The sequence below is a fragment of the Typopeltis vanoorti genome, chromosome 4, assembly GCF_054136105.1.
Source record: "Typopeltis vanoorti isolate ZY-2024b chromosome 4, IOZ_Tvanoo_1.0, whole genome shotgun sequence".
Taxonomy (NCBI): domain Eukaryota; kingdom Metazoa; phylum Arthropoda; class Arachnida; order Uropygi; family Thelyphonidae; genus Typopeltis; species Typopeltis vanoorti.
Genome location: NC_143552.1, coordinates 32,941,967 through 33,086,145, shown reverse-complemented (window position 1 = coordinate 33,086,145; position 144,179 = coordinate 32,941,967). Strand labels below are relative to the sequence as shown.

The 144,179-nt window shown below is 36.7% G+C and overlaps 1 protein-coding gene across 1 annotated transcript; it reads right to left on the bottom strand.

Moving 5' to 3' along the window:
* Nucleotides 1–55,452: 55,452 nt before the first annotated feature.
* On the bottom strand, nt 55,453–125,542 carry LOC150107209 (uncharacterized). Its single transcript, XM_090391692.1, has 3 exons — nt 124,984–125,542; nt 87,938–88,110; nt 55,453–56,264 (listed from the first exon to the last, which is right to left on the bottom strand). Exons 1-3 carry the CDS (start codon nt 125,540–125,542, stop codon nt 55,983–55,985), a joined length of 1,014 nt encoding a protein of 337 aa, XP_090247818.1. The 3' UTR covers nt 55,453–55,982.
* Between the last annotated feature and the right edge of the window lie 18,637 nt (nt 125,543–144,179).

Sequence of the window (144,179 nt, the reverse complement as noted above, 5' to 3'; positions counted from 1 at the left end):
GTTGGTTTGTCGTTTCCGTAAGCGTGCCCCCAGGCAATAGTGTCATCATTGCCTTAATCGAGAGGTTCCGACGTACCGGGAGTGTTCTGCCGCTCATTTCGAGGTTCGCAGAAATCCCGTATCCTTCACGTTCTCCTGATCTGCTTGATGCCTTCGTTTAGGGTATGTTGAAGGAATGGGTATTCCACCATGACCCGCTTTCAAACCTTGATGAACTGAGGGATAAAAATTACACTGTATGTCTGCTTACGTTCACAGCTTCTGAACCTTTGGTGTGTAATATCCATAATATCCAGAACTAATATCCATAATTTATCTTTTATTATATTTTCGTATCTGTCCTGTTCTAGTTTCACTTAATCTAATACGCATACGACATAGAATTTTGATAATGGGGAGGTAACAATCCTACTGTCCTGACAGTATCAATTTCTGCAAAAGGAGATGTTCTCAACCCTAATTGCGAACACCTATTATGAAATGATGCGTCCTGCCACTGTCGGTGAAAATTTTAACGCCACTCCATCTACATTCGCAAGGGGGGGGGGGGAATATCAAACGATGGATGTGATCAGTGCATAAAGTGTTATCCCAGAATAATTCAATCAGAACAGTAATACAAAACAAGTTAGTGCCATTTCTATCATAACAACGTGATTATGTATGCCATGTTGGCCAATTTCTCAACACTTCGTGCACTGATTGAAAGTCAAGCACCTACGATTAACCCAAGCAGACGGATTCCATTTAAAATCTATTAGTTTTATTTTTACAATGACTTGGAATGAGTTTTACAATGAGTTTTATAACAATGACAAAAATTTTTTTTCATTGAAAGTCTGTTATTCGTAATAGCTATACTTTATTTTACTTTTCTTGCTAATCCAATGATACCAGTTTATCAACACCTTTATTAGATCGCTTACAATCAATAAATCCATATTGGTTATAACTTAATATAAGAAAAATGTGCAAGAGCGAAGCTAGTACAAATTACCGAGTCCGTCTATGTTGCATATATTTTTGTATTATCGTTATTACCTGTTCCTCTGAGTCCAAATCCACTCTCGTTGACTCCGACAATATTCAGCATCGAAGTCGATTTAAAAAAAAAAAAACTATAGAGATATAAAAGTAATGTGAAATCAGTTATTGATGATATATAAAAATAACTGAAGAAAATACGAAATTGTATCGAGTACAAAATTAAGGCAAAATTTGCTACTTGGTTGACCGAGCAAGTGGTGTCTGTTCTCCAACAGGCTGTTTATTCGAATCCCACTTGGTGGTGAATGTTTGGGATCTAGAGCAGCATCTCCAAGCTCATAGATTACTTAAAAGTAGAAAATTCAAATCACAATATTGTTGGATTTGGTGTTATCACATTTTAAACCTGCGTTCGCATAATTTTGAATATGCTGTTTACATAAAAGAGCAAATCGCATCCAGAATTAAAAAATACCAACCGATTTCTATAAATCGGTTGGTATTTTGCTATTGGCTCTTGCACCAATGTAGGTGTGGTTGTCAGTAAAGCCAGACTAGCTAATATTACCAGAATATATGCTTCAGGAATTTCCATGTTTTTTGTACATATTTGTGGAAGTCGTGGTCATACATTTACTACATGGACACTAACCGCTGTTTAACAAAAACCTGAACTTGGAAATAACGATAGGAAAACGGTCCTTCGATTAGAAAGTGTAATTTATTAAAACGGTCGAGACTTGCTCACGCGCTGCCTAGCCACATCCGATCGAAGGGAGACTGCGCACTCTCCTCATTGCTAGGTTGATGGTGCATGATGTCTGGCATGTGCCATCCACTAGCACTTCGTTGAACCACATAGTTTCGCCATTCTAAACGAAGCCATCAGAACAATCACAAACTCCAGTTTATAACGCTAGCTTTGAAGACAAAAAAAGTCTTCAAAGCTAGGCGGGAGCATCACACAACGAAATATCAAACAGTAAAAAAAATACTTTACAATATCCTTCTTTTTTGTTTTTCTTTTGTTATCCTGCCTTTTAGCAAAATAAGTTATCCTCGAAGATATTGTTTTCTTATCTTTGTATTATTCTGTGAACGTGATATCCCTCCCTATAATATATATTGGCCATAATATATTGGCTTCATAGGCTTGCTTAGTTCGGCCGTAATACCAACACTCTGCATCTCCTTCCGTGAGAAGTGCATCTGTCTAGCACAGACAGTAGTGATAATGTATTTTTGGCTGGAAAACACACGAGTTCGAATCCCGAAGGAAGTTTTCATAAGGCTTTTTTTTTTTTTTAACTGAAGGTGAGTTCGCTAGTCCCATGGGAAAGTGGCACGGGCTTTCCTCTTATCTTCAGTTCTTAAACCAATCAAACAACACAAGCATTTAATGGATAATATATTCGCCTTTTAAACGCACTTTTGGCATTAAGAGAATATTCGTTTACTGTGTAGAGTAAACGAAAGAATCTCTGTTTATCTCTCCAATTGTGCAGCCATTTTATTTCGATTGTTAGACATAGCGCCCTCTTTTGCATATTGCAACAACTACTACCATGTCTGCTGAAATTGGATTGCTATACTTATAAATAGTCCTGGCGATGCTCTTTGTTATGGAAATGAATAAAAAATCCTTCCGATGTCCTCTGTTATGTTTAAATAAATAGCAGATATTACAAACTGTGCAGTAAGGTTGGTCTGTGCTTTTGTGTGCAAATATTCTCCGGCTGCAAATATTCTTGCAGCAAGGTTAGGAGTGTATGCAAGTAAACCCTTTGAATTTTAATTTATTGAATATCGAAAAGATGATAAATACATTCGGCTATTTCTATTTAAATAACGGATCGTAATGAAACATTTTAAGGCGAATGTGATCAGCTTTACTTGTTATTATTATTATTTTTTTAAATTTCGTTCCTTGTAAATACGATTTCTTGTAAATGCGAAATACTAACCAAAGCATTGTAAAATAAAACCCGTTATAAATTCAACCATTGGAGACAGTGACGCTAAAAAGATATATCAATTCGCCTGGTTCCGTGTAAGAATTGATCGTACGCTTGCCGTTTATGTGATCATCTCGGAGCGGCGGCAGCCCCAGCTTCAGTGGAAGAACATACAAATTACAGTGTCAGACGTAAACCATCCCTCCGATGCTCAAAATAATAAGCATTGTCGCTTCTGGAGAGGATTTACAATTGCGACGCCCACACCGCGTTTATGCACCACGTGCGTGTTGTTAACAACTTTTCTCCACCCCCTCATTTCGCAGCGGATGTTTGAAGTGCTCTCTGGGTACGCGAAATCCAATTTTCTGCAAGTGACCTTCCGCAGCTTGAGCGTGCCGAGCTACGGCGACAATTTAAAGATCCACCGCCTCTTCGCCTCGCTCTCTCTCTCTCTCTCTCTAGTCTCTCATAAACGCCGATCCAATGACAAGTCCGCTGCTTGCTTGCGGACACGTTTGTTGTTCTTGCGCGAGATGCAGCTGTCACTTTTAATCCGCACCGGTTGTGATCGGCGCTCGCGAACGATCGTTTTCCCCAGGAGTGCAGGATACCCTGATCCTACCCTCTGATCGGTTATAATCCTAGTTAGAACTGGCGGACGATTACCGCGGAGTACTTGGCGTTCAGACGTGCTTCCATCTTAAGTCTCCCCTGAGACACTTTCATTTACACCAAACTAGCTGCGCATGATAGGAATGGAGTCATTCGCAAGACACGTCGAGAGCTGCGATAGTTCACGGAGCTCCTACAAAAAAAAAAAAAAGAAAAGAAAAAGAAAATTGATAAGGGAAACGAATAACGGGGTGGAAAAGTCTTTCGATTCCATAGGCGATATAAATATTTGGCGAAATTGTGATTTTTAAGGTAGTGAAGTTGGCCATAAAATTATGTAAGAAAACAAATATAAAAAAGCGTGACGACCCAGATGGAAGACAAAAGAGTTAACAAAAGATATAAAAGGCGTCTTTTATTATATACTCATAACATCGTCTCTGAAAGATGAAAGATCTTTAATTCCTCCTTCCCCATCACTAAAGATGATTATGCGAGTCTGACAAAATGATGGCCCACAAGATGGTAAATTTAGACGAAGACATCGTCAATAATAAAACAGAAAAGAATTGGATGCCTTCATTTAGGTGTTCGATTAAAGCAATTAATACTAAAATAAGAGCCTCCGTAGCTCAGTCGGTATAGACGAATCCTATTGGTTGGAAAGACCTGGGTTCGATTCCCGCCGGTGAAATGAGGAACCTTTATCTGGTCTCTTTCGACGAAAGGTGAGTTAGCCGGTCTCATACGGTGGTAGAGGGTTTTTTCACCCGGAAACTCGGGTTTTTCGGCCCCCAGAACAGGCAACAGCCCCGTGAACACCCGCATCTACAGACATAGCACACACCTTATGTGCCAGGGGGGGGGGGGCATAGGGCTGACCACCTTATCCTCAGGACGGGTACGGTTTGGAAGGGCTAAGACAGCTCGGTAACAGGCCACTAGGCCTAATACGTAAAAGGAAGAAGAAGAATACTAAATAATTGTATTCAAAGATCCTTCCATTACTCAAAAAAAAAAGACTATATAAGAGCAGTATAAGTATTTCTTTATAAACTGGAAATAACAATCAAGGATGTGGAATAATTTAGGTGAGATTTTTAGTAGAGTTTGGAGTGTAACATCTTCAAGTAAAACAGTTTGTGTGTATTTCTCATTATCTGTGAATTTTTTTTATTTTTTCTTAAAATTTCTCCGGGGGGGGGGATTTCTCAACAATGAGTTGAAAAAGAAAAAAATATATAGCAGAGCCAGAAAGAATTTAATTACGACTTTTAAGTAGATTTGATCCTCAGTCGTTCGTAGAGAAAAAGTATAAAAACATATTTTTAAAATAACACGAGAAATTGTACTGACATTGAACGTATCCGCTATAGCTGGAAAATAGATTGGAAATATTCATCAGCAGTATTTTCAATAACTCTCCTGCACGTTTCTATGAATATTTCGATATTTGGTTTGTATAGGCTTTGTCAAAATAAGAAAGAAGAATGCATGAACTATAGTCATTAAATTATAGGTCGAATACACAGTGAAACGACAGTGTGGAACCCAAAGATCATCCAGCAATAGATAAAAAAAGAAGTGTGACAATGGTAGATCTTTAAACCGGATGGAAATAACTGAAAAGGCAATCGAGGCACCCAACTGGATTAGCAGATGTTTGACTAAAGGGTGAGAACGTTGTGCTAAGCCTAACAAACACCACCTTTTGGTTTGATATTTCGAATAATTTTGAAAATCGTATGCTTTCATTAGTGCCGCTTCATAATATGTTGGTTTTAAAAGAGATCTCGAGAGGAGCATCTTCTAGTTTTGTCGTAATATTTTTAAGCAAGCAGATTTAAATATTAATGTACTGAGACAATTTTAATACATTCAGAGAACTTCATTGCCTGTTACCTTAAGTCAGACTCTCCATTGCTGTTACTGCCTGTTTCTCTTTTTATTTTGTTCTCTCGGATTTTATGGCTTGTTTTCTCGCCAGTCTTATCTCTTATGTCTCATTTGTATTAATGATAAGTGGACAGGTTCTTAATTTCATTGTCTGGATAGTCATTCGATAGTATCTGTCTCTATTATACGCTCGTTATAGAGGTTCGCTGACATTTGATTGCTGACGTACTACATGCAAGACATTTTGTCTTTTATTTTCTCAATATAAGCCCCATCGTTATTCTATATAATTAGTGCAAAAGTTACAATTTATTCGGGTTCTATTTTGCAGATGTTGTTGATAGCACCAAGTGTTGTCTTCATCATGAAGGCTCATCATGTTGCCAAGCAATAGTCATTCTAATACGTTTTTGAAATCACTTGTGTATACCCCAAGTTTTTGGGGTATATGCAAGTTTTTATTAAATTTTGAAGGCTCGTATGTGGTTCAAGCAAAAAAAAAAAAAAAAAAAAAAATCAACTGATCATTGCTGCTTATTACGTTTCTCATTTTGACATATTCTTGTATTCGCGTACCTCAGTTTAGCAATTCTGGTATATTATTGAAGTATGGCTTGTAAAATTTAACTTTCTGCAACTTTTCAGTCGAAGATGAGTTAGCTAGTCTCATGCAGGTGTAGATGAGTTTTTTTTTTTTTTATCCCTTTCATTCCCCAAACCGGCTTGGACAACATAATATGCTTGCCTTATGGCCTTAGTTGCTCCAGACGTAATTCAGCACAAGTCATTTTCTTTCCTGTAATCTTCGATGAATTATTGTATGTATATGCATTTTCTCCAAGATCCCGATCCACTAGCGTATTCGTAGCTCAGTTGGTAACAATGTTGCCCTTTGGTTCATAGACCTGGCTTCGAAACTCGTCTAGGACTTGAAGAATCTTTAGAAAAGCCTTTTTTTTTTTTAAGTGAGTTGCTCAATCTCGCACGGAAGTAGAGTTTAGAGTTTCCGGTATTCTATACCTCAAAATTATCAAGAAGAACGCATGCAGTTATGCAGTTAAGTCGCAATACACTGACCTCATTGCATAACTTCATGCGGTGTTCTTGATAACTTTGAGGTATGGAATACTTCAAAAAGTCGCAGGAGTAAGATAATCCTGCTTATTGGAGGCATGAAGTGGCTTGAAAATTGCCATATTTGGTACTAATGTCGGGTTTTCGGATCAGCTTACTTAATTCCACTGTTGACTGATCCGAAAACCCGACATTAGCTATATACCCGAAAATATGGCAATTTTCAAGCCACTTCATGCCTCCAATAAGCAGGATTATCTTACTCCTGCGACTTTGGCTTGATTGTTTGAAATTATGGCTGAAGCAACCAACTCTACAACCGCATATCATCTTTTAAATGCGTCTGTTCTTTTTGTTGCTTTGCCTGAGTTTCCCAGTAAAAAAACCTTTCTCCTACTGTGTATGAGACCGGATAATTAATCATCATTTGAAATCCCTCATATTAATCTACTTCGCATCTTAGACTGGATTTGAAGTCGGGATTTTCCAAGCACGAGGCATCGTTACGGAGGCACTACATCAGTAAAAGAAAATCGCCTAAACCTCCTACTTATATGAATACAGAAATGTAAATCGCCTGGAGGGAAAGAAAGTAGGTATTCCATCCGTGAGTAGCTACTGAACCATTCATCTGGTCCGCTTAGTAAGCCAACTAGGAGGGCCGATGATATGAAAAATGATTTTCGGAGATGAAAAGTTGGAGGAGTTTCCAATGAAAGAGGAAGTAGCTCTCTCTCTCTCTCTCTCTCTCTCTCTCTCTCTGCGTGTGTGTGTGTGCGCGCGCGCTCACGGACGCATCCAATACTGACTTAAACAATTTTCAATCTCAACCAGGTATTTGTTTATTAAACGATGTTCATCGTTGACCTTTCATGGAAATCACTTTCGCACAGATCTCATCAACTTGTCTGATTCTTCCCCCGTTCTGAAAAGTACAGTCAACGACTGACCTCTTCATTCACTTATTTTACGTTAAAATAATCCAAGATTAACTTGCACTTGTTAAATATTTTAAACTAGAAGTTAGTTGTTGAGGAGCGCACCAGCTGGAATTTTGCTTGTTTATTGAGAATTTTTTTTTTTTCGGAACTAGGTAAAAATCGTACATTTTTACATGCTAAATTACTCTTTCTTTCTCTTACTCACTCACTCCGCATTATTTATTTCTGATTTGGTTTATATCCGTTTTCTTGCCTTAATGACTCTTCCCATCCGACTTCACCTAAGCCACGTTTATCCACATTTATGTTTCTTTTCTTTCAATGCATTTGCAAGTTTCTGCGTTGATGAAGGCTTTGTCTGTTCCATGCTATAATTATCTTTTTATTTTATTTTTTTTAAAAGGGTGTTCTTAGCTATTCGCTTTAATGACGTGAATATTAACTCCTCTACGCACACACCTTTTGCTTTCATTATTTCTATCGGCTCCATTTCGAGGGGATAATTATGCTTCTAAGAATTTCGAATTAATACTTAGGATTTTTAAATAAATGAAATTTTAGAATGCATAAATATTCGATCATTGATTTTGTCATGAAAGAATAATTATAATAAGTGCTCGTCTCCCTCTTTGAATATACGAAGCAATGGTGAACTTGTCGTGATATACTGTATCTGCATATGATCCCAATTATTAAATCTAGAAAGCGGGTTTATTGCAGCTTTTTTGTGGATTTGCTTCTCGTATTCTGTAGATATGAAATTATAGATGAAAGAAATAAGGGAGAAAACTGAAGCTTTAAAAAAAAAAATACTTTCAGAAAAAATTTTGATGTTACAACATTCATATGTTAATATTTATATAATCACACACCATTTACAAAAACTATGCCTCCGTAAGTAAAGAAAGAAGGAATAAATAATACAAAACTTGCTGCTAAGACTCTAGTGATTTCTTAAATGCTAAATTATTAGTTAAACTATACGAACATTCGGTTTTTTCTCACTGTCATTCCACTGATGTGCGTGGAAATATTTATAATAGGTTTGAACTCTTTACAGCCAAAGGTAAAAAAAAAAAAAGTTTACATTTCTGCACCTTTTTATCACCAGAGGTCACTGAAGGTCACGGCAACATTTATCTCTATCCCACATTTCATATCAAAAGATCATAATTATCATCATCATATCGCACTCATAGTCGTTGCAGTAATTTTTGCTGTCAAAAGCCTTTGAAACCTGTTTAGCACAGATAGTCGAAAGCTTTAATCAATAAAAGGTTCACAGACTTCCCGTTAGAGGGCTGCTCTATCAAAGCAGTAATTTCCCAAGACAAATGGTAGAGTTAAACAATGGACACAAAGTTGTAACAAAGAAATTTCGGATAAAAGAACTCGCTACCTACAGTAATTTTAGCTGGGATACAAGAAGTGATTTATTATATTCTGTGTTCTGTTCGCAGGACGAAAACATCATCTATTAACTCTAAACTAAACACAATTATAACTATTGACACAAATGAAACGGGGTATCTCGCATTTGTTTGCCAATGGTTAAAGGTATAGTCAATGTTTCTTTTGTAAAGATTTATGGACCGTCTTCCTTTATTCATGTTTCGTTCAGAAGCCATTAGCAATGCAGAAAGAAATCATAATTCAGTAGGGGGGGGGAGAGATAACCAGCTTGTAGCAGGAAGACTGAATTGTACAACTTCCAATCTCTCTGTTCACCTGTTTAACTACACTTGCACAAACCAATAAATTTCATTAGCAGATCGTGACTTCCTATTCGCTACGTCAAAAGATTTTTAACTCAAGAAAAATTGTCTGTTACTAGAGATGTTAATTAGCCTGAAGAGTTTCGATTTTGACAGTTGAAACAGCAAAGCAAATAGTTTCAGCCACAACACACACACACACACACACACACACACACACACACACACACACACACACACACACACACACACACACACACACACACACAAAAATAGAAGACTTCAATAGTTTTGTGCATTTTATCCAAGAGCAGAACAGATGCTAAACGTATCAAATTTTATCACCATGAAACGAAAATTATAAATAATTTTGCGAGACAGTTCTTTTTTTTAAAAAAAAAAAAAAAAAAAGAAAAGAAAGAAAAAGAAAATTATCCGGCGGGAAAATTACGCACATGCATTTAATACATACTATCTCGTGATCTTGGCTGATTGACCATTTGATCAAGCTATTCTTTCATTTTTATTACCGGAATTCACGTAGATTGGATCTTATTCGACATACTAAATCACCAGTCACAATCTTGGCTATAATTACTTTTAATATTCTTAGGAAAAATGTCGGCTTGGTTGACTGAATGGTCAACATACCTGCTCTTCAACCAACACGCTGCCAGTTCGATTCCGTCTTGGGTATGGATAGTTGCGATTGTCTTTAGGTGTGTGACCATCCCCACTTACTGTAGACATGAGATGCCTTGTAAAAAAAAAATTCCGTGTTTGTTCTCTAGAACACGGTTTCGGACTAGTTAAAAATAATATAAAAATTCTGAACTCGCCCACGGTGCTTGTGTACGATATAGGTTTACAACCTTTTGTGGATGAGAATAAAAAACGAATCGTAAATACTGTTACATGAGAGCATTAATTACAGCTCTGTTTCTTTCTTTTTAACTATATTAAAAAAAAAAAAAAGAATAATAATAATTATAATAATAATTATAAGAAAAAAAATAATAATAGTGAGTAGTTTTAGCGGTTCCTCAGTGCTACTATCGGGCAGTTACAAAACTGCAGTAAAATAAGCGAAAAATACGTACCTGGCAGCGTATCAAATTATTATGAACGACGTACAAAGTTAATTTGTTTATTTACTTGAGTGTATACTTTGACAAAAAGTATACACTCAAGGATACTGTCAGGATACTCATTGACAAAAAGGTAAAAGCAAAGAAAGATAATGAAGATGTACTAGTTGGAATGCAGCGAGTGTTTAACGTGAATGAACCTTAACGGGTTTCAGCCGACGAGGAAATAACCAGCCTATTTCCTCGTCGGAAATAAGCTGGTTATTTTTGCTTATATTTTTGCTATAATTGTTGCTACATATACCAAGTGTACGAATGTATGCAAAATGGAGAAATAAGTGGGAGCACTTCGAAAACCTACGTAAATAACTTGTTATTTACGTAGGTGACCTCAAAATAAGTAGCAGGCTATCTTGAAGGGGGTGTGGCAAATAGTTTTAGTTAGCGATAGAAAACAGCCTGATGTTGACAAGTAATATTAATTGAAGACTCGTAAATAAGAAACATTTTATATAAGGAAGACAGGCGGGACAGGACAGGATATGTCTACCAGGAGGAAGGGTTAAGGAAGTAATAGACAGATTGAATTCCTGGCGTGTAATCAGCTACATTGACACAAACGACATCCAACAAACAAGTCGAGAGTCAATTGAGCGATCCTGGTTGCGCTGATTTAAGAGTAGAACAAGTTGGTTTGAATATCAGATGTTTTTCTTAGCCATAACAGTAGAGAGAAAATGAGGATGACTCTGAGGAAGTCTAGAAAGATTCCTTAAATCATGATATTGAGCTACTGCAAGAATGGAATTTAGTTTTTGAAAGATATCAGGTTTTATATAACAAAAGCTTCGATTTGGAAAAAAGGTCGAGCATTGGCAAGCATGATATTTGTAAAAGAGGAAGAAAAACTGGAGAGAAATACGAATATAAAAATGCTGTTATTCTCAGTTGAGAATGATAATAATAATAATAATAATAATAACACGAAGTCACGTATACTTAAATTAATGTTGAGTGCTATGGGACAAGGTACTTGATGAGGGATGCAAATACTAGTTAAATAGTTAACTTATGTATCTCCTCTGCTGGCTTGTTCAGTCACTGAAACAGGAACTTTTGTGCATCAATAGGAAATGTCGGATTTCTTGGTGGGATTGGAATGCACCAAAGGCTCTTTGGGAAATTAGCTTAGTTATGATAACCATAAACGTGTTTGCAATGTTTATCCTCCATATGACCCGATGCTTGTTTTGTAAAACAAGAGGTGCCAGTACTCGGTCTCTACTAGCAGGAAGAACCGAAAAAATGTATATTATTATGTGACACCTCCAGGGAGTCCAAAGACTCATCGAGGAAGAGTGTGCCAACAGCATCGAACGATTGAACTCTTTCCAACTACTAACCGCGCTCAAACTTGCTTAACTTTTTGCGTGAACCATTAGTAGCAGAGGCTCTACCAACCGACCAATATAAAAAGAAAAACTAAAACATGATTTACTCATATTTTTACTTCATAGTGTGATAATGTTTTTAGAATAAGAAGAGCAAATTTAATGAGATTTCAACTCGAAATTAGTTCAGGCTTTCGGAATGAAATGCGAGACATGCTGATCAACTTATTGCAACTAACGTCAAAGCTATAAATATCTTCTTCAAGAAGAGAACCAGCAGAAGACGGACTTGGCTCAGCCCGAATAGGAAAACAAAAGATGAAATCGATTTAATACTTTCTTCAAGTTCTCATATTTTCAGGGATGTTGGTGTTTTAAAACATATTGGTATCACCTCTGATCACAGAATGGTGAGAGGGAAAATAGAAATACAGTGAAAGCCGAGAGAGTCGTATTGCGAAAAAGGAAAAATATTATAAAAACTGAAACACTTCACACAAATACCTTTTTAAGAAGATATGAGTGGAAAAGAAAGTTAAAGAAGATATATAAATTATATCAACTACATTAATAAGCATTGACCATGAAGAAGAAAAAATAAGAAACATAATTATTGAATCACCACAAAATTTAAAAAAACAAAACAAAATGAGCTGGACTAGGAAACAATCAGAAAAAAAATAAACCTCATTGAAAAGAAAACAATTTATTTCAGAAGGGAAAAGAGGAACTATTGAAATAATACTAATAAATGAGGCAATAAGGAAGGATAAATATAAAAGAAAATATTAAGAAAAGAGAAGATGATTTGATGCAAAAAAATCATTAATGAAAATGGAAACCTCAGAATTCTAATAAATGGCGTTTCATCTGGAAGAAAGAATGTTATAGTTCTTGAAGACCAAAATGGAAGAAAATTATTTAGCAAACAAGAAATCGCAAAAGAAGCAAAAAAATTTTGCACATGAATCTGTATAAAAGTGAAGATAGAAATTTTCAGAATTAACGGGAAAAATAGATGACAGTACCTTTTGATAGACCTCCATTAGAAATCTTGGATATTGAAAAAGGATTGAAACAATAAATTTGCTGGAGAGGATGGTTTAACGACAGAAATGATTAAAGAAGGCTGGGATATTCTAAAACAAGAATTTAAAATCCTCGTCGTTGGGTGCATCAAAATGGAGAAACACCCCAAATATGGAAGAATGCAAACATTATTTTACTGCATAAAAAAGATAGTAAATTAAAATGAGAAAACTGCAGACCTAATAGTCTGTTATCCCAACTAAGTTTTTCACTAGAATTACAACCAATAGATTAGAAACAAGACAATTCTGACCAAGCTGGTTTCAGAAAGAATTTCAGTACAGTACAGTAGATCATATTCAAATCATTAAGACTGCTTATTGGAAAATGCATTGAATACAACTTCCTCTTCACATGGCCCTCATAAATTTTAAAGAAGCTTTTTTTTTTCTCACAAAAACAGATGCTTGTTTGTAAATGAAGATAATAGTTTACTTTGCATCCAAATTCCAAGATATTTCAATAAATGAGAACGAATTGATAAAACAAGGCTCAAGAAGATTGTGTGTGTGTGTGTGTGTGTGTGTGTGTGTGTGTGTGTGTGTGTGTGTGTGTGTGTGTGTGTGTGTGTGTGTGTATTAATAAACCACATAGGCAAGTAAGGCTATGGACCCAGAGATTGTCTAATCGAGTGCATTTCCTGGACGGTTTGTCCGTTTTGATGATGAAAATTCCATTTTTCTCAGTGAGAAAAACCTTCCTCTGCCGTATGAGATCGGTTAACCCATTTTGTGTTTAAAAGACCTTATAATGGATCCCTAAGTCCTAAATACGGGGACTCGAACCGAAGTCCTGACAACTGAAAATGAGCTACAGGGTCAGAATTCCCCTGAAACTGATTTGTCATCTCGTAAACCAAGCAAAACCTGTCATAACGCAAGCAATCACCAACCTTGTTGGACGAGTGATTTTCAAATCGATTTCCAACTAGTAGGCTCCGAGTTCGAATCCTTCCGTTATCACGGATGTTTATGATTATCTTTAGATAATCATAAACATCTGGTGGGAGACTACCGCCCTATTTATTGTAGGCCTGAAATGGCTTGAAAAAGTTTCATGTTTGGCCTCTAGAACAGAATTCCTGAAAACTATGTAAAATGAATTATGAAGTAAAAATGAAAAAAAAAAGGATTAAAAAAAATCCTTAACCCACCTGTTGTACTGACGTACTATAGGTTTACAACCTTTTATAAGTGGGATACACATGAAAAAAAAATTAACACACAATACACAGAGGCCTCATAGCCTTACTTTCTTAACCCGTAATTTCAAAGAGCTGTATAACAATTAGATTCTGGAAATACTTTCGATATTATATTTTCTGAAAATTGACTGGACATTTGATACTTATTTGCATGCTGGCGAAAGATAGCATGCAAATAAGTATCAAAAAAAAAAAAAAGACAGCATTATAACTAAGGCACTGAAGTGGTGTAAATAGACGATGATGGTAAAGGTATTGAATGGCCAAGCCATACTTCCGACTACATTCTTGTAAAGTTGTGGGTTACAGAGAAGTAATTTCTTTATTAATTTTTAATTGAAGATATTGATCACGAAATGGAAATCGACATAATCATGAATAGGGATTAGGATCATCACAGAATCTCACATTTCTCCATTTTATGAGAAACGAAAACAAAATCTTTTGTCTCTTAACTAACTTCCTTTAAGAATGATTAATTTTTCAACCAGTATGAATTGAAGAATCTGAGTAATTTAACCTAGTCTTTTATATTACCATAAAATTTAAACTGCCTCTTCTTCCTCAATAAATATATGCCCTGACGAATTTTTCTTCATCCACATAAAATTGGCCAAAACAATATAACCTATTAACAGGGGCAAATTCTCCATGTTTGTTGAGCAAGCTCATTACTTGAGAAAGAAGTAATATTTATATGTTAATAAATTCATGGATTTATAAGCATTCCATTCAGGCTTTTATTTTTGTAGACAGAAGACGTCTTAAGCTTGCGCGGCAATAATTGAGCTTTGCGCTGAGTATCGAAGGCCGATGCTTGCTGTCTAGTCAAAGCTACCTTGGCTTGCTCGGTTGTGGGAGCTTCCAAGTCCCCGCTGCAGCACTGTGATTTCATGCGCGCCCATAGCCATTTCCGCTCCCTTCACGTCGTCTTAAACACAGGCCATACGCAGTGCAAGTAGCTCTAGCCAGTGAGCTTCAGCCAGCCTTTACAAGTGTTGCTTGTAAAGGCTGGGAAAATTAAGTTACAAACAACTTTTTATGACGATGTTATTGACCAGTTCATAAAGAAGAACCGTAGGGTAGAATTTGTATTCAAGTAGCTAAATTGTAAAAGATAGAATATCATTTGTAAAATAAATGTTGCATTTGTATGATTAAATGTACATAAATTTCTAAATATATAGTTTTAAATGGTCAGTAATTCATTATTCCGCTAATCAGACTTCAATCACACCTCTCACTCCCTGAATGATAACAAGGGCAAGCGTGAATTTCAAGATCAGCATTCGCCCTTGCCTATTAAATAGCACACCGATTCAACGCATTATATGTCCGATCAAAAACTGAAGCATTTCGGACTTATTTCCAACAGACATTCACTTGCCTGATTAGGTGCTAACACGCGATAGAAATTAAAAATTCAAATAGCCGGTGATCCACAAAGGACGTTTCTTGTCATTTGCCATCTGCCCGTTGGAAACAGCTGCCTCTGGTCTGTGTTTTGATTTGAGTACTAATCCACTCGCATTTCCCTAATTATGTCAATTGTGTCGGTAAACAGATGTCATGAATCTCAACCCAGTAACAGAAATGTAACCAATTGTTGTTTTTGTCCAAGGACAATTGCATATTTAGCGCATGCTTTCTTATAGCTAATTCTCTGGAAGCATGGCACGCACACACATTTAGGCCTAAATGCTTTAAACCCAATAAATATTTCTCAGTATTTTGCTATCTCTCTAGCTTCCATTATTCACTCCCAGCGACAATGCTTGAGGAAAGCAAGGTTATTTTCTGCATATGGTTTTAATAGGAATAGCTATTTATATTAGCTGATCTCGCTGGTATATTGCTCTATTTCCGTTTTCACTTTTCTAAGAGTTGGCAATAACTATTCCCAATATCACAGGTGAAAATGTGTATATTAAACTGTGTTATTACCATTGCCATAGCAACGTGGCGTTCTTAAGATTATAAGTCAACAACAAAAGAATGTCAAAAAACTGCAGTTTGGTTTACCACTTGCATTGAAATATAACTCTCGTCTGATGATTGAGGCTCTCGTGGGATATACAACTAGAAAATAATTCATGGTAATCAGTCTGATTAAAAATATTAAAAACAAGGCCATATCTTTGACCTCGTTCTTCCCCCGAACTGAGATGAACTGTCGGTATGCATGACTCGATGGACGACTGTGATGCCACTCCTTTCTCTGCAGGAATTGCTATCATTCCATCAGCTTTAGTGGCCCCCTTAAAAAAATAATTCAGATGCTCCGTTAAAATAAACTTAAAGAATTGGTGGGGGGGGGGGGTTCGAATCATGTCTGGGACGCATGGAACCTTTATTAGAGTTTTTCAAATACAGAGATGGCGACTTTTTTTTTTTGTTTGTTTTGCTTTTCAGAAATTTCGGCTTCTCATCTCTCAAAGCAGCCAGAAAAATACATGCAATTAACAGACATAATTACGCTGGCCTCATAGCTTTAGGTATTTTCAATAAACCAGGCTAAATTGAAAGTTAATTTCGAAAAGCTGACCTCTAGAATGTGACTAATTGTGTCTCAGACAGGAACACCAGTCAACAATTGTATCTTTCAGCTTTTTAGCCCCAGTCTTCAACCCCCCCCCCAAAAAAAGCACTTTGCATAAAAAGAAAAATATTAAAACATAAACATTTTATGAATTAATTGTTTCGCCGATTCTTTGTAGTCATAAGACTTTTTAGTTATCTAAAAATTGCTTGCAAGTCTAGAAATTGCAAATTTTCAAGGTGCATAAGTCCTAAGTTTGGTGTTTTAATTCCCTCCATCCCGCGGTGTTAATGAGTATAGTTTATGCTAGTCTTTCCCATAAACTGGTTGTAAATCTATAGAAAACATTAGTATTGTAAGTGAGTTAAAAGGTAAATAATCCAAGAAAACGCTGGGGGGGGGGGGAATATGGAACTTTTCAAACACTTCATGCCTCCAATAAGCTCGGTGGTGATCTCATACCCAGCAATGAAAATCGCCCATCTAATGATTTTTAGATATAATCTAAATGGAATACGCTTTTAAGTGTTCAATTTCCTTAATAATACTCCTAAATGTATGTGTAGACCTGTTCAAACATCATATTCAAACGATATTTTTAAAACGCTTCAACAAAACATAGACCTAACTTTTCTATTTTACAACTCGTCGTGAATATTTTAGAAGCATATTGTAAGATACTAGTGGTCTTCAGTAGAGAACTCGAATACGCTTAGAACATAACAATTCGAAGAGAACTACAGAACAACTGCACACCAAATACATCCTTGATTGCTGTTTTAAATAGGCGATGTCATACGGTGGTGATGGGATTTCTTGCTCTTTTGAAAAAAAAAAAAAATGTATTATACGGCCGTTATATCGCTTACTAAAGCTATGTTAATGAAGTGTTATGTCGAGATAAATATCGCCTTTCAGTAAAATAAGAAATTTTCCTAGAGGATTAAAATTAATGTATTACTCACTAATTAGAAATACAACAGCAATACATGGAGGATAAAAAAATAATAAAAAAAAAACAGCAATCTTTGAAATTAAGAGATGTAATGGCGTTAAATATTTCAACACACCAGCTATAGAGCAGCCACTGTTGAATAGAATCCATTTTGCCAATTCCATTGAACTAGACAATGTATTAGACTTAATAGGGATTATCGAACGTGATAATCTGTAGTAATGTGCTATTTATCAGAGAACTATCATAAATAATTACTAGTAAACGAATAATACGGCCGTAACTTGATGTTAACAAGAGTTATAAGTAGTGAAAAGGGTGGCTAATGGTCTTTAAAAATCATTACGTTATGACACATATGCGTTAGGCCTAGAACGAATCATCCATTCAAGCGGTCCACTTGTAAATGACTTAAGATTTATTTATTCGAGTGTGCGCTGTTTAGAAAAATTGCGTCGCATTTCATAGAGGGAGAAGAGAAGCTGAACAATTACCAAAGTGCATGGCCGACAAGACCCTGGAGGATGTGAGTGATTAAATAGAATTTATGGTTCGGAGTAAATGGGAGGCTCTGTTATGTACATATCCAGTGCTTACGGGATTACAGTTCGTCACGATAATAGCCAATGGACACGCGAACTCTTTGAAATGCTTGGGACTGTTTTGTTCCACGTTGGAATTGCAGCCTGATAAATAGCTTTGCATCCCCCACCTTCTCCCATTTCATTTTGTTTTTGAATGAGAACACTTGCTTTTCTCTTTCTTCTTAGACTAGTCTTTAACTGAATATATTTCTTTCTTAATGTAACCATTAAATGCTCTTGGACTACCTATATTTTATTCAAGAATTTCATTTGCAAGATATTCTGATTTCTTTGAGAAAAATTTATATTTTATCTAATCCAAATCTCAAGCCCAAACCAAAAGTTCTTGCTCTATTTTTTTTATTTCAATTAGACTGTTTTTAATAAACGGAAGATTCTTAAAAAAATTAATTGGTAATTTTTAAAATACCACTCAACACATCTACACAAAGCTCAAACTATTATATACCAACTAAAGTCTTACGTGTATCTTTTTCAGTACATGGCTGAGTTCTGTATGTCGAGTTGATGTCAGTTGCACCCATTCAATCCTTTTCGGTGTTATGCCGAAGATGCTTTAAAGTACGACCATGGTGATCGCGAACCTCCAAATAGGTTGTAGATTGCGTGGGTGTTATAATCTTCAGATTCGTGTTATAACCTAAAGATTATAACAAGGCATTTCATCTTATTATAATCTTTAGGTTGTCATGTGCTAAATATTAAGTCTCCTAATCGTGGAATGGAAAAAAGGTCGATCAATAACTTGGTTCTAGCAATGTCTTGTGGAAGCCATGCCAAGAACATTCCTGACTTAATATATTTAAGAAAGAATCTTGTGTGTAGAGCAATAATCTCGCTAGACATGATTCACATCTCAAATGCCTCCGTAACGCAACTCCCCCCCCCCCTCTTCCCAAAGATTTCTCAATTTTCCCTTTAGTTGAGAGGTCTGGGTTCGAATTCCAGCTAGGATACAAAAAATAAAAGTTTTTTTTTTTTTTTTTTTTTTTTTTTTTTTTTTTTTTTTTTCAGATGAAAGTCACTTAATCGGCTTCATATGGAGATGAAAAGGTTTTTCAACCTCCAAAATAGGCAACTAGACAAGCGGGTAGTATATCGGCTCTCCAAGCTTTAAGTGGGAGATAAATTTCATCGACTGGTGCCAGACCACCGCCCTGCTTATTGGAACCTTGAAGTGGCTTGAAAAAGTTCCATGTTTGGTCTATAGAGTAGAGTTACCGGACTATGTGAAATAAATACGAAAAATAAAAGTAGAAATAAAAAATCCTTAGCCCTACCCCAGGAAAGAATATACTATATTATTATGATTACAGCTATTTTGTCTGCTTCAGTTTAGGAGTACCCCTGTTTAAATGTCATTGGCTATTTACTCATGGATTCTTAGGGCATTATGAATGTAGATGTACTAAAAAGTATATGTAGCCTAAGGAATAGAAAATTGCACATACCTTTTTCTGGGTGTTGTGGCTTTTCCTCAGTCTGCGATGTCGAAAACTGCAGAGTGTGTGTGGGGGGGGGGGGGTAGGTAGTTTGGTAGAATAAGTTAGAAAAACCCGGGTTTTTTTCGTAACATATAGAAACATATACTTTTATATAGGGTGGGGAAAAAGTGAAAGGGTTAATTTTTTAAAATAGGGAGGGGGAAGGGGAAAGGTGGTTGACGGGGTGTGGACCGTTTCGACTATTCGTGGTCGTCATCTGAACACATTGGGAAAGTGGAAGCTGAGGGTCCTAAACTGAAGCAGGCAAAATAGCTGTAATCATAATAGTTTATAAAGAGGAGTAACATGGGAGTTTTCCCAGAAATAATATACAATATACTATATGTTTGCAGAAAAACCTGTTGTGGCTTGAAGCTACATAATCAATCAAAAAAAAAAAAAAAAAGAAGAAATTCAGTAAACAGACATAATATACCGATCTCCTTAGCTATAGTTACTTTACTGTAAGGCTAATAATTGCCATCCAGTTCGCTGTACTTGGACGGATGGTGGAGTATTGCTTGGAGTACACATTGTCCCCTTATAGAGACCTATTTAAGGGATGACATTTAAATTTAAAGCTTCGGATAAATAGGATCAGATATTGCCCTATATGGTGATAATGTAGCCCGATTGATCCGGACTGTAAGATACCGCACCATGTCACAAGGCTCGCATTGTTAAGAGCATATCCAAGTATTCCGTGTACTCCTCTGGCTGACAAATTCTGATTTTATTTCCATCTAACATTTGTGGGATCATGTGGAACGAGGCTTTCACCTGTCAACGCCAGGTAAAAGCTTCGTTCCACACTCAGTCGCTAACTTTTGGGACGTTATTCTGTCTTGTTGGTCCAGACCTCAAGACATCTTCCGTGGTCTAGTGGGGGTCAATGCGTCGAGGGGGTTCAAGCGGTTGAAGGGAGACCCAACACGCTACTAGATAGGTGGTAATGTTTTGGCTTATGTTTGTATTTGGGTTTTAAACATAATTTTGCTAAACACACGATCTAAAAGAAGAAAAATCTCCAGATATTTTGTCTCCTGGAAAACAATGCTGATGATGCCAATCACCAATGATTAACAGCTTTTAGTATTTTAATTTAGTTTACATAAAAGTTAAAGAAATTTATTCTAAATTTAATATATTTTTCTTTTATCTATAATTAAAATTGCAATTTAAACTGTGAAGGCCTTGAGTCTTTATTATTATTATTATTTTTTTTTTTTATGGCGAAGTTTTTGCCTGAAATCTCAGACTCCCTGGGAAACCTGATTTATGACTGCGGTTGCATTTTAGTCAAGTTTTTCTAATGTAGAAGGCTCTGCTAATATAAAATTACCATGTCATTATGATTCTTCATTAAAAAAAAGAGAAAGAAATTGGAGATACTCTAAGGAGAAAACAAGCAAATGGATGTAACTAACGGGCAACAAGGAGATGTTTGACTCAAGCCTGAAGCCTCTTCACTCAAGAAGTCCCGACGCATTCGTGACTAAACGCTAACTTGTCATTTAGAATTAATGACGATGAGGTACTTTCTGCCATAATAAGGAAGCCGTTTAGCTTGAACCAGCAGCATCGTATGTGAAGGTAATTGATAAGGCACACTACTGCACGGCGTTCCTCTTTTAATTGGGAAAATTTTATATTCATTTTACACGGCTTTCTTTCTAAAGATATTTTTCATCTTGATGCTCATTTCATAGGCTTCTTTTCAACTTTAATTTTGTTGCAAAGAAATTGTAGAATCGCAGGAGAGTCTATATAACCGTGGCTTTAAATTGAATGGGTTGAATCAATGAGGCAAAGATTTGGATTTGGGTTCTTTTTACATTCATTTCGGCTATGATGATCATTAGGCTATTGGCATTTTTGAGATATTGAGTATATTTTAAAACTAGCCACGTATAGTAGTTAAATACTTTAAAAGTTTAAACATTTTATTTTAAACTCTCTTTGCCATAATATTAAAATTATGACAGGCCAAAGACTTTAAGCAGTGGTAGGCAAGGTTCTGTTTTTTTTTTTAAATCATGAGATGTTTGTCACGTCATTGTTTTTTTTTTAAGTTTTAGTTGCGATAATCCAGATTAAACACTGGATCGTGGCGCTAAGGAAAAAAAATTGACCCAGTTGCGTAACACATGAAAGTTCTGATATCCTAGCTTAGATCATTGAACTTAAGACTACACACTATAGCCTTCCCATAATGGATTGCTAACGCAAGTTTGGAAAATCAGGTTCTAAGTAAGCACAAAGTTTTTTCCGATATTTTATAATGATATTAATAAAGTTTTAAGACTCATTGAACCAGAATATACTTCAGTACTCTTCTTTCGAAATAACAATTAGAGAGGCGAGGAATCTTTTCTGTTCAACTGTCAGAGGTATTGAATCAACTCGTGTCAGCATTTCGGTATATTATAACCCTTAAGAAAAGTCAGCCTTGATAAAGCAGACAATTTTAAACAAGATAATTAAAAGACGATTAAATTATCGATATTTCATATTGATTTGTTACTTTTTAGGGATATTCTCCTTTATTCTCACTTAACAAAACATTACAAATCTCGTTTAGTCTCAGAGGGAAGTGTGCGTGCGTTTTCTTCCACAGACAACTCAATATTATGTCGAAAGGAAACACGTAGGAATCTTGCAATAAAAAATAAACACCTGTAATGGATACTACTACATAAGTTAATTATTAATTGCACTCAACTTTCGTAATAATGTTTAGTATTTTGAAGATTAACAAACCAGCGTAAACACCGATGTGCACTAGCTTAGTGCTATGATCCATCAATGGAAAAATATTCTATATAATAATACGCAAGACGTGCGCACACACACAATGTTGTAATTCGTACTCTCTGTGGTAAGTTCCTTCCTTCTCCTTACCTGGAACACAGATTTCGTCGATCAACCTCACTTCAATGTTTTTTTTTTTCCCTCCCAAATACGAATCACGCTTTGCTTGCGTCACGTGTTAAAGATCGCTCTCTTTAAAAATATTCGTCAGAACCTCGTAAATCGATTTTATTCTCCTTTCAAGGGACAACTTACGATTGTTCTATATTCTTTTTATTTGGAAGGGTCTAAAGTAGCTTTAAAAATTCGTTGTTTCAATCATTAACCCACCAACGGTACTACACTACGATGGGTTTATAACCTTTCGTGGGTGGGACACACTATAGGCAACATTTGAAACTGACTAAATTCAAGTTTTGTAATATCAATATACAAACAAATACATTACAAATAATTTTAAATTCTTTTAGTTTTTCATAAAAATTAAGTGGGATTTCCAGATGTTATCATAAAGGCTTAAAAGTTCACTTCTTTTTTATTTTTATTTTTTTTTTTTAGATTTTTTATTTTATATAAGAATCAAGCTTCTATGCTAGAATAAAAGTTCACTTCTTTTTTATTTTTATTTTTTTTTTTAGATTTTTTATTTTATATAAGAATCAAGCTTCTATGCTAGAATATTCTCAGAATGAATGTGATCAATATTCTGTAAAATTGAATCATAGTTTTACATCCTATACACTGCGGTCTACATTATCTTCTCATCTCCGCCATTTATTCATTCTTTCCTATCTTTTTTTGTCAGCTTTATTGTTCAATATGTCTTCGATAACATAAAATGAATAAAAATAAAATCAATGCTTGGTTCACTTTCATTCATATTATTATTCTGTCGTGTGCTTCAATATATTTCAAGTCATTATATAGATTTTTTTCCCCTCATTACATGTTGGCGTAATTTCAAATATGAATCAATAATAACTGATTTACTTTTCAATGAAATATTTACATAAACACTGTAGATGTTAGTCAGTCATCCATTTCAAACACTAACAATGGTTTTCCATAATCAAGATTTTCGTGGTAATGTTGAGTTGGTGGAAACCAATAAGAATGGGCGAGTATCTGTCCATTGCACTCGACCGCTGTGGAAGATGGCCAAAGTGTGAATGCTATTTGGTAGCCTTTTTCAAAGGAACAATTTCAAACTAACCAGCATCCGACTAATTAACATCAAACACATCTTTCAAGCCTCCAAAGATCACGAAATTTCAACGCAATGATTCACAGAGCTATTAAGACGCCGACATCTCCCTTAAACTATGCGGTTGGCAGAGAAAAAAAAAATGGTGCCACTTTCACACAAGATCTGTCCGCAAAAGTGAAGAACGAAGGGCCCAGAAATTCTGAGTACGTGTACCATTACCAAACGATGAGCATTCATGACCCCATCGTCTCACTCGATCACCTCCCCTCGCTTCTAAACGAGGCAGTCAACCGAACCCAACGAGTGTCCCGCCTCTCGAGTACCCAAGGGCAAACGCAGCGTTCCATCGTCACAGCAGAGGGCACTGCATGAAACTTGCTGCTGACGCTACCAATTTTCTCAGCGTGAAGCCGATGTAATTTATTATGTACCGAAGCTTGCTGGTGGCAGGGAAGTTGTGGGAGTTGACGCCATCTCTGAATGACAAAAGTGGGGGGACAGAGGGGAGAGAACGAATAGAAAAGGAGGATGAGGTTCATTTTTCTTCCCGCAAATAGAATCCAATGCACACGACATGGGTATTCTCGGACACTGCCGCAGGGCAGCCGCAAACGTTGGTCGAAAGAGTAGCCTGCCGTGAAGAGTCTGAAGGTACTTAAACAAATTGATGAATGCCGAAAACAAACTACTCCCTCTAATTGGCCGCGGTAATTTATCGTCCGTAGCTATGGGGGTGTGAAACTTCTGTGCATTAGCTTCGTAGCCGGAGGATGAAGAGGAGGGCGACGTGTGAAGGTTCGCCTTGTCCTACTGTCCCTAAATAAAAATTAAGTTTAACGTGTGATTTTTCTTTTTTTCATTTTTCTTTACTGTCTCACCCTCGGAGCGTTTAGCTTTCTTATTCAGATAAGTTTAATGTAGTTTTTCCATGTCTCCTGGACAAAACCGGAAAGAGTTGATGCTCCTCCATTGGTTTGTTGCCGAAGGACTATACACCAATACCCAAATTTTTGTTTTTAATGCAATTTCTCTCTATCAGCGTTCTTATTTATATTAAAATGTTCTTTAAAATCTAAATTTTTTAAAGAAAACCTTTTTTTTAATTATTTTCAATTAATAGTTTAGAAACAATGAATCCCATCTTCAAAATGTTGTAAACCTGTTGTGTATTAGTATTACTTTGTAACCTGCATATTCATGAGTTGATACACCGATATGCAAATATATATACTTTGATGGTGCAATTCTTATTTGGTGTGTTAAGGAGGATATTCTGAACGAACCCACAGCTCGCCAATTAACAACAATAATCGCAGATTTTTTTTTCTTTTCAAATCAAATCTTTATTCTAAGCTTCACATAATAGTACGAAATTTTGAGTCATCATATGTGTAACCTAAGAGCAACGACTCGTCCAGGTTACGTTATGCATAAAGTTACAAAACGTTATGTAATGCATCATCATTATATACACATATGTACATCCATATAATATACATATTATTCATTATTATATTCTTATAACATAATCAAATCACAGGAGAACTTCTTCCCTTCAGGTATTAGGCCTACTGGCCTGTTATGGGCTATCCTTAGTCCTTCAAAACCGTCCCTCTCGAGGATAAGGTGGCTAGCCCGATGTGTCCTATGACTGTAGCCTGTGTGTTCAAGGGGCGGTCTGCCTGCTTGCGGGATGAAAAACCCCAGATAAACCGGGGAAGAAAACCCTGCACTCCACGCCCAAGACCGACTAACTTGGCTATGGCTGAGGAAGATCCTTCAGCTCCTCACGTCGGCGGCGGGAATCGAACCTAGGACACTCCTTTCCCTAGGCATATGGTTGCGAAGCGCATAGCCACTAGGCTAACCGCGCGAGCACAAAATAAAACAAAGTAGTTAAATGGCATTTAAGTTTTTATATTTTACACATGAAACTGGATCATTGAATAAATACAGATATGTTCAAAATTACTCAGATAATCATATGCTTGTATGTAATATATCTTCTGAGCTAGATCCAAACATTACAATCTTAATGACTGTCCAAAAACATCGATCCAATACACGTTTTAAATGAACTTCCTAATTAAACCTTTATTTAAATTAAGATAATTCGGGCGAATGTCCGACAGGGAGTTCTCAGTTGTGGTCATGATAAAGTAAGCTATTTAGGCAATTCAAAAAATGATGTACAAATGCGTGTATTATGGAATACAGTTGGGCCAGATTTGTTTAATACATGTTTGGTGGAAGGACGAATGCTCCTTAAACTATCAAAGAGAAAGAATAATGATTAAAAGATGGTTGACGCCACTTGTGCATTAACATGACAACCAGTAAAAAGGCCGATATGGTGACGTTGAAATGGACAAAGGATACCAGTGAAACGAGATGTCATGAAAGAAATCAAACTGTGAATAATGCCCGGATGGAAACCACTATAATCACACTATTTCGGCCAATGCCGGCCGAAATTCTTGGCCAGTACTTGGTAGTGCATTCCACCTGATAACATTTGACCTATTTGACACCAGCGATATTTATAGCGCGCCAAACAAGAAGTGGGAGTCTATAAAAAATTACATCTCGGAAAGATCCTTAACTCCACTCCCAATCTTCGTGACAAATTGTGTAAAGTAATCGGATGTATTTGCGCTCTGCCGTGTTAACAGACGCAGAAACTTATCTCTTTATCACCGTAGTGTGTGTACGGAGCACAACCAAACAACACCATCCATATCCTCCGAATGACTTGATAATTTGCGTGCACGTAGCATACGGAGAGGATGGAAAGACACCACAAACCAGCTACGGAACACGACGGATATAAAGTGCTCTCCGTGACCCCCCGCAGTTCTATCTGAAATCATTACCGATTTCTTCGTTTCACTTCGCGCCAGTCTGGGCCGGAGGGTTTATCAGTGAGAAATCAGCGGCGTAATAGTCCCTAAATTTATACGTGGTGCCCTATCGGAACGTGGATCGGGTAATGGCGAGGCTAACGCCGTAGAATAAATGCAGTCATCAGTACATCTGGAAAGGGATGAAGCAGTGAGGGGGGGGGGAGGGAGGAGAGGTGTTGCGTTAGCTAAAGTTGGTTATCTAATCGCTCAACGAGATTCGTATCTACGGCCTCCGTAGCGGAGATAAAAACGGACGTGCGAACATTCCTAGCTATCCGGTAATGACGGTTGGAGCCTTTCGCCCCCTTGTACGGTTTTTTCCTTCTTCTTTCCTGGAATGGTCTCTGCTTAACGATATGAGGTATTATTAGTTTCATTAAAAAGACATTTTTTATTTATATTTCCCTGTTTCTCTCTCTGTCTGTCTGTTTCCTTTTCTTTTAACTCTATTCTGTTCTATTACATTGCATTTGCTGCTCCCCCCCCCTAAAGTCTTTAACTAAACAATAATCTTTGAGGAGCGTTGTTATGGTGATGGTATTCTTTGACCATGCCGTAGAGATGACCTCGCGAAAAACTGAGGTTATGAATATTTGTAATTATTTTGAATAGGTTGGGTTATCCCCTTATGTAGTTTGATGAATGCTTTGGCATACCTTAATCTAATCTGACCTCAACATCGTAATCCCTCCATTTTATATATACTGTGTGTGTTAACATGCACTCTTATAGATTCCGCATTTCTATGGCATCAAGTTGTGCGTATATCTTCCCCGTAGCAGATGACACTTTACGTCGTCTAGAACGAAATAGGCAGGTATTAACAATTTACTGGTGAAATGATCTCCATTATGTCCAAATGTATTACGTTGGAGTTCAACTTATATATCCACAAATACAAAGGCCACATTTTTTAACAATGAAACAGATGTGAGCATATGCCAACGATTAGGGTAACCCCAGCAACCAAAGAGAATTCTGCAATCCAGCAATAATGCAAATACTGTCTGAAAAAAGTATATTGTTATAATGAAAAATTTTAAGTAATATGTTTAATAGGGTATATTTATTACATATTGCAATACTAGTTAAGATTTAAGAAAAGAAAATTTAAGGAAAGAAAAACCCATCTACGGTACTAAAGCACAATAAGTTTAGAAATTTCCCTGGAGAGGAATTATATAAAAATATCCCCTTTGTATACATTGAAGTGTAAATATTTTAAAAAATTTAATTTTTTAATATATCTATTTTATAAATATAGTATGCTATAAATGGTGACGTTTTCTTGTTTTTTTTTCTTCTTTTTTCTGACAGACAAAAGAATAAAAATTAATTTTATTCTCTTAACATGTTTTCTTTATTCAAAGTACGTACAGCACCGAGTTTTTTTGGAAATCGGTGGGTAGCCGGTAGCTACAGTGCATTTTCATGGCATGCTAGACGTGAGTTGCTAACCTTAACTAGTATCTATTTCATTTCTATATCTGCTACTTACAATATTAATTAAAATAAAATAGATATGTGGACAACATGTATTCCTAAGACACATTTTTTTTTATCCATTTAATTCACTATCAGGAACAATATCCAAGAAAATAATCCACTTCTTACATACTATAATTTCTTCGAAGGCACGATATGTTATTAGCAAAGCATAATAATAACAAATGAAACCAAAAATCTCGCGTCACAGATAAAGGGTTAACTAACCGCAACAGTTTCCTTCGCTATTTATATTTCGTATGTAATAAATTTAACCAGAACGATAATAATCCCACTGAATATTGACTTATAGTAAAGCACCTAGCTTATAACAAATGATACCAAACCGAAACTTAAACAGATAAAAACAGTCACACTTTCACGCGACTCGCTACAACAGCGAGAGCGTGCTTAACAATGTAATGTTATCAACAATAACCGCACATATCAACCAACTTACTGAAAGATAGGTGGCATTCTAGAAGATTGATGACGTCAAATTACAGAGTAAGTATTAAATGATGATAGCAAAGAATAATGCGTTTGTTCTATTTTTTTTCTCCCCTAACCGAGGAGGAAACGAACAAAGGTAATTTACGAAACATTTCGAAATAATACTTATGTAAACTAACAAGGAAATGCCATTTAGAGGAACTAGCGTCATGTAATAAGCAATCCTGATGATGTTTTAAATAAATGATATGAAACATATCATTATCGGAGTTAAGTTGCAACTTTCTCAAGTATTTCTTGGAAAGAGTCGCATTTTTTTAATTTTTTTTAAAATCTCGTCTTTATTATAGTGGTAAGTAGGAATAATAAGGCTATTTCATTAATTTAATATGAAATTTAGAGAGAATTAATGAAGCAAAGATAAAGATATTTCTTTAATTTTTTTACCTCTGCTAGGCGATTTCGGATTGTTTGATATTTTCTGTACTTCGAGTTTCTACATTTTGGATAACTGTGGATAATATTTGGTTACTTTGAACACTAGGTGGACCATTCTGATGGTAAATATGAAGCGACTACCAAATTTTGAAGCTATTCTGGTGGCTTTTGGTTTCAATATAAGTCATTCATGTTTTAGTTCGAAACGAACTTTACATCCCCAGGGAATTGATTTACCATGACCCCCTTGTCTCTTTTTCATTAGAAGGTTTCAGTATAGTTGCAATCGTTTCGGTGATCATTATGGGCAAGTCAGAGGTTACATTCCTTTTTCCTCGATGAGTGCAAATCAAGTAGCTCATTGGCTAAAATGAAAGAAGAAACAAAAAACATCCCAACGAAGTAATTTGTTTTCCATTCACCCTTGAGCGTTAAGACTAATGGAATATAAAAACTTACTTGGTATGTGTGTGATTTTCACAACGAAATAGCAACACAGCTCGTGGCAATGTTGCCTAAATAATATGAAACATTTAAAACAGGATTGAAATTATCATATCTAGGATACTACTCATTTTTTTCCTCATATGTTATGCAAAAAACGTATAGAAAATCTTAGAAGACTGAATAAAGCATATTCGGTCTTCTAAAAATAAATCTACTAAATGAATCAGTCCTTAATGTTGATCTTCCTGTGAGTTTTTATTCCATCAAGCATCTGCTTTCCTAATCATTCCTTTTCTCTTTTGTTTGTGACCATCTTAGGCTAGCCCTATACAGACTTCTGAATGTTAACGAATCAAGCTCCTTGATTTTTAATATTTCTGCCAGTGATGGCGTCTGTTCACTCCCCTAATTTTTCGGTAACCGGAGAGTTCACCGAAAAACAGTTAACCGAAAGACAATTCATCGAACGACAATTTATCGAAAAAGCAATTCACCGAATAAACAATTCATCGAAAATCAGTTAATCGAACAACAGTTAATTGAAAAGACACTTCCCCGAAAAAGCAATTCACCGATTAGCAGTTAATCGAAAACACAATTCATCGAAACGCAATTGATCGAAAAACAACAATTCATCGAAAATACAGTTCACCGAAAAATGAATTATAAGGCATGTGGGGTGAAGATGTTTTTTTGAATTGTTTTGAGAGGGATATACCTTTCAGGTCACTTATATACGGTAAACTACTATTTATCTGACTTCGTTCGGAAAGCGATTTTTTTGCGGGATATACTGGTTGCAGTGAATGATATCCACTGAGGCGGATATAGTTGAGATATTAAATGAACATTTCGTAAAGATATTTCATCTTTGTGAAAATAACATCCTACAGAACTGGAGGTCAGTGGGGAGGGAGGAGGAACACTGATGGTAAGTGAGTTGGAGGTATACATGAGGAATTCAGTAAACTCGATATCAATCAGCACGTAGGTAGCGACGGCGCCTACGCAATATGGCTGAACAAGCGCCCTTATTAAGTCGCACCGTGAGGCAGGCTGCCTTTGTACTACACCCTGTCGACGGTACTGAGTATAGCATAGAGGCAGCCTGCCTTCCATCATACGAGGATGGAAGGTTTTTTCTTCCCTGAAACTTGGGTTTTTCTTGCTGAAAAACAACCAAACCGAATAGGAAAAACACGCAGTGATTTAAGGCCAGTTACTTCGGCCTTAATTCAAAACAACTCAACTCAGTTCCAATTTCCTTTAGCACTGTGCTTTCTAACTGTGGTCCGCCGACCACTGGCATCCTTCAGAAGTCCTAAATATAACAACAGATGAGTATGCTTCAAAAAGGTTTATAGGTTTGTTTTTTTATGACTCTTTATTCATCATTCCTATTTTATTATTTCCCTAGAGAATATTTTAACCTTTTTTTTTAACAAACTGCACTGATCACCTCCTCAAAACCTACGCATATACTCATCAGTATTCTTAGCCTAATCCTCCCCTTATTAACTGCAGTTAGGATTACTTGCTTTTGAGGTTATTCGGGGATAAGTGCACGTGTCACTCCTGTCGTTGAGGAATAACAGAAGCAGGAGTAAATAAGTGAAACATGATCGAAAAATCTTCAGGAATGATTTTTTTTTCAAGTATTCCAATATTTTTGCTCTGAATTCCTGTATATTTTATTATTATATTGTGAAAAATATTTACATCAAAGAATCAATTTATTATTCTTATTAATAGTAGTAGTAATATTAATGATCAATACTATTTCCCCCTCGTCATATAATGATTGTTGGTATAACAATGCTACTTTACTAAGGAATAATTATAGAACAATATGGATTCTTATTGTCTTTCTTGTGCGATAAGTGTTTCCTGTCTGTATATATGTGTGTTCATGAGACTAATTTGCCTATTTCCAGGAGGAAAATCCTATAGTCATCTCCGTATTAGGCCCACTAACTTAATTTCAGTTGAAGAGGACTGATAAAAATTATGCGCCTCGTACATTTATTAACGGACAAATTTTACTAAGATTCGGTATTTGAAACTTTTACAACAAATTGTCGAACCGTTCCAGTTTTCAGTTCAACTCTATTCGGGGCTACAAAGAAAAGTGTCGAAATTATGTATTACAATAACTCGCTGACTTAGCAGAATTCTCAGAAGTTTTCAGTACAAGAAGCTGTCTGCACGATTCGGTTTTAGTTCTAAATGGATCACTTTTATCATAACATTTCCGTAAAGAAGTTCCGAAATGATCTTAACAATTCTGCTCTGGATGGATGAAATTTAATGAAATTTTTAATTTGGTAGAACGAAATGTCTTCACTACAGATAAATCGCTATCTGCACAATGAAGCAGGATGTACACTTGCATTAAATGTTCTAAAATGCAAGAAAATAATTATTACGTTTCAATGACCACTTCCATATTTTGTCTGTATCATGAGTAACGTTCCGTATTGTTACTGAACATATTTAAACAATACTTTGCAACAAAAATGACTTTCGATGAATTCTTTCATAATTCATCGAAAAATTTTCGGTGAATTGTTTTTTTCGACGAATTGTCGTTTGATGAATTGTTTATTCGGCGAATTGCTTTTTCGATGAATTGCTGTTCGATAAATTGCCTTTCAATTAATTGTTTTTCGGTGAATTTTCCTGTAACCAATTTTTCTCAGTATTCTCGTATATCAGGTCTCTCGCTTTGATCAAAAGTTTTGTTTCTTACCTAACTCTTAATTTTTATCAGTTAAAATTGGTTTCAAAACGCTAAATTAATGCAGCTAATTTAGCGTTTTGATTAATTTCTTTCTTATTCCATATAAATTTTTTCAGTTGACTTCCCACCATACCAGCTTTGCTGATTCTGTTGTCAATTTCCATATTTAATTTATCATCTTCACTAAAAATCATGCCTAAGTAGCTGAAATGTTTTACTTGTTCTATAAGTTCTCCATTCACAATGCAGTTGATATTTTCAACGCTTCTGCATTGAAATTTTCATTGTCTTTGTCTTTTTATTGCTGACCTTCATACCATATCTATTACAACAGTCATTCACTTTAGTCAGGGAATCTTGCAAACTTGTAGCGGATTTATTTAGAAGTATAACATCGTCTGCATAAAGCAAAGAGCTGATATTAACATCTCAAATTTTGATATGTTTAATACCACTTTCCTTCATAATGTGATCCATACAGATAATGAATAACAGAGGGGATAATATACATCCTTCTCTCATACCAGATTTTACATTAAACCACCACCATGTACTTCCTTCAATTCTAACAGCTCACTTGAAACTAAGAATGGCTGTGTATTGATTTATGTGATTGCTACTTCAGGGTTTGAATAAAAATGTGTGGTGGTCTTAGCAGGGGATGATGAAATTTGTCTTTCACCTAAAAATATTCACAGAACATGACTATCACAGTGGGATTCGAACTCGTGTAGGCAAGCCAAATAGTCTGGAATGGACGAGGTTTACCTTCGACTTAGAAAAGTCAAAAAATAAAGTTAAGTCATTCTATCCCTTCTAATCATTCCTTTAGAATGACTTGAAAGCCAATTACTCTTATAAACGTAATTCGTTTATATCGCCTATTATATATTAAGTTCAGTCGCTTATACATGTTTGTAAATTGAATTCGAACTCGGTTTTTTTCCAACTAAAGAGTTTAGTGACTGCCGACTGCTTAGAAATCCATTTTATGTTACATCTAATTTCATACACTGACGTTCCTCTTTCATAAATTCCAGAATGCAACCCGTGTCTAAATCAATGCGCTTCTTTTGGTATTTAGCATTGGTTTCCAGCTGATCCCACTTGAACGGGACGTTTCCCTGACAAATCATCGGGCTGTTTCGGGTTCTTAGTAGATTAACAATGCTATTCTTGATTAGAGGCCGCCATGTTCACAACAATCTGAGCAAAACATAAATTGAAGAAGTGTTGAAACACTTAATACTCAATATATCCCATCTTGAAACAGGATTCAGACTTCTCGCAATGTTAACAAACAATCCGGAGCGAACTAAGGTGGGTGATCTTCCCCATTTTATTAATCTAATTTAGCGTGTCCTTGAAAGAGTCGAACTGTTGAAGGGATCACCGCTATACCTCATTTAATTACTAAATAACTCCAGTCCACCTTTCCCATTCTTCTGCTTTGTTAATCTACGGCCAGTTCCACCCATGTCCGACATCGTATCTCTCACTCAACAATGAACTTCTCTAGATACTCGTTTCACGGGGCGTTCCTACATGCCCGGGGCTCATGTATCCCCATGCGATGCATGAGAAGACTGTCTCGCGAGGGGGAGAAAAAAAAAAAAGAGAAGTGGGATTGGCACAAGAGAAAGAATGCGTTTCTGTAACCCCCGTCCTCTTTCGATTGGCTAACCACGAAGAAATGAATGGATGTCTTGCTGTGAACCTTCAAACCTCGGTGATATAACAAGTAGCTTTCGCTGCGAACCCCCCGCTGGATGTCTGCGGCCAGCAGACGTTGACAATAGGCGTTTCAGTTTAATTAGTGACTCGTCGATGAGGTGTCCACTTCGTCACCAAACAAGGGAGGAGGAAGGAAAAAATCACATGTTTATACGTTGCAAAGATGAAGGCCAGTCGGCGGTCCAAATACCCAACGTAGAAAGGTTGATGGAACTGTGGCATGTTTATTATGGAAGATACGGCCACGCTAATCAGATGATGCTATATCCACAGCATTGGACTAAAATAACAAAGTGTTGTATAAAAACACCTGCTTGTCTTAATCCTCTGCTGCCAATTGGATTCCTGAGCATCCAACAGGTGTTTAGAGAAGCTGTTGTTAAAATGTGACCCTTTAATTATTTTGTTTAACCTCAATTACATGTAGAATAACAGTTTCAAGTCGAAGCATTGTTTGATTTATTGTTGAGTAACGTTCAATTGTTAATTAATACAACAACATCATATTACATGCTGTCAAAAGATAACAATGACAAACTGAGGAAATTATCACATTGTTTTAATGTTTCTGTAAATTTGTATGATTTGGAAAATATTCCAATTGTTTCATCATCACGCTTCTCAAGGATTTAGGCCTAGAGTGGCCTGTTCCTGCCTAAGTTATCATTGAATCTCTTAGGAGGACATCCTGGTTTACTTTTTCCTAATGGTTTGTAATTTAAGGCTTGTTCTGGTAATCTTTCTGTTTTCATTCTTTCAACGTGTTCCATCCTTTTATGTTTATAATTTTTTCTTTTTTCTTTTTTTTTTTTTTTTACTGATTCCTGGTTTAATTCTTTCATGATTTCTTTTGTGATCAAATAGAGTATAATTTTGCAGTTTTTCTCATAAACTTCATTTCAGCTGTTATTAATCTTTGTCTGTCTTTTTGTTTTATTGTCCAGATTTCGCTTCCATACAATAGAACTGGTAGGGCTAATCTGTTGTATAATTTTAGTCTGGTTTGTTTTTGAACTAGGTTTGGGTTAAATATAAAGTTAATTACACCTGTTATTTTAAAATACAATTTTTTCAATATTTACGTTTATATCTTTTTCATTTTCATATATGATCATACATCCTAGGTAGTTAAATGAATTCACCTGTTCTAAGATCTTGTTATCTATTACTATTTTAGTCCTTACTGGATCTTGTCCTTTAAAGGCCATCGTTTTTGATTTTTCTGTTGATATTATCATACCATAATCTTTGGATATCCGATTTAGATCTAAAATAGCTTTCTGTAGTTTATCTTCAGAATTTGTAATTATTATTTGATCATCAGCAAAAAGGAGAGTTTACAAATTTCTATTATTCAACCTATTATCACTCTGATGTGTTTATTTTTATCGTCACAGGCTTTATTTTTGAGTCTCTGGCTGTGCTTTATTTAAGATATATTTGTCGTAATGTAGTCGGCATCCTTCTGGAGGTACAATCAGTTTTCTTTCCCAAGCGCTGATATTAAGCAAATATGATCATAGAAAGGTTGCCGAACCCTAGTGGTACTTTAGATAGTCAGCTTTGAATAGATCTCTGTTCGGAGACATTTTGCCATCCTCTTACAGCAATTTTGAATTGTGAGAGGAGATAATCCGTTTTCAGTATCGAAATTAATTTATTGTGACTAAGGATTTCATGACTTTTTTTTTTCGCTTTACATCCAGCTTCTTAACGGAAGACAAAAGAAATCTCGTGATCTCGAAACTTCTGGGTTCACCGCGCGTGCGGAGAATTCCGCCACCTTGAGACGCTACCTCAACTTTTTAACGCACGTTTTCTTCGCGCCATGATAAATACCTGCACGCGACCTTCGGGTAGGTAAGGTGGGAGAGGTGAGTCGTCCTATTTATCATCGTCTATTACCGCCGTGAAGTTTGTTTTAGCTATCGCCCAGTGGCCCCTCAACTCCGGCGAAGGTCAAAGTTGAGACACGGCAAACAAACAATGGTCTTCCGTGTGTGTATTAAAGAAACGAAGGAGGGTGGGAAAAAAAAAAAAAAACTAAGATTTGAGTCACCCCCAACAAGCACATGGGTTTGGTACATAGAGCACCTTGCTGGGAACTGTAATGGTGCAAATGTCCACGTGATTGGCAGCGGGTGATGGATCACCTTAATTTGATGGTTTTAATACCAAGCGAGATTCTAAGGAGACAGACAAGGGCGGAAAGGAAGAGGATGATGGCTTTTAGGAATGACAGAACTATTTTAATTCATGTTTGCCAAATAAGATGTAGGAAGAAATACCTCCCGTCTTTTCATACGGGGTAATAGGGATACGAAACCGTCCAGATAAAAACTGATGTTACATAAAGAAAGCCAAATCAAAGATGGATGGCATTTTGTTGATGGGAAACGACCGGCAGAAATGGGGATGGTAGTACGGAATACCAATTTGTTGCCATTGGATGGTTGCTGTCGTGTGAATCTGCTGGACATATTCATCCAGCAACAATATAAGATGAGGTCGTGTCCCGTTATAATTTATCATGTTAACCATATATTTATGTGCATGCGTAGAGTGATCATTGGTGTGCGATTGGTTAGTGATAACATCAGCGCACAAATCTTGTTTTGTATCGTGTATTTCATTTCTGTGATGACACAAGTTTCTTGCTTGAATAATTAAATGTTACTTTTAAAAAATCGGGAGATCGATGCCAATAATCCAAAGTGTATTAATCGCGTATTATCCCAGCCATCATATATAAATATCACTTCATAATACGTTACCGAATCTCGACGATCCTTAAAATAAACATTGTTTTATATGTCAAGATTCCGCACTGGCTGAAAAAGTATACGAAGATCCATGTTTGGAGAGGAAAGATAAAGGATACGACTATGTTGTCCGAAAAGAGGTTGATCAAACAAGGCAGTTTGGAACATGATCGAGCAACAAGTCCTGACCTGCGTTTACCTTTTTGTTTGTGTTTTTCACAGAAATCTTCCATAGGCCACCCACTCTGCACTTCTAATTGTTAATGCAACAATCTTTTTGCCTATCTGATTGCTCATTTATTTGCAACTGCTTTCTCTAAAAATTATTTTTAATTAAGAATACATAGTCAGAAAATTATTAAAATTATATTAAAAATTACCGTCCTGTCAATCTCCTTTCAAGGATATACAGAATTTTTACAAAAATAATTAGCAACAGAATACAAAATAAACTCAATTTTTGCCAACCACCAAAACAAGCAGGATTCAAGAAAAGAAAAAAAAAAAAAAACCTGCAGTAAAGACAAGGGAATAACTAGAACCCTTAGGTCTGATATTTATTGATTTTGTAAAGGCGTTTGTTTCAATCTCAACGTTAGCTACTGTATTTTAGAAGCCCTTAGAAAAACCAAAGAATTGAGAAAACTTATTTATATACTTAAATTGCCGCCCCGTGCAAATGCACGTCTTGCACGGGGCGGCAAGACGTGCATTTGCGACGGTGCACGTCTTGCACTGTCCGTAGAGGCGGCCCTGACTATAGCGATCAAGGGAATTTTGGACCATTCTTCCTGTAATGACGTTCTGGACTGTTGTGGGGACATCCATGAAAATTCATGTTTTGAGCCTCGTTTGAATGTTTTTTTGCAGATTCGTGTTCCAGTCGATGCCCGATACTCCGTTCAACGTGTCTGCCAACGAATGACAGTTTTTATATATGATCATTCGTAGCACCCTACGGTTGCGTTCGTTGAGTGTGATGGGTCGTCCACTGTTAGATTTGGAGTTAACTTCCAGCGCTTCCATCTCATTATAGTATCACTAATTGTTCACCTCGGATGGTCCAATTTGCCGAACAAATAGGCCTGCAACATGGCATCCTATCACAATGCCTCTTTCAAACTCCGTCAGTTCCCTTCTCGCAGTCCTTTCATCCGGACACAGTTGCACTGACTTGGGAACATCACATTCCTCCAATTTATACCGGCTACAAATACGTGACTCTTTCGTGGCACGATGCACATTGACTTATTTCCTAGCAGTGTGTGTATTCAACCATCTATGAAATCAAAAAAAAAAAAAAAAAATGAAAGTTCCTATAAATAAGGAAGCTAGGCAGGGAGATGCTATTTCACTTAAATTATTTACAGCAGCTCTAAAAGAAATCTTTAAAAATCTGCATTGGAAAAATAGAGGAATTATAGTAAATGGTAAAGAATTGAACAAATGATCACTGAATTGAAAGTGAAAAGGAAGGATTTAAATATAAATAAACACACACAAAAGATCATGAATGCATCATTAGAAAAGCCAGTGCAAATGGAATAGCAAGAAATTGATTTTTATCTAGGACAGAAGGTGAAGAAGAAACTATACATGGAATTCAACTTGATTGGGAATCCTTTGGAAAACATCACGAAGCACTCAAAGGAAAGATCCCAATCTGCCTTAAAACACATGGAAGTGAAGCCTCGACTTGGACTGAAACATAAAACAAGTTGAGGATTACCGAAGGGAAAATGGAAAGATCATATTCGGTATTACCGTTCTGGATAGAAAGCAATTCTTGGTTCAGAGCTCAGACTAGGGTAAGAGACATTATATCAGCCATTAAAAGAATCAAATGGTAACGGGCATGTCATGTTTCAAGAAGAAACACTCAAAATTGGACAAGTTTGATCTCTGAATGGTATCCCAGAGATGGAAAGAGAGCTACAGGAAGACCAAAGAGATGGTGGGAGGATGAGATTAAAGAGATGGCTGGCATAGAAAAGCCTCAAGATAGAATTGAATGAATGACTTTGAGGTCATCCATTCAATTTTATCTTGAAGCTTTCGTCCAGGAGTAGACAGAAAATGGCTAAGGAAGAAGTCAGGAAAATATCAAGTATCAACATGGGTATTTAATTCTGTGTACTCACGTATATTCATTCGTTCCATTGCTCATCTCTCTCTCTCTCAAACATAGGCTATTCATGCAAAACGGGTGGCAGTTGCTGTAGAGATTATTATTGTAATTCCAACTTTAATTTTTCCTGTTATGTAAATATCTTAATAAATATATTATCTTCATATTGAGTTTTTCTATTTTCATTATACAGTATATCCCCCCCCCCCTTACGACGGGTACAATTTTACGATTTTTTTTCTCCCCGTTTTAGTGCTGTCATACTGTACTGTTGTTGTTTTTCCTCAGTCCAATGGGGTAGCAATACAACCTTACTAGTGAATTATTACAGAACGAGAGGGTTCCTAGCCCAGTACCCCTATCTGTATATGTGTCTGTGTTCACTGGACCGGGAGGGGAGCCTCTCCAATTGTATGAGACTGGCTAACTCACCTTTGATTGAAAAGCCACAATAAATGTTATTCGTGTCTCATATAGACAGGATTCGAACCCAGATCTTAACACAAAAAGGGCACTGCCGAAACCAACTGAGCTACGGAGATTCAGACTCTCGTAACACTACTATTAGTTCACAAACGGCTTAACTTGAATACGTACACACACATACCACCTGCGATAGATACCTCCTACTTGCTTCTTAGATAGAACGAAGCAGTATTTCCGTTTATACGTACAGGGTGTCTGAAGAGCGATTTGCCACATTTCGGAGGTTCATTTGCTGCTGAATGATTGCAAGGAAAAAAGTGTCAGCGTGGGTCTCATTAAAAATCAGTTTTGGAGATAAGGCAAGTGCAAGAAAAAAAAAAAATCCTACCATGTTAAAACGTTTATTGTAGGAATTACAAAATTTCAGTTATCTCAAAGCTAACTTTTAAGTTGGAAAATTAATTATTCTAAGAAATAATGTCTGCCTTCGACTTATTTCTACACATTGGAATAATGCTTGCGTTTTTCTCTCTACTGCTTGGTCATTTCTAATGCAGTCTTCAGTGTAAAAATAAAAAATCCGATGCAGTGAATCCTATATGGAAATGGTAAAGTTTTTCATCACATCGAAGAGGAAAAACGCTGAATTCACAGTCTAAGCTGCTTCGGCCATAGTTTCTAACGAAAGAAAGGCACAACCGCAGTTCATTTCTGTTGCTAATCGACAAAAACTTGTCGAGGGAAGCATTTTTTGGAGGGGAAATCTCCTCAGTATGACCCTCACGAACAGCTTCTGCATTGCCATTACATCGAAGTGGATATCAGCATACCTCAACCTGCATTGTTTCACTAATAGCACACAGTGAAATTCATTCAACCGAAAGACACACACAAGAAAGTCTAATTTCGCAAGCTCCGAAGAATGCCATCCAGAAGTAAGCTGCCTTACTAGAGTGCTGTGGCAGCGCTTCATTTAATAGCTGTTGAATCGTAAAACAACCGTATTTGAATGCTGGAAGAGAGAAATACTGACAATCTTTGCGGGTCGATTCTCCTAATTTTTTTAGGAAAAAAAAAATTGGAGAAGGACTCTTCAATTTTGTCAGACTTCCTCTCTTCCCCATCCTGCAGAAATGTTCATATATGGTATTGGTGCGAGATGTTGATAGGCTATTAAAAGAATCACGAGATCTAACACATGGGCCACAGTCGTCGAAGTGGTAGCGAAGTGAAACAAAATGATACATCGGAACAGACTGCTAAACAAGAAGCTATGGGAGCTCCTGAAGAAGGGAGGGGAGTCGTCTACCCTGAAACGTCTTGATTCGAAAAGTTTCGAGATAGTCGAGAGTATGACAACGACTGCAGCATGGACCTACGTACTGGGAAGCAACACCGCAAGCTGGGATGGTGATGTAGGCGACACCACTCATATCCCGGCATTTTTTTAAACGCATTTCCCAAAATATTAAGCCTAGAAGATTCTTTGCCGATCTGTTTGTCTTTACGCTTGTGATGCTTTGTCTAGACGGATTTTAGTCATTGGTTCGTCTTAATTTAAATTCTTTTTCTTCTCTTCAAGGATTAGGCATTTGCCTGTTCCAGCTTCACTGGTCGTTCCATCGTGCAGCTGGTCTTTCTCTCTCTTTCTCTATATCTATCCACCTCTTTCGGTAGCCGATATCTTAACAGCCATGTTTCTGAACCATATAACAGATTGGAAGTTGCCATTCCTTTGTAAAATTTTAGTTGATTTCTCGTCTTTTTTTAATTCGGTGTCCTTTTAATCGTTCCACAGATTTTTTTAGAAATTTCTTTATTTTTTTCATCTATATCTTTATCTTATGTTTTATCTTGTTATTATGCTGCCTAAATAATTAATTAAAAATAATTAAACTGTGTCATCTGTTCTATTATTTTAGTTATAGAACATCTTTTTGGTCTAACATGATCCCATCCTTTAAATGCTATGATTTTTGTTTTCTTTTGTGAATTTTTTAAATTGCATTGTTGACTTTTTGAAGGTCATCTTCACTGTCTTGTAATATAATCCGATCATCTGCATACAGCATTGTATTGATAACAATTCTTCTGGTTAACTGGATACCTGTTTTATTTTTGTTTTCCAGATTTTAATAATCTAATCAATCTCATCCCTGTCTGCTGCCCTGATTATTTCAGTCTCTTCTATTAATTTATTACCTAACTGTATTTTGTACCTTTATATAAACTTTATACCAAATTTTTTTTAATTTTTTTTGTACTGGTTTTCCATAGTTTTTTTCTGTGTATTTTATCAAATTTTATCTCGTAATCTATTAAGGCCATATGAGTTCTCTACATCAAATTCTCGTCTTTTTTTTTCAATAATTTGTTTTAACAAATAAGTATTGTCTATACATGATCTTCCATGTCTGAAACTATTTTGTTCTTTTGGGAGTAGATTGTGTGCAATATTTCTGTCTTTTATTCAGCTTTTTGCTTTAAATTGTGTAACCTGTATTTAATAAACTTATTCCTCTGCAATTTCCACAATCATCTCTGTCTCCTTTCTTAAATATACATATAACCTTAGCTTTTAACCAATCTGATGGAACCTCACATTCCCTCCAACAGTTATTGATTAATTTTAAGAAGCTGTGATGTCAATACTCGTATTCTTCGCCATATTTCCAAAGCTCTATATTTATACCATCTATGACCCGGTTGATTTTCTATTTTTTGATACTTTTATTGCTTCTTTTAGTTCTTCCGGTTTTATTGGTTCTATACCAGTACCGATTTCTTCATTATTATTTTTCTGTTATTAAATTTGGTTCATACCATAAATTCTTATGTTCTATCCATTGTTGATTTGTGCTCTTTCTTCGTTCTTTAGTTTCCTAATTTTGTAGGCTATATCTTGATGTATATTAATCAATCAATCTGTCCCAAGCGTCTTGGTGAGCTTTCTGTCCTATGGTTTTAGATATATTTCTTTTGTTTTTGTATATTTCTTCTGTTTCCTTGGTATCTTTTTTGAAGGAGTGATTTGTATTTCTTTTATTGTATTTTTATTATATTTATTTATTTATTTTCCAAAGACTTCAGAGGCTGTTTAATTTAAATTGATCCACTTAAATGTAAAATTTAAGACTATTCGAAATAAGTTTATATCCATTCGAGTGTATTTAAATTTAAATATATATATATATATATTAACAGTAGAGAACGAGTTCACATTATAGCTGTTTGAAAATGACGTCACTTTATGAGAAAAATAATTTGGTTGTCTTTCACAGACAGATTGTAGCTCCATACTACATCAATACCATAGCCAGGTAAGAAATTTGTCTTTTTTTTGTGTGTGTGTGTTTGCTATTTATTTTTTATATCAGCTGGAAACTCTGATCTAAGAGACCACACATGGAACTTTTTCAAACCACTTCAGGCCTCCAATAAAAGGAGGTTGGTCTTGCACTAGGCGTTGAAATTCATCAGCCAATTAAAATAATTATGAAATCCCCCTTAAACGATTGCCAGAGATGTGTCGTCGTATCCCCGTTCAGCTTTCAAGACATAATTAGGATCAGAAAATAATTTTATAAGGGATGCAAAGTTATATACAAATCTCTAAGGTAGAGGAGTTAGTTTGGTAATTGATAAGTGACTTCAAGTGGATATTTCTAATTAATATTTGGCTTTTAAAAATAATCTTCTAAAGCTTTTTCGTATTCCAAAAAGAGTAAGAAGCTCACTGCTTTAGTATTAACTTATTTTGGAAATTTGTTGACAGTCCCTCTCCACGTCTCATCATCGGCGAAGGTTTGAGTGCATTCCCACAACGTGCTTGATAACAAGTTAACTAATCTTAACTAGTATTTCTTTGTATTTTCTTTTGTTTGTGTTTCTTCAATCGATTTTGCTGAGTTTTAAAATCAAAACTTCGACAGAAAGAAAGAAAACAAAAGAATAATAAAAATTGGCCTACAATTGAGGTTAGCCCTTGATGGACTAACACGGGATTGGGCTGCAAAAAAAAGTTTGAAACTTCCTAGAGTGAGTGACTAGAATGGAAACCTAGAATGTCTTTCTTCTGTCAACTTAGTCTCATTGAAATTGTCACCAGGATACGCAGACCTCCTTTCATAGAAATAATTCCCCCCACCTCTACATGCAACTCTTGTAATATTGCGCAATTAAATATTTCTGAATCTGGGTTTTGCTTTTATATTTCTAAACCCTGATTCTTACTGGAGAACTTGAATTCTAATGGAGCTTCGTCAATCGCTAGGCTTAAATTATGAAGTTGCTATCTTGGTAAAATAGGGTTATAGTGTTGCATTTATCCAAAACTTAATAGTGACAAATTTCTCCACATGCAGTGTTATCGACTGTTATCTCGTCAGCAGCTACATCAAGAAGAGTTAGACGATTCCATAAAAAGATCATGAAGAAAATTTGTTTCATTTTTAAATGGGAAGTCGTTTTTATTCAGAGAAGAAAAAGAGCTTGGCGAACTCTTGTATCTAAACACAGTCAGAGGATTTCTCTGACTGTTTAGAGACTATTAATTGCAATCAATGCCATCCTGGTGTGCAGTTTGTAAAGTATAAGGAATCATAAGTAATTTATAATTATTACATCATGAACATGCGCTTGCAACGCTGATATAATCCGACTAAATGCGCCTTATGCTATTAAGTCCAAATTTATCTTGAGCCGTTAAATACTCCCCAACAAAGAGCTCATCTGTGTTTCAAATTTGCAACTTATTTAAAATCATATATCGTTAGGGATATTCAATCGTCACAAAGAACCGTATATTTTCTTTATTTCGTCACCCGTTTTGATTTCTATGTTCTAAATACATATTTTGAACGGGGGGGGGGGGAAATGAATACGAGAATAACGAATACGGTTGCAACAAATGTGGAATGAATAAAAGATATTTACAGACATTATAAAAGAAGGGGGAGAGATGAAAACAAAGAACCACAATGTGCACGAGAACTAGAAATACGAAAGGTCAGAGAGGGAGAGAGAGAGAATGAGAGTGCAAACCGTTTGACCGGCCACCTTGCACAAACTTCACCAAGCGAGTTCATGGGCCAGTCCCGCCCCCTTTCATACCTACTCCTCTAATAACAAGGTGTTCAAGAGTCATGAAAGACTAAAGGACTTGTAAGCATTTCGTGAGAGGGAGGTGAACGTCCCTGCCCCCCACACCTCGATACTCACGGAAACCCCAGGCGTGAAGGCAGTCGCGCCTGTTTTTATTGTAAATAGGCCTATTATAGGCTCATGACCGAGGCAGATAAGCATCGTGTGTGTTTAGATGTGGCTCTAATAACCACGTGGGGCTATCACTTACGACAGTATAACATAGACAGGGTAGGTGTTGAAGTACGGCTCACTGCCGCTCCGGCGGTATCAATCGCTGACGGTCGGACGATTTTCCTAACTGATGAGGACAAAATGGGCCTTTACAGCCGTCTTATTATCTTAAGGGGGTGCTTGAGATTCGCACGTTCCTGCTGTTAGACCGCTAACTGTATCCGAACCTCACTCGTGCTGGCTGTTGTGCGGGTTTCTTTGTCTGCGTGTGCACTTCACAGACTCCTAATGCTGTGGTTTTGAAACAGACCTTGACAGACGCAATTTCTTAAAAATGTAAGACGAAGACAGGCTAGGCGTAAATACTAAATAAAAAGTGTGAGAAACTGTACGCAAATATAGCAGATACAAATGGGGATAGAATGAGTAAAACAGTTTAAAGAATGATAAGAAAAGCACAGCGCTTTGAAAATTCAGAATGAAGCCTACCCTGATAAATAGTTCATTCGTCCTCGCTATACAAAGGAATGAACCACTGGTTTCATATTGATTTTTGATTTTCTATTCTTTAAATGGTGACTAAATTAGTAAGTTGTAAGCGACCTGTGCAAAACCCCCCTTTATACTTAACGTATTCTTCAAAGATCGTAAAGAATTCTTTAATAAATTTATGATATCGTAGGATTAGCTCTTTCACAACTTCCAGTCCAACACATCCTTGTCCACCGTACTGATTTATTTATAATGCAATCAAATCTTATATATTTCGGTAAAACAATTCATTCCAACTTCTCATAAAGGATTAGGCATTTGTCTGTTCCGGCTTCACTGTTGCAGCTGATAGCCAAAATCTTTCCATTCTATATAAATACTCTTTCCATTTCTGTCTATATTCCTTGATTTTTTCATTTAAGTTGTAAATACCCAGCCCTTTTCTGTCTTTATTTTTGTATGGTCTAATTTTGTGCATCCTTCAATTGCTCTTAATACATTCATATTCGGAGAAAATTAATTGTCTTGAAAACAAATTCTAATTGTGTGGATGCAAGCAATTTTCTTGCAACATCAAATATAGTTAGTTGTGAATCCAAAAACATTGAGAGCTTTGAAACTAGCAATGAGTGACAATGGTCATAAAAGTAAAGTAATTTATTAGTTTTAAATGTGTAAATAAATATTTGGTAATCGTGATGCTTAATGCAGACATTTGAAATACTACTTGATGTGGAGATTTCTTTTTCTCCGCCATGTCGATGGAAGTTATTTTGCATCAGCTTCTAAACTTTCATCAGCTTCTACCAATTCTTTTTTCAAAAGTTAAACAAAAGAGAAATTGAAGGCGAAAAGCAAAGCTCGTAGATGAGTTTTTAACCAAGCAACTATGTTGAACCTTAACCCACTTTAAGCGTACATTTTTCTTTAGAAACGTTTAAGGTTGACTAGTGATGAAAACATGGAAGAAGATTTTCATTTATTTTTTACAGCTTCTTCCATGTTTTCATCACTTTTTAAAAATTGAACTAACGTGGCTCTTCAACGAATAACAGGAAAATCTCAAAACAGGGCGCTTCTATTTTAATCACTGACTCCATAGAACAATTCCCTCCCCCCTATTTTTTTAATTTCATAATCACTTATCTTATTTTACAAGTATAATAAATTCCTTCCTTTATGATCTCGATTATTGGAAATGAGGGAAAATAGTGCACTTTACATTATTAATATCATAACCAAACAAACCTTCAGCTAATATATTTCGAATATATTTTGCTTCAGGCAATTATCCGTTGTTGGTTAGTCCTAATTTTTCTGGATGATATTATTAGTAATATTCTCAGCGTGGTCACTTTTTTCTATTCAAAACGCAAAGATGTGAATAAGTTCAAGCTGCTTACTAATTAAAATCATAAAGAATGCTTCCATGCGTGGTATGTAGCTCTTGAAAATCTTCTATGAACAGATTCAAACTCCTTTAACTACTGCCTAGGTAAAGGGGGGGGGATGAATTTAAAAGAGTGTATTCTCAAACTTAAATAATTCTATGTGGTGACAGTTCAACTCCATGTTGCATAAGGGACACGCCGCGGGTGTTATTTAACACAATTAGTTGTAACAAAGTGGCATTTATGTCGGTGTCAAAGGTCACTTTCCTGGATAGATTTTTTAGTAAATGTTGATCAATGGACGTAAGTATTTCTAGACAGTTTCTCCATAAAAACAGCAGTCAGTGTCGTGTAGCAAAGTGTGTTAATCTCATACGCAGCAGACGTTCTACTCTTCAAAACATTCCCTGGGATTTAAAGATGCAATCTGATCTTTGGGTTTTCATTTTCTCAAACCGTCACCACAGCGTAGACACAGAATTGTTCACATTTCAGGGGACTGTGAAGAAAAGGTTCTGCTCTAAACAAGAAGCATCCCCAGAAACCAAAAACATCTTAAAAGTTTTTACTATCTTTTAGATTTCCTTTCTTGTGTAGCTGATCCAAGAAATAAAATCTCTTTATTAACTGCATGAAACTGATATAATAATTTTAACTACGAGTACGTAAATTTTTCATGAATTTCTTTAGGGGTTGATGTATCTGAATAATAAGGTTATAGGTGAAGTGGCATTTGCGTCGTACGGCCGCACAGTGATATTATGTGGACCTCTGTCACTGTATGGTAGGATGACTTAGAAACACAGTCTTGTGTAGTAGTGGTGCGCAAGGGGATTTTTAGCGATTTCTGTTGGTTAAAGCGATAAACCTTGTCGCTTTAACCAAGAAAGGGTGCTCGTATTGCGGTTGACGGGATATCAAAAAGCGTTCGACCTCCGCTTCAACATCTGCAAGATTCAGATCCCACCGAGCTATACAGGATTGTTTTGATGCCACTTAAAAACTTCTACAACTTAGCCCTCGCTACAGAGTTCATTACGTATCTGATGGAAGTCCACCAAAGGTATGGCTGCTTATAGGTTTCTAATCCTTTGACTGGGATTCGCCCTCTACATATATACGCAATAAGAGCTTCCATTGTTGGATTAAGATGGATGCGACTCAATGCTTCGATGAAAAAAAAAAAATCAGTTCTGCTTTCATATTATTATTCGTGACACCTCCATGGAGTCCGAAGACTAATCGCGGGAGGACACCTACTGTACAACTCTGTCTCCACCACTAGACCGAACCTCTACTACCAATCAACCATACCAGCGCCATCCACCGACTATCACTACCACAACTAGTTTTTTTTTTTTTTGTCTGTAAATTGCGTGTTCTGAAAGCCGATTTGTCTGTATGCGGGATGAAAAACCCTAGTTTCTGAGAGGAAAAAGCCTTCTATACGAACTGGCTTTTCTCTTGAATGAGTAATTATTGTAAATCAAATATTTAATTATGGAAATGATGGTAGAATCATACTTTTTAAAAAATTGAATTCAATTTTAATGCAAAGCAAGTAACGAAATATTCGCTACTTTTTAATAAATTAATCAAGGCCTGTTCAGCATTACGCATCTTTTGCAATGCATCCATTTGTAATTGGGAAAATGAAACAGGCATTTCAAAACTGTGCAAATACTACTGATACGTCAGAACAGATATTTATACCTAATTATAATTATGTGTACAAGTATATTCGATATCAAATCAAGGGGTTGTTTAAGAATTTTCAAATTAAGAAGGCCATAGATGAAGTAGAAAATGATGGCTTAGAAAAACAGCGTATATCTAAAGCAGGGGCGAATACTGGTCTTGAAATTCACGCTTGCTCTTGTTATCATTCAGGGAGTGAGAGGTGTCATTGAAGTCTGATTAGCGGAATAATGAATTACTGACCATTTAAAACTATATATTTAGAAATTTATGTACATTTAATCATACAAATACAACATTTATTTTACAAATGATATTCTATCTTTTTAAATTTAGCTACTTGAATACAAATTCTACTCTACGGTTCTTCTTTATGAACTGGTCAATAACATCGTCATAAAAAGTTGGTTGTAACTTAATTGTACCAAGCAACACGCACACTTGTAAAGGCTGGCTGAAGCTCACTGGCTAGAGCTACTGCGTATAAACACAAGGCCATACTGCGTATGGCCTTGTGTTTAAGACGACGTGAAGGGAGCGGAAATCACAGTTCTGCAGCGAGGACCTGGAAGCTCCGACAACCGAGCAAGCCAAGGTAGCTTTGAGTAGATGAGCAAGCATCGGCTTTCGATACACAACGCAAAGCTCAATTATTGCCGCGCAAGCTTAAGACGTCTTCTGTCTACAAAAATTAAAGCCTAAATGGATTGCTTATAAATGCATGCATTTATTAACAAATAAATATTACTTCTTTCTCAATTAATGAGCTTGCGCAGCAAGCAGAGAAAGCAAGGAGAATTTGCCCCTAATCTAAAGACTTATTCTAAGGACCCAGTCATAATAGGTTAAAGTCAATTAGATTCTTTTGTTTTGCAAATTCTTAATTCTTGCACGTTTTTTTTTTTTTTTTTTTTTTTTTTTAAGGGCAATAGCACCAGGTGGGCATTGAATGACTCTTGTCTTTGGCAAGTTTCCATGGAGAGTTGAATGATCTGTAAAATGCATCGATAACTATTTTAGTTTTTCCATATATAATTAAATCACATCACTAAATGGTGATATTACGCCAATGAGAGCATCTCAGAAATCTGAAATGGTTGAACGTCCTCTTTAATGTCGTATCAACGCATACAAATGAAACTCGGTGCCCTGCATTTATCTCTTGAAGAACCCAAAGTTACCTCCTGTCATTTGTTGAGTATTTTATCCGATATTAATTCCACCATAACTCCGAATACGACTCGAAAATGCCATTTCAAGTCGACGTACCCTTTTTCTCGTGCATATTAACTAATCAACGCCACACAAATATATAACTAAAGGGGAGAAGTGTTAGAGACACCCGAATGTTATTACCATATCTCTCTCTCATTCCTTAAGATAAGAACGCGTTTTACTGACCTTACAAACACCCCATATTTTATGCAGCTCGGACACAACCTCTCCCATTCCTCCCCCCCCCCCCGCAGGTTTTTTTCCATCCCATCTGGCTTATCTTCGAAATGTCATCAGTGGAAGGCTTCACGAGCACCTTAATCATTACGCCACATTCATCCCTTATCTTTAAGAACACTCCTAACATTTAGTACCATAATGCTGCTTAAAGAAAATCTAACCTCCCCTTTAGCTACTCCAGCCTCGACTATTGAATCTTAAAACTAATTTTTCCTATCAGCTTCGTCTATCAGATTCGCCTGCAAAAGTCCGAGGTATCAGTCGAGCGATAGCAACATTTAATTGTCTTTTCTGTGTGCTATTTTTTTCCCCCTTGTTCATTTCTAGTTCGCGTTTAATGTAATAAGGAACAGCCTCAAGTAAGGTGGAGGTATTGTAAGATATTTCAAATTTAACCTTCTGTTCCTTTTTAACCACCTACAGAAAAATTAAGTATTGTTCGGAGCGATAAAGTCTTTTATAGTAATTACATGCCTAATGACTTACGCTTCATTTGAATTTTCCTGTAGCCTAAAAATGATCTGCTTCCATTGAAGTAAATATTTCATCCATGAACGGTCAAACCCTTCCTAGATTCGACTGCTTAAGGCGTTGCAGATGTGGAAAATAGGTTTTTACTGAATGATTTCAGACCGTAAAGTCGGGTCATTCCAATGTTATGAATAAATAAGCATTATAGGTCGATGAAATATGGGAATCGTGCTACAAAAAATGGATCGCAACAACCATTATTAGTTGCAAGAACCGAGTGGAAGAGTTACAAAATACATGCATTATATAACGTCGAATTCTTCTAGATTTTATCAGAAGTAAAGTGATGATAGTAACTTTTGTACTGATATGAGTTCAACATTCATATTTAATGATGGGACGTAATGTATTGAATAAAAGTAAGGGATGACTAAGTGGCGACCAATGAATAATGCTGATATTAATGACTGATATTTTGCTATGTGATCATACAAAAATGCTGTGCTCAACAGCTTAATATGTTGAGAATTGAAAAGTGAAAGATTGTGAAATACCTTTTGTTATGTAGACCCAAATCTATACGGAATTTGATCACAAATCTCGGTATACATGCTTAAGCCATAGTTAAAACATCTTTTAGCTGCCATGCTGTATTCACTTGGGTTCTGCTACATCTTGAAAGTGTTACCTCGATTTTCAACCATCGGAAGTTGCAAAAGGTAAAGAATCCTCTCCAGGGTGCAATCTGCAAACCACCATGATTTAAGTCCTTGACTTAAATATTCAGGGCCATGTAACAGAGCTCACTGTCATGTAATGAAGAAACCAGATGTTAGATTAGGCGCCTTCCGACAAACTTCATGTTGAAAATTTGGGAGAATAGTTCCATAGACCGGTTGCTTCATGGTATGCTCTTGAAGAATTTCTCATGCGCCGGACCTTCTGCTTCAAATAAACATTATGCAGACCTCTCCCGCTCTAATATACGCAAATATCTTGGATCGACTCGAAGTTTTGTAACATTTTATGTGTGTAAAAATTAATGCAAACCTTTGCTGCTACAGCGCATCACATCAGGAGTGTTGACGAAGGTTACTGCTCTGATGCTGTTCGTAGAGTTTTTTTTTTTTGTTGTTGTTGTTGTCCTACAACATTTTGTCCAGGCTATTTTTCAGCGTTAAATATTTTGTTTTCATTGGACAACCTGCATTTCCAATGCTTTGTTCACCTGGAAAGATAATTCATAAGCATCCTTATCACGTGGGAATTAGAATCCATAGTTGTTCGGAGAGTTATCCAATACTTCTCAGCGGGCCTGATTTGACAGATTTCTTGGATCAGCGATCTTTACTATATAAAGACTAAAAAGCACTCTTTCTGGATCAGCTAACTGTTTAATGTCATTAGCGGGTAAGAGATTATGCTATAATAATCTCTTAAGCCAATTAAAAAAAAATTAAAAACTATATACACGAGAATGTAAATATAGGCATTCTCCGAAGTCCCTCAATTAGTTTGAATGTATCCGTTAAGTTTATGAAACGACTTTTTATTATAATGTTCACTGAGTGGCCAGTTCATTAAGTACTCCCTCCCATCATCCATGAAATAAAATAGTGTCACGTGTCTGTTCCAGAGATGGAATTTCAGCGACGTTTGCTTGTTGAACCTATGGCTAGGAGTCGTTGAAGAATGACATGCAATGCATGCTGAGAAAAAGATAGTGGTATTCAGATGATCGACAGTGTTAACGGCATCTCGTCTCACCTCTATACAGTAGGGATGATTAATATTCTTGCTTTAACGTGCGCCGCACAGAACGTCCAACGTATTATGATTGAACACGAAGGGAATATCAAGAGCATATGACAAAAAAAAAAAAAAAGCTATGCATACTAAGTAGGAAAATATTTTATACTTTTCTTCACATCTTCTGAGAAATATTTCTCACAATGAAATTTAAAAAAGCATGTTTAAAAATCTCCAATCGAATCTGTTCATCATTTGGGATACCTCCTAAATATGAAGACTGCGATCCACCAACCCTTTATTACCAAAATACAGTCAGTCATCCGATCGCGTCGCAAACATCCAAGGTTGAAATCTCCCTTTTCACCCCATCTAAAATCAGAGAACTGATTTTAGATGGGGGAAAAGGGGTTTACATGGAAGCAAGTTTCTTATGGGTTTATAAGAAACTTGCAGCTGAAAGTAAGTAGGTTATATTCTTAAAATAATTTCGCTTGTGTCTTCGGCAGCCATTTTGTTGAAGCAACATTTGTAGTCTTTCAGGTGTGTGTCGAATATAATAAAAAAAATTATAACTGAAATTTCTCTTCATACTTAGAGTGCTGCTTTATTTGTAATAAATATTCAACTTTACAACAATTAATGCATCTCTTATTCTCTCGCTGTTAAAACAAATGATGACAAATATTATTTCAACATGAAACGTGCAATTTTAATCTGTAATGAAACTCGAAGGCCATTTAAGGACAAAATTGTCTGCAAATACAAAACGTTTATTTCAAATCATTGAGTGCAACAAAAAAAAAAAAGCTTTTTTTTTCATATTGTTTTAGGGAACTGATAATTTGCGTAAGAAATTAGACCATAATAAAGCAACAAAAAGGAGAATTGTTCTTGGTTAAACGATTCAGTAGAACCATGGCAACAGATGAAAGAAAAAAAAAAAGCGATTGAATAATCTGCAAGCATCGAAGGCTTTTGCACGTTCGTTTGAATGGATAAAGAGAAGGGCACAAATACATGTGGATACGCACAGCTAGTTTGTTTTTAACTTTAGGATTTATTTGTTGGCAGGTCAACAATTTCAGCACTTGTGAAAAATAGAGAACAGATGTACACACAAACATCGGGGGGGGGGGGTATTTTTTTACAATTGTTTCTGGTATTTGGTTTACTGTTCCTGAGATGACTTGCACTGACAGAACCAAGATTGGAAATATTTTTAATCCGCTAGGAAACACATGCTGAGATATGTTGATTTGCAATATTAATTTAATTTTTATCAACAATACTTGGACAATGTTTGATAATCTGCTTGTTTGTTTTTTTAGGAATTTATATTAAAAGCTCAATACGCATCACAGAGAAGACGAAGAAATGCCAGGAGTTTTCCACAACAGAAAAAGAATGAGAAAGAAACTAGCTGAATAAATCGCACCTCTGGCTGTTCAACTTAAACAGTGAGTACCTTTTAATATTTTTATAGCAAATTTGGCATTTTTATGAAGACCGTTAAGATTCATTGGAAATTCGATGTCAAAAATTACGTGGATATTACATATCTATCAATGAGATAGCACAATGTCCTCAGCGAACGATTATTACAGTCATGTACAGTATTGGAAATGAAGTATGGTTTAGACAACTTCCAAAGAGGAGATATCATAGGATTCTATCTTGAGTCCATCAGATTGTAAGATCATTGAGGTATTAAAGATAAACCATGGCTGAAGTCAGTAAAGGTGAGAGGAGTGACATTGTGTGTGTCAAAGTATTTATGTGGAAAATGACATTAGTGGTCCACAAAACCAGGTTTCGGTCTCTAGTTTCCTGGATTATGTAACCCTTAGTTTAATGAAGGCATTATTGTACTATAGGTTTTCAACCTTTTTGTGGGTGGGATTATTGTAAAAATAAATGAGTCAGGTAAGCCACATAATCTGATAGACAAAAATAGGAGAGAATGCTAAATATAGTTTTCTTTCTCCCGTTATGTTCCCGTTTTCACCCATAGATTCCTTCAAACAGGAATTCAGAGCGTCCTCATTTGTAAGGATTTGAGCCACAGAAGTAAGAACTTTTAGCAAAATTATGAACCCGCTGAAAGGATTGCTGCTCGCAATGCTTGGGTTTGAACAGCAGACAGTCGGAAAGCTGTGGTTGATGACTGAGCTGTTGACTGGTATATTCAGATCCGCTCTTGAAATCGGATGAACTTGTTTGAATGGGGGGGGGGGGAAGCTCTGAGGACGTTATTTACTAAGGTGTATTGTCCACTGGGTTAAGTGTTGTGGTCACAGTATTAGAGGTGGCGGTCAAGTGAATATTTATCTGACTCACAGCCGCCATGTCGTAGTACCCGAGCATGGCATTGACATTCTAGACAGTTCTGACTTGTCTCCTATTGGCTGTTCTAAGGAAACAATCTAGTCGTGTGTCAGCAGAATAATGCTCCATGATATCCTTAGTGCAAGGACTATGGCAATGTTTCCAGAAATGGGAGTGAAGTCACAAAATAAACCACGATGAGCATGTTTAAGGGAAATTGATGCTATTTTGGTGGAGTAGTAGGCTAACTTTCCCGTGTCCATTTATTAGTTAAGTGGAAAATCTAACCAGGAGAGTTGGATTGTAATCATGGACAAACGGTGTATTGAAGCTGATAAAAGTTACGTGTCCTCATAATTTTTGCAAGGTAATCTGGGTTTTAATAACCATAAAACACCCAATCATATGATGCATTTCTAATCTCATAAATGGTAATAAAAATATCGAAAAAATAAAACTTCGGGTAGTTGCTAGCCAGATGAATTTGTAAAATCAGGTAATCTTAATGAATTTCCAAGTAAATGATGGATATGAGGATACCACGTCTATGTGAACTTAATATAGCTGGGGGTGGTGGTCAGAAGGATGTAACATGACAAGCAAACTATGGAAAAGGAAGAACATATTTTACCATGGACCGACCACTGAATAACACGCACATATTCTCTCATAATTTTGCTATTTCCCTAAAACAAATTAGAGGAAATCATTCGGTATTACTCCATAAGTTCTGAGTATTCCATTGTGATCATCTGTCCCGAGAATGACAGAAAATAACGTTTTGCAGACATTGTTCAAATGAAATTCAAAACTGTTTTGAATTTTACTCATATACAAGAGTGGGAAAGAAATTTAGACAACTGATAATTTATTTTCAGTCTTAAAATTATTTAGGCCTTCATCGATACTTATAAACTAAACGAGATTTTTATCTTCTACAATGAATGAATGGCCGAAGGCATGTTAACAAAGTCGTAGGATGATCGTGGTATTATTATTATAATTAGAATTTTGAAATGCGAGAGGTTTCCTATGTGAAAAACAACTCGCCACCGGTTCAATCGCCCTCAAAAATTCATCACCAGGGTTCGAGACCGGTAAAGTACCACTGGGAAAAAAAAAAGTGTACTTTTTTTTTTTTAATTCATCGAAATGCGAATTGTATTCATCATCACTATAGGGAGTACCCTTCAAATGATGATTCTCTTTGAGGGCTTCACATAATGAAATCGGTTTAGGAACTTCGCATTATGGTGGGCTCAGAGACCAACTACTCATCTGTTAAACATAAGCCTCCAGTGCAATACTGTTGACAAGGTTTGCCGACTTCTGACAATTACACACACACACACAAAGTATATGAATATTATTAACATACATGTGAATTTATTTTTAGTCGTTTCTGCAAATATTGGTGTGTTGTTGTGTGTATAAAAAGAGGATGATTCGCTCGATCATTCCCTAGTCCTAAGTTCTGTTTCTAATGTACATTTAATGCAATGATGATAGTTTATATTTACAGTTTCTTCTCTTCCACGTCGTATCCTGGTTGGAAAGCACGGTCCATCTTTTGTAGTTAGGATGCTTTTCTTTGCATTTGCTGGCAATAAGAAAGAAGAATTTAAAAAAAAAAAAAAAAATGCATGGCGGGTCAACCAGAAACACAAAGATGCATTTTACAAAGTCACATGTACGCACGGCATAAGTCTAAGATCGTATACAGGACACAAACTACACCGTTTGACAAATAGGAATAATAATACGCTTTGCACAGCGTGTCAATGGCTGCAGCAACTGTCAGTGTTCTCACTCGGACCTTCACACATCAGATCGCCAATGCGAGACGAGACAGGATGGGAGAAAACCCCCATTTTCGTCCCCGCACACCATCCTCTGTTTGTAGTAGGCACTACGACAAAACCGTCCACACGCAGCCATTTCGTGGATCAAATGCATGCAACACAGACGACGGTCGGCTGGAACGTTTCTCTTGCATTCGCACACTTGCGTTCAGGAGTTGCTTGCGGGTGAGTCGTCTGTACTGTGAACTTCAACCTCTACGTCATCGGGCCGTGACGAGTCGGACGCCCATTTGTCTGCGACGTGAGAGGAAGACAACTTCCTCTTTGGCGATGGTGGAGATGTCCGGTCTTCCGTCAGATGAAGGGAACCTTTAGAATCTGAAGACGACGAGGAAGAAGAAGATTTCTGCTCGGTCTGGCGTGCACTCTGTTCCTCTTCTTGTTTCTGACGTTTATGTTTCGTTCTCCTGTTTTGGAACCACACCTTGACCTGTAATGACAAACATACGACTTTATACAAATGCAAAGAAACAAACTCTATAATGTAATCATTGGGGTGTTAAGTTTTATCATTAACAATTTTTATTGCTAAGTTCATGTAAGTAGGCTTGTCGTGCAGAAAAGCAGCGCTCTTATTGATGTAGGAACTCGCAGTTTGCTGAGAGAACTCTAAAAGTCTACCGTGTTCGTATACAACACCCATCGAATGATTAGGAGTTTCATAAGAAGGTGATTGGAACTTTTCCCATTCGATAACTGATTTTTATCCCAACAAAACAGTTGGGAGGCAAAAGTCAGCGATCGAAATTGGTTATGCGTGTTCATTGGGTATATTCATCGATCTGATTTTCAAGTTTTGTCGCGTTCAGTTGTGAAACCTTATAAAAATATAAGGAAACTCAGGATTGAAAAAATACAAAAAATAATATTTTATGTGCTTCTTATGAATAACAAACAAGATATTTCGTGTGTTTCTCTTTAACTTCAGTCCCTGAAGCCTTCTGCAAATTAATATTTAGAGAACAAGCAACGACAGATCCTCCTGCGTCTAGTTATTTCCCTTCTCCCAATATCAGGAACATATTTAAAAAAAAAGTGTAGCCGTAGGACCCTTTTGATTTGAATCATTTCTGTGACGAAGATTCACACGGACCTTAAAATAAAAGAAAATTCAGGGTTACATGTGAGGGTACCAGGGACTTCTCCTTTCGAAAAGTCGTGTTTTTGTCCCTACAAGTTTTTAATGTGTAATTTTCGTGAGGAACATCGCGTTTTTAGGCGCATTTCCCAACGAGGTGTTCGGCATCTCAGTTACGGTATAACAGATTCTTTGAAGTACCAAAATTAAGCCAAATAATTACATTTTTATTTTACGTTATTGTACCGAATTTCTAAAACATGTAGAAGTCAACTCATGTCATTGACTGAATTCACAGAGACAGCATTTCGTTCAATGCTAGACATTAGGCCTAATTACTTTCATGTTAATTTCCCATAGTTTAGGAAATGACACCATGAATACAGTAGTGTAATATAACTCGACTGTAGTTTACTTTTAATTTTAGGATATACTTTGTTAGACAGAATAATGGGATGTTTTTGTTACAAAGTGGGGTATTATTTTATATGAATTTTTAAATAAGGAATTCTGGTTTTTGCTGCCATTGATGCATTCCCTGTTGCGTGAAGAAGGTATATTCCCTTAAAATTCTTTCCTTTCTAATACAATATGCGTTTATTTCATGCGAACTTGCATTGTTATTGAAAAGTAGCTGATAATTCACCTCTCTGAGATTTGACTCCTCTTCATTTATATCAGTAAAACATTAAAGGTTGCCATGGTGACTCGACTTCTGGCAGATCGCATCAAAATCAACTTGTTAAGTTTAGATTATTTTCATCATCCAGTGCAAGGCCACCTTCTTAATATCGGGGGGGATGGAAAAACCGTTTAGTTTCTTGAGGAGGACTCTCGGAACTCATTCAGAGTTTTAATGAACTACCAAATTTACGACATTTCATGGATGGACTTATCATTAAAAAACAAATGGTCTTAACACTTTCATTGCCAAGCTGAAAATTGGAATTTCGTGTGGTGGCCAACTTTTTTTTATTTTTTTTATTTAGTTAGCGACTTCCACGCGATAACGCGTGATCGGCCGTTTGGCGAGAACTCGCATCGCGTGATTGGCAATGAACATGTTAACGCGTATCTTAATTATCTTAGCACTTTCTATCGCAGTGTTAATCTCCTTAAGTCTTATTATTTCACGCAGAGGTGCTCTTTGGCATTTGACAAAAAAGCCGATGCTCTTATAATAAATCCAGTATGATATTTGGCTGTTAAATAAAAAGGGGCCGTTTATTAATCATTTTAAAAATTAAGTCCTCGGCGACTTAAAAGAAACCCATTCGAGAAACGGTCCCTTTTTTTCGTAAATCACAACCACACAATTTTGCTTCTAAATATCATCGTCAGTTCCCAGATCTCGACAAAACGAATTGAATCTTTGCTAAAGTGAAGAGCATGCGCACAAATCCATCCACGTTTATAACCCATTCTCTCTCTCTCTCTCTCCGTAACTCCTCAAACAGTGGTGCACCCGAAATGCTACCTCCTAACAGAGAAAGGGTTTCCAGCAAATTGTCGAAGTTAAATGCTCGACCAGCGGTCATTTTCTCGTCGTTAATGCACATCCGGTAGACGGAAGGAAGCCAATTTCAGCGTCATGGGCCACCCCCGGGCGGATTAAATGAAGCAGCTAAATATTGGAAAGTGGATGCACGAGATGGTTCAGAGCTTATGAGGAAACTGTCTTGGGTCACCCAAGTCGAGAACGTTAATGGGGGGGGGGACAAGAAAGGGTTGGAGGAGTGTCCCATTTCATCCATGCGGTTGTTTGGTGAAGAGATACATTGAAGAGATCAAATGTATCTCCGTCTGCAAAGTGGCTGATGCTGCTTCCTACCACATTATAATCATGATCACGTCTATCGTACAGATAAATAAATTCACTTGTATTGTTTGTAATTTGATTAATGCAATGTAGTGTCAGTTGAAAAGAGAAAAAAAAAATGTGTACTTGATTGTTGTTGTAATCCAAAACACGTGCGCATGTGTTAAAAAGGAATTATTGAGCTGTTCCCTACAACAATGGATTATCAGATCATTCGATTTTTAATTATTTTTTTTTGTGATGAAATAATTAAATCAGAATGATGATTCGAAGTTAGCCTTTTAGAACTGCAAACAGAATGGTCACACGATGCTTATCAGAATTATTTAAATAACTATTTATTATTATTTTAAAGAATCTTTTACAATAAGAATGCTTGAATTTTTATATGATTACTAAGAATTAAAGGCAAGTGTATATAATAATAAGCTCCACACGTTGGAACAATTTTTTTTTTCCTGTCAATACTATTTAAAAATCACGTTATGGATATTTTTCTTTTAGCCGCTGATGAATAAAAGCCTGCCAGAAGTTTTGATTTAGAAAAACACCTCCGAAAAATCTGAAGAATGTTGAAAGTCCAATGCAGTGAATGACTATCACGTCTTCTAATATAATTTCGAACACAAAACCTTAGCTAGGATTGCTTACCTTGTCATCGTGCGTTCTTTTGTTGAGATCGGCAACCGTCGTGAAAAAGGGGTGGTTGAAACACCCCTTAAAAATAAGATTCATTCACAAGCTCACTAAACTAGGATTTGCACACCACTCACTTCAGTTCGGTCCCGTTTACACACGGGCTTCTCTGTAATCTTTCGCCCACTTTTGTGAGACACAAGCTCCCCTCCCCCCATCGGATCCCTTTTCACGATCTTCTTCCGCTAACAATGCGATCTGGCCGCACAATAGAATCGTAGACATCCATGAAAGCGGAGCGGATGTTTCTACAGTGACTCCAACTTTTAGGAACCTCAAAGTCAAGAGCTCTTAACTTTCAATAGATGGCGCTATGGTCTCTGAAAAACGTCGAACTTCCCTCGGTGGTGAATACGCTACTGACAGCTCTTTAGTCGCTAAGTTTGATGGCCTGGAATTAAAGTTGAAGCAGGGAGCCAAACATTTGTTAATAGAAAGTTATCAAAACACAGAGCTTGGAGAGTCGGTACAGCTGCGTCTCGCAATGAGATTAGCAAAGTCGCCACTTCTAACGGACGTTGACATATGAAGTGGATTTCTATGGGGGGAGAGTTACAGAAGGCATGTCAGTTATATCAATCTCTGCTCTTTTCATTCGTTTCCTCGGTGTGTTCAAACTGTTTTTCCAGGTTGTTTTGATGGGCCTTGTTACAGTGCATAGTTAAGAAAAACTTACTCTGATACATCCGCAGTATGCTGTACTTAAGCAAGAATTTCATTACTAGCTTTATCTGTTATTTCTTTATTCAGTCTTTTGGACAGCGAATACCTACTTTTCATCTATTGCGAGCATGCAAAATTCAGTAGACAAATATTTACCATTGTTGTCTAATATTGTTGGGATAATATCTAACTGTTGCTCTAGGATTACTGATATATAATAGTTACATAAGCATCAAAATTATAATAGAATCTTTTTTGTTTTCGGAATATTTCAAATGTTTAGAAGCTATTCGTTGCAATTATTGTCGATTTTCCATTGCCTTTTCAAATAGCTTCCTCAATTTAACATGTTTATCTTCTAAAACTTCAATTACTACACATTTTCTCGGACATGTGTATTTACGTAAACGCTGTAAAGCCGTCTATACACGCACGGTGACAGGCTGTACATATTGGTGACCCAGTAGACTTGAATGTTTACGTACCGTGGTCCAAAAAAGGTGATACACGCCTACGCGATGTAGATTGGGTTTCAGACCCCTGCCGGTTATCTTTATCCGATCGGCTGGAGGAGAGATGCAATATTGTGACATAGTTTGTACTCGTGTCCATCAGTCCCTCCCCGCCTTAATATATCGCGCGATAAATCAGGGCTGCCTTCTTTCTCCATAATTGTTATCAGAAAAATCAAAACGTAATCATTTATCATTCTTACATTACAACTACATGTGTACATTACGATTTTATAAATTTAAAACTTTTTTCTTTATCTTTTTTTTTTTAATGTAAGGCCTATATTCTTCCAACTAAGCAGTCTCTTGAGACGGAGTTGTTTTCATACAATTACAATATTACATTAGTTTTCTTGCTGCATTTAAGTGACCATATACCTAATATTAGCTCTGCTAATAATGTCAAGTTCCTTCCTCATATCTTTAATGATTCTGCCATTGATGCTACCTGTTATTCACCTAATTTTTCTCAGAACACCTGTCTGTAGTCTCCATCTTTGATCAAGTGTTTTATTTTTAACTCAGCTTTTGGATCCATAAGTTGGTTCGAACACTGTCTTTTGACAGCTAGTTTAGTTGTTTTGACCTATTTCTCTCTCTCCTTTCATATACATTTATTTAACTGGCTTTGTTTATTCTATTTTCAAGTTTTCTTTCCAACGTTTTTTCCTTAGCTTCTTACCTGGGACATTCCGCATGGAAATTCCTTTGTATATAAAAAAGTATTAAATACAAAATAATGCGTGGATGGGAAAAAGAGAAGAGAAATAGGATAAACTGAACTATTCGATTACATAAGGAGGTCTGTAATGGTTTAGTGTGAGGATAACGTGGCTCAAATGCATTAGTGAGCTCAGAGTCCAGATGTAAACCGGACTTGAACCCTTAAAGGGAAGTGAAGGAGGAGGTATCATCCCTTGAAAGCCAATACTACCAGCGGAATTTGAATATTTTTCTGACTTTGGCTAGACCAGAATATTTTACTTTCATTTCATTCTTATAAAGTTATAACATCGCACAAGTCATCCTATCGTAACATTATTCATAATAACACGGTTCAAATCCATCGGAGCTACAAATTGTAACTGGTTGATATCAAAGACTCAATATTTTTTAAAAAACACTTCTCCTATAGATTGATTAAAGCGGGATGGCATTGCCCTAGCTTAGTGTGCAAATAGAAGTTAATTTAACTATAATATTCTGCGCGTTTTTTCATCGCTATTGCTTGTATTGGGGGTGGTCAGGAAAATGAATAATCCATCGATCGCATTCAGCTCAACGTATTCAAACAGGTTCTCTTCTTAGCCATATGCTCGCTCTTCCGCTGCACATCGTGAACATTAAGCTGCTGACAATGCAAAGGAATAAATATTGCAAATGCCATAAAAGGCAAATTTGCTTCTTTATTTCTTCGAAGGTCTGAATGCATTTCAGGAAGGACTATCCTATGTTGCCGACAGAGGGCGTTGTGGATATTTTAAATCCTCTCTCCAGAGGTAAAAATTCCGCTAGAATGGCATTGTATTATAATTTTTATTTTGAATATTAATTTTTAAAGTGTCATCTGATCCTCGAGCCATCTCTTCTCTCAGAAGACAATTCCAAGAGGAAAGAAGGCTTAAGGTTCTCATTTGAATCCCGATATTAAAATGCATGCGCCACACACACGTTTCATAGGAAGTGCACTTCAAGAGAGAATTTTCATAAACCCACTGATATTTCCAACCAGAGTTATTCTAAATATCCGCAGGCATCTCACAGAAGACAATAAAGGTTGCCGAATGTTTAGCGGAAAGCTCTTGCAAGAGCCAACTCGGGCGCACTCTTTCATTGCATCTACGGGGGGGGGGTGATTAATATGAGAATGGAACACAACACAGCTGTAGGTTGATGCCCAATTTTCTTTGACATTTCGGAAGTTTACGTTGATGTCGAGTGGCCCTTTAATATAAGATAAAAAAAAAGATAAAAAATCGAAAAACCTTAAAGTAAAATCCAAGTTAAGGTATTTGGATTTTCTGTACTCATACTGGTTTCTCTTTAGTCGTTCTTAATCTAAAAAAAAAAAAAAAATGCGAACTTGATTGCTTATTAGAAATTCACATTAGAAACTTAGTGGTATGACTTATCTTAAAAAATCATTAAAATATTAAAAAAAAACGAGTGGATAAAACAGAATTTATTAGTTAGATTTAAGGGGGAAATGGATACATAAAAGGGGAAAGATGTACATTTTATGTGCCTCAAGTTCTTCCACTACCCGCGTAGTTGTTACTACACTCAGTAAATGGAAAAATAGCAATCAATCCAACAACAAAAAAAATCCTGATGATTTACAGTAGTAGGAAAACCTCTTAGCCAGTGATTCATTGTGTAGTGAGAATTTAGATGACTATATCGGCTAATTCACGCGATGGTAAATATTTCAGAGTTGTAAAATCAGTTTAAAGAAATTGATAAGGTACTGTTGCGAAAACTTATGTCTACAGGAAGTTTTTCAAGAACTGTGAGTAACGAGATCTAGAAGACAGAAAACGAACAATAATGCCTACCTTACATCCTTTATAAGCCTAGACTTAAAAACAAAATCACTGTGCACATTAAAGATGTTATTTCGCTACAAGATTTGAGCGAAAAATTCGAGACTGTCTGTGGCAACGGTTACTCCAGAAATGTTGGAGCGAACATGACGAGAACTAGTTTAAAGGTGGGATGGATACCCAGCTACACATGGTGCTCGAATTCTTGAACCCGCCCCGAAAAGGAAAAAAAAAAAAAAAAAAAAAAAAATGCATCCCAAGCTGTCATTCGCAATATTTGTTACTACTATATCTTATTCTCTTTCCACTAAATATCCATGTTGACAATAAACTAGGTATGTTGTGTTTTTTTGCCGATGAAATTCTTGATGACAGAGAATGGTGCTAAGAAAGATTTCGTATCTACCAACCGTTTCATACTGTATATATTTTTCATTCATTTCATCTGATGTTACTTGATTAGAACATAGATGATACATTTAAATTATCATGAGCACAATAATCTCTTCGTTTTCAAATGGAGCCAAGTTGTGCTCATGATAATTTATCTCTGTTAAGATATGAAATTCTCTGATTATGTATTCGCTATCACGGTCCCAAATATACCCGAATCCACTCACAGAATTCTCCTTGTGTTGTCACTTTCGATTCTCTCTCTCTGTCTCCAAAACTAACCTTAATCATATAAATGATTTTCAAAATATTCTGATTCTATCGGACCTCGCGATATCCTCCTTTTTTAAGGCATGTATTTATCAAATTTATTTTTATTCTATGCTTAATTCCTTTGATGCATTAAGGAGAGACTCTTTCTTGGACAAATTCCCGAATTTCCTTCAAAAGTCTGTAATTCCAATAAAATGAATTGAGATATTTCTCTAGAAGTCTCGCAGTTCATTAAAATAATCCTCTTCACCATCCGTCAATTATCACAGGTATTTTTCTTTTCTTTTAATTTCTACAAATCCTCTTGCCATTTGTGGTTCGCATCTCGGAATGCTCCATTTAATCATTTAAAAACGTTCTCCTTACCTGTATTTCTTAGATGAGCATCTGTACTGCTTTGGTATGAACTTTTTCTTGCTAGTTTTTAGCTTAGTTGCACGTACGATGAAACTTAATTCCTTTCCATGGTAGTTTTAAATTCGTTGCTTTTTCTTCTTCTTCTTTTCTACAATCTTCATGTTATCTGAATGTATATCCATTGGTTCTCCACATCGCTTTTTAATTGTAGTTCACATCAGTAACTCTTAAGTGAACCAGTGTCGAGAGGAAAAACAACAATACACATTTAAAACATTTGAGTTTTCAACATATTGTTGAAAATGTTGTTTTCAGCAATACAATACAGGAATGATCTGAAGCTCTCTGGCATGTTGTGGCTGAGAATGGTTGACTTATGGATGACCAAGATGCGGTATCTGCTAATTAAGATTTTAATTACAAAATGTATTTTAAAATTGACCTGTATTTTGTCTTCAATCACTGTACATTTTTCTGCACTTACTATGGAAATACGAAAAGAATATTTGAACATTACGTCAGAATATTTTGAATCAGAAACATTCTTTTGATAGCATTTAGTTTCTTGCCCGCTATGGACAGGATCTTGTACTTTTTTATTGAATTGGACACAGACGCACACGCACGTGGCTTAAATGCAGTTCTGCTTTATGTCAAAACTGCTATTAAACCAAGAATGAAAATTGCAGTGGGCGGTCCTTAACCAAAGTTGGCAAAGTTCCAATAAAGGTGGCCATCACTCGTACGAACACTCGGAGCATCTCTCTTTTCAATGTAGGCATTTGGGTATGCATTAAAATGTATGCAAAGATATACGCTCGATAGGTAAGAAGTTGTCATCTGAATATACAAGAAAGACGAATTCTTATTGTTCCATATTAAGAAATACGAAATTGGATCCAGCGTGAATCATCCAAAATAACTGACCTCCTCTGGGTGTACTGGCTTATTGGATTTCAAACTACGACTGGTTACTGCACTCGTAATCTCTCTGGGAAATTTATACCACTTGCCATATCGAATTTAGACAACTGTCGCAGCAGTAGAGCCATAATTGGCTTGAACATCTCTAAATATTGTGACTCCTTCGTTAAAAGAACATCTTTTACGACTGTGTCGCTTTTAAGTAATCCTGTTATGTATTATCTTTAAGAATTGAGCGTGTCACTCGGGTAATGTTCGTATCTGTATATTGTGAAACTAGGACATAAGACAGTGACGTCACTTACGAAATAAAAGCATAGGAATGTGTGTGCAAAAAGACATTGCATGTCGAAGTAGATGCAAATATTTTTCTGCATAAAAACAGTAACGTTGAGTAGCATGTAAATACAGTGTCTGGATATCTCTCTTCAACTTCGTGCGTATCCCAACTGGTGTCGGTGTGCTACTGAAGTATATTACTGAAATAGTAAAAATAGTGTACAGGCTTATGAATACTGAATTTTATGTCAGATCCATGCATGTTAAGATCTTACATAAAATATCCGGATTGTAGCATAGCACAGACAAGATGAAGTAGGAGATGCTTTGTCAACGGTCGCATTTCTACTAGTTTGGTACAAATTTAAAACCATCAGTTGTTATCCATTGCTTTACCGAACTATTATATTATCCACTTTTTTTTTATCCTATCTTTGTATAATTGTTTGGATTACAAAAATTCTTTTTTTTTATCTAAAAGTTTCTAAGAAAACTTCTTTTAAATGCTCCGTTTTGAAATGGCTCCATTCGGTTAGCAAATCGTCAAACTAAATAAACATATCTGCTTTAATCAGTTTTTTTTCTTCACTCAAAAGACCCACGTTATTTAACTCATCAAAGCAGTCCCTTTCGTTTTTAGGGTTTTTTCCCCCTAATTACTTCCTAAATGTCACTTTCTATTCAATATGCATAACAAAACTGTCTGTCGTTGTGACGAAATAAAGCACTTTAATAGTACGATAATCATTCGCTAAGTTTTTGGCCTTCATTATAATTTGTTTATCGTTTTTCTATTGTATAGAAACTGCATCTCACAGTTTTCAAAACAGAAATCTGATATGCCTTGGTTAAACCGCGCAGCCGCCAGTGTTATACTAATTGTTTATGTTTTGCATGTAAATGTAGATCGCAACTGAGGAGTCCGTCCTACATCCACTAGCACTCAGCGAGGTTACTCAACAACTTCTGTACTGTACGAAAATAGTGCAATAGTTGCCAATACTTGAATGCTTTATACGTAAAAAATTAACAGAAGATATGATTAATGCTAGCCCTATACACACCATCAAAAATCTTCTCGGCTAATAGAAAAATTCCACTGATAACACGAATTAGAATTTCACTGGGTGGTGCCTCGAATGCTTTCGCGTGTCAATGATTTGCGGCTGATAACTTAGGTCAAGTACGAGTCTATTCAGAGTATGACGTTGAATTTGCGCTTGTAGAGAAACTTGAAAAGTGTTATTAAAACATTAAGTAGGATCTTAAGGAAATATTCAGAACGGTGTGCTGAATGCCAGATTTCTGAAACATGCGGTTAGTTACTATTAAGAACGACATACACACAGGTCTTAACAACTGATAGGCTTGAGAAATCTTAAATCATCGATAAGATTGCAAGTGTATACGTTGTTTAAAACACCCCTCGAGGTTATCTCCTTGTGTATCTGACTAATGGCTGCCTTCGCGTCTGCTGGTGAAACGTCTCTCGCAACACACTCCGAACGAAGACCCAAGTGTAAAGGAGTGACTATTGCTAGACATAGTCCAGCCACATATTCCCTCTCTCCCCCTTCTTACTTCCATGCCTTAACAAGTGTACATGCCCTTGTGGCTCGTAAAGCCTGGAGAACAAAATAAACACCACTGCTGATGTCACTCGGACGGAAGAAATTTATTAGGCCTAATGGCCAAAGCGGTGACCGAAGTGGGCGATTTATGGGGACAAAAGCAACGGTCAAGACACTTTGGGGGACGTCAGGAGAAAAGAGAATGACGGCAGGCTTTACTCTAATTACTGGGAAACCACAGGTGGCCACCAAAAACAGTGTTGGGAGCAGTTAGCGTGACTATTTCTTATTCTTTCGAGTTTCGACACAATTTCCTCTTGCAAGTTTCAAATATTTTCAATCCCCCCCCCCACATTTAAAAACATCTTCAGTAACGCGATGTATATTTTAATATTTGAAATGCAGTAGTTAACGTGTTCATTCGCTTGCATTTAACTGACTTAAAACAAGAAAAAGCAATCGTTCTGGGACTGTAGCGATTGCTGCTTCTAAGAAATCCCGTTTTCTTTTCTTTCCCCCAATTTTCAGACTGAAAAACATGTCTCGAACATAGCTAATAATTCAAATTATCTTTTATATTTTTCTACTTTTCTGATAGCTTCGCATTAAGAATGAGAGCCACAGCAAGCCGCTTAGACATCCGAGACAATACCGAATTCTCCATAAGCTATCATACAAAAAGCCTCTATATAACCTGGCAGAAGCTTTAAATCCACGGCATAGTAGAGTTGATGGGCAGACCGACACGAACTATCGTTCCTATCACAAACAGTAGAATCAAATGTTATTATTTTCTGCTGGGACATGGAAATGCATTTATGCAGCTAAATTAACTGAGGAAGACAAAGATATTCACAAAAATAGCTCATCTGCGATAGTAAGTTCCTTTAAAAGTATATATAAATGCTTTTGTGAATTTTTTTTTTCCAAGTCTGGGCAATCAGAATAGCGTCGTCCTTTACGCCGACCTGTTCTAGGCCCAAAGCTGAGGACACCACAAACATGGAATCGTTTTTAATTTTAGCATACACAGTTTATGCAAAAAAAACTCCCGACATTTAATATTTTTCTACAGCAGACTAATTTCTTCAACATGCGATGAATATAATATCAGATTATGAATGATTTTTTTTTCCTCGTTACTGAAATCACGATACACAACTTAGCTAAAGTTTTTAACTGTATCTATCAAAACGGAGTTAAGACCCTTTTTTTTTTTAATGCAATCAACCTATCTATGATGATGAACAAATATGTGAAGAGAGCTTTGCTTGTTCCTTAATCAACAGGCAGGGCGATACTAAATTATTACCTTGCCAGTTCATGATGCTCAATTCGTTTTTCGATCACATTTTCCACTCGTTTAAGTTTCGAAAATTTTCTCGTTGTTGGTCTGATTTATTTCCACGAAAACGACATTGTCGCTCGGGGATGCAACTGGCACGAAGCACTTGCAGAATGAGTTGAACAGGCTGGAATTGTGGGCATGTGAAAATGGCTATCAGTAAGTGTAAAGTAATGCACTTAGATATCCAATAGCGTGTTATATTATGCGGGATTATGCTAGAAGAAACTGGTCAGGCTAGGGATCTTGGAGTTTTACTAGATAGAAAGTTGAAGTTTAGGGGCCATGTAGCAAAGATTACAAATACAACTCAAAAGATAATTGCAATGCTGAAACGAGTGTTCACATGTAAAGATAAGGAAGTCATTTTACCTCTTTACAAGGCCTAGAAACAACTCAGCATGACTAAGGTCCCCAGATCTGCTTTCTGAAGTGATGTAGGTAACAGTAAAGAAGATGCAAAGGAGTGTGTTAGAGATGACTGTGATGTAGATTATGAGGACTAATTGAGAATTTGCGAACTGCAAAACAGAAAAAAGATGGGTGATATGATTCAGACTGAAAGAGTCATACATGATGCCGGTAGAGAAACTTTTCATTTTATGGAGGGTAGAGAGAGAAGACATTCTTGGAAGTTTGAAACGAATGCATTCTCGAAATAGTGCGTGATTAGGTTACTTATGAGGAGATCTTTAAACACACTGAAAAATATATAAGATGGTTTCAAGCTTATGATATCATTCTTCTAACTCAGAACTTTGTAACAATACACCATAGAAGCTTTTCCATCAAGATTACATTAAAGGAAATGGTTGAGTGCTGGAAAATCATGTTCAGGGTAGAGCAGATATACGAGTTGTTAATTCCTTCCGTATAATTCTTCAATCTGTGTAGAGATGAGGTATGCATTACTGCAAAAAAAGAAATCAAAATATTTTTTCCCCTTCCTAGTGGGAGGCCGCAGTATGAATAAGAAAGTCACCACTATGGTGGCCGCTGAAGTGGAGTTTTAAAAGAGGGAGCGAAACATGCGGCAAATGTTATGGGGGATTTCTCGGTGGGTGGTATCTGTTGGTTTCAAATGACTGAATATTTATTGCTCTGGGCAAATGAGGTCGGAATGAAGCACGGGACGCGTGGAAGCCTTCTCCCCCCCCCCCCCCTCATCTTTGCGTCACACTTGCTGGTTGTTTTCGTACTTGTATTTTCATAAACGCGGGACTGTTTTTCTTATTTCTTTCTCTCGAAATAAAGAGAGGAAATTCCATGAAACGATCGATTTGAATCTAAAAATAGAAGGCGTCCAAATTTAAATTTTAATGAAAATGTGTGCATGAGAGAAAGAGAGAGCCTTTCATCTACGGAAATGGCGTGAAGGTGATGTAATGGACTGGAATATGGCTTGCAGTCTCACATTCCTTGAGCACGATTACAGGTGTTTCGCAGTGGAAAGTATAAATTATACGGATAATAGAGTGAGCAATTTTAGCTCTCAACACAGTTGTTTGCACGCAAAGGGGGTTAGCGGGCGGAAGGTAAAAGTGATGCCAAGTTATCTCCATGACACGCAAGATAGTTAGTCCCTTCACCTGCTGCTAAAACGAGCTCTGCGAGCGGCCTTTAAAGAGGTAACTCTGCTCAGACATCACAGATTCCTCCAACTAACGAAGAGGCCAAATAGGTCAATGGAAGCTACCGATTACTTACGACTTAGAAACCTCTTGAGTATCTTGAAAGTGTACTTCGGAAGAAAGAGCTAGTAAAAGGAACTCAAGTTTCTAATTCCTTCTTTCCTCTTCCTGGTTGAGATGATTAAGTAAGGTTCGTCTTGGTTGATCTAATTTAATGAGATTTTCTCGAGTGGGACTTGAAAATCCAACTTTCTAGAAGAGTCATCACTTCTAAAATGCATTGTTAAATGAGACGTGCTTTGGATAAAGACGAACGCGAAACAAGCCTCTAGAACCACTTTCATCAACGCTGTGTATATCTACAGTCTGTGTTTTAGGCGATGTAGGGTGCGAAAGTTCTCAGACAGGATCATGAACGGCGTATAAATTATCCTTATAATGTTCGCTTCTTCCACTCGCCTACATGGACTCACTCATGCGTTGGCTGCTTGTTTTTAAATGTTGTGCTAGCATTTCGACGTCAAAATTCATAAAACATTCCATAAAACGGTGTTTGATATTTTGAAATTATTGCCAGAAACAAGAAAAAAAAATTAATTAACCTTAAATAAATCCCATAGATGATCTCCTGTTACATATTTTTATTTTTTAATATTTTTGTTTCCAGCAAAAATAAAGTTGTATTACAGAAATACATTCGCAGAGGACAGACAATTATAAGCATTAGCATGCCTTGGAACATTTGAAATAAACCGCAGGAAGACTCACAAATAGGCTTTTTCTCTACAATGTCGCGCCAAGCGATCACACATTTTTTGCTTCCAATATCGATGATTGCTTGGAAAGAAATAAGACTTCAAGTCTCAGATTTAAAGAAAAACAGAATGTCAGAAGTGAATTTCAACCGGAAAGATTTCTCTCGTCTACTTAATGAATTGCATGAAGCTGTGTATTACGAAAGTGTTTTACAAAGAGACATGACCTCATAATAAATAACTATGTTTCATTTTATCGACAAAGACCGAGAACTTTTGAATTATCCTTTTGTGCATGCTTATCGACCTTTAAATATTTTCATGTATACAGAATAAATAAATGGATGTAAATCAGCAGCTGCTGTTGGAGAAACTGGAAGTATGAGAATGACTTTAGCAGAGCACTAGCTATGAAAATGCATGTATGAACAGGCGATATGCAGAAACAGAATATAAGAGGCGAACTGGAGTGATTCTGTGAGATGGAGGAATCACTAATTCATCTGATTACCCTCTTTACAAGCATCAGGGAATGCTGGAGAGAAATGTGAAGAAGAGATCGGATCATATTTTAATATGCGCGTGTTATCAAAAGAAAGAAGAAATGTTGCGAGAAGTTGGAGTTGAAGTTCGTACTTTATCCTCACCCCATTCAAGAATATTGAGGAGATCAGACATTCATAGTGGAGGATCTTGAGGCTTCTAATGATATGACATTACCAGGCTTGTCAAATCAGAGTGGAGCGTACTGCCATCAGCACATCTACGGACAAGATTTGAAATCAATGTGAGCAGGTCATTTATGTACAGAAGAGAAATAGTGAAAGTAGACCTACTTCCTCGGATGTGATGTGTCCATTCCTTTTCAAGGATGCTCACTCTAAGCATTACTGTCTGCTTCTCACGTAGCATGTTTGAGAATCTGAATGTACTTTTTTTTTTTTTTCGCTTTAAAAATAATATTAGAAGTGTGTTAGCCTGGGCCAGAAATTTTTTTTCTCGCATTGGGGAAACTTATAACTACTTAATAGTGCTGTCTACCACCATATGGCCTCGAACTTTTCTAATACGATTCTGTGATGACATCTCCTTCGCATAAGAAATTAGGATAAACAATTTCTTATGCGCCCACTGGACTGGCAACGGACTCATTGCAGAGCAATATTACACGCACTTGCAGAGATTAATGACTTGCAGAGCAATATTACATGCACAAAACTGAATATTAGCGTTATTTTCTTTATGCCTAACGCTTGAAATTTATTGAGTTAAGGGAAGAAATGTGCTCTTTCGTTTCTGTTCATCTTTAAAATTTACATTAAATAAATGACGCTAATACCGTGCAAAATGAAAGATTTGTTTTTCATAAAAAGCCTTAAAACATATATGGTATTCTTATGTCATTTATTTGGCATAAAGAATTCTCAAATCATAATGCTTCTGAAGCTACCGAAAAAATATTAAGACATCTGGATTTTCATGAAATTGTGAAATACAACAAATGAATCATTATAAAAAATGAATAAAAAATTAATTACAGTTCTTCATAATTTTTTATATTCATATTTTCCTCTATTCTTTGATCAGAAATATTTTATATCTAACCACGCGTAGTTTTATCATCCTGCAAGCAGGATAATCACAACTGTAGTTCAGCTTATTATCCTGCTTGCATGATAAGCTGAACTACACTTGTGATTTTATCAACAGGTGCGTTTCTGTCGTGTAAATTATTTTCATTTCGGCCTCGCCATGTATTCTAAGTGTATAAGCCTCTGGGACAGAATTGGTTTTTTCCCTTTCAGTCGTTTCCGACCCCAAGGTGGCATTGCCCACAGTATTCCTGATGAGATTTTTACAGAGTAGTTCACCATTGCTTTTCCCCAAACCCCAATTTTATCCGGGCTCGGAACGTATTCATGACTGTAATCCATTTGTGTTCACGGGGCCGTTTTGCCTGTTCTGGGGGACGAAAAACCCGAGGTTTTTCCCAGATAAAGGTTCCTCACGTCACGGACGAGAATCGAACCCAGGTCTTTCCGACCAAAGGACTTTGTCTATACCGACTGAGCTATGGAGGCTGTGGGCAAAATTACACTCTGGTAAATCCACGGGTTTATGGGCATGCGAAACCTCGGAGTTAATATTCCAATCGAAGGTAGCTGGCCAAACGAAGGATAAAAATACTTGGATGTGCAACATTCCCTATAGTACAGTCAACCAGACACTGCTGCGCAATGGCTTCAAACAAATGTTAGGTCAATGGAAAGGCCTCTTTCCCCGTGAAAACCGTGCTAATAATAAACGAATTAACATTATCTGGTGGCTTCTTTTCAGATCCGAAATGCAACGCGTTTCTTCTGGAACAAATCCAGCCTCATGTCTCTACTTAGCACGCTAAGACATTTAATAAGTACATTGAAAATTGCACCTACTGCTCCAAATAGGCCTGGAACTGGGAAAAGATAGATCCTCGTCACACAAGGAATTCCAATCAGCTGTGCTTACGGATCCTCTATTTATAAACAGAAACACCAAAGTCTGCTGGCAAGCACCTTTTCTGCAGATAGAATTGAAACGGAATAAGAAAATGAAATCGAAAGTCTTGAAGAGCTTACTGCTGATCAGTCATCATAAAAGCTTTTTTATCACGAGGCATGAAATTACCGCCGAAAACTTCTCACAAAATAAGATTTGGCCTGTCTTGTGAAGTCTTATCCTGTTTCTTGCCAACTTCAAGAAATTACACCATCTCTTCCTCTTAGAACTCCCAGTCTCTCTCTCTATATATATATCCAAACATGCCACTTAACTTCCATTGGGACCTTCCCATAAGACGAAAGTGCTACTAGAGCCTATGCCAACACACAATGGAGGTTGCGGCACATCTTTCCTATCCGACTAAGCTCCACAAATTCCGAATCAGTAAATCAGATGTTTTTGTCTCTTCTGTAATACCCAGGTGCCTTCACACACACACACACAACTGTCCTGCAAACAAACTGGTTATCACGTACATCCTGGATCACTGTTGCTAAAATCTCGCTATATTCCAACCCCACTAACATTCAGTTGTATTGGGGAAGACGATACGAACTTTTAAACAACCGAAAAGCCACCCAGAAACCCAAAGTTTCTCAAACAAGAAAGATACCCTTTCTTCTCATTTGCGTCTGCTTTATATTTTCTAAATCCATTTCCTTCCTTTTTAATGCGTGTCATTAAAATGAGAATAGTTTTTGTTAAGACTTATTCAAATATATTCTTACGAAGGCGAACAATAAAACATTATCTGTCGATATCATCACCTCACCACCTAATCGTAAATGTTAACCCAAGTATCTCTCTGCATCAATTTTCTTCTTTCTTTCCTCTCTTTTCATCACCCCCATTGTCTTCATTTACCTCACCTCCTCAATGCTTTCAGCGTTCTTTTTTTTTTTTTTTTTTTAATCGTCTATATCTCAAGATATTGTACGTCATTTACAATGATCTCCGTTCTCACGTAGTCGCTAAGAAGGGAAGGAAGTGTAAGCCGCAATCAATATCCGACACCCTTAACCGCGTTCTAATTAAAGAGTTTTTTTATAATTGAGGACAGTCAGTAATTAATTAAGTCTTTGTTGTGCCAGCTAATAGGAGTCTCTTTATTTTAAGAAATCTAATTGGTTCCTAATTAACAGACGGGAACTCGCTAATGAGATTAACTCATGTTTTCCCCTGAGAAATTGATAAGGAGTAATTAAGAAGAATGCAGGTTGCTCGAACGCTGTTGATTTTTAATCGAGGAAATGATGAGCTGACCGCCTGGCTGTCGTTCCTGTGGTTTTGGTGCTGACGCTGTTATTTCCGTCACCAAGCAAAATGATATTTCGACATGGCCTACAGCTTAACGCACAGTAAAAGGTAATTGTTATGTCCAAGGTGGGCAGACATTCAGTGCTGTATATTTCGAATTGATTAGGAAATGATAGAAAAATAAAATTAATTAGAAAAGAGTAATTAAATGATCGTCTCCAAACCACTGCTGATGCATAACTTCAATATCATATAATCATCAACATCCATTTTGTAAAATCCGCGTGGTGACATTTGATATTTTTATATAAGCGGACAACAATCAAATTAGTGATCAGTAACAATGTCTCTCACGAGAGGGAGAGACATTGTTACTCTAGAGAATGGCATACTTGTAATAATATAAACATGAATTCCGACGATTAAGGCTTCAGCTGTTATAAATGATATAAACAGGCTTCATAGCCTTGATTAGCCCTATAAAATCTAAGAGAAAATTTTAAAGAGAAAAATCTTTCTTTAAAATTGCTGCTGAATCTGTTTTTTTCACCACGTTCAGCCAGAATATTAGAAAGACTGCTTCAGTGGCTGTAACACCACCTCCAATGTTATGGTTCCACTATCATTTTTCTCAGATTAGTGTGGACAAATCTGGTCGGTGAATATGTTCATAATAATTTTTCTCTCGCCTTCAGACATTCATCATTATACGTAACCTGAAATTGCTTTATAAATGCACGATAGCTTCCTATTGGTGTCACGTGACGGGTCCATCCGCACACAAATTCATTATCAAAATGAAAGTGTATGTATGTCGGACTGCTCTACTGTTTTGCGAGCGTATGCAATCCAATCATTTTGTTGTGACGACAGATAGCTTTTCTTCTGTGAATTCAAATGATTTTGATGAATCTTGTATGTTACTGTTTCCGAATGCGTTTTTATGTGAAACCCAACCACAGCTCATCCCTTTATAGGTAGATTACGACGAGATAATTCTGGAGCTTTGGTGGAACTAACAATGTGTTTTTTTTTCTTCCCCCATTTGAGGCCTCTAATACGTAGGTTGATAGTTGTCACATCGGGCGATGTGACATACCATCCCTAATTTTTTACTTCGGCCACAATGCCAAACTACACCAAAGCCAGGACTTGTGGCAGAAGGTGCTTTCCCACAATCGAATTCCAAAGTGCAAGAAATTTGAGAATGGAGATTTGGATTAAAAATTCTGGATTATTCCGTGGCATCTGAGAAGTTTTTCGGCTTACACAAAAATCGACTACACTTAAGACTAAGTGAAGAGTGTTTGCTCTTACGGACGCATGCACGATTAGAATATCAGAAACTGGAGCACCAAAACAGATTTTCAGAATTAGTCAGATCACACCTACGCTGGAAAACATTACAAATGGCTGTAGGGATACGAATACACAATGGTGGACCCTAAATTTAAGTATCAAATATATTTATTTTTTAATGAAATTCACCTTTCCTGAAGACGATAACACACACACACAGGGTCCGAATCTCCTGTAGCGAAATTCATCTTTATTATTATTGCAGAACAATAGAATTACAAAAATATGAATTCATGCTAAAAGCATGCATATATATAGCATAAAACACTACAAAGATTATATTCCATCTCTTAAGCTCCCTATAATTATCGCAGTAGAAAAGTCAGTCAGTTCTTTCCATAAAAATCCACTGCAAGTGGGAGGAATGCAATTAGATCTCCATAATGCAAGTGGAAAGTTATTGTGAGCAAACAGAAGGCACGGCTGCTGAATGGAGACCCCAATTAACGTAACATAATCCAGTTTTCATCCACACGTTATGATATTCATGCGTTAATTAAGCGCATATCAGCACTTGAATACTCAACTAAGCAGCGCAGAATCACGCGACTAATAAACAAGAATTCTAATGTCATAGTTGGAGATTACCGTATGTTATTCTGTGAGTTCGAACACCTTACTCCCCTCGTACTATATTACGGAACATTGATTTACACAGCATATGCATAGATCTGGAGAAGGATGAACAAACGTAACACAACGCCGTAGATGTTAATCACGTCACCTTTTAGAACAAACAGGAGCGAATAAATACGTAGCAATAGACGCAATAATTGGAAGTAGATAAACAAGAAGTATTGAAGCCAGATAATCTGTTTAGAATCAAATGAACTCAAGATGCCTTAAATCTACGAAACGAAACAAACATTTGTGCGTGGATTAAATTAAGCGCATTTAGCCTCTCCACCAAACACGCCTTACTTGCAACTATATCCACAAGCATACATTAGTTTCTAATAAACGATCTTCGGATGTTCAACCTACAAAAGTATATAACAAGATATTCTCAGAAGACCACAGTAAACAATACAAACTGGGAAACAAAAACGTAAAAGTGAATATGATTAAAATTCGATAATCTTTTTACAATTTAAAGCCCGAAAAATATTTGTTGCGAATGTAAAAATGAAAATGATTACCAAACCATTTTGCCACTTGAGTAGCTGTGCTGTGAGACGCTTGCTTCTTTATTTATGATTAGTAATCTTGTGGTGGCCTCCTCTTTAAAAGGGTTGTAACTAGTTACTAGGGAGATATGAAGCAGGGCGGTTTTCTTGTTGCTTTCCTTGCTATAAGTATTTATGACTATAGCCGTGTATGTTCACAGGGCCGGTTTGCCTGCTCGGGGAAGAAAAAACCAGGGTTTCCGGATGGAAAAAACCCGTATGAGACTAACCTTTAGTCGAAAGAAACCAGATAAAGGTTTCTCACGTCACTGATGGGAATCGAACCCAGGTCTTCCCGACCTGGGCTTCGTCGGAGGCTCATATTTATGATTAGTAGAGCTGTATTAATTTGACTCAAAGCACTTGCAAATTTGATCCCAATCCCTCTGGACACACCGCTGTCCATTGGTTGTGAGGGAATAAAGGGTCGCAATACTCTACCGATCGATTATTTTCACAGTGAAGGGAGTGCGGAAGCGATATTATAGCCAATCAAATAACGTAACCATTTTACACTCTGCGGTAGGATTCGTGTGGGAAGCATGATGACGATGAAAAAAAGAGGAGACTGGACTTCTTTGGCGAGGCATGTTGTTGATCCATATGTGTAAATTAGGTTTAATAATTATGGTAAGGAGACCACAGCAAGTTGTTACTACTCTCGTTTAGGGAAAAGATTACAAATGTGTATATTTGGAGAGAATATTGTTCACGAAATGGGAGGTAGCTGTATTTGAACGTACGACCATTTCAAACCTTGCTTCGATAACAGTAGCAGAGTAAAAGAGAGAGAGAGAGAGAGAGAGAGAGAGAAGCAGGAAGAGGAAGTGATGTTTCGCATACACTTTTATCATCAACATATGGAATCATTCATATTTTAATGAACAGATCATAAAAGGATGAGATTCCAGGCGTATAGTATGCAGCCTTGTCTGTGCCCGGTTAGTACTATATTCCAGATGTCAAAATTTTTAGACAGTGAAAATCACGTAATAATTTTAAATTATTCAACCATCTTTTCCGTGAAGTATTAAATTATTCTTTACCAATTTAGACAGAAGGAAAATATACGAATAACAGTCTTAAGATTTCAATCTTTATTTAAGCTCATGTAACTTATGTTCCAAAATAATTCTAGAACAATCTACTCAAGTATGATCAGTATGAACAAGAGGCGAAAAAATGTGACATTAATTTATTTACAGCAACCAAGATTTATATTGAGGTTGCTTAACGATTGTTAAACTATATAAATGGGAGGAGGCCACAAAAATAACTGCCCGTGGAGAAATGCAAAGAACCAACTGGATATTCTGTCCCAACGTCCAATCCTGATTTTCTCATAGTGTGCATCCCATTAATAGTTTATAACTGGATAGAGCATGAACGAGGATGGCTGCAATTTGGAACTTTTATGACCAAACTCTGTTTTGGCACAGACCGAAATGAAACAAAGTGATAGTACAATATGATCATATGGCATGATAGGTGGGAAGTCTCTTAGTTGCCAATCCAAGTTTATTTCGAATTGAAGATGGGTCCCATCAACTTAAAAGAGGCGAACTAGCAGAAACAAACCGCATAAGCATAACTTTTGTTTATGATTAATAACAACAGTGCTATTATCACCACAATCTTGGTATTTATTGGTCTACCTACTCACTGATGAGACCTCAATAAAGGTTGAAACCGGTCTGGGCAGTAGTGACCTATCTCCCTTAATGTAAAACAACATACTTCTCCTAGGGGATGAGTTTTACATTAGGGCTAATACTAAGAATAGTGATCCTATCTTTATCCACCTTTACTACGAGATGCCCAGTATTGTACTACCCAGGTATTTGCTTACGCTTGGACTCGCTGAACTTTTATAGCTTGCTATATTCGGCATGAAACTCTTTGATTTCTATCCTAGAGTTTCTTATTCGGCTTTAAAATAATGTGGGATTAAATATAATATCCCCTTAATATAAATAACTTCTAAATATTCGCTGTAAAACATTACACTCTTGAATTTTCTGCCATTCAACACTAAATACGAAAGTAAAATTCAAATAGAATTACGTGAGCAGAATTAAAATTTGGATCTCGAGACTTATTTGTACCTACAGTCGAACAAAAAATTTCAGTAGGAGTCTTGTTCGATTATAGGTACGTCTCCTTTTCGGATCGGAGTTTAGATCTTCATGTTGGAGATCTAAACAGAGTAGGAAATGAATAAAGGAAATTGGGGAAAAGGTAAAGCTAATAATAATGGTAAGCACTTGCTGAATTTCTACTCAGAACATGAAGTCATTAAATAAATGTACATCTAAAATGCAAAGGTGCACAAATTTAAACTTGACCACACAAGAAATAATAATAAAAGTCTTATCGACTATGATGTTACTGTTGGCAGTGATATCCTCACGCTAATTCCGGATACAAAATAGGAAGCGATCGCTAATAAAGGTGAAATAGAAACAGAAGATATTCTGTATGTTTCCGGATTAATTACTCAAAGGTTTTAAATGAGATAAGCAGCGACAGAAACAGTAGTACAAAGTATGCAAGTGAAAACGTACATATCAAGTACTGCTATGTACACCTAATGGTGTACATATCAATGCTTGAGATAGGAAAAGTTCTCAGTAATCTAAAATGTGGAAAAGCAGCTGGAGTTGATATCTGACCAGAAATACGACGTGTGGAGATATAAAAGTGTTGTAATTCAGAAGGCTGAATTCCAAATGATTGGATAGATTTCTTATGACATCCATCTACAAAAAGGGCAACAAAACTGACTGAGAAAACTGCAGAAGCATTATCCTAAAATGTATGTCGGTGTACTTGGGAAGCTGCTTTATGGAAGAGAAAACTTGGGAAACAAGCTGAGTGTTCATGCCAAATAGGGGCGGGATTGTTAGGATCCTTTTTTTTTCTTTAGGACAAATAGTAAAGAATAAAGCTCTGTATTTGTGGATCTGGGAAAGCTCCTCAAAGTGTATAATTATATGCTGTAAATGAGACCTACAAAGTAATATATAGCCCATAATCAATTTTATAGTTTTCAATGCAGAACTTATAGAATAAGTAAAACATTTCAGCTACTTAGGTCGAATAGGAAGGAATGTAGGGTTGAATGAAATTATCCAGAACAATACAATCCAATTAGTCCCTTTAAACCAACACAGTTCTTAGATACAAACTAAAGCCAAAAAATATGAGAATTATGAGAAAGAAAAAAAATGGGGGCAAGAACAGAGAGAGTAGAATCGAAAACATTAGAAAAAAAAACTTGATATTGTTAGCATTGAAGAATGTGTGAATAAAGCTGACCAAAGGTTCAATTAAATAGAAGGGGGAAGAGAAAAGGCTAGAAAAAATAGGTTTGATGTCTAGATGGGAGGGAAAAGTCCCAGAAGAAGACCAAATTAGCTGCTTGGATTACGGCCGAATCAGTTTAAGATGTAACAGACCAATGCATTTATGTCTGTAAACTGTTTTTCTGGGCGGTTAGCCTATTTTATGAGATGAAAAATCCTGACACCACCGGATGAAATTGGTTAATCGCCTTCAGCTAGGAAAGAAAAAAAAAAACATAACTTCACGCCCTACAAGGGATTCGAACTCAGATATTTTCAATTCAGAAGGGATCGTTGCTACCGACTGAGATGCCGAGGCTCGAGAAAACCAGAATAAAGAAAGAAATGTAAAACGTGACAATACTGGAAAGTGACAGATTGCAGATGCGGAAGAAAAACTGTTGATAGAAGGCTAGGAACAGTTTTTTTTTTTTTTTTTTTCCAAACATGAAATAAACCCTGAACATATTCGGTTGTAGTTTTATGCCGGATTTGAGTTATTCATCTGCTATCTTGGATGGCTTATCTACTTGGGGAAAGGCGATACTGACGCCTGTACGAATACGGCACCTCACTGGTCAGTGAAAAGGGCAGTAAATTAAAGATTACTCGCTTGTTAGGTATAACTAGACGTCTCATTAAGTAAAATAAGTTTAATTTGTGCACTTTTCTTCGGTGTTCACGCATCCAGAATAATCAGTTCAGGTTCAAGGATTTCTTCATTTTTATGTTTTCCCAATACAATTTTTTTTTTTCAAATCAATTTCATCTTATACATTTTGGTTTCGATTCGAGTTCTTCAGATTTCTATAATGTGTTTTATTATTTATATCTATTCTGAATTGATCCCGCATTCTCATTAGAAATAGCTGTGCTACTAAATATGTTTATTAAAATCCAATCAGACGCGACTCTTTCATACGACAGATAGACCTTTTAAGTTTCTTCGTTGCTTGTTTCTGTAAACTCTTTCTCATTATTTCATCAACACCTGACTGATCAGGGGAAAGGTTGAGATGGTTAAGAGTCCAAAACCCGAAAAGGGCACCGTTGTGGCAGTATTGTTTGTTGTGTTTGATTGCTGACTTTGGTGGAGGTGAGCACCAAATGAAAAGCCGAAATCCACTCTTTGCTGACTTGAGAATCACTTATTAATCTTTTCTTGAGGCACGGGGGGGGGGTATAGTTTTCTGGTGTTTGTAATTATAGGCTAATTTCTTTATTACGATTTAAACCGATATTTTTATCAATTTAAATTTGGATTCTAGTTGGATTTTTTTTTTTTTTCCGATTTAAGTCCATGAGACATCGATTCGATTTCCAGTCCTCAGTCAAGACAGATTAAAAAAGTGCTTCTTAATAGAAAGAAAGATAATTATCTTTTACCGAGTAAGGGACATCATAGGAGGCAGAAATTCCTCCTCCTTTCTCCCCAGCCAACAGTCGGTTAATTTTTCTAAAGAAACCTTTTCTGCAAGATTAAATGAACGCACAACGTATGTAGATTAAAAGCAAATCCATACTCCTACAATCAGTCTGGAAGTAAATGGTAATGTTTCTCATATGGTTCTTATAGCGAGAAGTCGAAATTGTTCAATATTCTTGGTTGCTTCTAAGAGAAGCGCAAGTGCCTCCTCACAGATATTTATGCCTTAATGGTCAGTATACTGCTTGTATTATGGGGTTTTAATCTTAAATGCGGATCTCTATTGACCACCGAATGCACGATCAACATCATACTGGCAATTTGTGAGGCTAACAGATATTTATCGGTACAATACTAATAACAGTCTTTCTATTAGCATCATTCTGTTCAGTTTTATGGTTAGTGATGTACTATGCTATTGATTTGGCCAAACTTCCAACAATGCTCGCTTTTTTTTTTTCCTTTTCTTAAATGCATATTATCAAACCTATCTCAATTATGGGCAGAAGTTCAGCCCTCAATCTATTGTTCAGGGAGCAATTGTTGGGGTTGGTCATCAATTCACATCCTTCCCACACAACTATATCACCGAACAAAGGAAGCTACCGGTCTATAAAATTAGCCGCTTTCAAGACCGATCATGTACGTGTTCTTTATCCACCGGGCTCCAGTCCTCTAGTAATAGGCTCTGCTTACAATTAACGCCTCCAGTGTCTGAACTCCTCTCTATCCCCCCCCCATCCCCGTTCAACCCTTCTTTGGTTTCGTTGCTTGAATGTTAATGAAGAGAGGGCAGCGGAGAACACCTACATTTTTCTCTACCTCCAGCCAGTAATTGGATTTGATGAAGTTGCTGCCGTGAATACACCTGCGCGCGTGCAATGCCACGATCCACCTAACTCGTAACCATTGAAGGCGAACAGTGGGTCAAGAAAAGAGAGCCTGTTTCTAATGTTCGTGGTAATAAGGTATGTAAATACGCTTAATTTACATACACAGTGGACACTTATGGCCGTTCGATTGTTGGGTGTTTCTAATAGAGATCTGATGTCACGAGGAGTCATGTGTGTGTGGCGGCAATAGATGTGCTTCGCTGTTGAACCTGCGTGATGATATAGCAACTCATCTGAACACAGAATCTGTGTTGCTATGCGATACATAGAGTAGTGGGCTTAATAGAGATAGAAAGGATGATGGATAAGTGGGGGAAGGAAAAATGATGCAACCTTTTTCTACTATATTGTTACAGCAGATCTAGAAGATAAAAGGTAGCAGAGCGAGCTCTTCGGGTGTAATTATGCTGATGGAAAGTTACACGTGTGTGTCTGCTGGGGTTTCTTTTAAAATTTTCCGCATTACTTCCCTGATGTACCAAAGAGTGGCTATTTCATGTTGCAACCCAATTAAACGATTGTAGGCGTATTTGCAGAAATGCAAGAAATATATCACTTTGTCTATTCCAGCCTTGTTCTCTAAATTCTTTCAGAAAATTATGACCCTTATTACCATTTTTTATGATAACCCCCCCCCCTTCCACTCCCAAGAAATGTCACAAATCTACAACTTACATTGGTATTGTGGATGGATCAAGGATGATTAGATAAATCTGCTACTGAATGGTGAAAATCATCACTTCCCTCAAGGTTAATGGACGTCTGTGATGCGACTAAGCTTTAAGAAATTTTCTCAGCATGTCTAAAGGTTGATCGAATATTACTTTATTGTGATCTTTGATGTTTTTTTCTTTTCTTTCCCATGAAATTAAATTTTTTTTTACGTCACCTGCGAAAGATAATCAACCGGAAATACTTAAAACGCCATATTTGTTCAATTATCTAGCGCAAATTTGAAGAAGTACTTGCTCATCGTTAATCATGATGCTGGCTAACCCATTATTACGATACTTCCATGTGTATTTCATATTTTTTACCATTAGCTGTAAACATCTGTCTATTTTGTTTTTAAGTGTGTATAAGGAAATTGATTTTCGCTAAACATCCACATTGATCATAGTTCCAAGTTGCTCATCCACTTAAAAAAAAAATATCATAATCGAAAGTAAACATCAACATAAATATTACCTTGCTGTGTTTTATAGATAGAGATGTGCGTGGAATGAAACATTTATTATTCAAAAAGTAAATTACTGGAGAAGTAATTAATCGAACTGAATGTCTTAAATACATTTAGAACGAAGAGGAGAGTGGCAAGAAGATCAGGAGGAGGCGGAGAGAGAGAGGGTAATATTATGTAGAATTGCATTCATTAACTGTTGGACGGGAAACTTAGCTACGTAATCTGAACAAAAAGGAACAGGGCATGATGGATCCACTTAGATAGGCATCAGTAAATATAAGAGGGATATGTGTAATTGAAGGAAGAAGGCATACGGGGATTTTGATCACTAATAATACATCCGCAATCAGCCGAGAGAGCGATAAATATAATTAGTGCAGCACCTGGGCTAGTCTTGCCGTCTTCATCACAGCATCCCACTTGTTCAAACCGAATGTCTCTTACCCAAATTTGGGGTCAACATGAAAGGTTATCGATCAGGTGTGTTGACAGCTTGAACAAGTTTTCTTAAACATTTGCTAACAAGTTAACAGGGATTTGATGAAGAGGGTAAGTAGATACGGTAGTCAACCAGAAATGGCTCGATGATGCATTGCCGGACACGCCCACTAAGGACACTACCTATTCTGTGTTGCGTGGGAAACTCAAATACATCTTCAAACAGGCCATTGATTCAACCGGTAGTCCATTCTTTAGCGAGATGGCGAAGTTTACAAATTAGAAAACTCAACCGAGTCTATACAATGCTGCATCGTTGGCTGTCTAATTATGCGATTTTATTCAATTTAACGACGGTGTAAATGGTTACGCATACCAACGGGGTGTGGTTTCGTGTTGTATTTCCTGTGCAGGCCAACAGTACGCTTATGGAATATCCGAAATGCTCGAACATTAACGACTAGCAATGATTGTGTAGTAGAAGTACGCATGCGCACGTATTATTGAAAATGTGACTATGTATGACGCCGAACTAAAATATTTTTTCCACGCATCTAATAATAATCGCATACCGGAACATTAAGTTTCCAGAAATCTCGTATGGTAATGAAATCATTTAAAATAATAAAAAAAAAAAAAAACAATCTTTTCAAAGGTTGAATGAAAAGTTCTTTTCCGACCTGGTTTGGATGCATCTGCTATCCAGGGAAACAGTCTGTGAGTGTCTTTAAGTGGTAGATGATTTTCATCACTCGATGTGGGGCCATCATCATCCTAATTGGTGCTCTGAAGCGGCTGAAAGCATTTCGTGTTTGGTCCCTAGAATTATCCAATCCTTACAAGCGAACCATGAAAAGCTTACAACCTTTTGTGGATGGGAGTCACATGGTTATAATTCCTTTATTCCTATCATCCAAATGGGCTGACTGTTACTTAAGAGTGTGTTATAATGGCAATCGAGTTTCTCTTTAATTTTGGTTAGCATTATCTCGTAATTTCTATTAAAAAAATAATTATTTACACAGATATAATAAATTGAGTAAGGCAATGAGATACTAAATATAAGTTTTGTTTCTTTACGTATTTAGGAGGAGGCCCAATGTTTATTTATAGCAACTTGGCTTCTTTTGTTGGGGAGAAAACGTTTTTGGTAGGTGAAAACCTTGACACTTCCAGATTAAACTGACAACTATTCATTGTAGTAGGAAGGAGACTGCGATGATCTCACAATGATTTTTTTTTCTTTTCTTTTGCAAATTGAGAGTACCAGAGTATGTCTAAATGGAACATGAGAAAGAAAAAAAGTTAGTCGGTTGTTAAATAAGCATCCTTGCATTGGGATTAAATCGATTTGTAGGAGGAAACCTGATTAAGACATTGGACTCAAGCAGCATGTACTTATCTGCCATTCTTCAGAGCGCAGTTCAATTAGGCTTGAAGGAAGCCTTTGGAATATAGCACAGGGTCACATGGGAAAGTTCGACTTCAATTACTTTGTCGCAAGAAGAGGAGGAAACAAACGTGTCATATTTCAGGTAAGACGATATGTAAATGAAAGGCTTAAATTACTTCACTCTTTCCAAAGCTGAGAGAGTCTAAATGTCCCGACACTTATGCGGTTTTAGACAAATAAATAGATTGAAATGTAACGTCGTAAGTGCATTGTAAGTGAAATTTTGCAGCTAAAATTATATTACATATACAGTTCCGTTTAATAAGGGGGGGGGGGGGAAGAGATTTCTGAATGCATTTGCAAGTAGAAAATACTCTCATATCTTAAGGCTACAAAAACCAGGGTATTGTGTTTACGTGTGTTCTGTAGATTCTCCTAATTCTGTGGGATCAAAAACACTTTCTAGGAGGAAAACCTTATAAGATTACTAACAATCCAGCTGAAAGCTCAAAAAGATACTTCGCGTTCTTGACCAGATTCCAACCAAACGAAGGTAACGGATCCAATAAAGGCATTATAAGGAGTTGAGATACCACCTCCACTGGAATTATCTATCCACCCATGATTAGTACCAGACTTTCAAACCTGGATTCATGAACCCCACACGTAACATCAGAAGAAAAATAGGCCTAACCCTTGTCCTATTGGTTCACCTAGTTCCATCCCCCGTTTTTTTTTTTTCTGGAAAGTATAAATTTGGTAGTTCTGGCAGATGAAAGCTTTGTTTGCTGATACAAACAAATTTGCAGTTTGCTAAACTGCTGTCTACTTGCAATTTTGCTTCGGGAAGTATCATATACTATTTTCATTCGAGTAACCTTTGATTTTCCTCGGCAACTAAGTTTCTAGTGACTAGCCTTGATTTTGCACTAATTAAAAGACACGAACTTTTGTCCAGGATCGCTTGTTTCGAACTGTTGCCTCTCATCAGTCTAATCTAATCGGAAACCCACAAAGGGCCAAAACTGTCTTCTCTTTGCATAGTCTCATCTGTATGCTCGCTATTAAACGGAAACAAACTTTAAAATCTCCTTATAATTACAAACATAATTACCAGATTCGTATGCTTAGACACTGATGCAAAAGGCGGATTATCGCAAACTTACCCTAATCACATCGGTATCAATTTCGTTTTATTTTACTAATTATGGGAATGAAATGCTTCCCAACTATTACAGACCTATTCTTTACATTTTTACATATTTAAAAACCAACAAAAATTTTGGAAAAGGTAAAACTTACCACTAGAGGACGCTTTAACTCTTAGCTAGAGGTTTTAAAATTCATTAAGAGTGTAATTGTCGCTAAAGAAGATGCCACCAAAAGGCGGATTATGAATGCTTCTTTTGAAAGTTGAATGAGAAATGTGGACGGCAATGGAACGACAAAGAAAAGCCTCAGCAACTCGAGTTCATTAAAAAAATCTCTCTTAATGATTGCCATTGCAGAAAGGAACAATATCTCCGCGGTACGCTACCTATGCACTGCTAATAATAGTCACTTCCGCACCTACGACAGCCGCTTGGCGTTCCACCTGGCTACACCTGAATGTTATACTTGTTTCGCTTCTAAGTGACCAAATAATCACGGCTTTTGTTAACATTTTGTGGCCTTCGTTCGTCACAAAGGACGCAACGGTTACGGCAATTAGTTCGTTATCAGTTGATCAGAATTTGTTAGGGGGATAAATAGGTCGCTAAGTCTGGGAACCACCAAGGGTGATTGTAAGAGGGAGTACAATGAAAGGGCTACTTGGAGCTATAAAGGGGTCTTTGGCTATATTTAAATGGTGCAATTAACGGGCTAGTTAAAGATAACTACCTTAAGTAGGACAGACACAAATGCGCCTTTTATTATTATTATTATTATTAATGTACAGAAAATTTCCTCTGCAGGAACATAGATTATAATCTTCAGACTTTGTAGACAACAGTCTGCTAATTCTTTAAACCAGTTTCATTCTCTCACTCGGGTCTGAAGTTTATGGCGCAAGGAATAAGAATAATAGAAAAGAAGAAAATAACACGTATTAGTTTGTTTTTTTGTTTTTTTCAGAATGGCTTTTAAACCAACGAATGATATTTCCTGAACCATCATCGGGGCAAAAACACCTCCAAACAGAATGCGCCATCAAAGTACTTCTGCTAAATGCTTGAACAATGGAAAAAACCATCTATCATATGTTAGCATGCACTTCACCCTACCTGGGTTTCCGTGAGACCTAAACTTTGTGCTAGTTGTTTCCTCTCGGCCCCTACGACGTAATGATTCTTCTCGAAGGCGTGCTCCAATTTTAACAGTTGGGATGGTGAAAATGCTGTTCGAATCCTCTTGGGTTTTCGAAAAGGATGAAGTAAGAAACCTGGTGCATCTGGGCCTAAAACAAAATTAAAGTGTTTTTATTATTTCAGTCACCTTTTTATTACTATCTTAAATTCTTTTAAAATTCTGTCAAAAAAAAAAGTTAACATATTTATGTACTACATTTTGTTTATGTTATGGCAACCTTTAACATATGTTTCAGTTATATTGGTACCTATCCTGTGCTAAAACGAGTATTTATCCTGTTTTAATAATGCATCAACTGATACATTATTTTCCATTCGATGCTGTGAGTAGTGTGCTTTATTTTTATTTATTTATGTAATGAACTAAATAAGTCAAGTCATAGCAGATAGATCTCAAATGGAGATCCATTTTTGAGGCTCTTTTATATTAATCAGCTCAACCGAAATCGGGCATATTAAAATATTATAATATAATAAATCGGTAATTTCATTCACCTGTTTTTTTTTTTTTTTTGATTTTTTATCTCCCTACCGTAGAACATCGATAGTCTGTCTACTCAGGTCCCAAATGGACTAAAAATCGACTATTATTTCTCCATTTGTCTTTATACATTTCCATGTGCATCTGAGGCTTTAAACTGGTTGATATTCTACTGTCTACCGTTTCTAATAACAACAGTCCACTGATACCCCCCCCCCCCAAAAAAAAAAAACTTTTTGACAAGTAGTTTTTTAAATCAGCAGCTTGACATTAAATGCTTTTACTTTTATTTTCTAAAAGCTGACCACGGTGTCATGAAATCATGACACACACACACACGTGACCTAAGAATGATAGTGATTTGGTCAATTTTCACTAAGATGTACTACACTCATAGAAAATCAATGTGTCCAAAGACAGCTATATACAATCTGCAGTAAAACGCTGTCGATTAAAAAAGAGAGAGAAAAAAATTGACTTCGTGCTAAAGTGAGATAAAACACCAAAATTGCAGTTGTGTCGATAAAGTTCAACAATCAACTCGGTACACATTTGACATCACAATGCCTAATCGTGAGTCAGTTCCAATCACTGCCAACAATGGCGTGTCTCATTCGTTTTGTAAGGCACGCTGTCTGCAACACGTGTTAATTGCAACTGAAATCATGTGATAGATACCATCAGTATTTCAACAAAACTATTACAAAAATGATTACTCGTACAACGCATAGAAAAAGACAATGCTCAGCAAAAATTGTCATTTCCACTCGTGCTGTATTAACTGTAGGTGGCTCAAAAGACAGCCCTTCTAGCTTGCATTACGAGTTTGGCTACTCCGTTTCATTCGCCTACCGGATCTTGTATTTAGTATTCAGCTCATGGACACAACACGTGAGAAGACAACGGAATGTGTATTTTAGCTCGACCTTTGGAGGCGTTCCTGCTACGACTGACCATTATAATTTAAAGCCATCTGTAAACAGGTTTTTAACAGGGATTTGACCCGATGCGCTAGGCCTAGCAGCCTAGAGCTGATGTAAAGGCGATAAGTTCCCCTCCTCTCCCCTATTGTAGTGTAATCAAATGAGCATTTTTGGCAATAAAGGTGCAAACGTGTCACGCCGGTTGGGTAGATTGGGGATCGCTGGCGTTTGGGAGCTAAACCTGCACGTATAATTTTCGAAAAGGAGAAAAACAACAGATTAGAGGGATTTGAAGAAAAAGAAATGCATTTGAGCTAAGTTAATCCATTTTATTATCGAGGAAACAAATGATTAGTAGCAATACGGATGGACCCTTATTTCTTTTTGATGCTAAAAGTGTCAAGTGCGTTGCGAGGGTGAACCATATATATATTATGTAAGCACCTAAAGATTTTCTTCAAGTTGCTGCGTTTATGTAGTAAAAAAAAAAAAAAAAATTTAAGAGCTATTTTTGAAGTTTTCCTCCCCCCCCCCCCCGCTTCTTTATAATCGAGGTGCTCAAAATTGTCAAAGCATTGGTAGTTATCAAGTATCAAAGAAAATGCAGCTATCTTTCTCCAGGACGATGTCTGCTAAGCCATAGGCTGATTCAGCTTGAAGCCGTGTTTGTGTGTAGGTGGCAGCGAATTTAACAAGGTGGAGGAAAGCTCAGTCGAATGCGAGTCTTTACAAGTTCTATTATTTCGAAATGGAAACCAGGAATGTCTATTCCTAGCTCTTCTTCACAAACAGGGTGGTGGCCATAATTCAAGAGGAGGTGTTCAGAACCCTGTAGCGAGAAATGTATTGGACGAAATTCAACCAAACTTGGTAAGCACACTCTGAACGTGGGGATTTGATTTACAGAAGTTTGCTCTAGAGACCAAACACGGAAAATTTTCAAGCCCCTTCAGGCCTCCAGTAAGCGGGGCGGTGGTCTCACACCGGGTAATGAAATTCATCTCCCGTCTAAAGAGAATCAGAAAACATCTATGCCCACGGTGGGGCTTTGAGCCTGTTGGTTGGAGAGTGGTTACACTAACCACTTGGCCAGCTGAATATCAAAATGAGAAATTAGTGAAGATACAACACGATCAGTGCTTGGTTTATTTTATCTCAATGTTTACTTTCTCACAATGAATAAAAGAAAAAGCTATCGTTTTTTTCTTTCATTCATATGAGCGTGTCACTCTTTCCCGCTGACATTGGAGCAATCATTTCTTTCACGCACTTCCCAGTCCTTCTTCCCATCCGCAATCCGAGAGAAAACAGGTGAAATGGTCGCTTTTCTACGAGTAAAGCAGCGGATTCAAATTCAGGCAGCTGAAATCCGTCATCTACTACTTAAAGATTCGCAAATATTTATGCCACAAGAAGCCAGGAACTTTCATACGGCTGAAGACGCATTAGCTGGTCTCCGCTCCAGGAAATGCAAGCGTTTCATCCCACAAGCCAGCCAGAAGAATATGCACAATTAACGGGCATAATTCAGTGGTCTTAATTCAAATCAAACCAAGTGAAAAGAAAGTGTGTGTGTGTGTAAAATATTCATCTTGCTCAAATATTATTTTTTGATTAGTGCGACTCTGCATGCCGTAAGTTTAGCTATTGCACGAGCAAAGTTGTTACCATTCTACTTCAACTTACGCAGACGTTTTATTCTTCAATGTTTTTTTTTTTTTTTTTTTCATTTATCACCCCCACTCCACGTTCCCACACACAAAAGTAATTGCGAATATTAAGTTTGGAAACATCAGGATGAACCACCCTGTAAACATAGTATCAAAAATTCCGACAGCAAAGCTCATGGAGATTTGTATTACTGTTCACCTTCCTGCCGAAGTAACAATCTCGTTCACTGTTCGTCAAATAGACAGACTTGGTTAGCCAACTGGATAGGATAATTGGCTATTATCTATTGAGCATGTGCACTACGCATCCATGCACTCTTCTAGTGTCAGCTCATGGGAGAGACTCCGTGGATTACATAATCTATGGAAACCTAATCTCGAGACCAAACGTAGACCTTTTTCAGTTCATGTGAGCCTCCAATAAACAGGACAGTGGTCTCGCACGGGACAGTGAAATTCGTATACCATCTAAATAAATAAACGCAAACATCTCTGCCCACAACCCACTGACTGGAGAAGCTCTTCACTCTACCAACAAGGCTGACATTACTTTATCTTCTCACTCTTTTGCCTTACAACTGTCCCTTAAGGTCGCGATAGAATTATTTTGAAATTAATAATTTTATTTCCAGCTCCGATTTGGTATATTTATTAATGAAAAATCAATATCTTTTCTACTACTTCTCAACATTTGCGACACTCCACAAGTGATGGAATCACTCTCCTCACTATGAATTTTCATACTCTGGAAATATTTTACGGGATAACGGTATCCATTTTTGTGAAGAAGTGAATAATGCAGCAGCATCTTTCAAGGAACTGATTTCACTGTTGGTAAAGTACATAGGATTTATTCTGATGGAATAAAGAACATACACTGCTGGAACTGCTATAATATAGAACAGAATTATATTGGCCAGCAGCCAAAACGATACGTTCAACTTACGCCAAATTTAAGACATTGGGAAAAAAAATATATATATTATAAACAGTTAACGGGGATTTACTCTTTTGTAACATACCTTCTGATGGTAAGTGTCAAAACACGTGAGATCTTCATGTTTCTCGATCTACCATAAAGGATGCAGTCGGTTGAATAATGAAGAGAATGCTCACCGTGATACGGATGTCACTGGAGAACAAAAAATACAATTTATTTAAAGAGCATTACAGATCGCATTCGTCCCATCTTAGTCAATTATTCAGTTTTCATACAGACACAGGCGACGTTTCCCCCAACATAAGAGAACAATCGACCTAAGTGCACACTGCATATCAGGTATAGTATGTTCTTGTCAAAAGACGAGATGGTAAACAAAAACATCCCATCTGAATGGCACCGAATTTTAATCCTGAAAGATGATCACTTTCAATATACTGTTGATCTGGTACTCGGAATTTGTCTGTCGGTGATTTCACAAGCATAATAGTGAAGTTTTTTAGCTCAAAAAAGTGAAAAAACAGACTTAGAATCCACTATCCTCATCGATGAAGACCTAAGAAGATCCTGATACCTAAAAGAGCGAAGAAGTCACATTGTTGAACATCCCTTTCAGACACTACAAGAATCTATACGGTATTGAACTCAAGCTGTTATTACATGTAAAAGTCAGGGCAGACCGGGAAGGGGGTTGAAAGCGCTTTTAATTTTCTGGCCAAGGAGCAGATTCATACTTTGCGCATACAAATTCTTATTTCAGTGGATTTTGGGGATGATGAAAAAGGCATCTGTTAGATTTTTTTTTTTTTTTTGCGTCAATTGGATCACCTAAAATTCCCGATGTGCGATATATTTGATTAAATGCGATTTCCAATTTCATAATCCGAGTTGCTAATTTTGAAAGTTATCCAAGCAATGCAGACGTCAGCAAGAGATTTACCTCTTTAAAGACATTACTACAGACGAAATAGTACGTGGTCTCCTTTCCTAAATTATGTTTGTTAGTTGTCAGGATGACTAAAACACCTTCAGTTCAAATAATACTTATTTAAAAGTTCACTTGTCCTCGGGATTTGAACCCAGGTCTTTCCAAACGAAGAACAAATGTTGCTTCATCCTCGCAACAGCGTCACCTTCCGTTAAGAATAGCAGACGTAAAACTGTATATAAAATGGATTTTAAAATAAATTTACAAAGATTTATTAAAGAAAATTACTGCAGAAGGGCAAGGAAATAATCTTTTTTTTTTGTGTGTGTGTTCGGAAATTAACTTTGTAATATTCGTTTCGGTTCAAAAGAACACTGGCAAGATGCCTGTTTAATGACTAATTTCGTTATGAATGGCTTTAATTCTTCACAAAAAATTAATTCCTTTTTTTGTGAGACAAAAAAAAACACGCAACACCTGCTGTGATCACCTGCCAGCCCATTAAGGACATTACCCTAAGGCTCTTAACAAGACGCCAAGTTTTTTTTTATTATTATTATTTTTAAATACCAACTTGTTAACTTTACCTGTTAAGGCATTATTATCCATAAAGAAGGATGTACAACGTTAATCCTTTTGTAATATATTAGTTTATTGAAATATTGAGAAGCGAAGTTAATAATTACGGCTATGTGGTCTAGGATGATTTGTTGACGCTTTAAGACTGAAATATTCGGCTGAAAGTTTAAAGTAATATAAAATCGACTACTAAATTTTTATTTTTCGTGTAAACCAACGCCAAAATATTCCTCTTCTAGAACAGTGAGGGGGGGGGGGAGAGCTGGGGGTAACTTTCTGGCTGTTGCGATAGCATTCATTATCTCGCATGACATTCGTTTAGCCAGATTAATGAATCGTATACACGTTGAAGAACTCGCCTGAACGACTCATTTCGGTCAATATGCGGCATGTATTTTCTAATCGATCAGTTTCAAGTAGGAGATCTCACCTGGTATTGGGACCACCGGTCTCACTGGAGGCTTGAAAAAGTTCCAAACATGGAACTTTTCCGGATATTTTTAATCTTATCTTAATCTAGTTAATATTTATCTGATGTCTTTCTAGGAGAGGAATAAATAGGTCTGGAAATGTGTTTTTGAATGCCACCTTCTGGATGCGAGAAACGCAGAAGCAAAGCCTACAACCAACGCAGCTATTTTAGCTAAAGAATAGAAAGTAAGATTTGAGGTACGTTTTCTGCTATGCTGTATCCAAAATCAAATTTGAATTCCTTGATTTTTATTCTTCCATTCTGCTGAGTAATGGCTAAAGTAATTACGCTACGAAATTCAAAGATGACTTAAGAGTGTCACAATATCTGAAGGGTAGAAATACAAACACAACTTTTTTTATTTACTTCTCATCTACTGCTATTGAGAATCGCTATTCCAGTAATCTGTTGGTTTTCCTCCTAATTTTCAGTTATGAATTACACTAATTTTTAACTTATCTTTCCACTTGACTGCTGTAAAATTCATGTGTTTCTTTGATTAAGCCTAGTTCGTCAATTATATGCACTGCGCAGATTGAGCAACTCCGGAAATAGAAAATAAACATCGCTAATGTGAAGACGTGGAATGTTTCCGGTGGGAAGAACAAAATGGTCCATTCTGTCTTCCTTCAATCTGTGTGACACGAGCGTCTTTCACACCTACCACAGACTGTCCGCAGCCCGAGAATTTTATTTGCCCGAACCTCGACGGCAGTGTGAGGTCGCCGTCATTCATGGCAGGAAGCTAAAAGGAGCACAAGTAGTAAACCGTTGGTAAAAGAAAAACTTATCTCAAGACAAGAAACGAGCAAATTAAGAAAGATTAAACACCTAAGGAGTGATTTATTTAACGTTCTTAGAACACAGCCCAAAACTACCTCACAGTAACAGAGGTGGGGGGGCGGGGGGCAGAGGGAGCGAACGAAGATGGACGCGTCTCTTCCAGGACTGGACTTTGTAAGCGCCACCTACTGACATTAAGTAAATAAACAAAGTCAGCCTCACTCAAATAAGGCCTTGTTAACTCCTTACTTAGACAGGGTATCTTTAAGGACCACTTCGTTTAATAATGTAGCAGGCCCTGGGGAACTGTTGCGATCGGAAAAATGGTATCGTGTTTAGTGTCTCCCAATCTCGCGCGCAAGATAACTGGACTTTCCCTCTTCACGCTTGGAACTCTTCCAAGCGTTTAGCAACTCTTATGCGGCGGCCAACGTTAGGCTGTACACAGCATAATGCGGTACTGAACAGTGGCCATAATTATGCAAAATATTAATTACATTATAGTTAATCTCACACCGTGGTTTATAAATGTTTAGCTCTGTCGCATTCGATGACGAGAAGGAGATTATATAAATTCTTATTGCTTTTCTCTTTCGTGGAAAAGTAACTTCTAAGCTGTTGTCTTTTCGTTACAGAGAGAGTGCTGATATTGATTGCTAAATATTTTATTTATTTGTATTTTGCAAGCACAGAAAGAATAAATGCTGTCTTCATTACACTGTTTTCGTATGTTGATGTACTGCTATGAATGAGTGGGTATAATAATTTAGAAACAATTTGTTAGGCAAACGTAAGTGTTTTGTAATATGCATTCTTAGACATTAATAGCATACACATTTTTTTTTTTTTTTTTTTTTTTTTTAAGGAGGACCTATTCTTTAATAGGTCCTCCTTAAAACGATGTGTAGTCTCGTGGTAGCTTCCATGACGTCAGGTCTGCCAAAGAAACATATGTTCAATACTAGCGATCAACGTGAAGATTTTTTTAAACCTGTATTCAACCGATTCAAGAGTTGATCGAACTTTGACATAGGTCAGTAAGGATATTCTCCGAAAAAAACATCGGGTTTTAGCTGAGCAAAATGACTGTAGAACACACAAATACATATAAATATACACTAGTTATGATTAGGAACATCAGCTTCCTGTTCAGTACCCCGTGGAATGCACTCAACTTCGGCAATGATGAATCTAATGATTTCCAAATTGAGAGCTAAAGAGTGTCGTCTACATGTAAACCTAGACCTAGAGTACTTTAAAAAATTTTTTTTTTACATTTGTAATTTGTTTTGTTTTACATTTTATTTTGATAGTGGTCAGTGGTCTCGCACCCGACGATGAAATTCATTTCCCACTTAAAGACAATCAACAAATATCCGTGCCTAAGGCTGGATTCGAATCCGTGACCAGATGATTGAACTGAGGGTAGCTAATCACTCAGCCTACCAATCGGGGGTATCATAGCCTGGTTTTAAAAATATAAGAACAAAGCCGAAGCGTGTAAATGCAGAATATATAAAAGTTGGGAAATTAACAGGGGAAAGATACTAGAAATGTAAAATAAATAAATAAATAAAATCCTTAGCAGCCTTTTTTGGACGTTGATAGTTTCCAGTAAAACTTATCGTGGTATAGTACCATATCATTAGGAACTTCGAGAAGAAAGAGTTAGGAAATGTAGCTTTATATCTTTATTGTATTCTTTATACATGTATTATATACTATGAAATATATATATATATATACACATATACACACACACTTAAATCTGCCCCCTTTTTTGTCGTATTCATTTTCAATCTTGTATAATTGTGTTATAAGTTTCTCCTTAGGGTAAAAAATAAACTGCCTACCAGTCTCGTGTAAGAAAAGTAGGAAGCGAGCTTTTGAAGAATGCCTAAATTTGGTGAGTTTTTCTTAAATTTCTGTTATGCAATTACAAATTAGATGACCGAATCCAACCGTCTTATTAGCTGTAATGTTCTGCAATACGTCATTATTATTTGTGACAATGGTTGTAACTAGAGGAAAGTGACCTCTTGCGGGGATTGACTATACTACTAACAGGAACTGGCGTAGTTATTGGTTAAGACTGTGTACGCTAAAGCAGCGCTTCCCAAACTGTGGGCCGCGGCACCCTTGGAGACCCGTTAGTTTTGAGGGGAGCCGTGAAATAATGAAAACAAATTTAAAATGTTTTAAGACGAAGTAGGTATTATATCTACTTAACCATATATCTATCTATATAAAAATATGAGATAATGTGCCATGTCAAATGCGTATGTAAGATGCTAAAAATGTAATATTTGTGTTTGTTTTTTGCAATATTCGCTGTGTATGTTTTGTATTGAATATAAATACAATAAATGTTATAATAATATATGTCTGTATTACGATTTTTTTTTCGATGGGGGCCGTGAAATCTTTTAATTTTTCCAAAGGGGCCTTTACCATAAGTTTGGGAAGCACTGCGCTAAAGCATACTTAACATGAAAAATATTATGTATATCAAAGACATATGAAAGTAGAAGATGCGGAGTATTTAATAGAACTTATAAATTTATCTTATCAGAAAAAAAAAAAAGGAGAGAGACCAGTTTAGAGAAGAGGACAGCGATTTATGTCTTTTAAAAAGACAAAAAATCGCGAACTCCATTGGATGAAAGCTAACATGAAACTTCTTATGGAGGAAAAACAGATCCTGGTCCTCCTCGGTTATCAATATACTCTGACAGAGGATATTAGCCACCAAGTCTATCCATTGGCTGGGGGCAAAAAAATAACCAGTGGGATCGATGGCTTAGTGAGCCGAGATGACACGACATTGCTCTTTAAAGAGACGGCTGGATACTAGCTTCGAAACTCGGCGAGATGCCGTTATTGTGGACATAAGGATTATTACCGCCACGTTAGGACTAATATCAATATTTTAATAACGGCAGAAGTCTATATTATCTCTGACGATAGTTCTAAGTGGAGGAAGGCAGGCCCTCTTGCGGGAATTGCGTGCATTACTTTTTTTTTTTTTTTTTGTCATATCGAAGAGAGAACTTTTGTTTCATGATGTTCGCCGATCTACCTGTTTTTGAAATAAACATTTTAAAATCATTTTAAATTTCCGAGATATGAACCGGACTTGACACTATATTATTCGCCTAATTGTATCAATAGTTATGACCTGATTTTAGTTACAGATGCAAATGTTTGCTCTTTGTTTTGCATTGGTAATGTCTGATTTGACAACTGAATAACGGCAAGTCAGTTATAAGAAATAAATTTAAAATAAGTGAATTTCACAGTTTACTGATGCGGACTTTTGCATCTGCCTTGCGATGCATTAAAAGAGATGAAGATTTGGCACCATTTCAATGCCTTGAAGTAACTTCATTGGTAGTAAGGCGCTCGTACACACACACACACGCATTTCAATATTTGGTCTCTGGGTCACTTCTGATCTCCAATAAGCAGAGCAAGATGAAATTCACAAATATCCACGCCCACAGTGGAATTCGAACCAACAACCATAAGATAAATAAGACAATCTACTACTAAAAGCATTTAACAAGATGGGGCTATTTGCCAACAATTTTCAAGTAAGCGGTAGCATTCAAACATATCTTTTCGTTACCATCACGAGTTTGCAGTGCATCCATCACGCAAGATGGATCCACTGATTACCGATGTTGTTGCTATAAGCTGATCCTGCAACACCAATAACCACTGGAACCAGGATTCATCTGATCTAGTGGCTTTCCTCTCCTCGCTCAATTTACAGTCTCAGTATCCTTGTATCCACCGGTCTCTTGGTCAGTTTTCATCGCTTAATATAGACGAGAATGGCCACAGCACATTTAATTTACGGACATAAATTCACAGGTCCCATAATCTTAGCTGCTTCTGCCAAATAGGCTTCCTTCCTATTGGATATCATAACGCCACTAGTAATGTTATTCTTAGAAATTACATAAGAACATTTAACACACATCAGTGTTGTCTAACATCCAATACAAAACATCACATTGAGTTAACTAAGGAGGCCACAGTTACATGTAATTCTACGATTTTTCAGTTAAACATAAGCTTTTAGGACTACGCACTATTGAACGGCTCTAAATGTACAGAAAATGTCGAACTACATAAAAACAACCAGAATTCTTCTTTTCCTTCTCGCAGCATCAATTATAGACAGTGGACCATATTTTGGGTACCCTAACAGAGACGAAGCAAATGATCTGAATTGTTATTTTCTAGCTGAATTTCTTAAAAAATTTAGTCATAAATTAAACTGGTTTTTAGAAACAAGATTGGCCTTCCATTCACGAAAAACCCAGAATGCACAGTTTTCTTCGAATATGTGCAATTAAATTTGCAAATCCAAACATTTCTCGTAGTTTTTTCTTACAAACTGAGAGATAAGATGAAAAAACAAACGTTTTTGTTTTTTAATAAAAAAATTTTAGACTGTGCAAGCTATTTTCCCACCGAATGGATAGCGTCCCCACTCTAGGCCCGACAAACTATGAGCTTGGATAACTCACTCTGAGCATAAAATGTTTTCGTATGGCTGATGATTTTCACCGCTGTAGTGAGCCATCATTCTATTCATTGAAGGCAAATAAAATTTACTATCTTTCATGGATAAGATTCGCGTTAAATAAAAAAAAAAAAAAAAAGTCCCATGCTGTGTAGTTTCGTAGTATCATTTTTATTTCAAAATGATAGACTACCAGAATAAAGACTGTTCTAGGATGGATTTATTCGCTAGCGGAACTCGATTTTACTCAGAAGATTCCCGAGTCGATCTTGAGCGAAATCAAGTTGGATTTCCCTCCTGAAAACTCGTGTTTTCAACTTCGCAAAGCACAAAAATTGACTAGAAGTCGCACAATATCAAGCAATAGCATACTGTATCAATTAGGATTAAGGATCACAAGACAGCGGCAGTTAACTCTCATTCTCTCTCGTTCCACTGGCTTGAAAAATCATCGGTAGCCAAGAACTCGGCTGTAAAATTGAGGATTAAGAGTTATGGCAATAGCATTCAGTACTCCAATTCAGTTTTTAAAAAATGAACTCAAATCATTCCGACATTAAATTCAACCTACAGGGAGGACAGCCTTCGTCCTTTGCGCTGTAATTTCTTCTTGGAGAACAAAAAGAACTGATAGGAAGCACTAGGAGTGGAATCGCAGGCATGTTCTTGGTTAAAACTGTTGCCCAGACAATGCAACGTGCGCTGAAATGTTCTTGATGGAGCTAAGTTCTGATTGCCTCTTTTCGGAGAAAAGAAAAATCTTTCCTTTAAATGCCTAAAGACATAAATAATGCTGCTAACAGTCTGCCCTACAAAACCTGATCTGTTAGAGTTCTTTGGACGAAGTGATAGGCATTCCGGATAATGCACGTGCTTGTACATCTTAAATGTTCATCTGAAGGCGACCTACCAGGTCTCATATGGAGGTGGCAGGGCTTTTCATCCCAACCGGCTCGTAGAACCTCATCCAAATACATTACTCTTCGCATCACGCATTTCGCAAACAACTGAGCAGTTTAAAACCGTAATCACACGTGACTAAATCACGTAACGAAACGATGCACTACTATACATAGAAAAGGATAGTCCAAAAACATCCAATAGCATCTTGTATTATCATAACAGAAAATACTTTTCAGATAAGTGTCACTTGTTAATACAAGTGGAAAATTTAAATTGGTTCTCATTTAAAAGTTCAATTTAAACGAGCAGCATTCAATCATTAAGAAAGACACCTTAAAATCTATCGGACCTCATGGATTGATTTAGGAGTGTTTTGAATAAACGACTTATAATTATATTCGCTTAAATGCCCTTCTGTATTCTCAATTTTACATTTAAGAACTAAAAATCTGAACGTAATATGGTACTCGCACAACGACGAGGACTCTCTGAATTGGTTTGTACTGGTTCTAAAGAGCGACCCTCGAATCATTTCCATCCCTGTCAGCTCCAGATTCACTATATCGATATTTTTCTCAGGATCCTAATTTAACCACCCACTGAATCCCTATGATTATATATTAGCAAGTACATTATACTCATATTTCTCACGCCAGAGGAGTAAGGAATATAAGCATATTCCTCACATCTGGCTGTTCTGAAGAGAAAGGAAGGATGTCGTGTCATCCTTCCTGTTGCGCTCATCCCCTGGTGCTAGGGTTTCTCATGAACACAGCAGCAGAATGGTTTAACTAACTCCCACTCAAAAGACCATTTAACAAAGGTTACTCAGTCATTCTTTTCGAATTCGAGACTGTTCCAGCTTTCTTTTGTCTGTATTGAAGCAGTATGAATTTCTTGTACTCTTAAGGAGTAGCTGATGAAAGCAGGAAACCTCTCCGATTGTCACAATTGGAGTTTCCTTTGTATAGAAAGCAGAACAGACAAAACCAGTGCGATCGCTCATGCATTCCGCTGCGGTAGTAATTATTACCGCACAAAGAGTGAAGTTTGGATGTCTTTTGTGCGAATGGAATTGCAGCCTCTTCTAGAAAGAGAGAGAAATGAGTGTTGTAATATACTCGACTAATGCGAACAGGAATACAAAAACATGGAAGTAATGCGAGGACAGCAAAAAAATAAATTTTACTTTTATTCTCGGATTAAAACTGTAGTCTGTCTTGATTCTGTTCTGTGAACTCAGAAAAAAAAACGACGCTAAAATGCGTTTGGGCAAAATGCACTTATCTTAAACAGTAAATTACGATGGTATTGTTCGTGTTGTTATTTAGTATTATGGCAAAACAACTAAAGTCATAAGAGGAATGTTTTAATGTCTGTCAAGTGCAGGTACTCGTTTTGTGAGGGGAAGTGAATCCTGCTTATTCATGGGAAAAGCATCTCCTCTGAGGAAAAAGTGTAGTTAAAAAAGTCCTTATAAACGTATAGAGATTTGAAGATATTAGATCGAACATACAGGTTCCTGGACAGAGCTTATGTCTTTTAAGTAGTGCAAAACCAAGGCAACTCTGATACGGGAGGTTATATTTTCATTCTCTTGTAAAGTTTCATAAATTTCTTTTTCTATTTAGTTATAAAATATGGCTGGATCTATAATATCCTCCATTCTAATATGTAACTGTTTCATTTTTAAATAAACTGCAATAATATTTTGATTAATTATCGTTTTGTGTCGAAATGAATGCCTACTTTTACTGTTTGTTTTCTGAAATTTCAATTATGAAAGAGAATCGCACTTTGTTTGGCGATGTTAAGGTTTTCCCGTTCCCAAATATTTTCTTTAATTTCAATTTTGCCGTCCAGCGCTAAAGCTACGGCCCAAAACATTAGCTCTTTGAATGTTTCTTATCTTAGCAGCTACGACCAGGAGATTACGCGCAGATTTTCCGGAAAGATGATTTTGAAGCGTTCACTAATCACGTCAACAATGTTATGACAGTTCGCAAAGACCTTAAAGACTAATCTGGCGATCACGTGACACGGTGACTAATGCTTGCTGTCAGATGCCACTCAATACGCATTGCTTAGAACGGGAAAGCGGGGCCACTCGAAATCGAGATCTAAACGTAAGATCTGCACCAAATCCTCTTTTAAGTTGAGTGAAAAATATCCTTTATGGAGAAATAATGAGTTCTTAAGTAGTGAAATAATTGCGTACGTGCTCATTAAAGGAAGGTTAAAAAAAAAAAAAAACAGGAGAGAATCTGATTGGCTGATAATTAAACAACTTGAACAAGAAGAAAAGAATGTTAAGAGAACTCCAAGGCGATCTTCCTGAAGAGCGATACTGCGCTACGAGGATGAAGGAAAAAAAAAAAAAAACGAAAGAGAAATGCATTTTTTGGTTGGCGTACTTATGTTTTACTTAATTAAAATTAGGCTAATAATTTTAAACGAAAATTGAGATTTACTTATTTATGATTTTACTAGCGTCAGATAACCAACTTTGTTCGAAACAGACTGAGAAAAAGAATCTGATAGACGCTAAGCATTTTGTGAAACGCTCCCAAAAATAATAATTATTACTTAAATATAAAGAGCCAATAGGCTTCATTTCGGCGATATAAACATTATTTAAATTAAGAGGATATTAAATCCCACATTGTTTTAAATCCGAATAAGAAACTCAAAGATTGGAATCAGAGAGTTTCATGCCGAATATATAGTAAACTATAAAAATATCGGCGATTACTAGCGTGAGCTAATGCAAGTAGTCCTAGTACGTAGTACAATACCGGGCAACTCGAGGCAAAGGTGGTAAAGTTCTGATCGCTATTCTTGTATTTTTCCATAATGTAAAACACATTTCCTAGAAAATGTATGCTGTTATTACATTATGGCGGGAGGTCACTACCCAGACCGGTTTCAGCCTTATGAATAAGTAAAGCCGTCTCTAAAAATTCGGACGATCCCTAGGCCACTCAATCGTGGGCGAAAGTCCATCTCAGCGTTGGCTCCACTCAGTGATGGCCTTCCACCCACACGCCACCACCGAGCAGAACCTTTCAAATTCCGAAGAAAAGCATTCACCGACAAAGCCCCTCAGCGGGCCGTGCCGGAGAACACTTTCCCCGAAGACTCAAATTGCTCCCTTAAGGCAAAAACCTTAAGAGAGCAAACTCATAATAGCCCCCACCGGTTTCAGCCTTTTTTGAGGCTTCATCAGTGAGTAGCTAGACCAAATTAATACCAAAAGAGTATAGCGAAAAGAACTTATATACTCTGCTATACGAGTTTCCAAACAGGTGCACCCATTAAGTTACTTAAATATAAAGAGCCAATAGGATTCATTTCGGCGATATAAACATTATTTAAATTAAGGGGATATTAAATCCCACATTGTTTTAAAACCGAATAAGAAGCTCAAAGATTGGAATCAGAGAGTTTCATGCCGAATATAGTAACTATAAAAGTATCGGTGCACCTTTTTGACAACTCGTATAGCAGAGTACATAAGTTCTTTTCGCTATACCCTTTGGTATTAATTTGGTCTAGCTACTCACTGATGAAGCCTCAAAAAAGGCTGAAACCGGTCTGGGTAGTGACCACCCACCATAATGTAATAACAGCATACATTTCCTAGGAAATGTGTTTTTACATTATGGTAAATACCAAGAATAGCGATCAGAACTTTACCACCTTTGCTGCGAGTTGCCCGGTATTGTACTACGTACTAGGGCTACTTGCATTAGCTCACGCTAGTAATCGCCGATATTTTTATAGTTTACTATATATTTGGCATCTCTGATTCCAATCTTTGAGTTTCTTATTCGGTTTTAAAACAATGTGGGATTTAATATCCCCTTAATTTAAATAATAATTATTATTTTTATCCGAGACGACCAAATGAATATAGAATAAACCTATTTTTTTATGTGAAATATTTCTTGTTCTGTTTTACGTCTTATTACTTCATTTATACTAGACCCGCCCTCTTTCTCAACAAGCACCGATCCAGATCCAAAGTAGACTTAATAGCCCTATAAAGCAGAATACAAAAAGAAATTCTGCTTGCAAAGCCAGGTTTTATAATTATGTACTTTTAAAATAAATACTCTAGATGTATTAGAAACAAAAACACTGGATATCACTTAGATGTCGTAATTCGAGGGTTATCATGATCGCAATGTAATCTCATGAATATGGTGATTGTACATCATAATGAGGATATCATTAAATGATATTTGTCTTGTAATGCAGTGAACCTGTCAGGTGACACCTACGCTTGCAATTCTCACTTGTTCTGAACAGTGATCAAGATAGCAAGACATGGCATTATTGAAGACAGAGATTTCTCCACACGTGATGAAAAGCCTCTGCGAGCGTTTAATTCAAGTTAATATGCAAGCTGCACCTTTAACATCAAAAATCTCAGTTTACATTGCTCATCGCCACTTTAATTGATCACGTGATAATCCCATTGTCAGCTTTAAAAACTTGGCTTAGGAAAACATGATGAAAATTTCCGGCAAGTTTAAGATATACATAACAAATATGGGTATAATAGATTTATTACAAGAAATGATAATAAAGATTCATTATTTATACCAAATAAGCAAAAATATAGTTGTCTTTGAAACTTCAAAAAAAAAAAGTTTCGAAGTGTTTGAGGGCTTATTTGAATACAAATCTTCGGCTGGAGTTGGTCTGCTATTACACTACTTAAAAGACAATTCTGCCCAGGAGCTTACATTTTAAAGGTTTTCTATTTGTTTTAGTTATTTTTTTCCCTTATAAAACTTCGACATCATGAGTATCCAAAGATCTGTTTGTCTTTTATTTATTTTGAGCAGCTGTGCCCAGTGATTCGTCTATCTTTGTGGATCATTGATAATGTCCTAGTCTAAGTGGGATTTTGAAAATGTCGCGATTTAGATGGAGAGAGATTCATAATAATGAGAAATTCTACCTAAATCATTCCACAAGATTTGCTAATGATATGTGTGCATATTTAAGCTTTTAACATTCATTTTTATATAGCAATGAAACTTAAAAACACGACCAATTCTAATGAAGTTTTAAATATTCACCCTTATATTAGACCACCCATCTTACAATTCATTATCAGAACACAGAAATGCGATTTGATTTTCCCTTTGTTTGATTTTCGCAATCTGATCTAATTTTCCCTTTCAGTCGTTTCCGACCGTAGGTGACTCTGTAGGCATTTCCCACAAAGTATTCCTGGTGAGAACTTTACAGGGTAGTTCACCATTGCTTTCCCCAACCCCCCCAATTCTATCCGGGCTCGGGACCGGCATATCTCTGACGTATTCATGACTGTAATCCATGTGTGTTCACGGGACTAGTTTGCCTGTTCTGGGGGACGAAAAACCCGAGTTTCCGGGTGAAAAAAAAAACCCTACCTCCGTATGAGACCGGCTAACTCACCTTTCGTCGAAAGAGACCAGATAAAGGTTCCTCTTATCACTGACGGGAATCGAACCCAGGTCTTTCCGACCAAAGGGCTTCGTCTATTACCGACTGAGCTATGGAGGTTCTGTCGCAATCCAGATACAATTTATTTTATTTTAACATACTGCTTTATAAATAAAACGATCTGATGTGCATACACGTTAGATTTGTGTGCTAGAAACCCAAGTTGCCTTCTCTTTCACATACGTTTTAATTTACACACACACACAGAGTTACCATTAACAAGTGCATCCTGATGCGGTAACCTGCTTTACAAGGAAGCGAAAGTGACCACCCAAATATCGCTCAGTGTGAAGGCATCCAATAGAAACTAATAACCAATTCCATAAAATTAATAACCAGTTTTTCTTGGCGCATAACTTGTAGATCAGGAAGATGCGAGAATATAGTTCAGTAAGACTTACTGGCTTAATGCTGTTATAGTTTCAAATAAACTAATCGTGGAGTCAGAGCACTTACTAATGAATGAATGATTAAAATTCAGCAAATAAAAAGAAATCAAATATTAGTAAACAGTTATTTTTTATAACTTTGCTTATTTGCATAATATGCACACGAAACAGCTATATTAATAAACATATTTCCGATGAGGTTAGCAAGAAAGATTATCTGAAAGATGACCGATAGGCGTATACGCCACCTACCGGCACTCCACACCAACAATTCCTATATATATATATATTTAAAAAAAATTTTTTTTTTTCCCTGAGGTATCGCTGCAAAATAACCACTTCCAAAAAGTACAATTGACTAATAAATAAATTTTGAATTCATTGCGAATAAAACTTATTTTGTGGATGGATTAGAAAACAGGATCGAAAAGAGAGAAAAATCAACAAGTAAGTATGGGCAACGAAATCTTTAATATTTTAACAACCTTCTTTCAATTTTTGCATTCGTTTTGGACTTCTGGTTCATTTTGTTGCCGTCAGAGAAGCAATCGTTGAAAATCATCTTTTCCGACACCTAAGCGGGGGAGTAGTGGGAGTGATCCAAATTACGATTGCACAGTTCGATCCCTTGTGTCTTGTTGAGTCACTTCAAAACTCCTCCCCGGGCTGTTCCACTCATTGTAGTATCACTGACATCTCGAATATTATAACCGCATCGTAGATCATCCAGCATCAGCTGGACAGTATTCTAAAAATGAAATTGGGCTTTTTATATCTGGTTATGAATTCACCCCCCCCCCCCAATTACATGTTGTCGTTACTTATATCGACTGCAGACTGTCTAAATATTTCATGCATAATTTAGAATTCTAAATGAATTTATGAAAGAATAATTATTTACTATTTAAATCAAGCATATTTGGTACGCCATCTTAGTTTCTCTCAAAACAGATAATCCTCCCTCAAGAAAACGTGATACTGATAAGGAGCAGATATCTGAAGAAAAATTATCACTCTTTATCGTGTGTTTTTCAAGCCTGCTTCAGGTATTCAGTTAACGCGATGGCGACTCACCCTAGACGACGAAAGGCTTTCGCGAACATACCAGTGGACTGAAGAGCGAATACTCTATCTACTCGCCCAAACCAGGCGGACATTTTATTTTAAATTTCAGGCTGTTAATAATGTTATTCCTAGTTTGTTTCTTGCTTTATTGTGGACAAGAACCACTTGAACAAATCTATGATGTTTGGAAACAATTTCAGAATATCTCGGCACTAATTTCAAAATTCTGTCAAGGTATAACGATTTTGTTAATAAACACACAGACTTTGATGTCTTTCAAAACCTAAATTTGAAAATACTCTGCAGTTTTTACTAAAGAGCTCATGTTTGCTACACATTTCATTCAAAATAAATATAGGCTCTGTTATTTTGCTTAAAATCAAATGAACAGACGGATGGAAAGGTGACCTCTTTGTCTTTGAAAGTCTGATATTTAAAACTAAAAAAGAGGGCATCAAATTATCTTTTTCACTATTTATTAAAAATCTGTGTAACTCTGCATGCCCTGCTTATAAAGGAACATTCGGATCGCTTTGTTTGCTTAACAGGAAGAGTAAGATTCGACTCCAGCAGACTCTTACTAGAACACTTGAATATTCAACTCTCAAACAAGCGTGTTGTCTAAAACTTCCAGACACCATTGACAAAATTCCAGTTTGAATGCATCTTACCGATCAAGTTGTGAAGAAGTCCAAGTATTCAAGACAATTATTAAAATGAAATATTTCTCCTTACCATGAAGAGGAGATGCGAATTAGTTCTAAAAGAAATTTTAGTTTCTTCAACTAAGCTTTGATTTGTAACAAGGAAAATATCATATTAAGGACGATACATCGCTTTGCTTCTTTTAATTCGAACTTCAGAAATGCTACTTCGGTTAAAATTATATAATATTAACATATCAGTATCTATAGATAAAATATGCTGCTGAGTGCATTTCTATGATCAGACGTAGCAAAAGTTATACTTGTAATCGACTGCATATTATAATACTGCTAATGTGAAATGAAAACTTACAGACTTCCAAAGAGGATTATCATACGATGTCATAGTAGTCGCCTATATATTAGAGACACACGCAAAAAAAAAAAAAAAAAAAAAAGATTGCATCACTCAAAATCAGCTATAGGCAATATTATCAACTGAGGGAAATGTGATGTTACTTCATCAAGGAAACTAACACCAAGAGATCAGAGAGTGCACGGGAAGGGTGATGCGGAGATCTCAGCAGACCAATATGGAAAAACGATCAAGCGAGAATTAGTCTGTAGGGGGTTCGAGTTAGTAGTAGGAGGGCCTTGGTTTATGTGGAATGACAGCCTGCATAAAAGTGAAACCTCAACCATGGTAACCAACAGTGCAGACTATACTACTGTGAAGAACTTCGTAGCTGTACGCAGAGCATTAGAAGCCAGTAGTGTAGTGTGGAACAGTGAATCACGGTATTCTATTAATCGATTGGATGAGCGAATAGAATAGTTTTACGCAACTCACTCGTCACTTTTAACACATTAGATCCTATTGCAAAATGGTTTCGGGAAAGCGATATGGAAAATTTTCACTGATTTGCGCAGACTTACGATCTCAACTTAATAAAACCCCTCTGGAAGGGATGAAAAGTCGAGTAAGGGATCAACTGAACATGGTTGGTCGGCTGGTGTTGCTAGTGCAGCCGAAGCAATTAATCCGGTGTAGGATGCAAAGAATCAGGGCTTTTCAACTGAAAGCGAGTTAGTTGGACTCATACGGAGGTAGGAGGATTTTTCCTCCCAGCACCACGGAATTTTCGGCCAGAAGAAATTCGAAAGCCTGCATGATGTACGCTTAAAAAAAGGAGGAGGGAAAGTATGCCTAGAAGGATGGTCCGTTCGATAATGAGAAGTGTGCGCAGTTTAGATTCTTTGAGTCTTAATACTTATTTTGCCCTGATGTATATTATGCTAATTCAGCATCCCTCCCCCCAAGTCCATAAAACTGTGAGAAGTTGTATAGACTATTTCTAACATGTCCTATAAGAATATGCTGAGACGAAGTTTATGGTCGTAACTAAACCCTAAGCTATGTAGAAGCATAAAACTTCTGATAACCGACACTCCTGGAATTACACTGACAGTAAAGGTCTCTTAGTACATCCTAAGCTCCAATTATAAGAGGCAAAGCGTCATAGAGTACCCCTCAAGAATAAAGTTTTGAATTGGAATGGTTTTGATCCTATTACCACAGGTTCATAAGAAATGTTTAAGTCACGAGAAGTTCATTTCCATCAGATCTTTCTCCAATTCCTTCAATTAGGAGAAACACAACGCTTCTTGTTTCGTGAGTGTTTTATCGGAGTTGATCCAAGTCATTCCCAATGCCGATTGTTTCTTTCTTAAACAACACTGAGACTGCAGAAGAATAAAATCATCTCTTGTTATCGATATTGAAATACTCAGAAGAGAGTTTGCGTGCAGGTTAGAACTTTCGGGAAAAAAAAAAAAAACTATTCTTAAATCATTCTTGAGTAAGCAGCAACTTATCCTTCTTTTTTTTAAAAAAAAAAAAACATCCTTCATGAAGTGAGCATCACTTCCTAGCACCGTTTCGATATCTCCACGTTATCATCCTTATCAGAGCTGGTTGGTTCCTTGAATGAAAGCGAGGAGATCGCAATGTGAAAACACGCAAAAACACGTTCGGCAAAAGTCAAAGGAGACACGACAAGCAAAGAGGAGGTCACTTGATATCTCTATTGCAACTTACTTGGGGCTCGGGGACTGCCTTTGTTCGCTTTTTAGCTTTTCATTTAAGATTTCTTCAGAATTCGAAACCAATGCGGTGTAAAATAAAAAAATAAAAAAAAAATCTCAAACGAGTATTTTTTAGTGGTTGTGGAAAATTTAAGTTCTATTTTTCGAAATGAAAAAAGGAATAGCCGTCTTGTATATGACTACTGCAAGTAAATTGTCACCTCTTCTTATGAAGGTCCCTTTCCCCCTCCAAAGGACGCTTTCTTTACTGTTGGAATAGAAAAGAAAATGTCCATTCGTTAATGTTCTGAATTGCAATGCTCCGTGGATTTTCTTTTTCCGTAAGATGAAATAAATGTCTAAACTTGTATTTACATGAAACTGATTCAAGTTATTTCGAGTAGTTTTCTTTAGAGCTGAGGTTTCCATCAGTTACTTCTTTTAGCCAATCAACGGCTACGAATAGCATGCTTTGTAGATTATGTTTGTAAAAACGTGTGCCCTAAGACTAGTTTGCCTAATTTTAGTCAATACTGAATTTTCCGGAAAGAAGAAAAATGTTCTACATCCTACTAACTTAATCCAATTAGAGAAAGAAAAAAAAAAAAATATATATATATATATATACACAGGGTGTCCCAAAATTCACGCAAGAAGTAATTTTGATAGAAAACACAGGTTTTTAATTAAAAAATTGTAATTTCTTATCGATTCATAAAGTATACAGTATAGGGTTATGCATGGAGTAGCATATCGGGTAAATGGCCTCCACGGCTTTGCTGGCACATACGCACTCTTTTGTCGAAATTTTCCATTACCGTTTTGCATAAATGTGGCTGAATTTCGTTGATACAGCGCTCAATTTCCTCCTTCAAGGCGTGGGCATAAAAAGATCACTAACCTTAGACTTCAAAAAACCCCAAAGAAAAAAGTCCAACGGCGTTAAGTCACATGATCTGGGCGGCCAATTCTGATCACCAAAACGGGAATGACTAGGAAATGACTCATGCAGTAATTGGGATTGTTTCTCGGGCTGTATGGCATGTGGCCCCGTCTTGTTGAAACCACATGTCGTCCACATCCATATCTTGCAATTTAGGCACAAAAAATTGGATTATCATGTCGCGATAGCGAGCACCATTAACTGTTATTGCCTTACCAGCCGCATTTTCGAAGAAGAATGGACCGATGATGCCTCCAGCCCAAAATCCGCACCAAACAGTGACACGTTGTGGATGCATTTGTTTCTCAACAATCACTCGTGGACTTTCTGAACCCCAAATGCGACAATTTTATCGATTAACGAAGCCATCAAGATGAAAATGAGCCTCATCGCTGAAGATGATTTTGTTCGAAAAATAAGCATCCACTTGTTGTTGTTCCATAATCCATTCAACGAACTCTCTTCGCTGTGTGTGGTCAGTAGACTTCAGTTCTTGAGTCAATTGAACTTTGTAAGCATAAAGATGCAAATCTTTCGTGAGAATACGCTGTAGAGAGCTTCTCGAAATGCCCAATTCAAGACCACGGTGCCGAACTGATGTTCCTGGACTCTCAGCAACACTCTCACGAACTGCTTCGATGTTTTCTGTTGAACGACTTGAAGGATGGCCAGAGTGTATAAGATCACTAATTGATCCAATTTCCTTGAATTTTTTAATTAATCTTTTCACAGTTGAAGTTAAATCACTATTCCGACCATATTTTGTATGAAAATTGCGAACTGTAGCTGCCAAACCTTCATTATTTTTAAAATATTGCTCAACAATGAAAATGCGTTGTTCTTTCGTGTAGCGCTCCCTTTTTAATAACCCTGAACTGTCAGCTGTTACGCTGTCTTTTTTTCTCGTTGCCAACACTTTACCGCACAAATGGCGCTAAATTTAAATCTTGCGTGAATTTTGGGACACCTTTATATAAAATTCTTACCTAAAAGATGAAATTGAAACCAAGTCTTTTTTTGTAAGCGAATGATGAAACTGCTCAACCAAGACGCTTTATTGAATTTTAATAAAACCAACATTTTTAAAAACTTAATTCGGATGGAGTAGGATGGGAGGAAAGAGCGCTTAAAGTACTAAAACAACTCAAACGAAATATGTGCGCGCGAGCTCTCACAGACACACTACGTTCTAAGTGAACAGACATATCTAGTAGACTCAAACTTGAATTCATGTTGCCGACTACGCAAACCTAAAATTTCTATTTACTTCAGTGCGCTAACAATTCCAGCAATTTAAGGAATGGATATTTTGCTGTGAATTTTAACATCGTTCCAGATAAAGATCCTTGAATGTGCTCGAGGTCAGTAATACTACATAAAACAGGTGCGAGGACAATTGTAGAAGGTTCAGTAATCTGTTCTTAATTGCGGGTTTTAAAGACAACAACATGGAATTTTGATTATGAAAAGAAAGGAACTTAGATGCCCCAGTAATTATAGAAAGCCATCTCTAAATAGCTAGGTAGGGTTCAGTTGGAGTTTTTTAATATCGAGGTGGAAAACAGGAGTTGCTACAAGCTCTGCTCTGGTGAAATGAAGTATTTATCCAAGTGAGATCTTTTCACAGACTACCTAATCACATTTTACAATGGTAGCTGATTTTTACACTGAGCAACTGTTATGGCAGTGTTCACCTAGTAAAGAACTTTGGTGCATCTATCATGATATACTCACAAGGTGATATTTGACTACTCTTCCATGCTCTTTTGTATCTATAGATTGTTTATATTCTCTAGCCAATTGATGTTCAGTGAGATGAAAACTGAAGGGAATTATCCATTTCCGTATGAAACCCGGTTAATTTGCCTTCATTTGAACAGGTTCCCGGTATCAGAAGTATTCGAAATGCCATCCCAACCAAACGACAAATATAGCGACGTTTTTGTTCGAAGGTTATGTGGCGTCAGACTTAAGAGACTCAAACATTTGCCAGTTTCTTGAGGCATTTTCTTTCTACATGCTATTATATGCATTTAGAAAGAAAGCATCGATAGGTTAATTTTTTTTATAACGAACTATCAGGCTTCTAGCTGATAGTTCGTTATAAAATCAGAATGCCCACTACAAGTAAAGATGCCACCTCTGGTAGATGTCGCACATCCCCTTGGAATACGAACATATCATCTTGTGAATTTAGTGTTGTACTTTGTATATATTAATCACAGGTTATTTATATTCTTGATATTTCGCTTCATTGTACTGAAAAAACGGCAACTTTTACTGCCAATATTTTCAAACTACAGGCAGTAAGTATGTAACTGAAAAGACCACTTTCACTGTTAAGAAGGGAATGACGATTCTAGACGAATTCCGAATTCCTTCTAGACGATTCCGAAAATTCTCGAAAAGAAAAAGCGTCATCTTCAAAACCATCCAAATTTGAAAGGAAATGGAAAATGCATTCTCTTTCTGTTCTTCCCAGAGAATTGAGGTTTATCGTGCATCTGGTTCTCTTCGTTCAAAAAGAACTGTCATTGTGCTATGATAGCTTTAGGCACTGCATACTATATTAAGGTTACCCACAGTAAGCTGTGAAGCGAATGGCATTATGCAAATGCCACAGACGGTTTCTAATAGTTACTACAATTTGAAATGAGAAACATGTTGTAGCGATGCGACAATTTTTTTTAATGACAGTTCAACTTTAAAAAAAAATGTGCCTTATCCAAGGGTTTTAAGCCTATGGCACATTTACTAAAGAAAGAGTCAGCTAAAAACGATAGAAACTGTAGCCTTGCTCTACAAACCAAATATGGTAACCGATAGAAAACAACACAGATACACCGAAGACAAAAACACCAAGCCGACATGACATAGCCTCCACTTTTCCCACGAGCTCCGAAGACAATGTACTGTCGAAACGGCTCACACCCCGTTATTCCCACCCCTAATCTCGTTCCATCATATTCTACCCTCCTTTCCCCAATTTTTTTTCTATTTTTCACCTTTTCCCAAAGAATTCTCAGTCCATCCTTAAAACCCAGTTTTAAAATTCGCATACCTCTTGCCTCACCCGCAATTCTTCCTCATCTCACCATCTCCACATTTCCACTCCCCCCCCCCCCCCGCGCCACTTCTTTTCAGTCATACTTCAGCAGTAGTACAAATATATATATCGCCATACGCCGTATGCCGCTGAATAAGAAGACAACCAGGAACATCCTACAAAAGGTATGTCCAAAATTATTCTTCCCGTATATTCTTCATGTATCTGTCTTTAAATCATCAATAATGCCTAAAAATCGAGTAAAAAGCCAACGACATTATGAAAAGGGGTACTCCTAAACAAAAATAGTCATAAAAATTAACAAACATGGTACTTTTTTTTTTCCCACAAGCCATTCTAGATCTGCAGCTGTAAGATGGTGGTCTCATCTAACTCCGATATATGAAAGTCGTCTACAACTTAAAAAGGCATTCACAAACAGTTAAGACCGCAGTGTGATTCGAATCCACAATATTTCAGCAGGTATATGGTGACTATTCACTGGAACAGCCATCTGCTATTTGTTTATCGGATGGAATGACTACCATATGAGAATATGGAAGTTACATGTTTTTCATGAAGCAAAACTAGCCAGAGAACATGAGGCTATTGCATTATGCTTCTTAATTGCGTGTTCTTCTGACCGGTTTGTTGAGGTTCCGGAAGAAAAAGTCCTGTCATATTCTCATAAGAGTGTGGCAATTTTTTTTTTTTTTTTAAATCCCTAAATCACCTTCAAATGGAAAAAAATCTTTATAAAGGTCTTTTCGTCCTAGATCGGATTCAAACTCAGGTCTTGCTCGATCAAAGAGCATCGTTAAAAACAATTGAGCTACGAAGACTCAGTCTGAAATGGGCTGTAATATTTGCATAAAAAAAAATTCATTCTTCCTCCAAAAAGTAAAACTAGCCTACGCGTGATTCACAAACAAATATTTTGGTCTCTGACTTCAGCGTGTTAGCATCCCGGCCTGTTTTGCCGAATGGTTAGCTATCCACTGTCCAATTAGCAGACCAGGAGTTCGAAATCGCACCGGGAGATAATATAACTGCCCTAGCATGTTTTATGCTAATATCATTCGATGGAAGATGAATTTCATGACCCTGTGTGCCTACTTAATTGGAGGCCTAAAGTGGTTTGAAAAAAAAAAAAAAAAAAAAAAAATCACGTGGGTCTCCAGAGTAAGGTTTTTGATTAGCTGACCACCCAAGGCTAATGCACTGTGGGTTAACAATTTTTTATGGGCAGATGAAAAAGAAACACTATAAAGAGTACATATTAGTTAAGATATAGGGACCAATCCAGAGTAGTTCTGAGTATGCCGTAGAAGGCGACAGTACCCTGTACAAGCGGTCGTAACAGAACTGTTTCCAGTAGTCCCAGTCAGAGAGTGAACATTGGCGAGTGTTGTTCGTATATATTTCTCCGCTAGCGCATGCAGAGGGAGGCTCCACAGTTCTCCCCGATCACTGGCCATGTCCTTCGTCAACCAAGCGCACGTTCTTCTTTGTCGTGAGAGCAGTGGATAACAGCGCGCGCTCTGCCTGTTACAGGGGCAGCACAGCAGCATTGTTGTCTGACAATCAGCGCTGATTGCAAACACTGTTAGCAGCCGGTAGAGTTTTGTGTGCGCGAAGCGAACGTTACTGCGGTCAATACATGTGCCTTACGGTAGGAAAGTGTGATAGATTAAATACGGTGATCTGCGGAGTGTTGCTGATGGCGTGGAGGGCACTCCCCGCTGAAATGTTCACAACTTCATCAATTTCATCACACTTTGCGCTCGGGCTTCGTGTTCCACACGCACGTGACAAAGCCTAACGCGTTGAACCTAACAATTACTGTGCACGTAATTGTCGGGACATCTGGCAAATGGCACGCCGGCCTGCATGATGCTTGCACATAGGGTATAGTGCAAGGAAGGCCCGCACCGAGGCCAAAGGGCGGATAGCGATATCTTTTCCCGCCAGAGGTTTTGCACACGGTAGGATGATAATAAATCCCGAGGTACCGCAAATTGGAGGAAATTTTAAAGATAACTCGGGAAATTATGTTAATTTTGCTTGGTCCAACGTTTCGCATGAAGGGAGCTTAAAAGTTGGCACACGGGAAGTGTGATTTGTATCGCTTTGCGTTGATGTCATCGCTTCTCGTAATAAATGCCATTTAATGTCACACTAGTAGGGTATCGAAAGGCCTCGGAGTATCACGCAGGTGTACCTGATACAATACCCAGCTATTAAAGGTAGTTAAATATGGCTTAGTTGCCGACATGCTTGTTTTATTGGCGTCATCACAAAGATAGAGACGAGCAAGTGTGCTCTTATGAAAAACCATTACTCAAGAAAAGGTGCTGATAATACGTTGTTATTAGAAATATATTTCTGTATCCCCCCCTCTTAGTAGTGTAGTTGTTGGTCACCCCTGTTATCTTTAGCTGGCGAGAACCGCGGTCCGAATTCAGTATAGAACCTTGAACTGATTTCATCGAAAGCCAGCGTCACACAAAGGAGAAAATGTTTTTAGACAGCAAAATGGACGAACGACCCAGGATACTCTATGAACAGACATAGCACACTATAGAGAGTTAATATAACTGCCCTAGCAGTTATATTAATTAGGTTTATACGAAGCCAAGTTACTTGGCTGTGGCAGGATATTAAGCAAGGTGTTAAAGAGAAGATGAAAAGAGATAAGAAGGATATCTTCTGCGCCTTACTGCTTCCTCTCTCCTCCCATTCTCTAACGCTGTGCGTTTGAGGTCTTTGCTAAGTTCCTCTAACTTGGCGAGTTTCTTTTTAGTGACATTTCATATCCATACCAATTAGGGGGGAAAAAACAAAGTGATGCCGTATAGCACAATAGGCGTCAAAGATTCTGTGCAAATTATGCTTTTTTTCATTCTGAGCTCTGACTTGGTATCATCTTCTTAGCTAGTCTAGTATCTGTCCACTATATGTCAGTCATCGTTCTATCATCAAACATCTTTATCTCTTCAAGTATAATTTCTCAGCATCTCTTCCTGTAAAGAAGCAGCTCGTTTTTTTGCTCCACCCGATGAACTCTCTGATTGGTTCCCCATCTTCTTCCTCCTCCCTTTGGACATGCCTGATCTATTGTAATGTTTTCCTCCTTGGCTTTTTTTTTTTTTAATGATTTTCTTTTCTGTTCGCTTCGTTACTGAATTTAACAAATAATATTTGTTCTCATTTTTCCCCCATTTTAAAATTTCTCCCTTCCTGCTATTTTCTCTTCAAATACTAACTGAATGGTTAGGATTGGTGTTTATATCTAATTAATTTTGCACAGCTTGATTTTTTTCGAATGCAGTTAGATGATTTTACTCTCTCTCTCTCTCTCTCTCACTCACTCCCCCCACCCCCAATAGTTACGGAGTTGCGACAATGCTGGTGTTTCCCAATTCCATCAATTTCTTTTTCCAGTCAGGTTTATCATCCCTCTTATGCTTGGTTCTCATTTTCATCAGGACATTCGCTGAGAATGACGGCCGTATCCTAATGTTTAATGCAATAGTTTCCAATATATAAAAAGTATTTTCTGAGGTGATATCAGTTCATATCTGCATAACATCCCATAGTTAGTTATTCACATGTGACGCCATTTTGACGAAATTTGGTCAATCCTGTATCTCATTGGATTTGGGGAGTGAAGCCTAAATCATCTTATTTATTTACTTCTTTAAAAAAAAAAAAAAAAAAAAAAAGAGAGAAAATATTGAATTTAAAAATGCTAAATTCAATTTTAGTATTTACGATTGTCTAAGCTTTTTCATTTTCTGTTGCGTCTACAGTGGCCCAAAATTCAATTGTTATTAATATCTGCCATAACGTTTAATATTTAAACCTTTAGGGACGTTTCTATTTAAATATTGGAATAAAAATCTTAATATGTACATCAGAGCGTGAACCAAACTCAGCGAATTAACCGACTTATGGGCACTTAATCTAAATGAACATTTCAACATAAAAACGATCAAACATGCAAACTAAATTTCGAAACACTCCCAGTTCAAAGACTCATTCTTCAGATTAGTTCAAACAGAGAGGAGACATTCGAGTAAGAACCTATTCTGTCCTATTCCCTCAGCCATACGAATGGTGGGGGTGGCTACCATACTAGGGAGATGATTATGAGCAAGGTGGTTTCCCGTTGCCTTCCTTGCCGTACTCTTATAATTGTAGGTTGTTTTGCGGGATGAAAACCCTCCACCTCCGTATGAGACCGGTTAACTCACCTTTAGTCGAAATAGACTAGATGAAGGTTCCTGACGTCTTGAACGGGAATCGAATCCAGGTCTTTTCGACCAAAGGGCTTCGTTTATACTGACTGAGTTACGGAGGCTCTAAAAAACTATTACATTCAAAATATTGAAATCTGTTGCTAAAACAGAATACCCTTTAACCCAGACCTTAAAAAGGAAGTGTGGTTATGAAATCCTGCACATTTAAAATAATGCAAAATATAACAAGATGGCATCACTGGGATATTTACATTCAATTTCCAACATCCTCGTTAATTAGAGTGAAAAAAAAAAAAAGAAAAAGCTCTTATTTGCCCCGGTCTCTAAGAATATATTCTTATCGCAACACTTTCAGTTTTAGCCATTCTAGCACTCATATTTTCCTTTTCTTCTTCTCATCAGCATTCTTTATTAAGGAAAAAGGGTTGACACACCTCATTGAACTCCCTTGCCGTCAATTTCCCCACAGTCTTAAGTGTGGTCTTCTCTTTCAACCATGTAATTGCTTTAGTTCGTTTTTAGGATTACTTTACTCATGAACTCCTTATTCATCTACTTTTGGGTTTGGCTAATGGAGAGGTATGAAAGTATCCAGTGAACAATTTATAGTACTTAGGTAAGCGTGCTGGCCAACTAAATGATATTTCATGCTCACCTTGAACATAGCAGGAATGCACAGAAGTGAAACATCAGACACTTCTCGTATGTCACTCCTTTATGCAATGAGATTTCTTTTCAATAACCGACATAATTATTTTTTGTAACACAGAAAATTCGGAATTAAAATGCGACTTATAGAATTCTATCAGCCAGAAGAGTAAGTCCAGATTAACTGAATGTGTGGAAAATAAAGAAAAAAAAAAAAAAAACTCACAAACTTCGTATGTTTGCTTTAAGAACAATGCTAGCAGTAAAAACTCCCCTCGTATAAGCTGGAGTTAAATAGGATTTACTTATTAGTTTGCTACTTTACTTATTTTCATTGCGAGCATTATAAATTAAGTGCAAATAATACTGCATAAATTCCCACATGCGAATGGAACTTTTTCAGTTCCCTTCAGTCCTCCAATAAGCGGGGCCTGATCTCACACCGGGCGATGAATTTCATCTTCCTGGTAATCACAAAAAAAAAGCATTTTTTTGTGATTACAAAAATGCCATCCAGGCCGACATTCTTATACAGTAGTTACTTCGTATAACAAACAGCGACCACTCGGCCAACCAGGCCGACATTCTTCATATAACAAACAACGACCACAATTCATTATTTGTTTGTTTTTGATGCAGTAATTATGTTTTATTGCGCAATTTACATTTTGATCACTGATGATCATATTTAATGTAGATCGCGTGAAAAACAGATCATAATATGTTGTTAGAAACAATTTAACATTTTTTTTTTTCGGTTTTAAAACAATGTGGGATTTAATATCCCCTTAATTTAAATAATGTTTATATCGCCGAAATGAAGCCTATTGGCTCTTTATATTTAAGTATATTTAAGCAATTGAACATAATTAAATATGTTAAGAATTTTTTAACAAATTTCTCTCAAGTGCTTAACTGATGTTAAGAAAATAATTATTTTGTTAAAGAAATAACGTAATATCAACGTGAAAAAAATTGCTTTATTTCATTGATGAATGTCCATGAAATTCAGAATGAAATATACTTAATGAACATTATCGCGTGGTTTACGTTATGATGTTGCGTCAGAGAAAAACATGCTAATCCTCAGAAGTCCTGTTCAGCTCATAACAATTCATAAGCATCTGAACCGATTTGTATGAAATATAGTATCCTTATAAAAAAAATTCTGTCCAGTCATGGCATTGCGAGTTTAAACTGGAACACCGTTTACATAAAATAATACGAATTTTCTAGACAGGCAACAACAGAAAAGACTGCTGCGATAACAAGCTTATGTCGCTGTAGAATTTTTTTTTTTTATTTTGTCGGCTTGTGAAGTGGCGACTGAATCAAATAGGTGCAAGACAGCGGTGTGTTATGCCTGTCGCTGATTTCGGTTCACTGGTCGGCGCTAAACCAGGCCGTGAAGTGTGTGAACCAAACACAGGATCACAGCTAAAAGGTCTTCTGCCTGTTTTCTTGGATCATTTTCATGCTTGTAATTACCCTCTGCTAATTTAGCAAATCAAAGGAACGGTATCTCTTCGGTTATCGAAGTACTGCATTCTGTCATTCTTGCTGAACTATGCAGGCTTCTTGTTTAATTGGTAATTAAAAACTATCCAACCTTAGAACAGAATGCACCTTTCCTTATAGATTGGTCCTTCTATAAAGCTACGGATTTTGTATACTCAATAATTCAAGCTTCCGTGGTTCGGCAACTCGATATTAATTTAATCCTTTAATAAGTTCCCCCCCCCCTTCTCCCATCGGGGAAGGAGGGGAAAGTTTTGCCTCCGTTTTGAAATCAACGCGTAGGCAAAACTTTTCATATGCCATAAACTAAGTTAGAATTTTATAGTGATTATAGTTATAAAAGTTTTTATTTTTCTGTTTGGTTTGAGAAATTGATTCATTGATTACTTAAGTATAAAGAGCTAATAAGCTTCATTTCGGCAATGAAAACATTACTTAAATTAAGGGGATATTAAATCCCGCATAGTTTTAAAACCGAATAAGAAACTCAAAGATAGGAATCAGAGAGTTTCTTGCCGAATATAGTAAAACTATATAAAGTATCGGCGACACTAGCGTTAGCCAATGCAAGTGACCTTAGTACGTAGTACAATACCGGGTAACTCGTTGCAAAGGTGGAGGAAGTTCAGATCGCTATTCTTAGGTATTTTCCATAATGTAAAAACACATTTCCTAGGAAATGTATGCTGTTATTACATTATGGAGGGAGGTCACTACCCAGACCGGTTTCAGCCTTTTTTGAGGCTTCATCAGTGAGTAGCTAGACCTATCTGGGTAGTGACCTCCCTCCATAATGTAATAACAGCATACATTTCCTAGGAAATGTGTTTTTACATTATGGAAAATACCTAAGAATAGCGATCTGAACTTCCCCCACCTTTGCAACGAGTCGTCCGGTATTGTACTACGTACTAGGGTCACTTGCATTGGCTAACGCTAGTGTCGCCGATACTTTATATAGTTTTACTATATTCGGCAAGAAACTCTCTGATTCCTATCTTTGAGTTTCTTATTCGGTTTTAAAACTATGTGGGATTTAATATCCCCTTAATTTAAGTAATGATTCATTGATTTTATTTCAAGGTCTCAAAAATGAATTCTCATCGTATAATCCTCTTTATTGGAAGCTTCATGTGATAAAATCACTTTTCGATTCAAGAACGGCGTTTCCGGCTGTGTGTGTGTGTGTGTGTGTGTGTTTGGTTTCAAGAACAGCGTTTCCGGCTGCGTGTGTGTGTGTGTTTGGTTTTTAGCCCTGTAAATCCTAAACATAGTTCACTAAAACATTGTACATAGGCTAACGTAGTTGTTCGCCTAAAGATAGTTTTACTTAGCACAACTAATATCGCATACTATAGCAGATTGGAAATGCTATTGAAAGATTATTGAACAACATATAGAAAAACATATCAAAAACAGAATAACAGAAATTTCCGTTCTGTCTTGAGTCGCCCTAGATGATGACGGAGTTCAGAAACTAGAATATTCTGGAATGCTCCAGAATCATCTATTCTTGGGACTGTCATAAAGCAAGAGGACATCTCAAGATGTCTATTTCTTTAAGATTTCACAGAGAATAACTCATGGAATAAAATATTTTTAAAGAAATCCTTGAAGTGACTTGACTGAAAGGTGATAAGGCTTATTCACAATTACAGCAGTTTACTTTTAACGCCATTTATTGCATATGGGGGGGGAAGGATGGGGGATTTAAATAGAGAATTTTAGAATTTATTGATTTCTTACAACCAATAGCGAATCCCTTCTGCTATAAAGATCACGTGTATTTTTTTTTTCGATGCAAACTACTCAAACAAGGTATGGAATGATATGGCGATGAATATTAAGAGGATTATTATACGCTCCCGAGGCGTTTTAAACTTCATGATAACCCAACAGAAGAAAGGAATCAAGTTCTTTCCACTTTTTTTTTTTTTTGCATGAGAACAACTTTCAAGGTTCGTTCTGTTGTCGTATTACATTTCGTTCGCTGAATATGCAAAGGTCATTTCAAAAAGCACAATTTGATGAATCGGAAATGCACTGCCTGACAGTAAAATGGATTATGCAAATCTTTATATCTCCTAAAGTTCCAAGGAGCAAGTATCATTAACCTCAAAAACCAGTTCATTTATGTCGGCCATCAACTGATTATTTCCTAACAGTTCATAATGTATTCCACTAATGTAACCCCTTTTCTTTTATTCTATCACTCGTCAATGCTACCCAATGATGAAATTAGACATCTGATAAACAATTGTGAATATATTTCTTCTTTTCTTTATTTTAAATGCTACAGTTTAAAATTTAAAAAAAAATAATTCAACGAAAGAAAATCCAACTCAGTCAAGGCTCTCACATACTCAGTTCTGAATAAATAGTGTGTAAAAACATCTGTATAACCTGTCCTTAAAAATAAATTAAATTATAAAGCTCCGAGTATAACAATGAGATAAAAACTTTCAATTTCACTGACAAAAATGCTTGATATTACTTTAAGTAAAGACAAGTTACTCAGCCTCTTAGTTTAAAAGCAACCTGGCTTTTTTAGAATCCTTAGTATTATTACTAATAGGAAAGTTAACCCTACCTGAATCTATTATCCGCATGTTCATCATTTCAGCATCATTAAAAAAAATAAAGAAACTACAATAAAATAAATAATTTCTATGTTGTTGAGCCGAATGTTAGTTGACTCGTTGAGCTAATGTATCCCGAAAGAAAATTAAATACAAATACATGTAATGTGTATTGCTAGCAGCATACTTTGCTGAAACGAATAAAATATTTTCCTTATATTATATTCTATTATATAATTTATATAACGTAATATAATTGACGTTATATTACATTTACTAACTAAAGTTTTATTGAGTTATTTAACATAAATTTTATTTTTAAAAAAATATGAAAAGTTTGAAGTTTAAAATAACCTACATCAATGACTATCAAATCGCCATATGATTCTTGTGTTGTATCTTAATGAAGATTTTAAGGAAGGAACAAACGTATAAATAATACAAAGCACAAAAAAATGAGGTATATTAGTTTAGTGTGTTGGAATTTTAAAGATGGGTACGCATTCGAAACAAAAATGCTGTGTGGGAATTTATTTTTTTATTTTTATGTAGATCCTATAGACGTAAGATTGTAAAGCAAGCGTATATTTGGTGCTGTAGGTGAAAGGTTAGGTAACCCTTTACTTTGTTTAGGAGATCAAACATGGTACTATTTAACCACTTCTGGCCTCCACTAATCAGGGTGGTGGCCTCACACTAGGTGATGAAATTCATCCGCTACCTCTAAAGACATTCACGCAACAACGATGTCCAAGGTGGGATTCAACCCTCCCCCCAGTAGCTAATTGGTTGAAAGCAGAGATGTTATGTACTAAGACAACATCTGTTGAAGTTGTAATTCTGTTTTTGTATCGGTTATGTAATTAATGAATGATCCCCGAAGAATCAAATTCATCCTGTTAGGTAAGAATATCCACATTAATACTATTCCTGTGAGATCTTCTTTTGAGTGTCAATTTGACTATCAAATAATTAAAGAGAATACGGTTAAGATAGAAACTAGTATATAGCCTGTGTATTGTAGAAAAGAAACTAACTTAAAAAATCCTATTCAGGAAACATACTGCAAAAACGTCAACAAACAATGTCACAGAAAAGGTAGCTACAGAATATATGAAAGCAATTACCTACTGAGAAAAAAGTACAGAATTATTGTACAATACACAGCAGTTGTTTGAAATAGGCCTAAAGAAAATACTTGCGAATGTGCAGCTAAAATCACCCAAATTGTGTTAGTCGTTGAGCTCCAGATGGAGATAGGCAGAGGTTTAAGCTCGTGAAGCGTTTAACTGCAAATCAAAAGGGGGGGGGGTATCTTTTTGATATACCACATTATAGTATCAGAGGAGCAATATTAAATTTGTGATGTGCAGTTCATATATTTGTATTATTCTTAGCCAGCGAAAGAAATCAACTCCTCCTACAGGATCTTCTCAGCAATTTGCAAGACAATGAACCATGAAGTAAAGCATATTTTTATGCTTTGTTTCGTATTGCTATAATTTACATTCTCCTATCATCTTCGAGTATTTAATAAAAAGACAATTCCACCATGCCCGATAAAGACATTTAGAAATAATGTTTTGGTGTTTATCATTGAAAATATCCAAACAGCACATCAGGTAAGCACAGACTTAAGCGCGATTGGGTTTATTTATTCCGGCAGATTAAAATGTTTTAGACGAGTAAAGTGAAAACCCCTTATACAGCTTTCGCCAAGTTAAAGTATTTCTTTTCCCGAAATAAGTATTAATGCTAGTTGTAATATTGGACTGGATTTTGTATCGTCATTGGTCCTGTATGGACATGAGGATCGACAGCCATGCTTAAGCATGTGAATCATATACAACAGGTTTTTATTTCAAATAGCAGGGTGAGTTTAATGTGTTTCCGCTACGTGTTTTGTGGCTCAAAATAGGCCTAAACAAGATGCTTGCAAATGTGTGTAACTAAAGCGAAATTGTGTCAGTCGTTTCTTTGACTGTTTAAGATTATTACAGAATCTGCAAATAGTAATTCCTGAAATCACGTGGTTTCTGTTGCTATGGCCCTTACATTAAATGTCACCTACCTGGTAACCGGTGCGGGATGAAGCGAGGATGCCGTGCAAGCAGCCACGGGTACAGAGGATACGTTTCCCGACTTAGGAGGAACGGAGATACTGGCTGAAACTGCGAATGGCAGTGTCCGATTCCCACTGCTGACAGCGGGCCGGCGGAGTACGTCGGTGACGTCGGTTCTGGCTGACCGCTGTTGTAGAGTCCTGTCCTCACGGCGCACACCGACTCCAGGTAAAGACCCGACGGATTGCTGGCGGGATTAGCACTGCTAACCGACAGTCCGGAGAGCGATGTGGCCGGCAGTACCGTGGCAGGGAACGTCGGCACTGGAGCCAGCGGCGCTTCCGATGACCGCGGAAGGGTGCTTCTCAGGTGAGGTAACGGAGGGGAGGCGGCGTTCTTAGGTTCGAAACTGTCCAGACACTCCCGGGACGTCGGGGTGCTGATGATGATCGATTCCGAGTTGTGTTTCTGTCTGTCGCCGTCTTTTCCCACAAGCGCCTCGATGGAGAAGCCGAGTTTGGGTTTCGTGGGGACGGGAACCACTGGAATCGGAGCGAGTGGCATCATGCTGTATCATACGCACCCAGGTCGCGGTAGAGCAACTCTCGCCTTTCTTCCTTCTCGGTATCTTTTCGGGAAAAAAAGGGGAAAAAGAAGGGAACGCGTGGGGTCTCGTCGGCCTCCGTGACACCGTTCGCCCGCAAGTCGTTCGCTTCTACACTAATTACGAAAAGTCTGCACACATTAAAAGAAAGGCGCGTAATTGTCGTGGCACCTACAGCACACCGGCCATAGAGGCGATAAAAAAACGGGGGGGAAACCTCCAACAGTAAGTTGTTTCAACTTGCCACCTCCATGTTTCGTGCACTTCTATGGCCAGTGAATGGAGGTCGCTAATGCACCCGCTCAACTGGCATTTTCATAGGCTAATTGCACTACTAAGGACGTTATTGGTTGTAATGTCGCTGTCTTATTGGTCGATAGCACGCTAAACACGTCGCTTGAAACGTACCATTTGCTGCCGGGAAAGAATAATTGAAGATATTTGCACACCCCGTGTGTTGAAAGCTCAAGGACACCTTATTGGCTGAAGTCTGCAGATCCTGACAAGTACCGCCCTCTAGTGACAAATGTATGTGTCAAGAGCGAGGATGCCTCCGACTATGCATGCGCTTACGGAAACAGCAGAGCCACGTGCAACTCCTATAAACTACGCTCGAACAGAAGACGTACATCTTGTCTTGTTATCTGATAGAAAGTTTCGCTTTTAGAATAGCGATGCGTGCATTTTAATTTTTGGTCTTCACCGTGAAATATCCCGAAATGTGCAAAAATAAAGTGGAAAGATAAAACATGACAAATGGGGAAAAGTCGCCACCCTTTCGAGCTGTTGTAAGTATGTTTACCTTATTATTCGCAATGTCACAAAGAAATGACAAAATAAAAAAAATATTGATTTTTATTGAAATATTTGTGGTTTTTTATTAGGTGTCAACCAGTCGCTGCAACCCAAACGGGCAATGAATTCTGATGACTGGTTTTTGACTAGAGTGCAACTGTCTAAACAGATCCACTATCAGGACAGTTGCATTACTTGCGGATACGATACTTCGGCTTGTTCCATCATGAATATTTTACAGGGAAATATTTCAAACATAGCAAAAAAGCTTCCATCCATAAACACATGCCGACTTCAACATTTACTTCATCTAAAATGATCATATTACATAAGGAGAAATAAGCATCTACTTCAGAGTTTACAATAACAAGAAGAAGAAAAAAATAGCAATTCAAATAACGAAACGCATCACTAGTACATCCTATCCTTATGTAAACAGACAACTTTTCTTTAACGTTCACTGCCTGTGCCATCATTTCTGTTTAGATTAAATGAGGTGTTGTCAATACTCCAACTTTTCTGTCCAGAGACGTGATCTGATAAACTTAATATTTCTATTCTGTGATACTAAGTCTGGAAGGGAAAATGTCAGAGGAATGGGTGAAATCGATATTAGTGACATCATACAAGAAAGGAAATAAGCTAGAATGTAAAAATTATAGAACAGTTGCCTTCACAAGTCACCTTGGTAAGGTGGTGAGGATGATACTGACAGAAAGATTGAGAATACAATTAGAAGCATACCTTGCTGATGAGCAAGAAGCATTTCGGAAAGGTAGAAGTACAATTCAACAGATTTTGACAATGCGGTTAATAACAGAGAAAGCTAGGAGAAAAAACAAAAACATATATACTTGCTTTGTTGATTTTCAGAAGACATTTGATAGTATCGACCAGAAAGTGACATTAGCAGTGCTACCCTATGGAATTGAGAGAAAACTAATAGCTATATTAAAAGATGTTTATCAGAATGCAGTTGTAGCAGTTAGTATATGTGATGATTTTGGGGAAATGGTTTAAAACAAGCAGAGGTACTAGACAGGGAGACCCAATATCACCAAGCATTTTCATCGCACATTTAAAAAGAGCAATGGATAAAATGAAGGAAGATGTAAAAGGAATATCAGTACACGGGGATAAGAATTAACAAGCTGAGATTTGCAGATGACATTGTTATTATTGAAGAAGATGAAAGAGAACTACGAAAAACATCGCAACTGCTAAACGAGGAAGGGAAAAAATTTGGACTTGTTATGAACTTGGAAAAAACAAACACAATGGCATTTGGTGAGAAGAACATGAAACAAAAGATATAAGTGGATGGAATTGATATAAAAAATGTAGAATAATTCACAAATTTGGGAAGCAAAATGACATATTTGGACTGTAAAAAAGAAATAAAGATCAGGATTGCAAAGGGAAGAACAAATCTGAAGGCCATGGACAACATCTGGAAAAGTAAAGTGATCAGCCCGCAAATAAAACTAAAAGCACTGGAAACATGCATCTTTAGGGGTGTACTGTATGGATCTGAAACGTGGGTAATAAATAAGTAATCAAGAAAAAGAATTTTGGCATTTGAAAGAACTTGTTATAGGAAGATTCTAAGAATAAGATGGGTACAGAAAGTCACCAATGAAGAGCTCTTTCGGAAGATACAACCAAAGGAGAATCTAATGCAGAAGATTATAAAACGGAAGCTGCAATTATTTGGACACATCTGTAGAATCACTGAGGACCGGAAGATAAAAGACATTCATGTTTGGTATGATGGACGGCGTAAACAGAAGAGGTAGACCATACAGAGAATGGATTGACGACATAAAGGACTGGTGTGGAATGGGTGTACAGATACTGTGACACTGTGCAAAGAAAGGTGGGAGAAGATAGTAAAGGAGGCTTCGGCCAACAACAGGTACTGAGCCCATGATTCATGATGATACTATCTCCATTATTTTACTCGAATTTCACAAGAATTCGGGGGAAATCTCACTTCGTTTCGAAAATTAAATAATTTGATTATTGCTTCAACTTGAGATTATAAAGATGAATTACGACTGGAGTTACTTCGTTAGTGCAAAGCAAGAAACCTTCGAAGGCTCACACTGTGCTAAATTATTACATGAATTAGGTCGAATCTGTGGGCAAAAATGATCAAAACAAAGCCAACTGTTGCAGTGTATTTCATTGGAATCGTATATTTTATTTACGGCAATGCATTTTAGTACCACCACCATAAAATGGGCAAGATAATCCTAAAACCAGACTAAACCTAGAATTGTTCTTGCCAATTCAGGCTTCCAATAAGCATACTGAGTCAATTTTCATGTTGAGGATCGTAAAACTTTTTAACTAAGTGGCTTTCAAAGTTTCACCTGTGAGGTATTAATTTTTACCAGCTCCTTCGGTATAACAAGTGTTAGTAGTAGGACTACAAATTGCCCTATGAATATTAATATTTCACTTATAATCACAATGTTAGTTGTAAACATACAGGATTCTTATATTTAATCAAATATATCAAAAAAAAAAAAAAAGATAATACTTCGATATTTAATGAAGGTATCTCACAAAGAAACTTGTAGACATCGAAGTGTATTTAACTGAAAATCCGAAGCTGTATCATTTCTAGCAGGAATGAAGCAAATGCTGAGAACGACTAGAAGTAATAAATAGCCAAATCAGCGATACACCTCATTTACAGCATGCAGATTAAGGCTGGGTCCGCGCGGTTAGCCTAGTGGCTTTGCGCTTGGCAACCATATGCCTGGGGAAGGAGTGTCTTAGGTTCGATTCCCGTCAACGATGTGAGGAGCTGAAGGATCTTCCTCAGCCATAGCGAAGTTAAGCGGTCTTGGGCGCGGGAAGTAGGGTTTCTTCTGCCAGTTTATCTGGTTTTTCATCCCGCAAGCAGGCAAACCGGCCTCGTGAACACACACAGGGATAAGCCAGGAATACTTCGAGGCATAGGAGTGACCATTTTATCCTTGTATTTCGGTTACGAAATCCAAGCATGCTTGGAGGGTTGTGGGCGTTAAAGACCTGTTAAAGCCATTGAGAGAGATAGATTAACGCTGGACGATAGCACACCTAATACGATCAGCAAAACTGTACAAGAGAAGATGCAGAGGTAATCAAATTAAAAGAATATCATACCGTCCCATCTACAGACGCTTCAATGTTTATTTTCCAGAGGGGTATTTAATGCTCTCTATAGAGGAGTATTTGAATGGATATTGATATGAGGTCAGTACTATTTGATCAAAACTCTCTGTAGAGTTGACAACTGAAGTAAAGGTCAACAGTCGTACTCATTGAAAAGTCTTGGATGTGACATGAAACACAATAAATATGACATAATTATGTTTTGGGGACAGTAAAGGTGGGTCTTAAGAAGATTAATTAACCACCTGTTCTCAGACTGCATCCTCGGAAAAATTGTTCCCGCGATTTTGTGTTGAGATTTAATTTATCACACCATGCGGGCACATCACTAGTTAGACAATTGTCTTTAAATTCTCAATACATTTCACATTATTATTACTTAGATTTGCAAACCCAACTGTCACCATGAACATCCTCTAGAAAATCCAAAGCAGTTTGTAGGTCGATTTCACAGCATAGATTATGCTGGTGATCAGCTTGGACTTCTTTCAGGAGGGAGCAATAAAAGATCTGTACTCTTCTCTTCCAGCGAACAAACTGGGAATCACTGCGTAGCAGCGGCCGATATATCGGTAATGTTCCCAATGCCAATGCAAGAAATTAGTTTCATTTTCGGAGACCACTTTTTTTTTTTTTTTTTCAAGTTACTTCAGTCTCCAGTAAGCAGGCTGGTGGTCCTATCACTATGGTTGAGAACCTCATCAATGTGACCAATACATTAACGAAAACATTGGAGTTAACAGCAGAAGTAACTTCTCATCTAAACGTGGCAAGGTGCTGTATGAGCACCACATTTCCAACATGCTGTCCAAAGCCAAACTATAACTCGTTGTAATTTGACTTTAAACGCATCTTTTACAGCAGTTCTTACTTCTTAATGATATTAAGCAGTAAGAACCCTTGTACTTAAGTAATTGTCTTACCTTTTTATCCTTTGAACTTTGACAAGTCAAAATGTGTCAACAAATTCCTTTATTTTTCTTTACTTCTCCTTTCTCTCTTATGAAAAACGAAGTCTTCAAGTGTAATATCTGTAAAAATAAATTGTGGGAATTGAGGAAGGGAGGGAGAATTGTTGGCTAGTTATGAACGCTTCAGAAATTTCTCTAGTCAAGTGTATTGACGTCTGTTACCTACTTACATTCTCCGAACTATTTGGTGTGTTATCACTGGACTCATCGCGAAATGAGTCCAACTAACTCACCTTAAAAAGAAAGAGAATCTGGTCGATCGCTGTTCATAAATGCTTAAACATTTCGGCGAATTGCATCTTAAATATTTTTTTTTTAAAAAAAAGTGATCTCAAATTATTAGTAAGCGATATCACTTTTCTTTATGTGATGGTCTAATATCACCAATAGAGATAAGAATGAAACGAATAGAATAATTCCTATTTAAGTTTGGCGCCGCTTTTCCATAACTTAAATCGAAAAATTTAAATTGATCGGGGGGGGGGGGAAATAACACAAACACAAGATGTCTTATATATATATATATATATATATATATGCTTCTATATGATGTTTTTTAGATTTATGAGCACATCTGAACATTTCACAAACCCTAATAGGCATTCAATTTCAGTGGACAAACACAGTGTCCAGTCACTATCAGCACATCCGTTTATGAAAATTACGTGACAAGCCCCTCCCTACGTGGTCTTTCCACTTCATTTTCATAAATGAATGCAGCGCATTTTGGCGCATCCCAGTTTCTGAAGTTCCTGTAGTGAACGTGATGGTGTCACCTTCATCCAACGTTTTAATCCTAATCCGATTTTTTCCCTAATAGTACGCTTAAAAGATTCATATCGGAATTCTGTTCTAACACTTGAATTTCTTCATATATGACATCGCAATCCTTGCAAAATGACGTTATACTTTGTTTTATATCTTGTTGATATTGAACTGAGTTCCACAGAACCAATTTTCCCACTCATTACAAGAAGGAATGGATTGTTCCATCCGAAACTAGAAGAAACATCCTCACATTTAGCAGATGCGATGCTACACTCCAGTAAATAACTTCTGATAGACACACGTTCATCTGATTTGTAAAAAGTGTCGTGAATCGCCACTCCATACTATGGCTTAACAAGGGTACACTGTCCAGTCGCGGCGAGTACTGTTACACGCTATTGAACCCTATTATTGAAGAGGGGGTGGGAAGCGTATAGGCCGGTAGTCTTTCCACAGAATCCGAGGGTGTGGCAATTCATGATGATTTGCATAAATCTTTACCATTGGCGAAGCCCTGAACTCTTGTCTGAGAACTCTCCATATTGACTGCGAGATAAAAAAAAAAAGCTTTTAAATACTCGCACAAACACAAAGGAATGGAGAGTCCTTTCCATATCTTTAGGTGTTTGTGTCGTGAGTGTATCTTGAGTTTATTTTTAACTTTACGTTTCCATACCTAATGGAATCAGCCATTTAGAATGCTCAAATTGGGCTACGACCGCAATTATATTTACATTAATCTCAACTCCATTTACGTTAAAGTCAAAAATCAGTAAAAATTGGATTAAAAGCGCTTAAATATTTTCATTACAAGAAGACAAATTTCTTCCATTGGACATCTTCCTCCCCCACCGCACGAGTGAACTCGGGGTATGCAGCGTAGGCGTGTTCACGTGGTCTTGATCTTTCTACTGTTTTTGCTTTTTTAAGTGACGAATCATGTCTCAAGTTGCACTCTCAGCGTTTGTTCATCCTTAAAGATTCATAAATGTGTAAATTGAGAGATATTTTATGACTGTCATGACCCATTGCGTACATGTTTTTTTTTTTTTTTTTTTTTTTTTTTTTTTTTTTTTTTTAACTGCAGTGCAATAAATGTCGGTGATAGGACAGTGTAGACTGAAAACATAAAATAAATAACTTGCAATTATGATAACTAGCTGCAGTTTTAATCATGACAACTGGTATGAATAAAAATCTAAATCCTGCGTATTTAATATAACTGGCCACAGTATATTGATGAGATGAGTGCAAGTATTGAAAGAAACGTGATGTGTCACAGCCACATTGTTTTCTCTAATTGATAAATACCAAAGAGTAATGAGGTGCACAGTCTCCAGTTTTTCTCTCCTCACCTAACTTCCCTCTCTTTTTTCCAAAACCACAGCGTGATGATTCGCAGTCGTGCTGGCAGGAGCCCTGATTGATGAACAAGTGCGGTAACTGAATTCGTCCACCTCTTCAGATAGACGAGCCACATCCCACTTTTAAAATCTAATTTAGCCTCTAATTTCAGACTCTCGCTTGCACGTGCGAGGTCAGCGGCACCTGAAGCAAGTTTTGTCTTGCGCGCACACACAACGTAGTGTCACAGTCTCTTTAAAAAAAATAATTCTCCAATGTCTTAAGAGGAAAAGAGTAAAAAAAAAAGGTGGTCGACTTGTATGACAAGTTAATTGTCCAACTGTTGATTAAACGATACTTGTCATATTACATTCAGGAAGGGGCAGGGCTACCGATCATGTTTGTTGCTTATCCACAGTAATTAAAAAATAAACACAGAAGAACGGTGATTATCGAAGTGTGATGAGGATAAATTGCCTGCTTCGTTGTCCTTTATGAGATAATGCGTGGAATTTCCACTTCAGAGCGAGCTTGCTCAATTATACCAGTAAGTATCCGTTTATTATTTATCTGTTTAATATACTATCAGTTGATCAAGAAAGTTGGTTCCATAATCAGGTCAAACCAGTTTTCATAATCGCTATTCGCCAACGATGATGATAATTTATACAACACTGAACAACTCGATACAAGTAGATGAGATGTGCGTATATTTTTTGGTGTTTTGTCTTTTCCTTTGATTGCAGTGTTTTTTCATCCACTATCTTCAGAAGGTACATGATGTCGGATTGAAAATATTCAATTCAGTTATTTAATTTTAGTATTTAAGTTTTTTTTTTATAAAAAAAAACTCTTATCTTTTATAAGGCGGCAAATTTTGTTTTTTGTGTCAAACTATCCTGATGCCAGCAGCTCCCCACCCCTCCGCTTTGTATCCCTTCTATAAGGAGCATCCCTTCTATAAAGAGCATCCCTCTGAGCTTAATGTTTTTTAAGCTCAGAGAAACCTGGCGCACGCTGGTCTTCACATGAAATCCAAACCCTATCTCGGCCTTCAGTGCAGGATCGCAATTCTGTATATTGTTTGGATTAAGATGAAAAAGAAAGAGATATCAAATGTTTCATCCATATGACATGTTTCTTTTCCCTATTTTAAGAGATTTGTTAGTTCGTTGGCAAAAGAATCGATTGAGATACTTAATAAATAACAGAATATTGAGTACATTTGCTTGTAACTGAAGACCTCTGGTAAGAGTAATATCTTTTTTGAACACCGAAGCCAACATAAAATATTCGCACGTCTTTCCATCCACTCAAAAAATTTTGAGAATATTTGATTTTCATGTTGGCCCGGATAATATTGAATTATGACTTGTTTTCCGTGTTTGTGGCAGTGGCTTTGTCAGTCCCCCCCCCCCCCCCCCTGTAGCTAAGGAAGGCAAACCTTCCGTATTCGCATTTTTATTATTATCATTGTTATTATTTGTGACATGAGAAAGAAGTGCTTTTAAACCGTCAAACTGCACTCGAAGAAAGTATTTTGGTACAATGCTTTCTTAATTCAAAGCGTTTTTATAATAATGAAATGATAAATTTAACTAGCTACTTAGATTGACTGTAATACCTTACGGTATGATAAATGTATTGGAATTATATAAAGAAGAAATCTCACTCCACAATGAACGTTGTAATATTCTAATTTCAGTAACAACTGCGCGGTGGTTATATTCGCAGCTTTAGTGTATCTGGCCTTGGCAAGTTGCCAATGACCGTTGCAATAAATGCTTAGTATATTTGCGATATTAATGACGTCATTTAAGTTGTATGACCGATGCAAATATTGATGCAAACAGACGGCGAAACCATAGACACAATTGTTCTCTCCAACCAAGCAGATCAGTTTGGGTCTGTTCATCAAACGAAATGGACAGCATCACAACAATGATGAACGTCGGCCGATGGAGAGGGTGCACGTTGTATATTGACGGTGTATTTAATGCAGGCACGGGCCTAGCGGCACAGGATGGCACTATGGATATGCCGTGTGTATGTGTGTGCGCGCGCGCGCGCGGAGATTCTTATCTCATAAGTGTTCTAATTTCCTCTCTCTCTTCTTGGAGCGTCGTTTCTACAACCACCCAGGTCATTAATTATAGACGCTAATGGCCTTATTTATGAGCCATCAACGTTTCGCTAATTACGGTAAAATTGTCCCATTATTTAATGGTTATCGTAATAGGTTCCACTTCATTACACATCGCACCGCCATAAAACACGCCCCCTTTACAGCACTGCTAGAACAGTTAATTGTTGCGGCCTTGTTTAATCTAGGAAGTAATGAACAGAAGCGGGTCAGCTGAACAAACATCACGGAAAGAGTATTAAATGCGCGCGCACAAAGCCGCTGATTCTGTAATTTAGTGTGTTCAACGACTTAACACGTTAAACAGAGACGCGCACGCACACACACACCAAACAACAAGCGAAACTAGCGTAAGCTCTGACAACGAAATTCTTTAACCTTCAGCTCACGATTTATGCGAAGAGGAGATCGTGCTGTGCCCGGAAAATGATTAGCAATTTGCCAATTAGCGTATGTTTGCATGTGAAAAAAATTGCTTATTTATTCTTGTGGGTCGTGAAGGGTGGAAAATGGGAGACGGAAATAATTTCAATACTAAATAGAACACGCACATTATGAAAAGAGCAGATATGAGTATCACTTAGATCACAGAAATATTTTTTCCTCAAGCACATCGTTGTATTCACAATGGCATGTATCGTCTTTGAAGGGTACATGCGAATAGAACGATTTAATTCTTTAGAACTACTTAACTTCAGTGTCTTGACACAGCTCAAGCTAAAAAGGTTTTTTTATAGTGATTTTGTTTTCGTATAAACAGAGTTAACTTTTTTCGATCTCACCTTGTAAGCTAAAATTATTTCTTGCTCTGAATCAAGTAAATTTGAACATCTGCTCATCATTAAATTTTTACTTTTTTGGGGGGGGCGGGGGAGAAGAAGCTCTGAAGGAAAGACGAGAAGTTCGATTAGGATCATTTGATTATTTCTTATTATCTATATTTTTTTTAAAAAAATAAGCAAAAAAAACATCTTCGGTAATAACTGAAGATAATTTATAAGATTAGGCAGCTGTTACTGATGAGAAGATGGCGTCTACGAACTAATTTTATGGTGGCAGCCATCGTTGGCCAAGACTATGAGTGGAAAAGAAAAATATTGGAAAATTTAGCAAAAATAAATTAAATAAAGCTTGCGTTAATACTTTTCTTTTTAAGTACACAATGTGGAATATCTACAACTAGAATTTTTCCGGCCTGAAAGTAAGGTTATGCTTACTTAGAATGACGACAAAAGTTACTAAAGCTATGAACCCAGTGTATTTTGTCTGTTACTTATGTTTTCTTCTAGTTGATTTGTTTCGTGGAATGAAACCGATTCACCACCACAGAGACCAGCTAACTCATCTCCAGACGAAAAGCCTTTATTCTCATCCTGGGAGGAATTCAAACGTAGGTCGACCGACCGACGGTCTGAAAGTAAGTCAAACGTGTGCTGACGCAGTCTGCTAAGTGATACAATATGAGAAGATGGTTTTCTTTAATATTTAATTTTTTTATTGTTATTTAAAATTTAAATAGGCAAAAAAAAGAAGAAAATCAGATTGAATATTTTGCTTGAATGTTGAATTTAAATGCAGGGATACCAAATATTAGTTTTTAATATACCCCCCCCCACACACACACCTTAGAGGTCACAATACCCGTTAACACAAGAGCTGTGTGTGAGCATGTGATTAAAAATAATAATAAAAGAAAAGAAATACGTTAATGTGAGGAGCTGGAGGTTGTACTCATTAGAGAAAACTGTATAAGTAAGACTTTTCCAAAAACAGAAGTTTCCATATATTGTTACTGATATTAAATAGTTTGTTTAATAATAACATCATAAAGGGAAAAAAAAACGTACTTTTTATAACATTGCTATTAGTAACAATATAGATTAACAACAATGAAAATCCAGAGAGCTGGAGTTTCGTTTTCTGATTGTTTGTATAACATCTTCGCTACGAATCAGATTACCACACAGAACTTTAAAATGCTCTTTAAAAATGTATCTCAAAATTATGCTGTCATCATCTCCACTGGGAATGAATAGCCGACTCAATGTCTATAAAATCCAAGATTTTTTTTGTAAATTTTGTTCATTCATTTAACGCGAAAAAAAAAAAAAATATTCACATCACAGCCCACTAGAGGACCATCGAAATCATTTGACAACTATCTCAAACTGCGTATGTCTGTTTGACTTCTCCCTTCGGTGTCAGTGATGGCGAAAAAGCACTCTTATCAACTAAAAGGAGAAGAACGCCGTATAGCCACGTGCGCACGCCTTTCCGAATAGTTGTTTGCTTAATGTCCACCATTACTCACAGCCAGCGAGATTCACCCAGCAGTTAACAAGGCCTGAGAGACGTTCTCGAAGTAACAAGCTGTTAGCTCCAGACCGGAACCTTAATCATGGGAATGAATGCACACACACTCTTATTCGGGGCGTCGTGTCGATGACGTAATAAGGGAAAGATAAACCAAGACTGTAATGGGAAGTCGAAATAGTTCTGTCAGCTATCATACTTTTAACCCCTTTATGTGTGACTTCACAATAAACAGAAGACATAATTCGTCTCTCAATCCTGTTAAAAATCAGCTTTATCAGCAATCGTTGCATTGAAGAGGTTAAACAACCGCTCGTGACTGAGCAATAAAAGGAGTCCGATAACCCCTCGTATTGAGAATTTAGCGTCTTGACTCCCACAACTCTGGCAGCATAACGATGAATCGAGTCCCGTTAAAGATGCGGAACGTTCTGAACAGCAATCACGTACGGAAGATACACCTAAGGTAACGGAGTCGTGAATCTAGAATCGGACAATTTCGGGTCATCACCCATTTGGCTTCGTAACATAAAAGAAAAAGAAATTGTCAAGTCACGGATAAAGCGGGCTATTTTACAGACACGCCAACCAGATAAAAAGACAGTAAACTTTTCCTGTAGTTTCGTAAATTTAACTTAAGGCTGAGACTAAGGTTTTATTGCGTCTTTATCGGCAAACGTGTATCTAATCATTACCCACACCCCTAGCTGCACTGTCCTATATTCTTCTTTCTTTATTTCTTTAATCGAAGTACACGTTAAATTAGATGTAGGAACCTCTCTCGTGAGATATCGCATCAATCAAAAGAATTTACAAATGTGCACTGCAAATCGGTATTCGTTACCCTAATTTTAGAATCAAGAAAAAATGAAGTGTTACACAAAAGCAGCGATTAAGTAGGTATTTTGGAAGTTTTTCCCCCCACTTAGTTATAATAAATTTAGTTCAATCCTTTATCCAAATGTAAGCAAACAAAATGTGCGCCTGAAGTATCTTCAGGACTTTGTTTGCTTACACGTGGATAAATTATTAAACTAAATTTATTATAAGTAGGTATTTTGCTTCGTGGCAAGAATTAATTATGGAAATATCATCACTAAATGCAATATTGTTGCATTTAGCGATGCACTAAATGCAATACTGTTATCGCTAGGACTACCACAATGTTGAAAGTGTACTTGACCAGTTGAAGTAAATCAGATCTACTTTATGTACTTCAACGACTCATCCTTTCACTTATAACACTGTCAGTGAAACATTGGTGGTTCAGAACTTCAATGAATTTAATGAACTACCTACTCGAAACAAAATTCTGATGAAAAACGAATGCATTTATCTATTGTAACAAAAGTTTTACTCATACACCTACTACTCTCACCAGTTATAGTTTCATTTTTTTTCTATAGATAAATGCCTCCTTGCTAGAAGTTTCTGTTGTCCCAATTCTGAATTTAGTTCAGAACGTTCTATTAAATTATTTAAGCAATGGTGTAGTGCTATAAGAAATAGGAGGAACAACCCTCGAGTATGTTGTAGCTAATCAATATATGCAAACAAATGATAGGTCTGCATTTAGATCTAAAATGTTAATCACTAACTATTAATTAGTTAATAGATGTCCGCGCGGTTAGCCTAGTGGTTTTGCGCTTTGCAACCATATGCCTGGGGAAGGAGTGTCCTGGGCTCGATTCCCGTCGTCGACGTGAGGAGCTTCCTCAGCCATAACCAAGTTAACCAGTCTTGGGCGTGGACAGTAGGGTTTTCTCCCCAGTTTTTCATCCCGCAAGCAAGAAAACCGGAGCACACACGGATCTACAGCCATAAATACTTAACCCCCATGAGAGGGTTCAACTCAACTCGCCCCAGTAGGGACGGGCAAGAAACTCCATATGAATAAAGTTAATAGATCAGCTTAAAACTAATCCTATATAATGAAGTAATAATTTAATGTTCAATCTAAGCATGAGCGGTTTACAATTTAAATAAAAAATGACTATTCTTTTATATTAAATAATTATTAAAAATTTGTTCCAAAAATGAACGAAAACTTCCTAATTCCACGAGTAACTAAACGGAAAGGATTTATGTAACTCTTTAAGCGATAAATAAATACGTCAAATAGTTTTAAAGTTTGAACGGTGTTTACTAGTGCATTTTAAATAACAAGAATGGCACCTCAAAATTCTATTTACAACAAATACCTTTTTGCATAGTTAAAGAGCGTTTAAAGCATAAAAATGACGCTCTTACAAACTACGTTTTATATAAGCTGAAAACATAAATTGCATGTAAGGAATTATAACAATTCGTTACGTAAAACCTAACAGTGAAAACTATTTTTTAGCTAAATTATTTTGAGAAATGTTTACTTATTGTGCTACAGTAAAAACAAAAACAAATAGTGTTACTTGTGTGAGTAATTTGCTTTTCATTGCTCTTAAATTAAAGTTAATTTAAATATCGAAACATTTTTAATTTCTTTGAAACGACTCCTTTGCACCAACGGGAATTTCGATTTTGTGGACCAAGATTTTTGTAACCAATCAAATATGTAGCGCAACATTAGCAACTGTTTTCATACGGTGCCCCTTGAACATAAATGTTCACGCAATACTTATCAACAATGCAGTGAAATAGAATCATAAAATAAAACACTATACAGAGAGCTTTGGCATGATTACTGTTCGAAGTAATCTTCTGATTATTGATTCGTTTGTCGGCTGAATACAGAATAGCGGTAAGTGAATGACGCTAGTGATTTTCATAATAAAATTCAATCAATATTTATTTGGCTGTATTTCAAACAAATGTTTCTTTTTTGCTTAGTAATTTTTCTTGTTTCCTACTTACTTGTGTATTCAATTCTATAATTTCGCATAAGTGACGCGGATGTATTCAGTTGATCTCCTTTAAAATATTTCATGATGATGTTTAAAACTCTTCCCTGCTCTGATTTAATCATCTCTTACAAAACAAACTTCCAAAAATTCTATCTACAAACAATAGTTCATTTTTCTTTGTTTGCTCTCAAAGATGATCTTTCATTTCCTGCAATTTTGCTGCAGATAAATGTCTTCATTCTCCATGGCAACAAAGCTCAATAAATGCCTGCCTATCCCTTCATCATGTGTGCTCCAAGCACGAGCTAAAATAACCTATGACATTTCCCTTTGCCGTTTTGTGCTTCCGTTGGAGGCTTTATTGGTTCGCTTACTTTATTATAACATGTAAGACCCTTTTATTGGCTGTATCAGGTTACTAAGGCGACAATGGGCACACACGTAACTTCACGCACATGCGCACTTTCTACGTCCATCCAGTCATTGTTTATCTGTCCTCAGTGGATAGGCTTTTTAAATAGAGGAGGGAGAATGTACAGAGATTAGGTCATAGCTCGTAGGAATGTAATTTCTGCCAGACGCGAGTTTTGAAGAGTTATTGTAACGGAGGAAAGCAATAATTGGAAGTTTTATTGTCATCAGTGATGAGATAAATGTAGTTCGCGATCTTCCCTTGATGGAAGTTTGCAATAATACATGAAACGTCCATAATAAAAATGGATGAAGCAGCACACACACTTTTGGAAAATAATTTTTTGATATTTTACAAATTAAAGAAATGTGAAAAGAGAATTTCCAACTTTTATGTCTTATGTTATTCCATTGAATAATGTCTTCATATTCGTCAATAATAGTTTATTATCTGAAACAATGTATTAGTCTTTTCGAGTTTCAAAGTCTAAGATATATTAAGGGATTCTTTCTTTCTCCTTTTTTATTAATAAAAAAGAAAATATACAAGGAATGGTTTAAGTTAATTATGAAGAAAAAAAAAAGAATATAAGGGGTGTTATTTAATTTTTTATTTATTTTTTTAAAAAGTAAGTTGGATTGCCGTACGTGTATAAACTAAAAATTCAACTCTATCAACTCTTCAAAATTGTTTATACAAGGTAATAAATAATAAGAAAATGAATCTGCAAACAAACAATATTGTTATTTGCAATCGAATAATATCGTTTAAGTTCATAGAAAATCTCGAGTTGCAACAAGGTCAGTTAATTGTGAATAAAAAATTAAATCTTACCCGAAATTCAGCTATGCCATAATCATGATACTGTTCACACACGCCAGTGGAAATGATTTCTCCTCTTGAGATATTCTGGACTCTCTGAAAGCAAAATATTAAAATCCATCTGTTAATGTAAAAATTGGATGTATTCGGAGGGCTAATTTATTTTAAGTTATAACACTATAAATAAACAAAAGAGCTATGTGTTCTTTGGATTGGAAAAACCCGTGTTTTAAATCTTATTTAGGATGAGAATATCTCTATAAGAGCCGTTTTCGACCAAGCGGGAACTACTCATGCGTGTGTGACAGGGTTTTTCCTGTCACACACGCATGAGTAGTCACACACACACACGCAGCAATGATGTGATATAGGTTTAGAAACCTCGTGTGTATGATTGATGAACATGCGATTAACGGGTAAATAAGCTTGTACAAGGCAAATATAATCAGAACCTAAAACAGTCCTCCTTTGGACCAATTATATTAAAAATTGCATGTAAATATTTTTATGTACACCCACGAAGGTTTATATGCAAGCCTATAGTGCATTTGTACCATGGATGGTACAAGGATTTCATATATTTATCAATTTTTGACATTTTTGTATATTTTAAATTTATTTATTACATGGTTCAAAAATCCTTATTTGCAGACCAAACATGAAACTTTTCAAGCCACTTCAGGCCTCTAAATAAGCATCTCCCATCTAAAGTCAATCACAAACGTCCATGCCCAAGATCGGATTCAATCCGCTCTTCAACCAAGAGCCTGGCTCAAGAGCGGATACGCTAACCACTCGACCAACCAGGCTGGCGTTTAAATGATGACAATCTTATATAATTTTTAATTAAAACTAGTAATAAAGGCATTTAGCCTTATTTAGTTTGTGGCTGAATTCATCTGATATTCTTTTTATACATAGAGTTTATGGTGAAAATAGTTCTGATAATTTTCATGTGATATGCTGAAACTGTGTTTATGATCGAGACCAAAATGGTTGAAAATAGGAGTAAAATCTAGAATGATGAAGCGTCCCAATGTTTTCTGTTGTTATGGTTTGTTGATAATTTGGTAGTAAATTTTACAACGGCCATTCCAGAAGTTCTGCACATAGAGCATGAGTAAGCAGCGGGATGTAATAATTTCCACCTTCAAGTAAGTGGAAGCCAGACCGAGTAAAAATTGTCCGGTTTTCTGTATCTGATGTATGCATGTTCTTGTTTCCGCAAAATAAGACTTCAAAATTTAAGAGACACGTGACTAGTCGAATATCGCTTGATAACTGGTGACGTGTTTCAGTTGAAGTATGATCTTATTTAAATAACATGAGTGGCATGATCTTCAACCTCCGGTACAATACTGACACAAGTCTACCAGACTTCGATCTATTTCCTAAATTAAAAGAACCACTCCGTGGGAAAATATTTACTACTGATGACAAACTTCTGCTGTAGCGACCCGAGGGTGGGGGGGGGAGTATTTGGTGAAGAAACATAAGACTAATTGAAACTTTAGCCAGTCGTCAGCGTATGATACAAAAGCCGTGAGGCCTACGAGAAGGTATGTTATTATCTAATAAAACCAATATAAAGCTTTTGGTTATAATGTATTTATATATGTCGATGCTTACGTTCTCCTGGCGGGGTTTACCTGGTTACGGAACAAAATACCCGAGTTTCCGGGAGGGGAAACCCTTCCACTCCCTTGAATAGCCCTGATAAAAGATGTTCGTGCCTTAGATGACATTCGAACCAAAGGCCATCGTCGAAACCGACTGAGCGACGGAGACAACAGTGATAACACAGAATCGAGATTATATTTTAGGCCTTTAAATGTATTTTGTCAAATGTTCGCGGCGCACAGAACTTCTAAAATGACTCGTCCTTCAATAGCAGACGTTTAGTTGACCGAAATACTATTCCAAGAAAAATGAACTGCATATCTATTATCTTCGTCTCTTTCTCTGAATGGTTCATACTGGGCTCGAAAGCCGCTAATTTTTCCAAGATAATTAACTGCAGATTTCTGAAAGGTAAATATTTAATTGATTTCAGTTCGTTAAGTTCTCTATCGGTCTGGCTGTTGAATCTATTTTTGCCTCTCAGAGGATCTTTGCCTGCTTTAATTACAAATGGGATTGTCTGCGCACCAGTATAAAGATAAATATAGGCCAAGAGTACCGCTTAATAGCTTATAAAACCTAATTATATTGAACTATCATTTATATTAAATGAACACAGCAATTAGTATCGGTAATTACACCAATCTTTACTTCTGTGACGATCTACTATAATTTAGATGGACTAATATCATTGTCTGCATTTCTGGGAACTCGGTAATAACTTTGATATTTCTTCGCCTCTTTATCGAGTGTTCATGAAGAATATTATGCCTAAAGGAGGGTATCAAAGAGTTGCTTTTAACCTTAAATATAAGTGTGATCTTAAACTCGAATATTCAAAGTTTGGATAAATTTAAAAATATACAATCATTAATTTTTATGGCAAAATGAAATCAACCAATCAGTACAAAGGTCTAGAATAGGAAACCCTTTTCTATACTTTTGTATCCACGTGATGTACCTACGGCTTGTAAAATGATGTACCCAATAATGCTTACAATTACTAATTATATGAAGAGCCAAAGGCTTCAATTCGGCGACATGAACTTATTTAAGTTAAGGGATATTACATCCCATATTGTTTCTTAGCCGAATAAGAAACTCAAAGAGTTTCATGTCGAATATAGAAACTATATAAAGTTCGGCGATTCCAAGCGTAAGCAAATACCTGGATAGTGCAACACCTGACCCATTTAGTAGTGCAAACTGAGGTAACTCATAGTAAGGGTGGAGCAAGCTCCGATCACTATAGGAGCTAAGTTCACATTATGGGTAAATATCAAGAATAGTGATCGGAGCTTGCCTCACCCTTACTATGAGTTACCTCAGTTTGCACTACCAAATGGGTCAGGTGTTGCACTATCCAGGTATTTGCTTACGCTTGGATCGCCGAACTTTATATATAGT

Bases quoted from the DNA above. Each gene is read 5' to 3' on its own strand.
- LOC150107209 (XM_090391692.1), bottom strand. From the start codon at position 125,542: ATGATGCCACTCGCTCCGATTCCAGTGGTTCCCGTCCCCACGAAACCC. The intron at 88,111-124,983 runs GTAGGTGACATT...ATTTTGTTTTAG, and splicing joins CATCCCGCACCGGTTACCAG to GCCCAGATGCACCAGGTTTC. The intron at 56,265-87,937 runs GTAGGGTGAAGT...TTGTCATTACAG, and splicing joins TAGGTCTCACGGAAACCCAG to GTCAAGGTGTGGTTCCAAAA.